This window comes from Rhinolophus sinicus, chromosome 5 (assembly GCF_057876585.1).
Source record: "Rhinolophus sinicus isolate RSI-liver-muscle chromosome 5, RSI-T2T, whole genome shotgun sequence".
In the NCBI taxonomy this organism is placed as follows: domain Eukaryota; kingdom Metazoa; phylum Chordata; class Mammalia; order Chiroptera; family Rhinolophidae; genus Rhinolophus; species Rhinolophus sinicus.
In genome coordinates this window covers 66,643,228-66,787,406 of record NC_142505.1, presented here as the reverse complement: position 1 = coordinate 66,787,406, position 144,179 = coordinate 66,643,228, and the positions used below count along the sequence as shown (strand labels likewise).

At 37.6% G+C, this 144,179-nt stretch overlaps 1 protein-coding gene and 1 pseudogene across 2 annotated transcripts; one reads left to right on the top strand and one right to left on the bottom strand.

Moving 5' to 3' along the window:
• The first annotated feature begins 3,420 nt into the window (after positions 1-3,420).
• On the top strand, positions 3,421-4,094 carry LOC109439380 (chromobox protein homolog 3 pseudogene; annotated as a pseudogene).
• A 79,027-nt stretch (positions 4,095-83,121) lies between these two features.
• PPP4R2 (protein phosphatase 4 regulatory subunit 2) lies at positions 83,122-140,775 on the bottom strand. 2 transcript variants are annotated; one of them, XM_019719690.3, is made up of 9 exons: positions 140,510-140,775; positions 139,437-139,518; positions 101,935-102,105; positions 89,643-89,736; positions 87,988-88,025; positions 87,085-87,159; positions 86,680-86,823; positions 85,693-85,982; positions 83,122-85,443 (listed from the first exon to the last, which is right to left on the bottom strand). In XM_019719690.3, the coding sequence occupies exons 1-9, from the start codon at positions 140,541-140,543 to the stop codon at positions 85,124-85,126; spliced, it is 1,248 nt and encodes a 415-aa protein (XP_019575249.2). In that variant the 5' UTR covers positions 140,544-140,775; the 3' UTR covers positions 83,122-85,123. The 2 variants fall into 2 exon arrangements, with proteins under 2 accessions (XP_019575249.2, XP_074169398.1); XM_074313297.2 differs by lacking the exons at positions 139,437-139,518; positions 140,510-140,775 and adding an exon at positions 129,106-129,185.
• Between the last annotated feature and the right edge of the window lie 3,404 nt (positions 140,776-144,179).

Here is a 144,179-nt window from a genome sequence, read left to right as displayed (position 1 = left end):
GCACCTCCCACCCAGTAGTATCCTCTCATGGGAAACAATCAGATCAACCTAGTCTGGTTCTCAGAAGGCCTGGATTCTTGTACACCTCTTCCTGACTATGGGATTTAACTCACAGAGACTAAGGTCTCAAAACCCATGTGGCACAACCCTGCTGCTGTTCTGTGGTCATCAGTGTTTGGTGGTAGCTTGTGTATGTGCCAAACCTTGGTTGAGTTCATTCAGCCGCTGCTTGTGCAGACTCACCACCAGCCACTTTGGGCCCACTGGCACCCAAGATGCTATTCTGGAAGCAAAATCTGACCCAGACCTAAGGCAGCCTCCTGCTGGGCCCCCCTGGGCTGCTGTGTTGGGTTCTCAGGAGTAGCAGTGAGACCCAACTTTGAGATGTCAGCATGTCTCAGAGTTGGCCTTACTTAGCACAAGTCATGTGTGGCTTTTGGAAATACTGGAATTTTGGAAATACTTCCCCTTACACTGTTAACATTCCTGGGCTGATCCACCTGCTTGTGAGCCCCTGGTTTCCCAGGTGCTTTGGTTACAGTAAAAGCAGCAGTCATTCTGGGCTTCAGGTCAGGCCTTTTCCTAATCCACCGAACCTTACTTCCACCATAAGCTGGATTTCTGAGTAAGAAACTTAGATAAATGTAATGAAACGAGGATGGTCTGTACAGTGAGAAGTATAAAATGTCGCCCTTATAACTCATAAGTTAGGTAGTAAGACAAACCAATAAAAAGAAAAAAACACGCAAAATATTTTACCACACGCTTCACTGAAAAGAATATATAGGACTGACTGTCCATGAAAGCCATGTAAAGAGGCTCAGCATTCATTAGTCACTAGGGAAATGCAAATGAAAACCCCAAGTAGATAGTACTTCATTCACAGCCAGTAGCACAACTAATATAAAAAATGTAATAATTGATGACTACGGGAGAAACCTCATCCACGGCTGATGGGATTATGAAATAGTGCAGCCTCTATGGAAAACAGTTTGGCATGTCTTTAAAAATGTTAAACCTACAGTTATCATATGATTCATCAAGTCCATTTCTTGAATTGAAAACCTATGTCCGTGTAAAGAACAGATGTCATGTATAATAACTCACAACATATGACTGGATAAACAATTGGGATATCGCCATACAATGGAATTCTACTCAGCAATAAAATGTAACAAACTAAGATTACTCGACTGCATGGTTAAATCTCAAAAGCATTCTAAGTCAAAGAAGTCAGACACACAAGAGTACACACTCTGTGACTCCCGGATATACCATTCTAAAACACGATGTATCATGACAGCAGATAAGTCCGTGGTTGTCTGAGGCTGGGGATGGGAGAGCAATGGACTGCAAACAGGACCACCATGGAACCACTGGGAGCGATCTGTCTGTTGATGGTGGTGGTTATGTGAATATTCATTTGCTAAACACTTTAAATGGACCCAGTTTGCTCTCTGTAAATTGTACCTCAGTAAAGCTGATTTTAAGAAATACTCAGAAAACCAGGGATTTTGGGGAAACAAATCTTCAGCTCCAAGTGAATGCTAACAAGTTATACTCATCATTGCTGGTTTTAAAAACTGCAGACAGTTGACTATGAGGTACCCCATCTGCTGAGTCCTTTACTGCATTAGGTTATTTCTATCTATAACCCTACGAGGAACACAGTATTCTCCCCCCTCTAGTTAAGGGAACTAGAGTTTGGAATTTTTAAGTAATTTGCCCAAATTCACATAGCTAGGAATGGTGGACCTTCAATTAAAAAATAACTAGCTAGTGTGTGTGGCTGGTCTCAATACTATAATGCCTGGCACATGGCATAGAGTCTTATAAAATCAGTTATTCTAATTGAAAAAGTAAATATGCCCTACCATCGTTATTCTTTCCAGAGACAAAAATCACTCAGAGCTACCTCGAATACTATCCTGTCTCCCTCTGTCATTGTGTTAATGATGTAATGACTTAAAATGCAATGGTTACTAAGATGAAATTAGAATTTGAAGGGAAGAAAGTAATTATGTTTAAAACGTCATGTGGCATGTGAGTTACACGCACCATCTCATTTAAATTTCATGGTAAATGTGTTCATATGTATTAACTTCCACTTCATGAGCTCAAAGTGACCTGTCCCAGGTTGCACAATAAGAAATAGAGGGGCCAGGGTTCAAACCCGATCACTTTGGCTCCATAATCCAGAGGCTGCACTATTTTCTGAAACTCCTTGCTGCCTCCACATCTGGCTAAGGATCTTGGCAGTTTACTAAGAGGAATGGAGCAGGCCTGAGGAATTGAAAAACCCCAGCATCACAGTGTCCAAAACTATAGGCACATGGGGGGGGGGGGGGTCAAAGTACCTTCTTAACATTCATTCCTTCATTAAGCACACGCTGATGAAACCCATGGCATTGGCTTTCCTGTTACACGGCAGGAAGTGAAAAAAATTGATTTAGTTAACTTTGTCCTTAGCTGAGTTCCAAACTAACTATGTTGCTAGTGTCTCAGCAGCTGTACAGGAATCAGATAAAAACAAAGTAATGATGTATAAAAACAGCTATTGGTTGCAGTTGGCACGTTACTCCAAGAATGAGATGAATTTAAGAGATGGATGGCAAGGGAATAGAGATTCCACAGATTCTGGGCTTCAAACAGTTTGAAAGACCAACTGCTTTTACGTCCACTAACAATTACATTTTAGATATTTTTTGGCAAATTTCCCCCATCACACAGCCCTATGGAAAAAGATTTGATTTAAGGTGTATCACCTTATAAATAAATGAATTCTACCCTGACTGCCTGTTATGCATTGAATTGTGTCCTCCCAAAACTCATGCTTTGAAGTTATATCCCCAGGACCAGAATGCAGCCTTTTTTGGAGAAAGGGTCTTTACAGAGGTAATCAAGTTAAAGTGAGGTCATTAGATCACCAGTCCAATACCTCTGTTGTCCTTATTTTTTTTAAAAGGAGAAATGTGGACACAGACACACATAGAGTAAAGATGATGTGAAGACACAGATAGAAGACAGGTGTACAAGTGAAGGAGACAGGCCTATAACACATCCTTCACTCACAGCCCTCAGAAGGAAGCAATGCTACTAACACCCTGATTATGGGCGTATAGCCTCCAGAACTGTGAGACAATACATTTGTTTTTTTAAGCCCACACTCCATGGTGGTTGTTACAGCAGGCCTAGGAAATTAAGGCATCGCTTTATTTAAAATTGCAGCTACACCACTGGCACTGCCAATCTCCTTTACTTGGTTATTTCTATTTTTTCCATACTACTTGTCACCTTTAAAAAAATCAATATCTATATCATTTATTATGTGTTCTCCTGCCTCAATGAATTTATCACAAGGAACATTAGTTACTGATGTATCTTCTGTGCCTAATAATCGTGGCAAGCTCATACTTGGCATTCAATAAATATTTCTTGGGATGTGGCTCGAGCTGAAGGTGTGCAGGGCCGGAGACGCTGCAGATGCGAGACCCAGAGCACCTCTGAGGCGGTGAATAGCTCTTCAAGTCTGCAATAAAAAATGGCCTCCAATAAAACTACACTGCAAAAAATGGGAAAGAAACAGAATGGGAAAAGTAAAAAAGTTGAAGAGGCAGAGCGTGAAGAATTTGTGGTGGAAAAAGTACTGGACCGACGCGTGGTGAATGGGAAGGTGGAGTATTTCCTGAAGTGGAAGGGATTCACAGATGCTGATAATACTTGGGAACCTGAAAAAAATTAGGTTGTCCAGAGTTAATTGAAGCATTTCTTAATTCTCAAAAAGCTGGTAAAGAAAAAGATGGTACAAAAAGAAAGTCTTTATCTGACAGTGAATCTGAAGACAGCAAATCAAAGAAGAAAAGAGATGCTGCTGATAAACCAAGAGGCTTTGCCAGAGGTCTTGATCCTGAACAAATAATTCGTGCCACAGATAGCAGTGGAGAATTAATGTTTCTCATGAAATGAAAAGATTCATATGAGGGAGATTTGGTGCTGGCAAAAGAGGCAAATATGAAGTGTCCTCAAATTGTAATTGCTTTTTATGAAGAGAGACTAACTTGGCATTCTTGTCCAGAAGACGAAGCCCAATAATTATTTGCATTGCTTTATATATATATTTATGTGTGTGTGTGTATGTGTGTGTGTGTATATATATATATATATATATATATATATACACACACACACATATATATATATAAAATCTCAGTCTTGGTTTTTTTTATTTATTAGCATGAAGAAATAACATTCTAATGAAAATCAAATTTGATATGTTTGTTTTGAAGTAGTATTGGGGAACTCATGGGGGGGTCATTTTGCATCTATAGCACTGATTACTTTGAACAGAAGCTTTCTGTAGTTGCTTCCTTTATCAGAAAAACACATTTGATGCCATGGTATATTTTTTCCTCTGCGTTAAATAACAGCTTTTCTAAATGTTGGGGGAAATCTCCACTGTCATTACTCAGTCAGAATTTGTGTTTAACTAATATATGCCTAAGGATCATTCTGGGTTTTTTTGTTTATTTAGGGGATTGGGGGTGTGTATACATAGAAATGGTTTTCTTTCTTTTTTTTAACATTTACTGCAATAAAAAGCATTTCACAACCATGGATGAGCCCATGTTTCTGGGACGCCATTATTTTCAGCAACCTTAGAAACACTTCAAGTGAAATTGAAATTTTTCCTGAAGCTTTAACCTTTGAAATTACATAGATAATTTGTAACTAATTGGGCAATTCAAATAAAATGTAAGCAGTTAAAATTAGACAATTTAAAAGCAGCCATATCAGACTTCATATCTACAGTCATATAAACGCAAGTTTATTTGCAAAACCCCTTAAAGGAAAATTTTGTAACTACCAACAACCATCCCACCCAAATGAGAAAACTAGGCAAATCCTGGTGTGTTTTAATTAGGCGAACAAGACTTACTCCTTTACAAGAAGTTGAAATCCTTCTGCTGTATTGACTAAAGGGTCAGTATTCATGGAATGTGTAAGACTTCGTTCATGGAATGAAGGTTAGAGAATTGGCAGTTTAGGACCTGCTGGAATAAATGGGTGAACAAACTTTTATGATCTAAACTCTTTTTGACCTGCATGTTTTTTCTTTATCGCAGCTCATTCCTTACTTGTAGGCGTAATCTAAGTATTTGGATTACTGGTGCAGCAGAAGCCAGGAAAAACAATAACTGTAGTAATCAGAATGGTATCCAGCTGTATATTGTTTACTTTATTGTAAATACTGGTAAACAGTGGTCAATAAATAGTTTTATATTAAAAAAAAAGAAATATTTCTCAAGTGTTGAATGAATCAATGAAGAAATCAACATTTATCCAGTGAATCACAAATGGGCAGGTGTCATAAATTTATCACCAACCAATAAGTAAAGACATAGTCATCTTTTAGCAAAGAGGAAGGGGAGAGGGTAGTTATTGGATAATGAAGACACCGTGCTTGCTTGGCACACGGAGATACCTCCTAACAGACAAACCACAATATACATAAAGGGTGGTATATGTGGAAGTGGGTAATCAGAGTCTAAAACGTGCATGCAAGACCAAAGGAATGAAAATAACCGAGACCACTTTGAAGAACAATAAAAAGTGTTTTGACCTACTACTTGTCAAGGTTCACCGTAATGCTGTAAGAACAAGACAGTGATGTATTGGCCTAGCGTAATTCACCAGGAGTTGGCAAACAATAGAGCATAGTCCACATCTGTCCTGCTGCCTACTATATCCCCCTCCAATAAGTTATTATGAAAAATTTCACCCATACAGAAAGGTTGAAAGAATTTTACAGTCATCACTGATAATCTGAAATTTAAGACATCTGCTGGATTTCACCTATTATTTGCATTATTGCACTAGATTTGCAAAAGCAATAGTAAAACTATTGCCGCTCGTTATGCATCAAGGAAATGGTACTAGAGTTGATTAATTAGTAGCTATGTTATTCTTCATTACCACTAATATGCAGGGATAATATATAGTGTGTGTACATTGGAGAAAGGCATGATTTATGTCCTGGATAGAAAAGTATGTAATGTCACAGGATGTCATCATGCTTCTCAGAACATTGTGCATTTTAAAACTTACAATTTATTTAATGGAATTTTCCATGCAATAATTTTGGACCAAAGTTGACCATGGAAAGTGAGAAAACATGGATAAAGGGGACTCCAGGATTCACACAGTTGTGCAAATACCACCACTGTGAAATTCCAGAACATTATCATCACTCCGAAATGAAACCCTGTTGCCATTCACAGTAACTCCATTCCTTCCCCTATCCCCTGGCTACCATTATTCTACTTTGTGTTTTTATAAATGTACCCCAGAGAAGACATAAGCCCTCATGGTTTTCTTCATAGTATTACTCCTCCCTCTCATGAAATTTTCCCTAGAATGACCCCTCATCTCCTCCAGATACTCTACCTCATTCATCATCTTTCACATACACCTGCCTCCCCATCAAATGGACAGGCACAGACAATCTCGTTTTTCCTTTCTCCAGATATTCAGATCACCCCCAAATAATCAATCTCTACCATACCACATACACTCTCAAACTCCAACAAAGGCCCGTCTCTCTTATTCCGCTCTTAGTGTCACTGAACATCTCTGTGGGGACAGCAACAGGAAGAGCAGGGCTAAGAGTCTCCTTACACTGCTTTCAAACCCTGTCACAGGACCTCGCTCAGGCTGAGGAACACAGAGACTGCCACAAGAACCAGTGGAGCTCCTAGTGTATAAGAAAATGAGGTCCATGCTCCCACCCTCTCAGGGCCTCTAATCATCATTTTGGGTCCTAGATTTGGTCCCCGCCTCCTCCGCCTTTTCTCCCAATTCCTCCAGAGACGACTCCAGGTGTTCACAAATGGAGCTGCCCATGAAATGCTTCACCTACAACATTACCATCCCATCCCATAATGCCCCCCACCTTGGGCCACCCCCGTTCTGCTTGAAGCAGCTAAGGAAGAGAGAAACGACAGCCCCTCTCATTTTTAATAACAAACAAGGCAGGAATGGTAGGTCTCCGAATGTTACAGACCTTGACTTCATGTTAGGTCTCTGAACCATGTTTGGTCTCAGAGACCTTGACTTAAAGACAGAGCCATGTCCACTGCCCTGCACTTGCAGACAGAGCCAAACTTGCAATATCACAAAATGCCACAAAACAGCTACTGGCTTGAAGTCAATCAATATTTTTGTCAAACTAGGCTACCCTGTCAGCACGGCCCCTATAAAACCCTCCTCTCTCCCTCCTCTGGGCCTGCATCTATCCTTTAGACATGCCGCCCGGGGGCAAGCCATCTTTTACTCATCCCGATAAACAATTGCTCTCTTGCAATGAAAATTTCTTAACTTGAGAGACCATGCCTGTTCCTTTACTGGCCGACCTATCATTTGGTGCCAAAACCCGGGGAGGGTTTAGGCCAGAGAATGCAAGATCACCCCTGCTCTTTGTCTTCTCCCTTCCCCCAGGCTTGATCCATTCTCCGGCTTCCCTCCGGACCTGCCGTAAGAACGCATTCAGGACTTTCTCCCTTCCCTTGCTGACCTCCCAGACAACAGCAGGCCAAATTCCTGCCTGCTGTTTTCTGGGATGTCAGCAAGGGTGAGTGAAACCTCCTATTTGTGTCTCGGACCTTCTGTCTCTCATTGTTCTAGGGTTCCACGAAGATCCTGGTGCTAGGCCAGAAGGTTCCTCTTGCCTCAGGTGCCCAGATGCTCCCAGTTTTGTGGACGCCCAAATGAGAGTGATGTCTCGTACTCGTGTTCATGGGGGTTGCACACCTGGATTTGGGACCCCTCAACCTCTTATTCTCCCCTTAACAGGAGGCTCCCTCCTCACCTTTCTTACTCCATCTATTGGGACCATGGGACCTCACATTCGGTCCATGTGAAATCTACATCCCTTGGTTGTCTCCTCCACAACTTACACGCCCTCAGGCTCAACTTACAGGAGATCCGAACCACGTGACTCATCTTTTACTACAACACTGCCTGACCCCTGTCTGACGTCTGTCACCACAAGGGAAAATGGCCACAAATTCCCTATGTCCAGGCCTTCTTTACTCTTTGAGCTCAACCCTCCCTGTTTGATTAAAAGTCTCCACAGCACTCCCCAGAAAAGAAAAAAACAAAACAAACACTATTGCTTCTGTTCCTGTGAGTCGATTTTAGACCTTAAGCTTCTTTTCGAATGGACAGACATGTCACTCTGCCAGGACTGATAACTGCTCATAACTAACCCCAGGCTCCTGCAGCTCCTCTTAATACATTTATCATAAGAGCTCCAGGTTTCCTCTTACTTACAACCACCTGAGATGCCCTTCTCACTCTTAGGGACCCTAGTTTAGTCCCTTCTCTCACCTTTACTCGTTCCGCTTCTCATTATCCTTGGTCTAATCCTATTTGGACCTTGCCCTTTTAACATTCTGGTCAAGTTTATCTCTTCCAAAATTGAGTCTATTGAAGCTACAGATGACTCTTGTGCAAGCCTTCCAGCCCATCCCTGTTATGGTGTCCATAACCATTTTCTCCCCCTGGGGTCAGAATTTAAGTTCCCGCTCAAGGCCACTAACTTAGTTCAGTCCATAGATGAGGCCACTCACATTTTTGGGACCCAGCGTTTCAGCATCCCCCATTCTTCGAGAGGATCTGACCTCATCCTACCTCCCTTGCCATCGTAGCTTTGACACAGAGGACAGACAGAGCCCAGGACCCCAATGCCATCATGCATCACAACGGTGGAGCCCAAGTTTACACCTCACATGGCGAGAGAGCCAATCTCTTTCTTAATATATATGCGCAGGCTACCTTCTGTTTACTCCGTGAATTTTCTGGGGCTACTCATTTCTCCCATATCTCCATTGATGTGATTGATGGCCTTATCTCACAATGTCTAACTATACCAGCCCTAAATGGCTCACTTCATAACTCGGCATTACCACTCATTTCCTGTATCCCCTAGTGTCCCACTCTCCGATTCAGAGTCTTCTTTCATTTTTGTCTGCCCAACCCAGGACCCATCCTTCTCCTTCACTCTCCTCCTCTGACACTCTGATAGAGTTCCTCTTACAGCCATACCTTGTTGATCCAGTTGTTTGGACCACCTCTACCCCTTCTATGGCTACACACTTCTGTCCTGTCGAGATCTAGTTCTGCAATCCATCCTCATTTCCAAACCAACACCTATATCCTTCTTTCTCATGTCCTCAGTCCCCACCCCCGAACCTGCTCACTTCACTGTCCTAGACCTCAAAGACAGCAGTCTTTCCCAAGGGAATAGGTACAGCCCTCGTTTTCATCCAGGACTTAGCGGCTGACCTAGCCTCTCTCCCAATTTTCCCCTACATGATGTACATAATCTCCATTTATGCAGTCTGTCTCACTTTCTCTCTCTGCTGTATCGCTACCCTTCTTGCGTCCCACAGTAACAATGGCTAACTGCTATCCCCACACAAGGCACAACTCTCTACCCCCTCAGTTGTCTACCATGGTGTCCATCTTACTTCCATCCATATGTCCATCTTGGCCATTGTTATCTTCAAAATTATCTCAATATCACACGTTGGGCCTCCACCTTCCTTAGTCCTTTCGAGCTCACGTATGTCAGACCCTTCCTTCCAGACCACCTCCCTCCGAATAGCTCACCAATGAGAGACTACCTCCTAGCCCTCAGCCTCATTCTACGGATCCATAGGGAGTATTCCCACTGCATTCTTCCCAGACCGCACCAGACTTCCTCAGTTTCTCTCACATTCCCTAAACCCCAGGAGACTGGGTCCATCTCAAATGCCTCCACCTCTCAGACTTAGAACAAATGTGGAAATGGCCCTGCAAGCACCTTCTTACCTCCCCCAATGCAGCCAACTGCTGGGTCACCCATCCTAGTTTCACTTGTCCTGGCTGTTAAAACAGCTGAACAATCTGTCCTGCCACTCCACATGACCACCCATGCTCCATGACATGGCACCTCAGTCCTGAGCCCCATCTTGCTTCGACTTACAAGATCCCCATGGAGAAAAAGCGAGACTCACGAATGGTGATCCCTCCCCCTGCCCCTGTCCTTGCTTCATGAAACAAACAACTCTAACCTCACTCCTGGCTCCTACACTCCCCCCAATTTATCTCAGTTATCTCTACATTTGCCCTTAACTTCCACAGGTTCATTTTAGAGCTTTTCTTGATTCCATCACCTGTATTCTCAACCCCAGAGAAGACATAAGCCCTTATGGTTTTCTTCATAGTATTCCTCTTCCCTCTTCTGAACTTTTCCCTAGAATTACCCCTCATCTCCTCCAGACACTTTACCTAATTCATCATCTTCCTCATACACCTGCCTGAACACCAAATGAACAGGCACATACACCCTTTTTTTACTTTCTCCAGATATTCAGATAACCCCCAATAATCTATCTCTCCTGCCACACATACACTCTCAAATGCAAACAAAGGCCCGTTTCCCTTTTTCAACTCAGTGTCACTGAACATCTCTGTGGGGACATCAACAAGAAGAGCAGGGCTATGAGTCTCCTGACACCACTTTCAAACCCTTTCACAGAACGTCGCCCAGGTCACCAAAAATATTAGAAACAAACAACAAATACAGTATAGTTGCCGGCTACAAAATGAAAGTACAATACTCCATTGCATTCCTATATACCAACAATGATCTCAGAAAAAGTAACAAACAAACGAAAAAAACAAAAAAACAATTCCTTTTGCAATTGAAACATAAAAAATAAAATACCTAGGAATATATGTAACCATGGATGTGAAAGACCTATGTCCCAAAAACTATAAGACATTTTTAAAAGAAATTGAACAAGATACAAAGAAATGGAAAGACATTCCATGCGCATGGATAGAAAGAATCAACATAGTTAAAATGGCCATATTACCCAATGCAATACACAGATTTAATGCAATCCCCATCAAAATCCCAAAGACATTTTAAAAAGAAATAGAACAAAAAATCATCAGATTTGTTTGGAACCAGAAAAGATCCCGAGCAGCCAAAGCAATCTTAAGAAAAAAGAATAATGCTGGAGGTATCACACTCCCTGACTTTAGCTTGTACTGCAGGGCAACAATAATCAAAACAGCATGGTATTGACAGAAAAACAGACACATAAACAAAGGAATAGACTTGAGATCCAAGAAATGAAACCACATAAATACAGACAGATAATTTTTGACAAAGATGCCAAAAACATACAATGGAGAAAAGAAAGCCTCTTCAATAAATGGTGCTGGCAGAATTAGAAACCCACTTGTAAAAGAATGAAACTGGATTGCTATCTGTCATAATGTACCAAAATTAATTCAAAATGCCTCAAAGACTTAAGCATAAGACCTGAAACAATAAACTGCATAGAAGAAAACATAGGTACTAATCTTATAGACCTTAGGTTGAAAGAGCATTTTATGAATTTGACTCCAAATGCAAAGGAAGTAAAGCTATAATAAATGAATGGGACTATATGAAACTTAAAAGCTTCTGCACAGCAAAAGAAACCATTGACAAAATAAAGAGGCACCAGCTAAATGGGAGAAGAGTTTTTGCAAACAGCACCTCTGATAAGGGGCTAATAACAAAATATACAAGGAACTCATGCAACTCAACAACAAAAAAACAAACAACCCAATTGAATAATGGGCAGAGGATCTGAAGAGACATTTCTCCAAGGAGGACATACAAATGACAAACAGGCATATGAAAAAATGCTCAACATCACTAATCATCAGAGAAATGCAAATCAAAACCACTGAGATATCACCTCACCCCAGTTAGAATGACTATCATCAACAAGACAAATGGTAACAAGTGTTGGAGAGGCTGTGGAGAAAAAGGAACCCTCATACACTCTTGGTGGGAATGCAGACTGGTGCAGCCGCTATGGAAGGCAGTGTGGAGGTTCCTCAAAAATTTTTGAATAGAATTACCATTTGACTAAGCAATCCCTCTCCTGGATATCTATCCCAAAAATCTGAAAACATTTCTCCATAAAGACAAGTGTGCTCCAATGTTCTTTGCAGCTTTACTTATGGTTGCCAAGACATGGAAACAACCAAAATGTCCTTCGATAGATGAATGGATAAAGAAGTCGTGGTATATATACACAATGGAATACTATTCAGCGGTAAGAAAAGATGAAATAGGAGCATTTGTGACAACATGGATGGATCTTGAGTTCATAATGCTAAGCAAAATAAGTCAGACCGAAAAAGTAGAGAACCATATGATTTCACTGACATGTGGTATATAAACCTAAAACAGCAAAAGAAGACAAACAAATGAGAAAAAAAACCACATAGACATACACAACAATTTAGTAGTTACCAAAGGGTGAGGGGGGCGGGGGGTGATAGATGAGGGTAAAGGGGATAAAATATATGGTGATGGAAGGAGAACTGTCTCAATGGTGAACACACAATGTGATTTATAGATGACGTAATAAAGAATTGTATACCTGAAATCTATGTAATTTTACTAACAACTGTCACCCCAATAAACTTTAAAAATAAATAAATAAATAAATAAATAAATAAATAAATAAATAAATAAAAGTAATTGAAGAAGACATGAAGAAATGGAAAGACTTTCTGTGCTCATGGATAGGAAGCACCAACCTAGTTAAAATGTCCATATTACCCAAAGCAGTATACAGATTTAATGCCATCCCCATCTAAATCTCAATAGCATTTTTTAAAGAAATAGAACCAAAAAGATCATCAGATTTGTATGGAGCCAGAAAAGACCCTGAATAGCCAAAGCAATGTTAAGAGAAAAGAACAATGCTGGAACCATGACACTCCCGGATTTTAGCTTGTACTAACAGGGCAACAATAATCAAAACAGCATGGAATTGGCGGAAAAACAAACATTGGTCAATGGAAAAGAATAGAGAACCCAGAAATAAACCCACATAAATATGGACAGATAATTTTGACAAAGAAGCAAAAAACATACAATGGAGAAAAGCCAGCCTCTTCAATAAATGATGCTGGCATAATTGGAAAGCCACGTACATGCAAAAGGATGAAACTGGGCTGCTATCTATCACTATGTACCAAACTTAATTCAAAGTAGATCAAAGACGTATACACAAGACATGAAAAAATAAACTGCATAGAAGAAAACATAGGTACTAAACTTACGGACCTTGGGTTCAAAGAGCATTTCATGAATTTGACGCCAAAGGCAAGGGAAATGCAAGCTAAAATAAATGAATGGGACTATATCAAACTTAAAAGCTTCTGCACAGCAAAAAAAAACCATCGACAAAATAGAGAGGCAACCAACAGAATGGAAAAGATTGTGTAAACAGTGCCTCCAAGAAGGGGCTAATATGCAAAATATATAAGGAACTCATACAACTCAACAACAAAAAAGCAAACAATCCACAAACAAACCAATTGAAAAATGGGCAGAGGACCTGAAGAGACATTTCTCTAAGGAGGACATACAAATGGCAAACATACATATGAAAAAATGCTCAACATCACCAATCATCAGAGAAATGCAAATCAAAACCACACTGAGATATCACCTCACCCCAGGTAGAACGGCTATCATCAACAAGACAAATAGTAACAAGTGTTGGAGAGGCTGTGGAGAAAAAGGAACCCTCATACACTGTTGGTGGGAATGCAGACTGGTGTAGCCATTATGGAAGGCAGTGTGGAGGTTCCTCAAAAAATTATGAATAGAATTACTATATGACCCAGCAATTCCTCTCCTGGGTATCTACCCAAAAAATCTGAAATCATTTATACATAAAGACATGTGTGCTCCAATGTTCATTGCAGCTTTATTTACGATGGCCAAGACATGGCAACAACCAAAATGTCCTTCGATAGATGAATGGATAAAGAAGTTGTGGTATATATACACAATGGAATACTATTCTGTAGTAAGAAAAGATGAAATGGTACCATTTGTGACAACATGGAAGGATGTTGAGATTATAACGTTAAGTGAAATAAGTCAGACAGAAAAAGTAGAGAACCATATGATTTCACTGATATGTGGTATATAAAATTGAAAACAGCAAAAGAACAAGACAAACAAAAAAACAAAACTCAAAGACATAGACAATAGTTCAGGGGTTACCAGAGAGTGAGCGGGCAGAGGGGCTCTAGGAGAGGGTAAACGGGGCCTAATATATGGTGATGGAAAGAGAACTTACTCTGGGTCGTGAACACACAATGTTAGATATATATAAAGTATTACAGAATTATACACCTGAAATCTATGTGACTTTACTCAAAATTGTGACCTGAATAAAATTTAATTTAAAAAGAAAGAAAAAAAGAAAGGAAGGAAGGAAGGGAAAATAGGAAGGAAGGGAAAATAGGAAGGAAGGGAAAATAGGAAGGAAGGGAAAATAGGAAGGAAGGGAAAATAGGAAGGAAGGGAAAATATAGGAAGGAAGGGAAAATATAGGAAGGAAGGGAAAATATAGGAAGGAAGGGAAAATATAGGAAGGAAGGGAAAATAGGAAGGAAGGGAAAATAGGAAGGAAGGAAGGAAGGAAGGAAGGAAGGAAGGAAGGAAGGAAGGAAGGAAGGAAGGAAGGAAACTGGGCTATTAAGGAGAGCAGAGGAAAGGGCCAGTAACTGGTGGGGGATGTGTTACCTGAGTCTTGTTGGTGCTGCTGAGAAGAGTGGAATACTGATGGACGATCAACAGAACACAGAGCTTCAGCCAACACATCTTTGAATATAAATTTGACAGGGAGAAGCTGAGGAAAGGGAATACTGAAAAAAAAAATGAATTGAAGTTCATGATGAGAAACGAGATTATAAGAGAGAATGCAGCATCTATAAATGACTTCAACTCCTCAGGGATACCATATTTTAGGGTGCCACAAGAATTTAAAATGAAATACCATATTGCTGACAACAATTCCTGAAAACAGTATAGATGCCCCAAAGGGGAATATGAGCAGGAATTATGTCTATTGTCCAAACAGAGGCAAAGATGGATTCTGTCCACCAGTGAGCTCAGCATCAACAATGTGCAAAATGCTCGACTCATTACTGGAGGCGGAGTGTGTAAATGTTCAGGAAAATAAACCAAGGTCACCAGGCCCCAGCTTGTGGTCACTTAGTACAAACTGTGTACATTTTGCTTTAGTTCCTTCTTTGAGAGAGCTCTAGATCAGCAAGTCAAAGAACTGGGATACAAGCAGAGAAGAGGTCACAAACTATGCCCCACAGGGCAAACCTAGCTGGATGTGTTTTTTTTAAATAAAGTATTATAGGAATAAAGTCATCCTCATTTATTTATCATTATTGAAGAGAATGCCATTCCTCTCTCTCTCCCCCTCATCTCTTGTGAAGGCCAGCTGTGCCACTGTTAGGAGTGGTCCATGTGGTAGAAACTAAGGAAATAAGGTCTTCTGTCAACATCCAGTTAGAAACTGAGGCCTCTAATGAAAAGATGTGTGCATAAGCCTTCTTCAAAATTGATTCTCCAACCCCTGTCAGGACTTACCATGACTGAAGCTCTGGCCAACATTTTTCCTGCAACTTCACAAAGACCCTGAGCCAGATCCCTCCAGCTAAGCCTCTCTCATATCCCTGACCTGCAGAAATTATGTGAGATATTAGATTTTTTTGTTTGTTTATTTTAAGCAACTATGTCAAAGATTTTATTTCTTATGAATCATGTTCAACATTCTTACAAATGAATAAAAGCTGACTCATTTCCATGCCATCTTTCCCCCAAATCACTGCATATTTCTCAAGTTGTTGAGAATACAAAGATTTAAGACATAGTCAAAATTCCATCAGACCCTTTTCCCCTTTACTTTATCTTCTGCACTATCAGAAATTATGTTTTTATAATATAAATTTTGCCCTATTCCACTTCTATTAAAAAATATTTTCATAGCTCTCTGTTGTCTGTAGATTAAAACTCAGCTTCCATGACAGGTCCATCTGTGGCCTAACCCCATCCCTTTCCCCATTCATCTTTCTCCCTAACCACAACATTCCTAGGTTACTTTTTTGCTTGATTGTAAACTCCCTGAGTAGAGGTACATAATGTTATTCATCACTACAGTTTTCAGGGCTCAATACAGTGCCTGATATATGCTTGGTGCTCAATAATTTGTCTGCTTGCCAAAAGATACTCCATCTTGATCCCTCAAAACTTTGTCCCCATCTGCCTTAAACAGATATTATCTGATCATCACCTTCCTCTCCCAGGTCACCTTGTTCCTGATCTAATCTTATTGTAACAGTATTAGGTGCTCCCTACATAATTTTTATAACACTTACAGCATGTTATAGTAATATATTTACCTTTATGTCTTTCCTACTGCATCAAGGATGGAGCTAGGATTCATTCTTCTTGACCTTAATAATTATTATATCAAACTGAAATCCTTAGACCCACACTTTAAGACTTTGGATCTTAAAACCAAACTCACATTGTGTCCCAAGTCTCCTTTTGCCAGTCCTTTCCAGCTCACTGAGGAGCAACGCTCCACTTTATCTATCTTCCCTCTTAGCTTCTGAGTTGAGCTAGGCTACATTTTCATGCTTCTTCCTATGGCATAGCTTCTTAGTTTTGACTGCTGACCTTCTGTGCACCCCAATAAGACCATATCCCTGCCCCAAACACAAAAATAGGTAGCAAGTCCACTTACATTTTCACTCATACCATCCCTTCTTCCAGGTTAGAGAACTCCATGGAGAATCAAAGTGACTACAACCCATGTCTCTATAGAGAATCAAAGTGGCCACAACCCATGTCTCTATAGAGAATCAAAGTGGCCTCAGCCCATGTCTGTGACTCCCAAGAACTGACCTCTTCTTGGATTTCATCTCACTCCCTGTGCTTCACCGACCTGGTTTAATGTTAGATGCCAGCTGTAGCTACATTAAAGCTGAGCTGGTTAGTCCCTTGGGCAATAGGCTGACTGATCTTTCTCCTTTCAGGAGTCAGCAACTATAGTTAGATTAGCTTATGTTTAGCCCTAGAAATGAGGAACAGAAGTGCTTCCTCATGTCCTTTATCCTCTTGATCCATCTGCTCTGAGCTGCGACAAAGAACATCATGCCTCACCATTAAGTTATTTCAAAATTTGACTAACAAGTCTTCAGCAAGGCATTTGGCAGAATCTTTTCTGATATCCTTTCTTCTCTCTCATGCTCTCTCTCTCTCTCTCTCTCTCTCTCTCTCTCTCTCTCTCTCTCTCTCTCTCTCACACACACACACACACACACACACACACACACGGCAAGAACATAAGTTGGATGAAGGTTCAATCAAGAGGACAAATATATAGTTAATTGTTCACACCCAAAGGGTACAGAATAATGTGTTCTGCATCTGTCTTGAGTTCTGTAGTCAATGCCACACGGCTCTGTCTTCAGCCTTTTCCCGTTCAGCATTTTAATCCCTAATGTGAAAAAAGGTACACATTTTATCACTTTTGCTCACACAGACAAGTCATTGTAAATGCATTGGATAATGGAATCGAAATTCCACAAAAATCTCAGAAGGTTAAAAGAGTATACTATGTACTTCAAGATTAAACTTAAGTAGAAAAATGCAAAGTCCTCCTTACATATAAATAATTAAAATATTTCAAGGTGGAGAGAATGGTTTAATGACAAATGTCATGCAAAAGAGTGAATATTTACATTAAATATACTTCTCTATGTATTTTTGTTTGGTAGATTCACTGTTTTATTTGCCTAGAAGAGATTCCAGTACATAGTAGACATTCAATGAATGCTGTTTGAATGATTGAGTCAGGTGTACGTTACAATTACTAGAAAAAGCCAATAAAAGCTTAGGTTATGTTAATAGAAATGGACAGACAATAGAACAAGAAAGAACACAGGCTTGTTTGTTCTTTCTGTAGCTCCAGCACAGCTGTAGTAGTACTATGTTCAGTTCTGAGCAACATACTTGAGAGAGTGTGTGTAAAGCGGAACTATTCAGAGGAAAGTTGCCAGAATGATAATACTCAAAAGCCAGCAGGAATCTCAGAAAATAAAGGTGAGTCATCAGGGTTACTGTCTTTAAACGTACAAAACACCGTTTGTGTGGGGGAGGGGTTGCCTTAATTCTGGACATTGTCCACGGGAGAACCAAAACAAGTGACAACAAGATTTTTGTCAATATAAAGGAAGACTTTCTATAAAGGAAGGAAGAAAGACCTATCCAAAGATACCAGAAATGTCTTAAGAACTGAGTTCCTGCATTTTGAGGGGTGCAAGATAAGGTGATGGAAGGAGAACTGACTGTGGGTGGTGAGTGCACAACGCAATATACGGATGATGTATTCCTGCTCTCATCATGGATATTCAATTTCTGATATTTTCAACTATAAGTAAAATACCTTTCACTGGTCACTATAAGTCATTTCCTGACCCAAATGAGGTATTGATGTAAGTAATGCCATGGGGTTCCTGCATATTACTTTTAGAAATATGTGGGGTATAAGTCAGTCAGTAGGATGTGGGAGACAAATATTAGTATCCACATTCACAGATAAGAAATGTAAAATTCAGAGACTGAATGACTCAGTGAAGGTCACACAGCCAATAAGGAACAGAAATGAGTCTAGAATTATCTGAATCTTGTGTGTTGCACCAGTCACTGCACCATCTACCTTTCTGTATGTTTTCTATGATGTTTATCTATAGCATAATTTATAACACATAAAATTATTCATACACTAACATAGAATTAGAGTAGGAAATAGTTTAAACATAGAACTCTATAGTTTGTTTTTACCCTCCTGTATACATATTTTAAGTGTCTGAACAAAAGGTCAAGAGCTTGTCCAGTTCTTCCAAGCAACGAAGTTTTTCTTACAATATTGAAAAAAGGAAACTACATTTAATTCAAACTAGCAGGTCATTTTTCTTTTGGGTATAGAATGATAAAAATAGCAGTTTATGCTAAGACTCTTGAGATTGTAAACAGAATAAGAATTATGTGCTTGAATCAAAAATTATGAACTTTGGATGCAAAATGTATTAGCATAGACCTAAAAGCCATTTAAAAGATTGAAAATGAAAAGTTTTCAGTAGCTGTTCAGTTCCTTTCCAGCAGGGAATTGATGAGTCCATTAGAGCCATAATTTATGTCTGCAGAGAGAGTTCAGGCATGATCCAGTCCAACAAAATGTGGCTGATGCCTGGGAAGCAAGAGGCAGGTCCTTGAACTAGAGAACCAGAAAAACTTGATACGTGTAATTTATATACCACCGAATGATCCTGGAAAATCAATTTTTTGTAAGCTCTGAGTCATCTGAGGTGCATTGTAAGTGCACCTACAATGACATATTTTTTTTAATTACCGTGGTATATTATGGGATGTCACAAAGTTAATATGACAGAGACCCACCATCCCCTCAAATTCACTGACATTTCTGTACCAGATTCTGGTGCAGCTTTCGGGAAAATGAAGTGAAAATTTCTCTTTTCTGCCTACTAATTATCTCTCAAATTTAGGGGCACTCTAGTCAGTAATGTCAGGGTGACCATCATAGTTTAGCCAAAGATGCTTATTTTGTAACACGCTCAGCTACAATAATGACTCAACCTCTCACCTTCCCAGGCAGAGAAACTCTCCATGTCATCTTCAGTTCTCGCATTTACTTTGCTATAATTTAACACATTCTCCTGCTTCCTGTTCTCAGGAGCTGCATTTTTCTCTCTTTTGCCTTGATTCATACTCCACAACCTGGAAACTTTTCTCCTATAAAATATTCATTAAGTTGTGGCAGAATATCGTCTCTTATGGTTTTATTATCTCAAAAACAACTGAGAGAATCTTCTTCACCTTGGAGGACTAAATCACCTTTCCTCTAGAGATACATAGCTTGGGAATTTCTGGTCAAAATGGCAGAGCAAGTAAACACTGTGCTCACCTTCTCTCAGAATCACATTGTCGTGCGGGAGACCTTGCTCGCTGCGCCATTTGTCGTGCGGGAGACCCTGCTCTCTGCGCCATTTGTCGTGTGGGGCGGCCTGCGGGGTCTCTGGTCCCGCTCCCCACATAAGAACGCAGGATACAGTGAGGCCAACAAGGAACACCCACGGAGCCATAGGTAGGGGAGTCATACCACTATGGTCTCACTGGAGGCTGGGCCCACCGGACGCCGACCTGCCGTCCGCTTTTCCGCCAACCCAAGGACCGACAACTCTTCTCCACTCTCTCCTCTGTTCCTCTCTCTCGGCTCTCCTCTTCCGCTCTCTTCGGCTCTGCTCGGCTCCTCAGCAATCCTCCGTAGTTGCAGCAGTTATACCAGCGGCCCATTAGCTAACCGGCCACAGCCGACGGCCAATCAGCCACAGCCGACGGCCATTCACCGCCCGAGCCAGTACCCCTTCATGTGAGGCCGAGAGCCTATAAACTACTCTCTGGGGCTCTGTCCCCACAACATCAATTACAACTAATCCAAGAACAATATTATTGAGAATCATCTGAAGTCTAGCTGTACCGAAGCCCTGCCACTACAAACATACACAAGAAGCCACCTTGAGACTTCTAGGAGGGGTAGAGACCAGAAACACAGAATGGGCTGTCCCCACACCTGCATATGACCATTAAAAATTGGGAGGTATATCTCAGCAGCAGAGGTTCCCTCCCCAGAGGAGTGAGGTGTCCCAACCTGTCCCCATCCCAGGGCTCCAGTGCTGGAGAGAAGTCCCCATAACTTCTGGCTGTGAAAATGAGGGGAGATGATTACTGAGTGTGACAGAGGGCAGCTGCAGTGCCAGGCGCTCCTTAAGGGGGAACACATACGGACTTACCCACCAATGGAATCTCTGGCTCTGAGCTCCAGCGCTGGGATAGCAGCTCAGAAGGTATAAGGCACATATGGGGAGGAACTGAGTTGTCTGACTACCGAATGAAGGCTGAAGGGGCTGCTTTCTCCTGGACCAAGGAGCAGGTGAAAGCCATTATTTGTTTGTTGTTCCCTCCCGCTCCCTGCATGCAGACACACACAGACATCCCATCTGAGTCTCATCAAACTGGCTAATGCCATTCATTTGCCTGGTGATTGTGAAACCCCGCCCTACCCAAATTTCAGGCACACCCAAGCCGCTTCCAATTGCTTTTCCATTTAAATGACCTACTTTGACTCATGCTATGGACATTCCTAAAATCTCTCAAAGGTTCACAAAACCCAAACAAGCAACATCTGGCGTCAGCATGACCCTTATCAGTGGCTGAGCGGCCCTAAGCCCGGCATTGGTGGCAGCTGGCCTCAGTTCGGAGCTTGGCCTCTCAAGGCAACTCCAAGTACAGTGCAGGTGGCAGCCATCTGCGGATTAATGGGAGGCTCATGCCCGGTGCCGTCAGGCAGGGCACAGACTGCAGCTGAACTTGGTCTGCAGTGAGGCCTTCCTCAGAAGGCCCTGGGGCTGGCAGGCCCAGTTACCAGCTTTAAAATGAGCCAGAGCTTTACGCAGCCACCTCCAAGGATGACGAATCTAAAGGGCTGATCTGACAGGCAGCTGAACCGCACTAAACTATACTGTGCTCTGTAGGGTCAGCCCCTATGCAACAGCTCCCCCACTGTAGTCACAGCCAGTCCTCACAGCCAGTCAGTCTCTCTCATTGACATGTAAGCAGTGATCAAGTCTCACCTACAAGAGGAGGGTACACACTGCACACAGGGGCACACCTGAAATACCCAGCTCTGGTGACAAGGGAGTCTGCACCACTGGGTCCCACATATATGTATACACACACATTACAAGTCTTATCTACCTTCTGCACATCATGGCACATATAGAGAATAATTGTATTCCTACAGCTCACTGGGGTAACTAGGAAAGGTTACAAATGATCCACTGACAGCTCAGTAGTATGCAATGAATCACCTGATGGATGGGAAGCTCTGATAAGGTCATTCTATTCAAAGTATTGGGAAACAAATTGTATTTTTTGTGTAGGCATTTTGAGGAGGTTTATTTAAAATTTTCAAAAAACTAGTAAAAGAAAATTCCTTCCTCCTCTAAATTCAGTGTTCTGTTATTTAATAGCATCATCTGAATATCTATTAATAACATACCATATATGAATGGCTTGATATCATTTTTTACCATTGTTTTCTCTTATAGCTTGCTGTATTCCATCACAGTCAGGAGCAAGAAAAGAGACCATTTGGGACAATATCAAACTGAAAAGTATTTTCACGGCAAAGTTAATCATCAATAAAACAAAAAGGCATTCTACTGAGTGGGAGAAGATATTTGCCAATGCTACATCTGATAAGGGGTTAACATCCAAAATTTATTTAAAAACTCAACTCAATGCCAAAAAAACAAAATATCCTATCAAAAATGGGCAGAGGACATGAATAAATATTTCTCTAAAGTGGACATGCATGTGGTGAACAGACAGATATAAGAAAACAAGCTCAATGTCACTAATCATTAGAGAAATGCAAATAAAAATCACAATGAGAAACCACCTCAAACCTATCAGAATGGCTATCATCAATAAATCAACAAACAACAAGTGTTGGCAAGGATGTGGAGTAAAGAGAACCCTGTGCATTGTTGATGGGATTGCAGATTGGTGCAGCCACTATGGAAAACAGTATGGAAGAACCTCAAAATTTGAAAATGGAACTCCTTTAGGACCCATCGATTACACTCGAGGGTATCTACACAAAGAAATCCAAAACACTATTTTGAAAAAAATATATGCACTCCTATGTTTCTTGCAGCACTGTTTACATTAGCCAAGATACGGAAACAACCGAATTACCCATCAATGGACAAATGGATAAAGAAACTGTTGTACATTTATGCAATGGAGTATTACTTGGCTATAAAATAGAATGAAATTATTACCATTTGCAATAACATGAATTGACCTTGAAAATATTATGCTAAGTTAAATAAATCAGACTGAGAAAGACAAATACCATATGATCTCAATTAAATGTGGAATCTAAAGAACAGAATAAATGAGCAAACAAAACAGAAATAGACCAAGAGATACAGGGGAAAAAATGTTGGTTGCTCGATGGAGGGGAGGAGGGAATGGGAAGGAGGTGGAGGGATTAGAAACAGCAAATTAGTAGACACAATATAGTCATGAGGATATGAAATACAGTATGAGGAATATAATCAATAATGTTGTAAAGATTATGTAAGGTGCCAGATGGGCACTGGACTTATCAGGGGGATCACTTCATAGACTGTGTATATGACTTACCAATATGCTATACACCTGAAGCTGAAGTAGAATAATATTAGGTGTCAACTATAATTAAATACACACACACAGATGTTGTCACAGAGGGGTAGAGTATAGCGTAAGGAAGATAGTGAATGGTATTGTAACAGCTATATAAGATATCAGAGTGGTACTCGCTTGGGGAAGGGAGGTTATCACTTTGTCAGGGGTGTAACAGTCTAATTGTTACATTGCTTTGTACACCTGAAACTAAAAAATAATAATTTTTGTAAAATAAAAAAGACCACAACATATAAGATCTTCATTTTTCTCCATATTTGATGGAGGATGAAGTAGCAAATCCTTTGCAGTATTAAAATCTTGCATAATAGTAACATACGCTGCAAATCAATCTTGCATCAAAGTTGTAAATCCTGACGATGTAGCCAAAATAAGGATGAACCCAAAACAGTTATAAAATGTTCATTCCAAGAACTTGTGGTAAAAGCTAAGGGAATTAATTTAGTCTGCTCTTATTGCAAGCAAAGTTCCTATCATCTTTACAATTGCTTTAGGAAGTTGGAGAAATTAACCTTCCTTCAAACAAGTTTTCATCCCCACAGAAGTCAATCAACTGACTAATGTACTTATTTCATCTAACACTGTTGACTGATACTTACTTTGTCTTCGTGGCCCCATTTTAAGGAGCTAGCCATTGAGAAAATGTAGAAGGAGGAACTCAGTTATATGAGAGATTGAATGTAAGAATAAAATGAAAATTAAACAGGAAATTCTTGATATTCTAAAATATTCATAACTATTTATATGTACCTATTCCTAAGAAAAATATATTCATAGCAATCTACTCATAAAGGTAAATTCTATTTCATTCTTCATTTCTTCTATTAAGTTCTTAATTTGCAGAAATTCTATTTGGTTCTTTTTTAAAATTTCAATCTCTTTGGTAAAATGTTCATGTTGTTCTTTGTGTTTCTGAGTTCATTAAACTGCCTTTCTGTGTGTTCTTGTATCTCATTGAAGTTTTTCAGAACTGCAATCTTGAATTCCCTGTCATTTAAGTCACATATTTCCATATCTTTAAGTTCCTTTTCTGGAGACTTTTCATTTTCTTTCTGACCTGTCTTGTTGCCTTGGTTGTTCATGGCAATTAATGATTTATTATTTCTCTTCCTAGACATCTACAGGAGTGGGTTCTGCAACAGGTTGATAAGGAGAGGTCTTTCTTTTGCTTACAAGTACGTGTTAGTAGAGTGTTTTATTTTGTCTCCGACTGCAGCCTTTTTTTCTCTCTCACACGGTAGTGCTATGTTTTCTCTGCACTAGTCCAGCTTCTCACACAATGGGGGGATTCCCTTAAAGGCAGGTTTCTCCTCTGTTAACAGTTCACCTGGGTCATAGGGTGCCACGTTCGTGTGGGGATACGGAGAGCTTTTGAAGTACCAAAGCTCTTCCTGCACCAGATTCAGAGCCCGTGTGTTTCAGCAGTTCTGTTTATTCCTGCAGGGATCCACCCAGATAGGTGGGGACAGGGGCGGGGTGAGTTGTGAGAGGTGGCCGAGGGCAATGGTGGCGACCGCTACCACAGCCGGGGCTGCTTCCACACTTCCCTCCCCTTTGCCAGAATTAGTTGAGCTGCGAATCTGTGTCTGCGGACCACAGTTCCCAGAACTGCAAATATTCTGTTCTTTTGATCTGACACTGCTACTGTTCCGCTTCCAGCACCGGACAGGTGGGGGCGGGCAAGCTCTGGGAGGGTGGGGAGGGGGCGGCTAGTCTCAGTGCCTAAGGCTTCCGTTCTCTGTGACAGTGAGGGCTTAAACCACTGTTTCAGCCTTCTTCCCTCAGTCTTTTCTCCGAGGTCTCAGCCGTGAGCTTTGGGTTCAGCTGTGCTATATGCTGTCCACTCAGCCCTGTGGGCCATAGGCAGAGCTCTAGCAGTCCGAGTTCTTCCCTCTCCCGCAGCTTCAGTAGTTCCAGGATGTAGTAAGCTCGGAGCACTGAGCTAGGTCTGTGTCCTGCGCCCGCTCGGCTCCATCTCTGCACTTCTCCCTTCCCTCCTCCCCTGCTCATGCAATTTGCCCACCTTTAGGTGAATTCAGTAGTGAGCCTCTTCATCTTGCCTGTCTGCTGTGCAGGGAGTCCTTTGTGGAGTTATAGTTTTTTGCTTAGTTATAAATTCCAGGGGAGATTTCCAAAGGTTCACCTCATGCTGCCATTCTGATCTATTTCAACTATCATCTACAGAGACAATTTGTGGCAAACAAAACATAAAAAGGGGGAGAGTAAAGGCCTGAACTGGAACATGGGAATAGAGAAAGTAAGCATGCTGAAGAAAATGGAATACTCTAAATATCAAACTTTCTTTTACATAAACTTAATGGTAAACGCTCAAAAGCAAAACAAAACAAAACAAAAAACCAGAACTGAAATATACAGTGTAATTAAAGAAGAAACAGAGGGAAAAATCATAGAATACCACCACACAGAAATAATAGACAGTAACAAAAAGGCAAAGAAACAATGGAGACACAGTCTTACAAGAAAACTAAAGACAGAATGACAGGAAATCCTCACACATCAATAATCACCCTAAATGTAAATGGACTGAACTCACCAATAAAAAGGCACAGAGTAGCAGATTGGATCAAAAACTAAATCCTACCATATGCTGTCTCCAAGAGACATATCTCAGCTACAAGGACAAGCATAGACTCAAAGTGAAAGGGTGGAAATTGACACTCCAAGCAAATGGTATCCAGAGAAAATCAGGTGTAGCCATAATGATATCAGATGAAACAGATTTCAGGGTGAAAAAGGTAACAAGAGACAAAGATGGACATTTCATAATGGTGAAGGGGACTGTACAACAAGAAGACATAACAGTCATCAATATTTATGCCCCCAATCAGGGAGCACCGAAATATACCAAGCAACTACTAACAGAACTAAAGGGAGAAATTGACCAAAACACAATTATAGTAGGGGACCTAAATACATCATTGACAGCTATGGATAGATCATCCAAACAGAAAATAAATAATGAAATAGCAGCCGTAAATGACACATTAGATGAAATGGGCATAATTGACATTTATAGAGCACTTCATCCTTAAACATCAGACTATACATTTTTCTTATCGTGTACATGGAACATTCTCAAGGATAGACCATATATTGGGACATAAAACTAGCCTGAGCAAATTCAAGAAGATTGAAATCATACCAAGCATATTCTCTGACCACAAGGCTTTGAAATTGGATATTACCTACAAAAAGAAAGCAGAAAAAAACACAAATAATTGGAGATTAAACAAGATACTCTTAAAGAACAACCGGGTCAAAGAAGAAATTAGAGGAGAGATCAAAAGATACATAGAAACAAATGACAATGAAAATACATCCTACCAAAATTTTTGGGATGCAGCTAAGGCAGTTTTAAGAAGGAAATTTATATCATTAGAAGCCTATCTCAAGAAACAAGAAAACTCCCAAATAAATAACCTCACGTTACACCTTAAAAAACTAGAAAAAAAAGAACAAATGAAACCCAAGGTCAGCAGAAGAAAGGAAATAATAAAAATCAGAGCAGAACTAAATGAAACAGAACAAAAAGACAATAGAAAAAATTAATGTGACAAAGATCTGGTTCTTTGGAAAGATTAACAAAATTGACAAACCCTTGGCTAGACTCACTAAGATAAAAAGAGAGAAGACACTAATTGACAAAATCAGAAATGAGAAAGGGGAAGTTATTTATCATGGACAGCACAGAAATACATAGGATCATCCAAGAATACTATGAAGGACTATATACCACCAAATTCAATAACCTAGAAGAAATGGACAAGTTCTTCGATATAGCCTTCCAAGGCTGAACCATGAAGAACTGGAAAATCTAAACAGACTGATCACCAGTAACGAAATTGTATCAGTCATCCAAAACCTTCCCAAAAGCAAAAGTCCAGGACCAGATGGCTTCACTAGTGAATTCTACCAAACCTTCAAAGAGGATCTAATACCAATCCTGCTCAAACTCTTCCAAAAAATTGAAGAAGAGACAGTACTCCCTAACTCATTTTATGAGGCCAACATCACCCTGATACCAAAACCTGGTAAGGACAACACAAAAAAAGAAAACTACATACCAATATCTGATGAATACAGATGCAAAAATCCTAAACAAAATTCTAGCAAATCGAATACAACAATGCATTAAAAAGATTATTCATCACGATTAAGTGGGGTTCATCCCCGGGGCACAAGGATGGTTCAACATCCGCAAATCCATCAATGTGATACATCACATAAACAAAATAAAGGACAAAAATCATATGATTATATCAATTGATGCAGAAAAAGCATTTGACAAGATACAACATCCATTTATGATTAAAACACTTAATAAAATAGGTATAGAAGGAAAATACCTTAACATAATAAAGGCCATATATGACAAACCCTCAGCTAATCTCATAATTAATGGTGAAAAACTGAAGCCCTTTACTCTACGTTCAGGAACATGACAGGGCTGTCCCCTATCACCTCTGCTTTTCAACATCGTGTTGGACGTCCTCGCCAGAGCAGTCAGGCAAGAGAAAGAAATAAAAGGCATCCAAATTGGGAATGAAGAAGTTAAATTGTCACTCTTAGCAGATAACATGATGCTATGTATCGAAAACCCTAAGGACTCCACCAGAAAGCTATTAAAAACAATCAAAAATTGCAGTAAAGTTGCCGGCTACAAAATCAACGTACAAAAGTCCATAGCATTCCTATATACTAACAATGAAATCTCAGAAAAAGAAATAAAAACCCAATTCCTTTTGCAATTGCAGCAAAAAGAATAAAATACCTAGCAAAAAACTTAAGCAAGGATATGAAAGACCTATATGATGAAAACTATACGACATTTTTAAAAGAAATTGAAGAAGACACAAAGAAATGGAAAGACATTCCACGCTCATGGATTGAAAGAGTCAACATAGTTAAAATGGCTATATTACCCAAAGCAATATACAGATTTAATACAATCCCCATCAAAATCCCAATAACATTTTTTAAAGAAATGGAACAAAAAATCATCAGATTTGTTTGGAAACACAAAAGACCCCGAATAGCCAAAGCAATCTTATGAAAAAAGAACAATAATGGAGGTATCACACTTCCTGACTTTGGCTTGTACTACAGGGCTACAGTAATCAAAACAGCATGGTATTGGCAGAAAAACACACACATAGACCAATGGGATAGAATTGAGAACCCAGATAAAACCACATAAATATGGACAGATAATTTTTGACAAAGAAGCTAAAAACATACAATGGAGGAAAGACAGCCTCTTCAATAAATGGTGCTGGGAGAATTAGATAGTCACATGCAAAAGAATGAAACTGGACTGCTATTTGTCACCATGTACCAAAGTTAATTCAAAATGGATCAAAGACTTAAGCATAAGACCTGACACAATAAACTGCATAGAAGTAGTAAACATAGGTACTAAACTTATGGACCTTGGGTTCAAAGAGCATTTTGTGAATTTGACTCCAAAGGCAATGGAAGTAAAAGCTAAAATAAACGAAAGGGACTATATGAAACTTAAAAGCTTCTGCACAGCAAAAGAAACCATCGACAAAATAAAGAGGCCACCAACTGAATGGGAGATTTTTGCAAATAGTGCCTCCGATAAGGGGCTAGTATCCAGAATATACAAGGAACTCATGCAACTCAACAACAACAAAACAAACAACCCAATTGAAAAATGGGCAGAGGACTTGAAGAGACATTTCTCCAAAGAGGACATACAAATGGCAAGTAGACATATGAAAAAATGCTCAACATCACTAATCATCAGAGAAATGCAAATCAAAACCACAATGAGATATCACCTCACCCCAGTCAGAATGGCTATCATCAACAAGACAAATAGTAACAAGTGTTTGAGAGGCTGTGGAGAAAAAGGAACCCTCATACACTGTTGGTGGGAATGCAGACTGGTGTAGCCATTATGGAAGGCAGTGTGGAGGTTCCTCAAAAAATTACAACTAGAATTGCCAAATGACCCAGCAATCCCTTTCCTGGGTATCTACCCAAAACATCTGAAAACATTTATAGATAAAGACACGTGTGCTCCAATGTTCATTGCAGCTTTGTTTACGGTGGCCAAGACATGAAACAACCAAAATGTCCTTCGATAGATGAATGGATAAAGAAGTTGTGGTATATATACACAATGGAATACTATTCGGCGGTAAGAAAAGATGATATAGGAACATTTGTGACAACATGGATGGATCTTGACAGTGTAATGCTGAGCAAAATAAGTCAGACAGGAAAAGCAGAGAACCATGTGATATCACTGATATGTGGTATATAAACCAAAAACAACAAAAGAACAAGACAAACAAATGAGAAACAGAAACTCATAGACACAGACAATAGTTTAGTGGTTACCAGAGGGCAAGGGGGGTGGGGGGTGGGAGATGAAGGTAAGGGGGATCAAATATATGGTGACGGAAGGAGAACTGACTCTGGGTGGTGAACACACAATGTGATTTATAGATGATATAATACAGAATTGTACATCTTAAATCTATGTAATTTTACTAACAATTGTCACCCCAATAAATTTAAAAAATAAATTTAAAAAAAAAGAAAAGAAATTGTGGTACATTTATACAATGGAGTATTACTCTGCCATAAAAAAAGAATGAAATGCTACCATTTGCAACCATATGGATGAACCTAGAGGACATTATGCTAAGTGAAATAAGTCAGACTGAGAAAAACAAATACCATGTGATCTCACTTATATGTGGAATATAAAGAACAGAATAAATGAGCAAACAAAACAGAAATAGATTTATAGATACAGAGAAAAAACTGATGGTTGCTAGATGGGAGGGGTTTTGTGGTGGGGGAGAAGGTGAAGGGATTAGGAAGTACAAATTTGTAGTCACAAAATGAGGATGTGAAATACTGCATGGGGAATATAATCAATAATGTTGTAAAGACCCTGTAGGGTATCAGATGGGTACTGGACTTATTGGGGAGGTCACTTCATAAATTATATAAATGCCTAACCACTGCACTGTACACCTGAAACTAATATATAGTGATATTGAATGTCAACTACAGCTATATAAATATACAGGGGGAGCCAAAAAAAAGTGTATACACATTTTAAGAAATGAAAAACTGTATTAAAATTGTAATACTCAATATATACCAATAACAAAAGATGAATACAAGTTATGTGTATACTTTTTATTTGCACCCCTGGTATTTAAAATGTGTATACATTTTTTTACTCTCTCTGTATATATTCTTGGGATATAAAGTACAGCATAGGGAATATAGTCAATGGTATTGTAATAGCTATGTACAATGTCAGAGGAGTAGTAGACTTGGGAGGTTATCACTTTGTGAGGGGTGTAAATGTCTAAATATTATGTTGTTTTGTACACCTGATACTAATAAAAAGAAAGAAAATGAAATACAACAAAAAATTATATGCCAACAAATTGGACAATCTGGAAAAAAATGGATAAATTCCTAAAACCATACAATCTTCCAAGACTGAATCAGTAAAAAACATAAAATCTAGTTGGACTGATTATTATTAATGAAATTGAATCAGTAATCAATAAACTCCTAATAAACAAAAGTCTTAGACTGGATGACTTCCGAGGTGAATTTTACCAAACATTCGAAGAAAAAATAACACCTATTCTTCTCAAAGTATTTCAAAAATTCAAAAGGAGGGAAATCACCCAAGTTCATTTTATGAGTCCAACATTACTCTGATTTTAAAAACTGACATAGATATAGCAGAAAAAGAAAATTATAGGCTGATAGCCCAGATGAACATGGATATTAAATTCTTAAACAAAATATTAGCAAACCTAATTCAGCAATACATTAACAAAATCATATGCCATAGTCAAGTGGGCTTTATTCCTGGGTAGCAAGTTTGGTTCAATATCTGCAAATCAATAAATGAGATACACCACATAAACAAAATGAAGGATAAAAATCATATGGTCGTATCAATAGATGCAGAAAAATCATTTGACAAAGTCAGCATCCATTTATGATTAAAAACTCTCAGTGAAGTGTGAATAGGAGAAACATACCTCAACATAATAAAAGCCACATATGAAAAACAGACAGCTAACGTCATACTCAATGGTGAAAAGCTAGAAGCATTTTCCTTAAGATCAGGTACAAGAAAAGTATGTCCACTTTCAGCACTTCCATTCAACATAGTATTGGAAGTTCTCACCACAGTAATCAGACAAGACAAATAAAAATAAAAAAAGCATCCAAATTAGAAAGAAAAAAGTAAAACTGTCATGATTTGCTGATGACATGTTGCTGTATAGACGGAACCCTAGAGTCCACCAAAAAGCTGTTAGAACTGATAAATGAATTTAGTGAAGTAGCATGATACAAAATTAATATTCAGAAATAGGTTGCATTTTATACACCAATAATGAACTACCAGAATAAGAAATTAAGTAAATAATTCCATTTACAATTGCATAAAAAAATAAAATACCCTGGAATAAATATAACTGGGTAGGAAGGAGGTATAAGAACTGTACTCAGAAAATTATAAGACAGTAAAGAAAGAAATTGAAGATACAATTAAATGGAAACATATACCTTATCATGGATAGGAAGAATTAACACAAAAATATGTCTATACTATCCAAAAACAATGTACAGATTCACTGAAATCTCTATCAAAATAGCAATGGCATTTTTCAAAGAACAAGAACAAAGAATCCTAAAATTCATATGGGCCCACAAAAGACTCTGAATAAGCAAAGTAATCTTGAGAAAGAAGAACACAAAGATATCACACTTCTTAATCTCAAACTATACTACAAGGCTATAGTAATAAAAATGGCAGGGTACTGGCATAAAAACAGACACATAGATCAATGGAACAGAATAGAGAGCCCAGAAATAAAGCCATGCCTATATGGTCAATTAATCTATGACAAATTAGGCAAGAATACACAATGGAGTAAAGAGTCTATTCAACAAATGGAAAACTAGACAAATACATGCAAAAAATGAAACTAGACATCTTCTTACACCATATACAATAAATTCAAAATGGATTCAAGACTTAAATATTAGACCCCAAATCATAAAACTCCTAGAAGAAAAGATAGGCAGTAAAGTCTCTGAGATTACTTTTAGTACTATTGCATTTTATTTATGTCCTTGGCTAGGGGAAGCAAAAAGAAAAAACAATAAATGGGACTACATGCAACAAAAATGTTTTTGCACCGCAAAGGAAACCATTAACAAAATTAAAAGGCAACCTACTGATTGGGAGAAGTAATTCACCAATGATGCATCTGATAAGAGGTTAAACCCAAAATTTATAAAATCAAGCTACCTAATTGAGAAAATGGGCAGAGGGCCTCAGTAGAAATTTCTCCCAAGAGGATATACAAATAGCCAACAGACATATGGAAACATGCTCAACATCACTAATCATTGGAGAAATGCAAATTAAAACCGCAAGGGATGAAATATTGGGGAGATGGATGAAAAACATGAAGGGATTAAGAAGTACAAACTGCCAATCATAAAAATAGTCTCAGGGATGTAAAGTACAGCATAGGAAAATAGCCCATAATATTTTAATAACTATGTATGGTGTCAGATGGGTACTAGACTTATCTTGGTGACCACTTTGTAAGTTATATTAATTAATGTCTAAAGACTATGCTGTAAACCTGAAACAAATACAATATTGTATATTGACTATAATTAAAAAAAACACAACACACTGCCCAGGGTTGGGGGCATAGTAAGACCACACTGAGTGGTACTTCTCCTCACCACCATCCCTATGCTATGGTTGATACTAGAACAATGAGGACCCAAATGGCTTTGTGCACATGAGGTTACTGCAAGTATCTGTTGGTTTCCTCAGTACCACAAGGGTTAGAGCTTTCTCATTCATTCAAAACAAAATTTGGTGAGGACCTACTATGTACCAGCAACGAGAAAAACACCTTTTTTGCTCTCTAGAATGATCCAGTCTAGTAAAAGTGAAATACAGTGCAATAAATGCTAAAGGACAATTTATATATTTACTTATTTATACCCATCTTGGTGAAAAGAAAGGATGTAAAAAAGAATATATTTCACTGATTTTCAACAAGGGGTAGGGGGTGAGGGAAAACAAAGATCAGAAACTAAAGTGAGCTACAGTGAGCCCTAGATACACACTGTGAATAGAAATGCCAGTAATGGCAGATGCCACTGTCACTCACAGCACTGTATTCTGAGGAGTCTGGACACAACCTCTCAGAATCCTTCTTAACACGTTTTCTAGTGTTCAGTCCCAGCTATTTACAACTCCTACTTAATTCAGTTACTGAATTTCACGGATATAAGTCTATTTTTCTAGCAGCCCACCTGTAAAAGGGGTGGTGGTAGCAGGCAGCCAGGAAAAAACTTGTGGACAACAGGGAGGAAGCGGGGGTACTGGACTGGGTCTTGAAAAGAGAGGAGAAGGTGGCCAAGTGGGGAGGATGTTCCAGGCAGCAAGTATATTAGCTAAGAGAATGTGATTTTACTTGGAAAGGGAAAATGATTGCACTGGGTCTTTGTTAGTAGAAATACCGAAATTCCTCAGAAGCTGAAAAAAAAGGATTTCTAAGAGACTCACTATATAATACAATGACAGGTGTGGCAGTAATCAACACACTCACTTATCTAACATCCATTAAAAAGACCACTCTAATATAGATTCAGGTGGCTCATTTGCCCACTGAATCATGGATTCAGATGGTCTTTAAATATCTAAAATGTAAGCCAATGGTATGGTTTCTTTCATCCTGTCTTGATGTTATAAAATATGAGACAAAAAAGTAATACATGCCACACTGATAATTCATCAAAGACATAATCAACAAATGAATTAATTGGAATATTTTCAGAAGGATAAACATAAATTTCCTTGACCAAAAAGTAAAATAGAAAAGGCAAAAATAAATTGTTTCAACCAAATTAAATATTTCCTGAATGCAGGAATTTTTATATAACTGTAAGACTGTGTCGTGCGGGAGACCCTGCTCGCTGCGCCATTTTTCAGGTGGGGCGGCCTGCGGGGTCTCTGCTCCCGCTCCCCACACAAGAACGCAGGATATGGTGAGGCCAAAAAGGAACACCCATGGAGCCATAGGTAGGGGAGTCATACCACTATGGTCTCACTGGAGGCTGGGCCCACCGGATGCGCGACCTGCCGTCCGCCTTTCCGCCAACCGACCGACGACTCTCCTCCACTCTCCTCGACTCTGTTCCTCTCCCCTCTTCTGCTCTCTTCGGCTCTGCTCTTCCGCTCTCCTCACCTCTGCTCTTCCACTCTCCTCGGCTCTCCTCGGCTCCTCGGCAATCCTCGGCAGTCCTCGGCTCTCCTCCGTAGCTGCAGCAGTTATACCAGCGGCCAATTGGGTAACCGGCCACAGCCGACGGCCAATCAGCCACAGCCGACAGCCATCCACTACCCGAACCAGCACCTTTCCACGTGAGGTCGAGAGCCTGTAAACTACTTTCTGGGGCTCTGTCCCCACACTCCACCCCTACAGGGTCTCGCCTCACAATCTACGCAACAAGCGTCTTCCGCGAGGGTCCCTGTGCCGTATTAGCCTACTGACACCTACGGACGAAAAGAAATGGTAGTCTTAGGAACCAATAATGGCAAATCCCTTCCATCTGGGAGGATGCATGCTAGCTTTTTGTCCTGGGAAAGGAGGGGCACTGCCACTGGCACCTTTCCCGGTTTGTGGTACCAGACCTTTATGGCAGTACTTGGGGTCCCTTGCATAGTTTCAACATGTAACAGAACAGGGGACCCCATAATAGGCCATAGTGAGAGCACATAGTTTCCTCGCAAAATCATCCTGGTATCGGGACCTCTGTACACCACAGTCACCCGCGGTGGCCACTCAGCCACCACCCCTGGTGTCACCTGCAAATCATGAGCCAAACCGGCCTCCCATGGGGCTATCAGACCCAACCACCGACAGTGGGGGCTTTTGACCTGCCAGGGCCAGGTCCACTACATAGTGATATGTCCCCAGGCGGACAGTCAGACGATCCATTAAATCATGAATTGAAGGCACTGCAGCGTGCAAGGGTGGCGTCACCTTATTTAACTCACTATAGTCCACAGTCATTCGCCAGGTCCCATCTGGCTTCTTGACAGGCCATACTGGGGAGTTAAAGGGACTGTGCGTTGGCCTCACAATATGTGCCTTCTCCAATTCCAATATTGTATGACCAATCTCCTCCTGCCCTACTGGCAGGCGGTACTGTCACACTGTAACCATGTGCCAGGGCTGTGGCAACACTTGAGGAGGGTGGTGAGCATGCCCGCGTGTCACCGCTTTCACCATCTGGATCCAGAGACGGAACTCCCCTACCGACGTCTGTAAGCTGAGGCCATGTAGCACGTCCACCCCTAGAATATACTCCGGAACTGGGGAGACATAGACCTTGTAGGTACGAGGAGGAAGCCTTCCTATACCCAGTGGTAAGGAAACGGCTTTCACAGTCACAGTTTTCCCCCCGTAGCCATCAATACAGATTGCTGGTCCAGGGAACAGTTCTGGGTTCCCATAAACGAGACTACAGTCGGCGCCAGTGTCAACTAGAGCCAAAACCCTCTGTACATTCGAAGGGGACCAATGTATGGACAGTTCCACGTGGGGCCTCCGGTCCCTGCTCGTCCCCTCTGACCGGGTACCTTGGCCCTACCCCTAATCAAGCTGAAAGGAGTCGGCCTCAAGCGGCTGCATGAAGTCTTGGAGGGACAAAGGTCGCGCTTTGCCAGACTCCTCCTTTATGCTTCTCCGGAATTGTTGCTCCGGACGCAACTGTTTCCAAAGTTCAAGCACAAGTACATTCGGTTGTGGGTCTATTTTCTTCTTATCGATCCCTGCTGCCACGAGATCACGCCACATCTGTGCGCGTGTTACTCTCTGAGGCCTGCGACCTTGTCCCTTTACCTTTGGTTTGGGCTTCCAGGTCTCAACTGCGCGGACCTCCTGTCTTAACTTCCTTCGTCTCCGGCTTTCAACATCCCCTAGGGTGGCCATGGCAGTTGTAACTTCATGGATCCGTCGCCCTACATATGGTGTAAGAATAGCAACCAAGGATCCAAAAGCACTCGCAGGTGCAGTGTCCAAAACCAGATCTCTCATGCTGGCAGTAAAAAGCTCGTCATCTGGGCCCTGCATGTTGAGGTTAAAAATAGCATGTCTCATACCCATTTCATGGATTATTTGCGTAAGTTCTGTATATGACTGCCATTGACTCACAGTGTCTGGCAGCTCGCCAGCCTGTCCCCATACTGTGCGTACCGCAGCCGTGAGCCACTGCATTAGAGAATGGTTGCCCTGGTTGTTGGCCAACCTATGGCAGTTTTGTAACCTTTGTCGCAGGGACGGATGCACTGACATGAAGGCTAGCTTTTCCATCTCGCCTGGGGAGCAGAGAATGCTGTCTGCTCCCTTATCCCATAAACGTAATAGCCAAGCCTAGACTGGTTCTCCAGGGTGCTGTCTGTACTGCCTCCCCAGCTCCTGCAACTCAGTGGGAGTGTATGGGGTATAGGTCGTGAACTCAGTCACAGCTGGGTTGCAGGCAGCAATGCCCCAGGGGCCCAAAGGTTGCTCACATTGGTCGGGCTTCAAGATTGGCCGGGCTTGGGGGTTGGGAGCTACATTGTCTCCACTTGCTTCCTCTGCCTCTGCCTCAGAGTCTCCACCTTGGGGCCGCTGTTCTAACAGGCGGACCAGGCCTTCCAGTGCTTCCAACCGGGACACCTCGTTCAGCACTCGGGCCATTTCATTAAGCCCATTTTCCGTGTTGAGACTCAAGGCCGTGAGGAATATCCAGCCCACGCAGCCATCCGTAGCCTTCTCCTCCTCCGGCAACCGCTCAGCCAGAGCCTGCAGGGCCCTCTCCACACTGGCCAGAGAGCCGTCCATGTCCTCCCACCCCTCCTTGGGGGCCCAACTCCTGAGAACAGTGGCCACCGGGCACCACACACTGTGTGGGGGCCACACGTCCTCCTGCCCAGAGTCAGACTCCATTCCTACCTGGTCGGAAAATTGCTCGCTGTGCCAGGTGTCTGAGTGAGTGGAGGCCTCCTTGTAAGATGTCCACCACTCTCGGAGCCTAAGGCCGCAGCAGATCACCAAAATGAAGGCAACGCCTTCCATGGCCAAGAGGGTGATGTGCCAGCTAGAGGCTTGAGTCTCCCAGGCAGACCGTGCCTCCTGTTCCCGGTGTCGCTCCTCATGGGCCTCCCGAAGCTAGGCTCTCACACGCACAAACCGCTCCACCATGCTTTGGTAGGTTTTGGTGGCACCGTACCCTGTTTACGAAACTGAGCTTTTATATGTATAAACTGCTCCAGTACATTCCGGAGAGTTTCGGCCAACACCACACCCTGCTCGCTGCGCCATTTGTCACACAGGGCGGCCTGTGGGCTCTCTGGTCCCGCTCCCCACATAAGAACACAGGATGTGGCTAGGCCAAAAAGGAACACCCACGGAGCCATAGGTAGGGGAGTCATACCACTATAGTCTCACTGGAGGCTGGATTCACATGACGTGCAACCTGCTGTCAGCTTTTCTGCCAACCGACCGACTCCCACTCCCCAGCGCAGCTATGGCAGTTATATCAGTGGCCAATTGGCTAACCGGCTACAGCTGACTGCCATCTACTACCTGAGACAGCACCCCTCCATGTGAGGCCGAGAGCCTGGAAACTGCTCTCTGGGGCTTTGTCCCCACACCCCACATGCCACCCCGCATGACACTCCTATATGCTATTTTTGTTTTATGATGAAATCTATGATGTGTCAAATTCACTCTGAGATAGTTCCCCCGAAATAACTTATTCATGTTTTACCTGTTTTCTAGAGAAAGAGTGGGTGAATAATACTCCTGATATAAACCTTTCAAAAAATAACTTTCAGAATCCGTCAGAGACTTCATGTTATAATGTGGCATCCTGGCCTTTCTTCTCCAAAAGCAGATGAAAGTCAGCCACAATTTCAATCATAATTTGACAATCTAAATCTTAAATATTCTCTATATTCCTTATGCCTCCTCTCACCAAATGCTCCAACACGGGATCTCAGCTCCTACTTCAGGAAGGAGGGAAAGAAGGTAAGAAGGAAGGGGGAAAGGAGGGAGAGACAGGAGAGAGGGAAAAGGGAGAGGGAGGGGAGGACAGAGAGGGTGAGAGGAGTAGGAAAAGAAAGAAATAATTTAGATTATTCAAAAGCAAATAGCACACACTCTTCGAACGAGGATTCCTACTTTTAGGAATTTATCTTACAGATATACTTGTCCACTTGTGAAATAATACTTATACAAGATTATTAATTGAAGGATTCTTTGTAATAACGAAAAAAAGCAAGCAAGAACCTAAAAATGCATTTTAATCAAAATAAATGAATTAAATATATTATGAATTAAATGTATTTATTATGGGTTGAACCCATATGTCGTGCGGGAGACCCTGCTCGCTGCGCCATTTTTCAGGCAGGGCGGCCTGCGGGGTCTCGGCTCCCGCTCCCCACAGAAGAACGCAGGATATGGTGAGGCCAAAAAGGAACCCCCACGGAGCCATAGGTAGGGGAGTCATACCACTATGGTCTCACTGGAGGCTGGGTTCACCGGACGCGCGACCTGCCGTCCGCCTTTCCGCCAACCGACCGACCAACGACTCTCCTCCACTCTCTCGACTCTGTTCCTCTCCCCTCTTCCGCTCTCCTCGGCTCTGTTCTTCCGCTCTCCTCGGCTCTGCTCGGCTCCTCAGCAGTCCTCGGCTCTCCTCCGTAGCTGCAGCAGTTATACCAGCGGCCAATTGGCTAACTGGCCACAGCCGACGGCCAATCAGCCACAGCCGAGCCAGCCACCTTTCCACATGAGGCCGAGAGCCTGTAAACTACTTTCTGGGGCTCTGTCCCCACACCATACAATACAATACTCTGAGATTGTAAAAAGAATAAAGAAGCTCTTTATAAACTGTTGTGGAATAATCTTCAAAATACACTATTAGGTATTAAACAGCAACAACAAAAAAATCACAGCCCAGAACAATTCTATCAGATGCTGGATGCTTCCATTTTTATAAACAAGAAGGAAATAAAAAGATAGGAGATACATCGTCATGCAGGGTGTCATGCGAGGTCTCAGCTCCCGCTCCCCACCTAAGAATGCAGGACATGGTGAGGCCAGAAAGGAACACCCACAGAGCCATAGATAGGGGAGTCATACCACTATATTCTTGCTGGAAGCTGGGTTGGAGACACAGGAAGCAGGAGCCACACTATCTGCAACCGGCTGTCCATTTCTCTGCCAACCAACCTCACTTGGTAACTTCAATCTGACTCTCTGCAATCCGCAATCCACACTCTGCCACTTGCTAACTCAGCTGCCATCTTCTTGCTAGCCCCCATTTGCTGCTAGCGTAGGCACAGCAGTTATATTAGTGGCCAATGGCTCACTGGTTACAGCTGATGGCCAATTAGCCACAGCTGATGGCCATGCAATCACAGTTGATGGCCATTTACTACCTGAGCCAGCACTTTCCCACATGAGGCCGAGAGCCTGGAAACTGCACTCCTGGCTTTGTCCCCACAGTCATATTTGGGTGTGTGACGTGTTCAGTGTCCCCCATTCCTGCCCCCACCACTTCAGGGTACCCGCTAGCCTTCACAGGCAGCACATGATTTTCTTTACTTGAGACTTTTTCCAGCTGCACCACCAACTCTGCTGCACAGGCAGGTCAGAAGCTCAGGGAGGTAATGTCTCTTTGAAGTAGTTTTTTACCCATGTTGGTGAATAAAAACCCCAGATGCTTTATAACTGTTATATGTGGTCTACACTGTCTCCCAGAGCTCTCAGGGCCACAACTATGGTGAAACAAAAGAGGCACTCCCTCTCAGGGCTCTGCAAAATTTTAAAGTTTAAGAATAACACAGGTTCACAATGAAGTGTTTAAAACTTAACTTTTTTCCCTTACATTTTGAATGGAAATCATACTCTGAGCCTGAGACCCCTATCACACCTGAGAGAAAACAACCTCATCACATTCTAATTTTCTCTATGTGTCATGCAGGGCGGCCTGCAGGGCCTCTGGTCCCGCTCCCCCCATAAGAACGCAGGACATGGTGAGGCCAAAAAGGAACCGCCATGGAGCCATAGGTAGGGGAGTCATACCACTATATTCTCACTGGCGGCCGGGCGAGACACACGCAGTAGTAGCCACACGATCCACAGTCCGCCATTCACTTCTCTGCAACCAACCAACCAATCAACGCAGCCCAGCAGTTATATCAGTAGTGAATTGGCTAACCGGTTACAGCTGATGGCCAACCAATCACAGTCGATGGTCATTCACCACCCGAGTCAGCACCTCCCCATGCGAGGCTGAGAGCCTGGAAACTGCTCTCTGGGACTCTGTCCCCACACCATGATTTCTGGGGTTTTCTCCATCTCTGTCGGTTTAAAATCCAGTCATTCAGATTGTTTCACTGGGGAGCCCTTCTTCCACCTGGGGACTTACCAGCTATCCACCAGAATGCCTCTGTTCAGGGCCCCTAACCCGGTTGGCAGGCCCACTTCCTTTCAATCTCTTCTCTTGAAACTCTAACCTTGTCTTGTGCTCACAGCTTTAAAATTGTACTTTTTGTTCTTCCTCTTTACGATGGCCCCCAACAAGGGGTGCACAATTGTAGCTAGTCAACAGATAAGCCAGAGTGGGGAAAGTACCTCAATTAATCACTATCTATTCTATTATTGCTCAACATCTCACCTAGTTGTCCAGTGGGCACTACGTACTTAACATCTTCAAGACCTAACTCTTAATCTCCTCATCTCAATATATGGCAATTGCTTGGGTCAAAAATCTTGGCATCACCTTGGTTCATTTTTCTCCAACAGTCTGTATCTAACTGGTCAACAAATCTTGTCAGGTTCAAAATATATTCAGAATTTCACCACTTCTTTCATTAAAACCTTTTCTCACCCTCTCTTCCATTTCTTTTCATTGCTCTCAGTTTCTATCTCCTCATCATGCTGTTTTATTGCCTCCACAGTAGTTTTCACTTTCTGAAATGATTTTGTTTCCTTGGTTGTTTGTTTTCTGTCTCTCCACTCTAACTGTAAACTCCATGAAGACAGAGACAGTCTTGTTCATGCCTGGATAGATGAATAAATGAAGGAACCACAGACCTTGTGTTCTTAAAAAACGGTGAGCAAAGTCAGCTTCCAGCACCAGAAAATTGAAAATTGAAGTTCTGATCTGCTTTTTCCTTAATGCTATGCCTCTATTTCTCAGGTGGTTTTTCTTTAGGTTCCTGTCCTAATGTTCATACACATACCCCACTTTTCTTTCAGATCTTATTGTTTGTCCTTAAAAATATTTTTGGCACATTTTACTGCAAAGCTCTGTTGACAAGGCTCCAAATGTGTCTACGTATCTTCTGTTGTGTTTGCTTTGAAGTTTGTTGAATTGTTTTGTTTTGACAGGACTGTCACATCTCAGAACTTGTTGCTGACTAAAACATATACAGGACTTATTTTTTCTTCTCTTTTTCATTTTTATTTTTAAAGAAAAACTCCACCACCATCTTGCAACTAACCACAAGATGGCACCAAGAGCCTATGCTTCTGTTCTGTGTAAAGTGGATGGGAAAACCTAGCGGAGGTGATGCAAAATGCTGGAACCCTTATTCTTTTTTTTCTTTTCTTTTTTTTTTTTAAATTTATTGGGGTGACAATTGTTAGTAAAATTACATAGATTTCAGGTGTACAATTCTGTATTACATCATCTATAAATCCCATTGTGTGTTCACCACCCAGAGTCAGTTCTCCTTCCTAACCCTTATTCTTAATGTCTTTCTTCATTCCAAGATCTGCCTCTCGTGGTGGTAAAACACCCTTTGGGAGCAGGCTTGAAAACTAAATACTATACAATATTAGGAACACTAAGGAGCTGCAGAACTTCTCTCAGTTCATAGGAACTTAACAAAAGTATCACATTTACACAAATAAGCTTCTTTCTAAGTTCTTTTATCATGGTTGAGTGAAAGTACATATGAACAGCAGTAGCATAAATCAAAGAAATCTGAAACTTCTATAAATTACAGCCTTCAGGAAAATTTCCTCTTAGTAGAATCTCTAGACAAGTCTTGATAGAGTAATTGAATGAGGTGAAGAGGATTTAGGTACTCTTATCATAAACCAGGCCATTCATATCCCATCAACATCTTGATGACAACCTCAACTGGAAATATGGGCCTTCAATAATATTATAAATGGGATGGTTTGATGGATTTGGAAGAATCAGGGAGACGGGGAAATAGGAAAAGGTTTTAAACATGCAGTAGTCATAAGTTGCTCTTACATAGTGGTTGAGGCAAAAAGAAAGACTGAGGCTTTGCTATCAGAGAACCTCTTTCAAGATTTAAACAGCTGTCTTTCATTAGAGATATGAATTTACTTCTTTAAGCCACCATTAAAAAAACAATCCCTGCAATAGAGATAATAACAATACCTACGTGTGAGGATTAAGAAAAGTAAATATAAATTACCTGATAAATAACAGATGCCAAAATTGCTACCCTAATGATCATTTGTTTCACATGCCCAGACTGGACGTGTGGCATGAATTGAGAAATGCCACTTCTGGGTGTCATTTTAAAAAGAAATATCACTATTGATTAATAATTGTGTCCTTTTTGAAATTCTTCAAGAAATGCCAGGAAATATTTCAATAGTTTTTAATTTAAATAAATTCATGACAATTATAACCCCTTGATAATTGCCATTTGCTTCAGACATTCCTGCCACAGTGGATCAAGGTGTATTTAAAGACCTACTTTTGGACTTTGTTAACATAAACATCAAGTCAATGGCTGAAAAAAAAGCATCTTCAAAATACTTTTGAAAGCATTTGAATGACACAAATTTCACATAACACACAAAGCTTGCTTAGTGCAATGTGTGGGATCATTATAGGGTAGAAGATGAGAGGACTCAAAAAGCCCACCCCCTGCTTTAGAGTAGTCTCTCTACATAAAAGTAGACAGGAGTTTAAACAACAATGACAACAAACAGATACCTCAAGAATTCACTGGAAGACCACATTAGCAAAATTTAATTTCAGATTTCTAGCAGCCATAAGAGTTTGTGGCCAAGGCTTGTAAGACATTACTGGGCAATTTCATCACTTGATACACCAACGTATGGTTCCCAAACTTTAGGATTTTTATTAACTAGAACATTTTTTATTTCTGCTTGGCCGAGCCCCATGTGTTGGTTTTCACCATCATGCTGGTCTCATCACAGGAGGAAGGTGGCTATTTCTTTTAAGACTTAGTTCTAAGTTACCCAAGAAAAATAATGTAGGAAGAGAAGATCAGGGGAGGAAAGAAAAAGGGTAAGGGCAAAATGTACAGAAGCAAATAACAGGGCACTTTTTTCCTAGGAAGGAAATGTTACCTGTGGACTTCTGCCTTATGTCTTTGGCCAGAGCTGTATGACATGGCTGCTGCTAGAAGACTGGGAGGCAGTGGCCACATTTCCAGCCTTCAAAGTAAAGACAAGCAAGGGGAACATGAATGATAATGGCTCTGGGGCATTAATCAATAATCTGCCAAGGGGCCCAACCAGAGTTTTCATTGTTTTATTTAACAACTAGACACAAAAATGCCACCAACTCTCACCTCCTATCGCCATCATTTCATAAAATGAAGGCGATCTTAACACTGCAAAAATAGGTAAAACAATCTCAGAAAAATGATATGTTCTACATGTTGCATCTATTTAGTTATATGAAAAGTTCTCCAAATTGTCCTTAGTTTCAGCAATTCTTCAAAATTCAGTGGAAACCTCAGCATAGGTCAGCACCAGTCCTGGGACTGGTGTGAGGAATGGCTGCCCTACACGTCTGCAGTGAGACATAGAAATCACTACACTATGGAGCCTATGGCTTTTGGAGATTCATCACAGAAAAATAATGTTTTTCAGATTTTTTTCATACACATGACCATGGAAACTAGGAAAAAAATCCTAGTCTGTTACAAACTTTTACATATTGTCATAAATGAAGATGTGCATTATTAAGCCAAACTAACACATCTATTTCTTCTCTAGATCATGATTAATATTCTTTTAATAGAAACCAGGTTGAGACCTGAGATTCCAACTCCTACATAGAAAGTAGGATCTGATATGGGAGGAGGTAGATGTCTTCAGGAAAGACACCGGAATATCTTGCTATCAATTAAGGCCTTCACAAAGAGAAGAGCAGATTGGGTGAGATTTTCACAGAAAGCAAAGACACAGAGTCAATCCTCCCAGTACGTGAACCCCTGACTGGAAGCATCAGGCTAATGCAAGGATGGATTCATCCACCTCCACTGGGCCAACAACTGACAATGGAAATTGTTGTGGATGGATGCTCCAAGGGGATGTGTTGTCATTTCTCTTTTGTGAGGAGGTCATGGGCTAGGTAGTTTGAATTTTACCCTCCTTTTCCCAAAGAAGATTCTGTAACTGTCACAAGAAATAATCCCATTTAAAGGAAGACAGCAATTTAAATTTTTTGTCAATGGTATTATAGGTTATTTGTGCACTGAATAAATTCTAGGTGTCTGTTACTGGTAGCAGCCCTTCAAAGCTTCTTTTTCTGCTAATTTCTCCTCAACCTTGGTTAGGTTTTGAATTGTCAAATGTAGGACCAGGCTAGTCATGAGTGGTTACAAACTTGTAGGTTGTAAGTATGCATTAGAAATAAAACCACTTAGAATAGAGGTTGACAGACTTTTTCTGTGAAGGGTCAAACAATAAAATAAATATTTTTGTCTTTGTGGACAATATGGTTTTTGTTAAAACTATTTAACTCTGTCCTGGTATCAAGACAGGAGTTATACATAGACACAGACAATACTTTAGTGGTTATCAGAGGGTAAAGGGGGAGGGGGTGGTAGATGAGGGTAAAGGGGATCAAATATATGGTGATGGAAAGAGAACTGACTCTGGGTGGTGAACACACAATGTCATGTAATACAGAATTATACACCTGAAATCTATGTAACTTTACTAACAATTGTCAGTAAATAAATTTACTAACAATTGTCACCCCAATAAACTTTAATTTAAAAAAAAGAAAGCAGCTATAGACAATACATAAAGGAATAGGCAGGCTGTGTTCCAATAAAACTTTATTACAGACACTGAAACTTTAATTTTAAATAATCTTGCATGTGTCGCAAAATATTACTTCTCTTTTGATTTTCTTAACCATTAAAAATGTAAAAGCTACCTTGCGAGCCATATAAAAACAGGCAGTGTACCTGTAGTTTGCCCAACTTTGACTTAGAAAAATAAATTATATAATGCACTAAGGAGCAAACTTAACAATAAAAGCATGCAAAACTACATGAGGAAATTTAAAATTATCTTGAAGTCACAAAATAATTTAGAACAGAGAAATATGCCATGTTTTAGTTATAAAGTTTCAACATCATAAAGATGCCAATTCTTACATAGTTATTTAAAAATGTATTATGATCAAATTAAAGATTAACAAATCACTTTTTCTGGACTCACACAAGCTGATCCTAAAGTTCATATGATATAGCTAATAATACTGTATTATATACTCGAAAGTTGCCAAGATACTAGATGTTTTCATCATAAAAAAGAAGTGGTAATTATGTGACTGGATAAATTGTTAGCTAATGCTATGGTGATAATCATTTTGCAATATATAAATGTATCAAATTAACACTACGTATACCTTAAATTAACACAATGTTATATCTTAATAAAGCTAAGAAAATAAAGTTCATATGAAAAACAAACAAGCAAGATTAGTTCTGAATATCCAGAAGAAGAAGAGCAATAAGGAGGAACTAGCTGCTTTAGAAAGTAAAATACACTGCTAACATGGGCAAGGAAGCCAATGTGCTATCAGCCCATGTATGAACAGACAGAACAACAGAACAAAGTAGAAAGTCAATAAATACACCCAAATGCACACAAGAATTTATTATGTGATAAATGTAGCAAATCAGTGTGGTAAGCTTTTAAATAAATGATGTTTGGCACACTTAAAGACACACTTAAATTCAAACCTCACACTACACCAACTGGATAAACTCTGGGTGGAATGAATATTCCATGTAAGAAAGGAACTCATGTAAGTTGACATGGGGAAAGCCTTTCTAAAAATAATTTAAATCCATAACAATCAAAAGAAAAAACTCATAAATTCAACTACATAAAAATCACTTTTGCTTATGATTTTCTTTTTCATGCAATGACAAAAGGAAAAAAACTAATTGGAAAAAATGAGTATAACTCATATCATAGAGTAAAGCTTAAATTCCATAAAATGCAAAAGATTCCTGGAAATTCTAAGGAAAACAAAGGACATGAATTGAGAGCTCACAGGAAAATACCAATGGCCCTTAATCACTGAGAGGCCCACAACATTAGCATGAGAAACAGGCACCCACCTACACATCTGGTGGGAGGGCAAAATGTCATCAACCCCACGAAAGTGAATTTGCTGGAACTACCCAAATTACTGACACAATGACAATTTGACTAAGCATTCTACTTTTGGGAATCTACACTACAGACCTGGCTGTGCATGAATCAGGTGACATATTTACAAGGATATTCATTGAAGCATTTAGTGTAGAAGCACAAGATTGAAAACAGCTGTATATCACCCTCTGAGATACAATAAAGAAAGATGGATAATCTATATGTTGGGTATGGGGTGAGCTCCAGGATCTATTAAGTGAAAAAAGCAAGGCACACAACAGTGTATTTAGTGTGTTACCTTTGGGTAGGATGGGAAGATAAGAATATATATATATATATATATATATATATATATATATATATATTAATTTGCTTGTATTTGCATCAGGAAACAATGGAAGAAAAAGCAGAAACTAATAAAAATGGTTACCTATGGAGAATTGGGGAAAATGGGGATGGGGACAAAGGTAGAAGTGAGAGTTTTATGTCATCTTGACATTTTAACTATTAAAAAAAATAATTAAAAAAATGATTTCACAGAGTTCTGGTCATGATGCAGAGTAGGTAACAACTGTGCTTGCCTCCTCCCATGATCACATCAAAATTACAACTAAATTAAAGAACAATCAATCTAGAGAACCATCTGAAGACTAGCTGAATAAAAGTCCTGTAACTAAGGATGTAAAGAAGAGACTGGTAAAAGAGCAGACACATGAAATGGGCTGGTTCCACACCCATGTGTGGCAGTTGAAAATCAGGAGGGATACATCAGCTGCAGAGGTCTCCCCTGAGGATTGAGGGATCCCAGCCCCACACTGGGATCCCTAGCCCAGAGGACCAGTGATGTAAAGGAGCCCCCACAATATCTGGCTGTGAAACTCAGTGGAGATTCAGTCTGCCTGGGTGAGAGAGAAGCCTGATGGAAATCTAGGTGTCCTCTTAAAGGTCCCATGCAAAGACTCTCTCACTCCCAGGCAGTCACCCTGCGCTCCAAGGGAGGGACGGCAAATCAGGAGGTGTCAGAGACATACAGGGAATGAATGTGACTTCAGGATGAGGGCTGTCTCCAGCCACCTTTGTCCCTGTGTTGAGCCCTTTCCCCAAGCAGCCAGCAGGCAGATGCTAGCTTTCCTGTGTTGAGCCCTCCCCTCACACGGCCAAATCTGAATCTGCATTGGCCTGGTGAAATTTTCTTGCTTCACTCTGGTGATGCTCTGAGACCCTGTCCCACCCAATTTGCATACTGCTAGAGGCTAGTTTGGGGATGGGAGGGCAGACACCACACCCTTTCTTAGACAAGGGTTGACCCACACTACCCCCTTTCTTAGACAACTCTCAGGGCTCTGCAGGCCCCAGTCTGGTGGTGGCTGGCCTCAGTGTTCTCTGTGCCTTTTGTAGAGTGGCCCCAGGTTCAGCACTGCTGCCAAATCTGAATCTGCATTAACCTGGTGAAAACCACTTGCCCCACCTGGGTGACTATCTGAACACTACCTCTCCCAGCTTGTGTACATCCCAAGACTCTTTCAGTGGCAGAGACTTATGGGCAGCCTGTAGATGGTGGCAAACCTAGGGGTGCCCTGAACATTTGCTGAGCTTTCCCAGACCAAGTACTTGTGGCAGCAGGCCTCAGTTTGCAGCGTGGCCTTTCCCATGAGTCTCTGGGTCCGGGAGAGACAGCAATCAATGGAGATTTACTTTGTAGCTCCTAATAGATAGCCCAGGCAGTGGCTGACCTTGACCAGCAGAGAAGCACCTCAAAAGAAACCCCAGAACCAACAGACCTGGTGACTGGCTTCAGATCACAACACAGCACCACCCAATTAGCCCCACAAGCAGCACACTGAAAGGGTGGTTGTGGCAGGCACCAGAGCCCACTGGGGTGAATGCTGCTTTGTGGGGTGAGACCCTGCACAGCAGATTATACACTGCGGTCATGGCCAATACAAACAGCCAGTCAACCTGAGAGACAATCCCACCCACCGACATGTCAACAGCAATCAAGGCCCAGGTATAATGGGAGGGTACATACAGCCCACATAAAAGAACACACCTGGAACACTTGGCTCAGGTGACCAGGGAGACTGTGCCACTGGTCCCCGAAGCGCACCTAGTACATAAGTTCACTCTACTAAAACTAGGAGACATACTAACATGACCTAATACATAAAAAAACAAACACAAGGAGGCAGCCAAAATGGGGAGATAAAGAAACACAAATAAATTTTTTTTTAAAAAAGAAAAAAGTCCCAGAAAAAGAACTAAAAAAAGTAGAAACAATCTACCAGATGCAGAGTTCAAATCACTTGTTATAAAGATACTCAGTGATCTCAGGGAGAACTTCAACAAAGAGAAAGAAAACATAAAAATGGAGGTAGAAAATGTAAAAAAAAACTGGTCAGAAATTAAGAATATAATAACTGATATAAAGAATACATTAAAGGTGTTACAATTCCATTGACTATTCCCTATGTTGTATTTCACATCCTGTGGTTATTTAGATGTATTAAATTATAGTTGACAGTCAGTATCATTCAGCTTCAGCTTCAGGTGTACACTGCAGTGGTCAGTCATCTACACCATCCATGAAGTGGTCTCCCTAATAAGACAAGTGCCCATCTGACACCCTACTCTTTGGAACATTATTGATTATATTCCCCAAACTGTCTTTCATATCCCTGTGACAATATTGTGGTTACAAATTTGTGCTTTCTAATCCCCTCACCTTCTCCCTCATCCCCACCCCCCTCCCATCTAGAAATCCTCAGTTTTTTCTCTATGTCTCTGAGACTGTTTCTGATTAGTTTTCTCATTTATTCTGTTCTTTAGGTTCCACATATAAGTGAGATTATATGGTATGTGTCGTTTTCCGTCTGACTTATTTCACTCAGCATAATATTCTCTAGGTCCATCCATATCATTGCAAACGGTAAGATTTCAATGAAATAAAACTCATTTGAAAAAATAATGACTGAAAACTTCCCTAACCAAGCAAAGTAAATAGACATACAAGCTTAGGGAGTGCAGAGAGTCCCAAATAAGATGAAACCAAAGAGGCCCACATCAAGACACATCATAATTAAAATGCAAAGGTTGAAGACAAAGAGAGACTCTTAAAAACAGCAAGAGAAGAATAGCTAGTAAGAGCTCCCATAAGACTATCAGCTGATTTCTCAACAGAAAGTTTACAGGACAGAAGAGATTGGCACAAAATACTCAAAGCAATGAAAAGCAGGGACTTACAACCAAGATCACTCTACTCAGCAAAGCTATCATTTAGAATTGAAGGAGAGATAAAGAGCTTCCCAGGCAATAAATCTAAAAAAGTTCATCACCAAACCAGTATTGCAAAACATGTTAAAGGGACTTCTTTCAGAAGAAGATGGGGGAAAAATAAGAACATAATCATAATAAAATGGCAATAACTACATACTTATAAATAATCATTTTAAATGTAAATGGATTAAAAGCGCCAATCAAAATACATAAGGTAGGGCCAACATGGTGGCTCAGGCGGTTAGCGCTCCATGCTCATAACTCTGAAGGGTGCCGGTTTGATTCCCACATGGGCCAGTGGGCTCTCAACCACAACGTTATCATTTCAATTCTTCAAGTCCCGCAAGGGATGGTGGGCAGCGCTCCCTGCAACTAAGATTGAACACGGCACCTTGAGCTGAGCTGCCTCCCAGATGGCTCAGTTGGTTGGAGTGCGGGCTCTCAACCACAGGTTGCCAGTTCAATTCCTCAAGTCCCGCAAGGGATGGTGGGCTGCGCCCCCTGCAACTAGCAATGGCAACTGGACCTGGAGCTGAGCTGCACCCCCCACAACTAAGACTGAAAGGACAGCAAGTTGACTTAGAAAAAGTCCTGGAAGTACACACTGTTCCCCAATAAAGTCGTGTTCCCCTTCCCCAATAAAATCTTAAAAAAAAAAAAAAAATACATAGGGTAACTGAATGGGGGAAAAAAGACCCATACAAAAGTTGTTTACAAGAGACCCACTACGGATCGAAAGACACACACAGACTGAAAGTAAATGGTCAGGAAAGATATTTTATGCAAATAAAATTGAACAAAAGCTGGGGTAGCGATAGTTAGATCAGACAAAATAGATTTTAAAACAAAGACTATAATAAGAGATGAAGGACATTTCATAACGATAAAAGGATCAATCCAACAAGAGGATGTAACCCTTGTAAATCTTTATGCACTCAACAGGAAAGCACCTACATATATAAAACAAACATAAACTGGCATAAAGGGAGAGATCAACAGTAATACAGTCATACAAAACCCCATTGACATCAATCGATAAATCTTCCAAAGAGAAAATCAACAAGGAAACTTCAGCCTTAAATGATACATTAGACCAGATAGATTTAATGGGTATTTTTAGAGAATTTCAGCCCAAAGGAATAGAATGTACATTCTTTTCAAGTGCACACGGAATATTTTTCAGTGTAGACTACATGTTAAGTCACAAAACAAGTCTCAATAAGTTTAAGAAGCTTAAAACCATACCAAGTGCTTTCTCTCAACACGGTGGTATGAAAAATGAAATCAATTACAAGAAGAAAAACTGGAAGACACACAAACACATGGAGGCTAAATAACATGCTACTAACAATAAATGGACTAACAATGAAGTCAAGGAAGAATACAAATGATACCTTGAGACAAGTAAAATAAAAACACAATGATTCAAAAGCTATCGGAAACAGTGAAATCAGTCCCAAGAAAGAAATTCATAGCAATAAAAGCCTACTTGAAAAAAGAAGAAAAATCTCAAATAAAGAATATAATATTACTCCTAAAGGTACTAGAAAAAAAGCAAAACAGCAAACAAAGCCCTAAGTGAGTAGAAGGAAGGAACGAATAAAGGTAAGAGTGGAATTTTTAAAAAGAATAGATTCTAGAAAAACAAAAACAAATGATCAATAAAACCAAGAACTAGTTCTTTGAAAATTAAGCAAATTGAGAAACCTTTAACCAGACTCATCAAGAAGAAAAGAGAGGAGACCCTAACAAATACATCAATTTCTCCTTCTGATTGTTTGTTATTGGTGTATACAAATACAACTCATTTCTGAATATTAATTTTGTATCCTGCTACTTTACTAAATTCATTTATGAGTTCTAATAGTTTTTTGGTAGGGTCTTTGGGATTTTCTATATATAGTATCACATCATCTGCATATAACGACTATTTTACTTCCTCCTTTCCAATTTGGATGCCTTTTATTTCTTTTTCTTGTGGGATTGCTGTGGCTAGAACTCCCAGAACTATGTTGAATAAAAGTGGTGAAAGTGGGCAACCTTGCCTTGTTCCTGATCTTTTTTTAAAGGGAGTGGCTTTTAGCTTTTCCCAATTGAGTATAATATTAGCTGTGGGTTTATCATGTATGACCTTTATTATGTTGAGATATGATCCCTCTATACCCACTTTACACAGAGTTTTTATAATAAATGGATGCTGGATTTTGTTAAATGCTTTTTCTGCATCTACTGATATGACCATATGATTTTTATTTTTCATTGTGTTAATGTGGTGTATCATGTTCATTGATTTGCGGATAGTGAATCAACCTTTCATACCAGGAATGAATTCTACTTGGTCGGTGGTGTATTATCTTTTTAATGTATTGCTGAATTTGGTTTGCTAAAATTTTGTGGAGGATTTTTGTGTCTATGTTCATTAAGGATATTGGCCTAAAATAAAAGAGAAGACGTGACAACTGACATAAAAAAATTAGCAAACCAAATTCAGCAATATATTAAAAAGATCACACATCATGATCAAGTGGGATTTATTCCAAGGATGCAAGATTTGTTCAATACCCACAAATCAATTAACATGATACACACATAAACAAAATGAAGGATAAATATCATATGGTCATACTTATAGATGCAGAAAAATCATTTGACAAGTTAGCATCCATTTATGATAAAAACTCTTAGTGAAGTGGGAATGGAGGGAACATACCTCAAAATAAAAAAGGCCTTATATGAAAAACCCATGGTTAACATCATACTCATAGGTAAAAAGTGAAAAACATTTTCCTTAAGGTCAAGAAGAAGACAAGGTTGTCCACTTTCACCACTTTTATTCAACATAGTATTGGAAGTCTAACCACAGCAATCAGACAAAAAAATTAAACGCATAAAAATTAGAAAGAAAGACATAAAATTGTCATAATTTGCACATGACATGATACCATATACGGAACCCTAAAGAATACATAAAAAAACCCTATTAGAACTGATAAACGAATTTAGTAAAGTAGCACAATGAAAAATCAATATTCAGAAATAGGTTGCATTTTTATATACCAATAAAAAACTATCAGAATGAGAAATTAAGAAAACAATCTTATTTATAATTGCATCAAAAAAAAAAAAAAAAAAAAAAAAACAACACCTAGGAATAAATTTAACCAAGGAGGTAAAAGACACGTACTCAGAAAATTATAAGACATTAAAAAAAGAAATTGAATAAGAAACAAATAAATGGAAGCATATACCATGCTCATGGATAGGAAGATTTAACACCATTAAAATGGCCATACTACCCCAAACAATCTGTAAATTATTGCAGTCTTTATCAAAATATCAGTGGCGGTTTTCAAAGAATGAGAACATGTAATCCTAAAATTTATATGGAACCAAAAAATACTCAGAATAGGCAAAGTAATCTTGAGAAAGAAGAACAAAATTGGAGATATCACACTCCCTAATCTCAAACTGTATTGCAATTCTATAGTAATCAAAACGACATGTAACTGACATAAAAACAGAGACATAGATCAATGGTACAGAACAGAGAGTCCAGTAACAAACCCACACCTATATTCAGTTAATCTATGACAAAGGAGGCAAGAATATGCAGTTGGGTAAAGAAAGATAGGCTATTCAGTAAATGCTGTTGGGAAAACTGGACAGATCCACAAAAAAAAAAAAAAAAAAAGAAACAAAAAGAAAGAAAAGAAAAGAAACTAGAATACCTTCCTACACCACAAAAATAATAAACTCCAAATGGATTAAAGACTTAAATGTAATGCCCAAAACTATGTAACTCCTAGAAGCAAACATAGGAGGTAAACTCTCTGACATTAGTCTTAGTAATATTCTTTTTCTAATATATCTCTTTGGGCAAAAGAAATAAAAGAAATAAATGGGACTACATCACACTGAAAAGTTTTGCACAGCAAAGGAAACCATCAGTAAAACAAACAAAAACCCACAGAATGGGAGAAGATATTTGCCAATTATACATTCGATGTTTGCCAATGATATATCCAAAATTTATAAAGAACTCATACAGCTCAACACGAGAAAACCCCAAACAATCCAATTAACAAATGGGCAGCGGACCTGAATAGACATTTCTCCAGAGGACATACATACAGCCAATAGACATATGAAACGATGCTCAATGCCACAAATCATCAGAGAAATGCAAATTAAAACCAAAATGAGATAACACCTCACACCTCATCAATAAATCAATAAACAAGTGTTGGAGAAGATGTGGAAAAAAGGTAATTCTCCTGCACTGCTGGGGGGATTGTGAATTCGTGTAGCCATTATGGAAAACAGTATGGAGGTTCCTCAAAAAATTAGAAATAGAAAAACCTATGACCCAGCAATTCAACTTCTGGGTATTTATCCAAAGATATCCAAAACATTAATTCGAAAGGATATATGCACCCCTATGTTCACTGCAGTGTTATTTACAATAGCCAGATATAGAAGCAACCTATATACCCAACAATAGACGACTGGATAAAGAAGAGGTGATACATACACACAATGGAATATTACATTAATCGATAAGTATGGGACATCGTTCAATAAAGATCTTTTTTTAAATGACCAAATGAAATCATTTTTCTTGCATTCAATATTACTTTATATTAGTTTCAGGTGTACAGCATAATGGTTATACATTTATATAATTTATGCATTGATCCATTCAGTTAGTCTAGTACACACCTGACACTATACATGTTGCTACAACATTCTTCACTATATTCTCTGCTGTACTTTACATCCCCATGACTATTTTGTAACTATTAATTTGTATTTCTAAATCCCTTCACCTTTTTCACCCAGTTCCCCAAACCTCCTCACCTCTGGCAACCATCAGTTTGTTACTTCTTATCTACAAGTCTGTTTCTGTTTTGTTTGTTCATTTATTCTGTTCTTTACATTCTACATATAAGTGAGATCATATCATATTTGTCTTTCTCAGTCTGACTTGTTTCACTTAGCATAATATACTCTAGTTTCACCCATGTTGTTGCAAATGGTCATTCTTTTTAATGGCCGATTAATATTCCATTATATGTATGTACCACAATTTCTTTATTCAATCATCTATTGATGGGCACTTGTGTTCTTGTGTTGTTTCTATATCTTGGCCATTACACAAAAGGAGCTGCAGCGAACATAGGGGTGCATATATCTTCTCAAATTAGCATTTCGAATTTCTTTGGATAAATACCCAACAGTGGAATTCCTGGGTTGCAAGGTAGTGCTAATTTTAATTTTGGAGGGACCACAGAACCATATTCTATGATGACTGCATCAGTTTGCAATCCCACCAGCAGTGCGTGAGAGTTCCCTTTTCTCCACATCCTCACCAGCACATGTTGGTTGATTTATGGATAAGAGCCATTCTGACAGAAATGAGATGGTATATCATTGTGGTTTTTATTTGCATTTCTGATGATTAGTAACGTTGAGCATGTTTTCATATGTCTATTGGCCATCTGTATGTACTCTTTGGAGAAATGTCTATTCATGTTCTCTGCCTATTTTATAACTAGATTGTCTTTCAGTGTTGAGTTGTATGAATTTTTAACCAAATTTTGGATGTTAACTCCCTAGCAAATATTTCTCCCATTCAGTAGTATGTCATTTTTTTTGTTGATGGTGAAAAAACTTTTTAGTTTGATGTAGTCCAATTTGTTTATGTTTTCTTTTGTTTCTCTTGTTCAAAGAGATATATCAGTAAAAATACTACTTCCTATATGTTCTTCAAGGAGTTTAATGGTTTCTGGTTTTACACTTAAGTCTTTAATCTATTTTGAGTTTATTCTTGTTTGTGGCATAAGAAGGTGTTCAAGTTTCCTTTTTTTTTTTTTTTTGTATGTATCTGTCCAGTTTTCCCATCACAATTTCTAAAACTTACCCCAGTGTAAATTCTTGCTTCCTTTCTTATAGATTAAATGACCATATAGGCATGGATTTATTTCTGGGATGTCTATTTGGTTCCATTGATCTATGTTTCTGTTTTTATGTCAATACTATGCTGTTTTGATTACTATAGCCTTGTAGTATAATTTGATATCAGGTAGCTTGACACCTCCAGCATTGTTCTTATTTCAAAACATTGCTGTGGCTATGCGGAGTTTTTTATGGTTCCATATACAATTTAGGATTATTTGTTCTGGTTCTGTGAAAACTTACATTCATATTTTCATAGAGATTGCATTGAACATATAGATTGATTTCTGTAGTACGGACATTTAAACTATATTAATTCTTTATACCCATGTGCATGGTATATGTTTCCATTTATCTTTTAAATTTTTTCTCTTAAATGTCTTATACTTTTCTGAAACAGGTCTTTTACTTCCTTGGTTAAATTTATTCCAGATTATGTCATAGAAATAGCGGTGTGAGGTGAGCCTCTTGAAAGCTCCCCTGGAATTTACAACAAATTGAACAGCTATAATTCCACAAAGGACTCCTTGAGCAGCAGATAGGCAAGAATAAGAGACATGCTATTGAAATCATTTAAAGGTGGACAAATTGGGCAAGAGAGGGAGGAGGGAATGGAGAAGTGTGGAAACGGGGGCCATGCAAGCCACAGGAAGCAGCCTGGAGCTCTGAACTCCCTGCATTCCAGAACTACATTAGTCATGGGAGAGGAAAGATTTCGGACTATTAGCGCTCCCCTTATGGCCCACAGTCCTACCTGAGGGATCAGCATAAAATATGACTGAACCCAACGCTCAAGCAGAGACCTTGGAGCAAACAATGAGGGAAGAATAGTGGAAACAATGGTTTAAGCCCTCACTGCCAAGCAGAGGATGGAAGCTCCCCTCCCTACCCTTCCAGAGCTCACCTCAGTCTAGTGCTAGAAGCAGAACAGTAGCAGTGTCAGATTAAAAAAAAAAAAAACCAGAATATTTGCGGTTCTGAGAACTGTGGCCCACAGCCATGGACTCATGGCCCAACTAGTTCCAGCAAAGGGAAAGGAGCCTTGGGTGCAAGACTTGTTGTGCTGGGGATCATAGCCATTGATCAGAGCCACCTCTCACAACACACTCTACCTCCACCTCTACCTATTTGGGCAGGTCCCTGTAGGGGTAAACTGGGCTGGAACACACAGGCCCTGAAACTGGTGCATGAAGAGCTTGGGAACTTCAGAAGCTCTCCAATCCCTACACGGAGGCAGTGCCCTGACCCAGGTGACCTGCTCACAGAGAAGAAGGCCAACTTCCAGGGAACACCCGACCCCATTGTGTGAGAAGCTGGAACAGTGCAGAGAAAATATAACACTATAGTATGAGAAAGAATAAGAGTCTGCAACAGGAGAGAAAATAAAACATTCGACAAACACCTACTGGAAGGCAAAAGAAAGACATCTTCCATTCCACCTATTGCAGAACCCACTCCTATAGATGCCTAGAGAGACAAATAATAATTCATTAATTGCCATGAATAACCAAGGTAACAAGACAGCTCAGAAAAAAAATTGAAAAGTCTCCAGAAAATGAAATTAAAGACATGGAAATATCTTTGGGACATAATGTCAGAGAATTCAAGATTACAGTTCTGAAAAAATTTAATGAGATGCAAGAAAACAAAGGCAGGCAGATTAATGAACTTGGAAACACAATCAAAGAACAAAATGAACATTTTACCAAAAAGATTGAAATTTAAAAAACGAACCAAATAGAATTTCTGGAGATTAAGAACTCAATAAAAGAAATGAAGAATGAAAATAGCTAGCTGAGGCAATAAAGCTGACCAAATTGTCCATGAGGACTTCCCAAACTTGTGGAAAGAACTGGATCCTAGAATCCAAGAAGTAAATAGAACACATAATTACCTCAATCACAACAGGCCTTCTCCAATTGTATTGAAGCTGTCAAAAATTAATGACAAAGAAAGAATTCTCAAGGCAACCAGGGAAAAGAAGACGGTAACCTACAAAGGAAAGCCCATTAGATTATTATCAGATTCTTCAGCAAAAACTCTACAAGCCAGGAGGGAGTGGAATGAAATATTCAAACTGTTGAAACAGACAAAGTAAGAGCCAAGAATCATATATTCAGCAAAGATATTCTTTACAGGAAAAAAGACTTTTGCAGACATACAGAAGCTGAAGAAATTTTCTAACCTGCACTGCAAGAAATACTGAAGGAGGCTATCAGACATGAAACAAAAAAGCAAAAGAATATAAACAATGAGTAGTATTATGAGCAGACAGACTGAGCAGAAAATGGCAACACTTACACCAAATAGAGCACTATTCACTTAAACATAACATACAGGGTAAAAAGAAAAAAATGAGAGAGAGGAAAAAGACAACTTGCTACTGCAGCACAGAAATCAACTCACAGCATAAAAAGGGATAATTTGTGACAACAAAAACATAAGAGAGAGAGTAAAGGTCTGAACTGGCAAAGGGGAATGGAGAAAAGAAGCATTCTGAAGAAAATGGAATACTCTAAATATGAAACTTTATTTTACATATACTTAATGATAACTACTTTGAAAATATCCAGAACTGAAACATATAACATAAAAAAGAAGAAATAGAAGGAAAAATCCACACAATTCCATCATACTGAAGTAATAGACAGCAACAAAAAGGCAAAAAACAATGAAAACACAGTCCTACCAGAAAAAAAGAGATAGAATGATAGGAAATTCTCATATATTAGGATATTAATAATCACCCTAAATATAAATGGACTGAACTCACCAATAAACAGGCACAGAATAGCAGACTGGATCAAAAAACTAATCCTTACCATATGCTGCCTCCAAGACACACATCTCAGCTACAAGGACAAATAAAGACTCAAAGTGAATGGGTAGAAATTGACACTCAAAGAAAATGGTATTCAGAGAAAAGCAGGTGTAGCTATGTTAATATCAGATGAACAGACTTCTGGATAAAAGAGGTAGCAAGAGACAAAGATAGATATTTCATAATGGTAAAGGGGACTATACCACAAGAAGACATAACAGTCATCAATATTTATGCCCCCGATAAAGAAGCACCGAAATATACCAAGCAGCTACTTACAGAACTAAAGGGAGACATTGACCAAAACACAATTATACTAGAGGACCTAAATACATCATTGACAGCTATGGATAGATCATCCAAACAGAAAATAAATAAAGAAATGACAACCCTAAATGACACATTAGATGAAATGGACATAATTGACATTTATAGCACACTTCATCCTAAAATATCAGACTATACATTTTTTTCTAGTGTACATGGAACATTCTCAAGGATAGACCATATATTGGGACATAAAACTAGCCTCAGCAAATTTAAGAAGGTTGAAATCATACCAAGCATATTCTCTGATGACAGGGCTTTGAAATTGGATATCAACTGCAAAAGGAAAGCAGGAAAAAACCCACAAATATGTGGAGATTAAACAACATACTTTTAAAGAATGACCGAGTCAAAGAAGAAATTAGAGGAGAAATCAAAAGATACATACAAACAAATGAGAATGCAAATACATCCTACCAAAATTTTTGGGATACGGCGAAAGCAGTTTTAAGAGGAAAATTTATATTTTTACAGGCCTAACTTAAGAAACAAGAAAAATCCCAAATAAATAACTTCACATTACACCTTAAAGAACTAGAAAAAGAAGAACAAATGAAACCCAAGGTCAGCAGAAGAAAGGAAATAATAAAAATCAGAGCGGAACTAAATGAAATAGAGAACAAAAAGACAATAGAAAAAATTAATGTGACAAAGAGCTGGTTCTTTGAAAAGATTAACAAAATTGACAAACCCTTGGCTAGACTCACTAAGATACAAAGAGAGAAGACACTAATAGACAAAATCAAAAATGAAAAAGGGGAAGTTATCACGATGCCACCGAAATACAAAACATCATCCAAGAATACTATGAAGGACTATATGACACCAAATTCAATAACCAAAAAAAATAAATGGACAAGTTCTCAGAAACATATAGACTTCCTAGGTTGAACCATGAAGAATTGGAAAATCTAAATAGACCGATCACCAGTAACGAAATTGAATCAGTTATCCAACACTGAATAGCCTTTCTACGCTGAATCACAAAGAACTGAAAAATCTAACTAGATCAATCCAAAGTAAAAAAATGGAATCATTCATCCGAAACCTTCCCAAAAGCAAAAGTCCAGAACCAGATGGCTTCACTACTGAATTCCACCAAACAAAGAGGATCTAATACCTGTCCTACTCAAACTCTTCCAAAAAATTGAAGAGGTGACAATACTCCTTAACTCATCTTATGAGGCTAATGTTACTCTGATACCAAAACCTAATAAGGATAACACAAAAAAAGAAAACTACAGACCAATATCTCTAATGAATACAGATGCAAAAATCCTAAACAAAATTCTAGCAAATCAAATGCAACAATGCATTTAAAAGAGTATTTCATCCCAGGGGCACAAGAATGGTTCAGCATATACAAATCCATCAATGTGATACACCACATAAACAAAATAAAGGACAAAAATCATATGATTGAATGAATAAATGCAAAAAAGGCATTTGACAAGATACAACATCCATTTATGATTAAAACAATTAATAAAATGGGTATAAAAAAGTACCCTGATACAAATTTGGTATAAAATCCAATTATGACAAACCCTCAACTAATATCATAATTAATGGTGAAAAACTGAAGCCCTTTGCTCTATGTTCAGGAACATGACACATTATCTCCTATCACCTCTGCTTTTCAACATAGTACTGGAAGTCCTCACCAGAGCCATCAGGCAAGAGAAAGAAATAAAAGGCATCCAAATTGGGAATGAAGAAGTTAAATTGTCACTAATTGCAGATGACATGATGCTATATATAGAAAACCCTAAAGACTCCACCAAAAAGCTATTAGAAACAATCAACAAATACAGTAAAGTTGCCAGCTGCAAAATCAACGTACAAAAGTCCATTGCATTCCTATATACTAACAATGAAATCTCAGAAAGAGAAATAAAAAATCCAATTCCTTTTGCAATTGCAACAAAAGAAATTAAGTACCTAGGAATAAACTTAACCAAGGATGTGAATGACCTATACACTGAAAACTATAAGACATTTTAAAAGAAATTGAAGAAGACACAAAGAAATAGAAAGACATCCCATGTTCATGGATTGGAAGAATCAAGATAGTTAAAACATATTACCCAAAGCAATATACAGATTTAATACAATCATCATCAAAATCCCCATGGCATTTTTAAAGAAATGGAGTTTTAAAATAACCAGATTTGTATGGAACCACAAAAGACCCCGAATAGCCAAAACAATCCTAAGAAAAAAGAACAATGCTGGAGGTATCACCCTCCGTGAGTTCAGCTTGTACTATAGAGCAACAATAATCAAAACAGGGTGGTATTGGCAGAAAAAAAGACCCACCGACCAATGGAATAGAATTGAAAACCCAGAAATAAACCCACATGAATATGAACAGATATTTTGGACAAAGGAGCTAACAACATATGATGTAGAAAAGACAGCCTCCTCAATAAATGGTGCTGGGAGAATTGGAAAGCCACGTGCAAAAGAATGAAACTAGACTGCTATCTGTTACCGGGTACCAAAATTAACTCAAAATGGATCAAAGATCTAAACATAAGACCAGAAACAATAAACTGCATAGAAGAAAACATAGGTACTAAACTTATGGATGTTGTGTTCAAAGAGGATTTCATAAATTTGACTTCAAAAGCAGAGGAAAGGGACTATATAAAAATCTTCTGCACAGCAAAAGAAATCATCAACAAAATAAAGAGGCAACCAACAAAATGGGAAAAGACTTTTGCAAACAATGCTTCCCATAAGGGGCTAATATCCAAAATATATAAGGAACTCATACAACTCAACAACAAAAAAACAAATAATCCAATTAAAAATGGTCAGAGGACCTGAATAGACATTTCTCCAAATAAGACATACAAAAGGCCAACAGACATATGAAAAAATATTCAACATCACTAATCATCAGAGAAATGCAAATAAAACACACAATGAGATATCACCTCACACCAGTTGGAATAGCAATCATCAACAAGACAAATAACAAGTGTTGGAGAGGCTGTGGAGAAAAAGGAACCCTCATACACTGTTGATGGGAATGCAGACTGGTGCAGCTGTTATGGAAGGCCATTGTTCAGAAAATTACACATAGACCATATGTGTACCATATGACCCAGCAATCCCTCTCCTGGGTATCTACCCAAAAAAATCTGAAAACATTTATCTGTAAAGATATATGTGCTCCAATGTTCATTACAGCTTTATTTACGGTGGCCAAGACATGGAAACAACCAAAGTGTCCTTCTATAGATGATTGGATAAAGAAGATGTGGTATATATACACAATGGAATACTATTATGCCATAAAGAAAAGATGAAATAGTACCATTTGCAACAACATGGACGGATCTTGACATTATTATGCTAAGCGAAATAAGTCAGACAGAAAAAGTAGAGAACCATATGATTTCACTGATATGTCGTATAAAACTGAAAACAACAAAAGAACAAGACAAAAAATAAAGAAAGAACATTTCATAGACACAGAGAATAGTTTAGTGTTTACCAAAGGGTAAGGGGAAAGGGGGCTATAGATGAGGGTAAAGAGAATCAAATATGTGGTGATGGAAGGAGAACTGACTCTGGGTTGTGAAAACACAGTGCGATATATAGATGATGTATTACACCTGATATCTATGCAACTTTACTAACAATTGTCACCCCAATAAAGTTTAATTTAAAAAAATTATTCCTAAGTATTTTACTTTGTTGATGCAACTGCAAATGGGATTGTTTTCTTAATTTGTTATTCTGATTCTTTGTTACTGGTTTATAAAAATACAACCAATCTCTGTATATAAATTTTGTATCCTGCTACTTTACTAAATTCATTTATCAGCTCTAAAAGTTTTTGGGTGGAATCTTTGAGGTCCTCTATATACACTATCAAGTTACCTGCAAATAATGACAATTTTACTTCTCCCTTTCCCTTTTGGATAAATTTTATTTCTTTTCTTGTCTGATTTCTGGTGCTAGAACTTCCAGTACTATGTTGAATAAAAGTGTTGCAAGTAGGCATCCTTGTTTTGTTCCTGATCTTAAGGAAAACAATTTGCTTTTTTCTGTTGAGTATGATGTTAGCTGTGGGTTTGTCATATATGGCCTTTATTATGTTGAGATATGTTCCCTCTATTCCCATGTTGCTGATGTTTTTATCATAAAACAGTGCCGGATTTTGTCAAATGCTTTTTCTACATCCATTGATATGACCACATAATTTTAATTTTTATTTTTTTTATGTGGTGCACCATATTTATTGATTTGCAGATATTGACTTGTATACCAGGAATGATTCCCCCTTGATTGTGGTGTATGATATTCTTAATGTATTGTTGACTTCAATTTGCTAATTTTTTGTTGACGATTTTTGCATCTATGTTCATTAAGGATATCAGCCTATAGTTTTCTTTTTTTCTTTTTTTGTAACGTGTTTTTCAGGTTTTGGAATTCAGGTGATGGTGGCCTTGCAAAATGAGCTTGTGAACCTTTCCTCCTCTTGGATTTTTTGGAATAGTTTGAGGAAAATGGGTGTGAAATTTTTTGAATGTATGGTCAAATTCACTTGGTCCAGGACTTTTGTTTGTTGAGAGTTTGTTGATTACTGATTCGATTTCATTGGTAATAATTCGTTGTTCAGATTTTCTGTTTCTTCTTGATTCAGCCTTGGAAGATTGTATGCTTCTAGGAATTTATACGTTTCTTCCTGATTTTCCAATTTGTTCATGTATAGTGCTCATAGTATTTTCTTAAATTTTTTTTTTTTTTTTGTATTTTTGTGGTGTCAGTTTTCACTTCTCCTCTTTCATTTCTGATTTTATTTATTTGGGTCCCCTCTCTTTTTTTCATAATGAGCTTGATTACAGGTTTGTCAATTTTGTTTCTCTTTTCAAAGAACCAGCTTTTGGTTTCATTCATCTTTTGTAATTTTTTTCTCTTCATTTATTTCTGCTCTGATCTTTACCGTTTCCTTTCTTTTACTCATTTTGGGCTATATTTCTAGTTCCATTAGTGTAAAGACAGACTGTTGATTTGAGATTGTTCTTGTTTCTTGAGGTTGGTCTGCATTGCTATAAATTTCCCTCTTAGGACTGCATTTGCTGTGTCACATAGATTTATTTTACATACTCATGACTATTTTTTAACTACCAACTTGTACTCTTAATCCCTTCCCCCTTTTCAGCTCCCCACTCCCTTTCTATCTGGCAATCATCCAAATGTTTTGTTGTGTTTATGAGTATGTTTCTGTTTTGTGTATTTCTTTATCTTGTTCTTTAGATTCCACATATAAGCAAAATCACATTGCATCTGTCTTTCTCTGTCTGACATACTCCACTCAGCGGAATACTCCCCAGGTCCATCCATGCCACCACATATGGCAAGAACCCATTCCCTTCCATGGTCAAGTTATCTTTCATTGTATATATGTACCACCTACTCTTTATCCATTCACACATCGAAGGACACCTATGCTGCCTCCATATCTTGACCATTGTAAACAATGCTGCATGAATATATGGATGCACATGGCCCCTCAATGTAGCATTTTGGGCATATTTGGATAAATACCCAGAAGTGGGTCCTTCTTTGTCTCCTGTTATAGCCTTTGTTTTAAAGTTCATTTTTTTTCTGGTGTAAGTATTGTGACTGCAGCATTTTTGTCTGTTTTTATAAACTATCTTTTCCCCATCCTTTTATGTTCAGTCTGTCAGTGTTTGATCTGTCTCTTGTACACAGCATTTATAAGGGTCTTGTTTTCTTTCTTTTTTATTTTTAATTAAAATTTATTGGGGTGACAATGGATAGTAAAATTACACAAGTTTCAAGTGTACAGTTCTGTAATACATCATCTATATAGCACATTGTGTGTTCACCACCCAGAGTCAGTTCTCCTTCCATCACCATATTTTTGATCCCATATATTCTTATCTATGACCTCCTCCCCCTTTACCCTCTGGTAACCACTAAACTGTTGCCTGTGTCTATGAGGTTTTGTTTCTTTATTTGTTTGTCTTGTTTCTTTGTTGCTTTCAGTTTTATATCTCACATATCAGTGAAATCATATGGTTCTTGACTTTTTGTGTGTGACTTATTTGTTTAGTATAATAATCCCATGATCCATCCATGTTGTCATAAATGGCACTTTTCCATCTTTTCTCATGGCACAGTCGTATTCCATTGTGTATATATACCACATCTTTATCCAATCATCTATCAAAGATAGACACCCAGAAGATGGACTGCTGGGTCATATGGTAATTATATTCTTAATTTTTTGAGGAACCTCCACACTGCCTTCCATAGTGGCTGCACCAGTCTGTATTCCCAGCAACAGTGAATGAGAGTTCCTTTTTCTCCACACCCTCTCCAACACTTGTTATTATTTGTCTTATTGATGACCGCCATTCTAACAGGTGTGAGGTGATATGTCATTGTAGTTTTTATTTGCATTTCTCTGATGATTAGTGATGTAGAGCATCTTTTCATATGTCTGCTTGCCATTTGTATGTCCTCTTTGGAGAAATGTCTATTCAGGTTCTCTGCCCATTTTTTAATTGGATTGTTTGTTTTTTTGTTCTTTACTTGTATGAACTCCTTACATATTTTGGATATTAGTTCCTTATCGAAGGTGTTGTTTACAAATATCTTCTCCATTCTTTATGTGGCCTCTTTATTTTGTTGATGGTTTCTTTTGCTGGACAGAAGCTTTTTAATTTGATATAGTCCCTTTCATTTATTTTAGCTTTTCCTTCCCTTGACTTTGAGATCAAATAACATGGAGTCAGAAAGTTCTCGTAAAGTTCTTTCATTTCTTTTAACTCTCAAGTCCCTCTCTTCTTCCATCTGTGTCATTTCCAGATTTTTATCTTCATCTGGCCAGCTCTATTACTTAAGCTGGCTATTTCATTCTTCATTTCTTTTATTGAATTCTTAATCTGCAGAAATTGTATTTGGTTCATTTTAAAAATTTTGATCTTTTTGGTTAAATGTTCATTTTGTTCTTTGATTGTGTTTCTGAATTCATTGAACTTCGTCTCTGTGTTTTGTTGTATCTCATTGAATTGTTTAAGAACTGCAATCTTGAATTCTCTGTCATTTAAGTCACATATTTCCATGTCTTTAAGTTCATTTTCTGGAGACTTTCATTTTCTTTCTGAGCTGCCTTGTTACATTGGTTATTCATGGCAATTAATGAATTACTATTTCCTTCCTAGGCATCCACTGGAGTGGGTTCTGCAACAAGTGGATAGGAACACATCTTTCTTTTGACTTCCAGTAGGTTTTGGTGGAATGTTTTATTTTCTCTCCTGCTGCAGCTTTTTATTCTCTCTCACACTCTAGCATTTTATTTTTTCTTGCACTGTTCTAGCTTCTCACTTGATACAGGGGTTCCCTGGAAGGTGGGAGTCTCCTCTGTGAGCAAGTAGCCTGGGTCTCAAGGCACTGCCTCAGTGGTGAAATGTGGAGAGCTTCTGAAGTCCTAAAGTTCTTCCTGCCACCCAATTCAGAGCCTGTGTGTCTCAGTGGCTCTGGTTACCCCTAAAGGGATTACCCAGATAGGTGGTGGTTGGGGTGGGGTGAGTTGTTAGAGATGGCTCTGAGCAATGACGAATACCAGCTCACAGTAGTCTTGCCCCTACACTTCCTTCCCTGTTGCTGGAATTAGTTGCACTGTGAGTGTGTTGCTGTGGGGTTGCAGTTCTCAGAGTTGTAAATATTCTGTTCTTTTGATCTGACACTGCTACCATTTCTTCTGGAGTCCACTTCTAGAACTGGGAGGGTGGAGGTGGGACAAGCTTGGAAGAGTAGGGAGAGGTCGGCCAGGTTCCATGTCTATGTCTTCCATCCTCTCCTTTGTAGGGAGGGCTTAAACTACCATTCTCACCCTTCTTCCCCTCAGTCTTTACTCTGAGGTCTCTGCTGTGACCGTTTGTTTCAGCCTTGTTATATCCTCAGGCAGGACCGTGGACCATAGGGGGTGCACTTCCTTCTTCCATGAATGTGGTAGCTGCAGATTACAGGGAGCTTGCATCCTGTGGCCCTAGTTTGCATCCTGTGGCCCACGGCCTGCATCTCTGCACTTCCTCCATCCTTCCTTCCCCACTCGCCCAATTTGCCCATCTTTAGATGATTCCATTTGCGGGTCTCTCAGGCATGCTTGTGTGTTGTACAGAGAGTCCTTTGTTGAATTATAGCTGTTCAATTTGGTGTTCAACTCCAGGGGAGATTTCAAGAAGCAGTCATCACACTGCCATTTCTGTGACATAATCCTTAGGGGTCTTGTTTTCTTATCCATTCAACCACCGTATCTTTTGATTGGAACGTTTAATCCATTTGCATTTAAAGTAAATGTTGATAGATACTATGTAGTTATTGCCATTTTATAAGTCATATTGGTGTTTGTGTGTGTGTGTGTGTGTGTGAGTGTGTGTGCATGTGTGTGTCTTAAAGAAGTCCCTCTATGATTCCCTGTAATTCTGGTTTGGTGGGGATGAACACCTTTAGCTTTCGCTTGTCTGGGAAGCTCTTTGTCCTTTGATTCTAAATGATAGCTTTGCTGGGTAGAGTAGTCTTGGTCATATTTCCTTGCTTTACATCACTTTGAATATTTCCTGCCAATTCCCTTTGGCCTGTAAATTTTCTGTTGAGAAATCAGCTGACAGTATTATGGCAGTTCCCTTTTAGATAACTAAGTGCTTTCTCTTCTGCTTTTATAATCCTTTCTTTGTTTTTAACCTTTAGCAGTTTAATTATAATGTATCTTGGCGTGAGCAACTTTGCTTTTCTTTTGTTTGGGGCTCTGTGCTTTCTTTTCTTTTATTTTCTTTGCCAGGTTAGGGAAATTTGCAGTCATTATCTCTTCAAATAGGTTTTCAATAACTTTCTCCCTCTCTTCTCCTTCTGTTACCCCTGGGAAGCAAGTGTTGGTATGCTTGATGTTGTCCCCCCTTAAACTATCCTAATGTTTTTTAATTCTTTTTTTCTTTTTGCTGTTCCATTTGGGGATTTTGTTCTACCTTATCTTCTAAATCACTTATTCGATCATCTGCTTCATCTAGTTGACTGATTCTTTATATTTGACTTGTTCTTTTTTATGTTTTCTATCTTCATTTTAATGTTTCCTATCTCTTTGTTGAAGTTCTCCATGAGATCACTGAGCTTCCTTGTAGCCCTTGAACTCTGTATCTAGTAGATTTTTTTTGTCTCCATTTTTTCTTAGTTTTTTTTTTTTTTTCCTGGAGGCGTGTTCTCTTTTTTTATTTGGGACATGTTTCTTTGTCTCCCCATTTTGGCTGCCTCCCTGTGTTTATTTGTATATATTAGGTAGAGTTTCTATGTCTCCTGGTCTTAGTAGAGTGGCCTTATGTAGTAGGTGTGCTGTGGGGCACAGTGGTGCAGTCTTCCTGATCAATTGAGGTGGGTATTCCAGGTGTGTCCCTTGTGTGGGTTGTGTGTGCCCTCCTGTCATAGTTGAGCCTTGATTGCTGGTGTCACATCAATGGCAGGGTTTACCCTCAGGCTGTTTGTGTGAGGACTGGCTGTGACTACAGTTGAGAGGCTGTTGTGCAGGGGCTGACCCTACAAAGCATGATTTACTTTAGCAGGGCTCTGGTGCCTACCCAGTTTGCCCTTTTGGTGTGGTCCCCAGATGCGGCTAAGTGAATGCTCCACTTGCATCTGAATCTGGCCTCCAGGCATACCAGTCCTGGGGCATCCTGGGAGGGGTCCCACCACAGACCAAGTTCAGCTGCAACTTGTGCCCTTTCCAGGGCCACTTGTCATGAGCCACAAAGAAATCCATAGATGGCACTGCCCACATTGGGCTTGGAGGTGCCTTGAGCAGCCAAGCTATGAACCTAGGCCAGCTCTCACTATTGCCAGGCTCAGGGATGCTCAGCAAGATGTACTGGACATACCAAAGCCAGATGCTCTTTGTTTGGTTTTGTAAACCTTTGAGAGATTTTAGGAAAGTTGACAGCATGAGCCAAGACGAATCATTTATACAGAAAAGCCACTGGAATTGGCTTGGTTGGCCCTGAGAGTTGAGTGGGGCGGCATCTCAGGGAATCACAAGGACAATCAAATGGTGTTAGACAGGTTGATGGAGACTCAGACATGGCTGCTGCCTGTGTCTGCTCACTGGGAAGGGGGAGGGCTCAACAAAGAAACAATGGCTTCTGCCAGCTCCTCTACCTGGGAGAAAGCTGCCCCTCTAGCCTTTGCTCTGAAGCCAGACAACTCAGTTCCTCCCCATATGTCCCCGTCACCTTTCGAGCTGCTGCCCTAGAACTAGAGTTCAGAATGAGTGAATCCATCAGCGAGTAACTCCATGCACTGGCCCCTTAAGAAAAGCGCCTGGGACTCCAGCTGCCCTTGTTTCACCCAGCCACAATCTCAGCTGTTTCTCGCAGCCAGAAGTTATCATGACTTCTCTTATAGGCACTGGAACTCTGGGCTGGGGAGCCTTGTGTGGGGCTGGGAGTCCTTGCTCCTCCGGGGGTGAACCTCCACAGCTGAATTTTCCCTCCTGATTTTTAATGGTAACATGCAGGCATGGGACCAGCCCCTTCTGCATCTCTGCCTCTCCTGCTAGTCTTGAGGTGGCTCCTTCTGCATGTCCTTAGTTGTAGGGCTTTGGTTCAACTAGACTTTAGGTGATTCTCAATGATAGTTGTTCTGTAGTTCAGTTGTAATTCTGATATGGTCCTGAGAGGAGATCTTGACATGAAGTCCTCCAAAAACTTTTTAGTTTGATGTATTCCCATTTATTTATTTTTCTTTGTTTCCCTTGCCTGAAGACATAGATCAGAAAAAAAAAAAAAATGTAACTAAGAGCATTGTCAGAAAGTTTACTGTTTATGTTTTCTTCTATGAATTTTATGGTTTCAGGTTTTACATTTAAGGTTTTAGTCCATCAAGTTTATTCTTGTATATGGTTTACGAAGGTGATCTAGTTTCATTTTATTGCATGTGTCTCTCCATTTTTTTCAACACCATTTATTGACTAGACTGTCTTTACCCGTGTATATTCTCACTTCTTTTGTAATAAATTAAATGACCACATAGGTGTGGATTTATTTCTGTGCTGTCTATTCTGTTCCATTGACCTATGTGTCTGTTTTTATGCCAGTACCATGCTGTTTTGATTACTATTGTCTTCTAGAATAGTTTGATATCAGGTAGCTTGATACCTCCAATTTTGTTCTTCTTTCCCAAGATTTCTGTGGCTATTTAGGGTGTTTTGTGATTCCATATAAATTTTAACGTTATTTATTCTAGTTCTGTGAAATATGCCCTTGGTATTTTGATAGAGATTGCCTTGAATCCATTGATTGCTTTGGGTGGTATGGATATTTTAATGATGTTAAGTCTTCCTATCCATGAGCACAGTATATGCTTCCATTTATTTGTATCTTTTCCAGTCTCTTTCTTCAGTGTCTTATAGTTTTCTGAGTACATGTCTTTTACCTCCTTGGTTAAATGTATTCCTCATTATTTCAGTTATTTTTAGTTATTTAAATGGGGTTATTTTCTGAATTTCTCTTTCTGACAGTTCATTATTGGTGTATAAAAATGCAAACAAATTCTGAATATTCAATTTTTATCCTGCTAGTTCACTGAATTCAATAATCAGTTCTAATAGTTTCTTGGTGGAATTTCTTGGTTTTCTATATATAGTATCATGTCATCTGCGCATAATGACATTTTTACATTTTCCTTTCCAATTTGGATACATAAAAAAATTTTTTTTTTCTGATCTTTGTGGCTAGGACTTCCAATACTATGTTGAATAAAAGTAGTGAAAGTGGGTATCTTTGTCTTGTTCCTGATCTTAAGGAAAATGCTTTTTTCTTTTCCCCACTGAGTATGATGTTAGCTGTGAGTTTGTTGTATATGGTCTTTATTATGTTGAGGTATGTTTCCTCTAGTCCCACTTTGCTTAGAGTTTTTATCCATAAATGGATGCTGGATTTTGTCAAACGCTTTTTCTGGATGTATTGATGTGATCATATGATTTTTATCTTTCATTTTTTAATGCAGTGTAACACTCTAATTGATTTGCACATAGTGAACCAATCTCGCATCTCAGGAATAAATCCCACTTGATCATGGTGTATGATATTTTTAACGTATTGTTGAATTCAGTTTGCTAATATTGTTTTTAAATGATTTTTGCATCTCTGTTCATCAGGGATATCAGCTTATAGTTGTTGTTTTTTTGTAACAACTTTGGTATGAGGGTAATGCTGGGTTTGTAAAATGAGCTTCGGTGCCTTCCCTCCTGTTGAATTTTTTGAAACAGTTTGAGAGGGATATGTATTAATTCTGCTTTGAAAGTTTGGTAAATTTCACCTGTGAAGCCATCTGGTCCTGGACTTTTGTTTGTTGGGAGTTTTTTGATTACTGATGTGATTTTATTCATAGTAATCCATCAGTTCAGATTTTGTTTCTTTTTTATTCAGTCTTGGAAGATTTTATACTTCTGTGTTTATCCATTTCTTTCAGATAGTCCAATTCATTGGCATATAATTGTTCATAGTATTTTTTTTTATATAACCCTTTTTATTTCAGTGGTGTCGGCTGTAACTTCTTCTCTTTCATTTCTGATTTATGTTCTCTCTTTTTTTCCCTTGAGTCTGGTTAAAGGTTTTTAAATTTTATTTTTTTTAAAGAAGCAGCTCTTGGTTTCATTGACCCTTTGTATTTTTTTTGCAGAATCTAGTTTGTTTATTTCTGCTCTGATCTTTGTTTTTTTTTTTTTTTGGCAGTTACATCTGATTTCATTTCTTTCTCTTCTTTCTTTCTTTCTTTCTTTCTTTCTTTCTTTCTTTCTTTCTTTCTTTCTTTCTTTCTTTCAGCCATTTTTTAAAAAAGTTTATTGGGGGTGACAATTGTTAGTAAAGGTACATAAATTTCAGGTGTACAATTCTGTATTACATCATCTATAAATCACATTGTGTGTTCACCACCGAGAGTCAGTTCTCCTTCCATCACCATATACTTGATCCCCTTTACCCTCATCGACCACCCCCCCCCCACTTTACCCTCTGGTAACCACTATTGTCTATGTCTCATTTGTTTGTCTTTTTGTTGTTTTGGGTTTATATAGCACATGTCAGTGAAATCATATGGTTCTCTGCTTTTTTTGTCTGACTTATTTTACTTAGCATATACTCTCAAGATCCATCCATGTTTTCACAAATGGTCCTATTTGGTCTTTTCTTACCACCGAATAATATTCCATTGTGTATATATACCACAACTTCTTTATCCATTCATCTATTGAAGGGCATTTTGGTTGTTTCCATGTCTTGGCCACTGTAAATTAAGCTGCAATGAACATTGGAGCGCACTTGTGTTTATGTATAAATGTTTTCAGATTTTTGGGGTAGATATCCAGGAGATGGTACCCAGGAGAGGGATTGCTGGTTGATATGGTAATTCTATTCATAATTTTTTGAGGAACCTCCACACTGCCTTCCATAGCGGCTGCACCAGTCTGCATTCCCACCAACAGTGTATGAAGGTTCCTTTTTCTCCACAGCCTCTCCAACACTTGTTACTATTTGTCTTGTTGATGATAGCCATTCTGACTGGGGTGAGGTGATATCTCATTGTGGTTTTTATTTGCATTTTTCTGATGATTAGTGATGTTGACATTTTTTTCATATGTCTATTTGCCATTTGTATGTCCTCTTTGAAGAAATGTCTCTTCAAGTTCTCTGCCCATTTTTCAATTGGGTTGTTTGTTTTTTTGTTGTTGAGTTGCATGAGTTCCTTGTATATTTTGGATATCAGACCCTTATCGGAGGCACTCTTTGCAAAAATCTTCTTCCATCCAGTTTGTTGCCTCTTTATTTTGTCGATGGTTTCTTTTGCTGTGCAGAAGCTTTTAAGTTTCATATAGTCCCATTCATTTATTTTAGCTTTTACTTCCCTTGTCTTTGGAGTCAAATTCATAAAATGCTCTTTGAACCCAAGGTCTGTAAGTTTAGTACCTATGTTTTCTTCTATGCAGTTTGCTGTTTCAGGTCTCATGCTTAAGTCTTTGATCATTTTGAATTAATTTTGGTACATGGTGACAGATAGCAGTCTAGTTTCATTCTTTTGCACATGGCTTTCCAATTCTCCCAGCACCATTTATTGAAGAGGCTGTCTTTTCTCCATTATATGTTTTTGCTTCTTTGTCAAAAATTATCTGTCCATATTTATATGGTTTCATTTCTGGGTTCTCAATTCTATTCCATTGGTCTATGTGTCTGTTTTTCTGCCAATACCATGCTGTTTTGATTATTGTTGGCCTGTAGTACAAGCTAAAGTTAGGGAGTGTGATACCTCCAGCATTTTTCTTTTTTCTTAAGATTGCTTTGGCTATTTGGCGTCTTTTGTGGTTCCAAACAAATCTGATGATTTTTGGTTCTATTTCTTTAAAAAATGCCACTGGGATTTTGATGGGGATAGCATTAAATCTGTATATTGCTTTCGGTAATATGGCCATTTTAACTATGCTGATTCTTCCAATGCATGAGCACAGAATATCTTTCCATTTCTTTGTGTCTTCTTCAATTTCTTTTAAAAATGTCTTATAGTTTTCAGCATATAGGTCTTTCCCATCCTTGGTTAAGTTTATTCCTAGGTATTTTATTCTTTTTGCTGCAATTGCAAAAGGAATTGGATTATTCTTTTAAATTTCTTTTTCTGAGATTTCATTGTTAGTATGTAGGAATGCAATGGACTTTTATACGTTGATTTTGTAGCTGGCAACTTTATTCTATTCGTTGATTGTTTCTAATAGCTTTTTGGTGGAGTCTTTAGGGTTCTCTATATATATGGCATCATGTCATCTGCAAAGAGTGACAATTTAACTTCTTCATTCCCAATTTGGATGCCTTTTATTTCTTTCTCTTGCCTGATTTCTCTGGCGAGGACCTCCAACACTATGTTGAAAAGCAGAGGTGATAGGGTACAGCCCTGTCTTGTTCCTGATTGTAGAGCAAAGGGCTTCAGTTTGTCACCATTAATTATGAGATTAGCTGAGGGTTTGTCAGCTTTATTTATGGTCTTTATTATGTTAAGGTATTTTCCTTCTATACCTATCTTATTGTTTTAAACATAAATGGATGTTGTATCTTGTCAAATACCTTTTCTGCATCAATTGATATAATCATATGATTTTTGTCCTTTATTTTATGTGATGTATCACATTGATGGATTTGTGTATGTTGAACCATCCTTGTGCTCTGGGATGAACCCCACTTGGTCGTGATGAATAATCTTTTTAATGCATTGTTGCATTCAATTTGCTAGAATTTTGTTTAGGATTTTTGCATCTGTATCCATCAGAGATATTGGTCTGTAGCTTTCTTTTTTTGTGTTGTCCTTACCAGGTTTTGGTATCAGGGTAATGCTGGTCTCATAAAATGAGTTAGGGAGTACTGTCTCTTCTTCAGTTTTTTTGGAAGAGTTTGAGCAGGATTGGTATTAGATCCTCTTTGAAGGTTTGGTAGAATTCACCAGTGAAATGGCCATCTAAGATTCTTTGTCTTTAACCTTTGACATTTTAATTATGATGCGTCTTGATGTGGGTCTCTTTGGGTTCATCTTTTTTGGTACTCTGTTCTTCCTGGATTGTATGCCTATTTTCTCTGCCAGGTTAAGTAAGTTTTCAGTCATTATTTCTTCAAATATAGTCTGAATTTTTTGCTTTCTCACTTCTATTTCTGTTACCCCTATGATGCAAAGATTGTTACACTTGATGTTCTCCCAGAGGTCTCTTAAACTATCCTCATTTTTTAAATTCTTCTTTCCTTTGTTGTTTCCATTAGGTGTTTTTTGCTACATTCTCTTCCAAATCGCTGATGTGATATCTGCTTAACGTAGCCTGTTGGTGATTTCTTCTAGTGCATTCTTCATCTTAATTATTGTCTTCATTTCTGAGTGGTTCTTTTTTATGTTTTCTATCTCTTTGCTGAAGTTCTCACTGAGTTCATCTATTCTTCCCTTAACTTCACTGAGCATTCTTATAACTACTGTTTCGAACTCTGCATCTGGTAGGTTGCTTGCCTCCACTTATTTTTTTTTCCCAGGGTTTTCTCCTGTTCTTTCATTGGGATGTAATTCCTTGTTTCCTCATTTTGGCTGCCTCTCTGTTGTTGTTTCTATGTATTAGGTAGATGTGCTACATCTCCTAGTCATGGCTGGGTGGACTTATCTAGTAGGTGCCCTCTGGGGCCCAGTGGCACAATCTCCCTGATCACCTTCAATAGGTGCTCCAGGATTGTCCCATATGTGGGCTGTGTGTGCCTTCCTGTTATAGTTGAGCCTTGATTGCTATTGGTATGTCAGTGGTTAGGATTTACCCTCACATTGACTGGCTGTGGGGTTTGGCCACGTCCACAGTTGAAGGGCTTTTGTGGGGGGAGCTTACCCCTCGGAGCAGAATTTGCCCTGGCAGACTCTGGTGCCTGTTGAGATTGCTCTTTAGGTGTGCCTCTAGAGGGGCTAATTGGGTGGTGCTCTGCTGTGATTTGAGGCTGATTTCCAAGTATTTTGGTTTGGGACCTCTTGGGAGTGACTCTGGTGCAGGCCCAGGTCACTCCCCTGCCTGTAACTAGCTGGGGACTATCTGGTAAGAGCTACAAAGTGATACGCACCTGGTCAGGGTCTGTGCTAATCCAGGTGTGTGGAAGAGGCCATGCTGTGAACCGAGGATGACTACCACCAGTACCAAGCCTGAAATAGCTCCACAAAATGCTCTGGACACCCTGAGGTTGCTGCTGCCCACCAGATCCCATTCAGCTCAGCCACTGATAAAGCCATGTGCTTACATGAGTTGGTGAGGTGGGGGTCTCAGGGAGTGACCAGGGTGGGACGAGAGGTTTCACCAGGTTAACATAGATTCTGGTTTGGTGCCAGTCCTGAGGCTGAAGCTACTTATCAAAAGTCTTAGATCACACCAAGGCCAGCCACCAGCTGCCTGGAGCCATCAGACCCTGGATAGCTGTCCCATGAAAAGTGCTATGTGAGTGGGACTGTCTGCTCACTGAGAAATTGCCTCTGGCATTGTGCAAGTTGGGTGAGGTGGGGTCACTGAGAGTCACCAGGATGGAGCCAGCGGAGCTCACTAGGCCAATTCAGATTCTGATTTGGCCATGTGGGGGAGGGTTCAACACAGAAATTATGGTGCCTACTTCCTAGCTGCATGGGAGGATTCTACACAAGAAAAAATGGTGACTGTCTCTCCAGTTCTTGCCCTGCAGCCACAAAACTCTCTCCCCATGTCTCTTACACTTCCTGAATCACTGTCCCTCTGTTGTAGTCCAGGCTGAGTGCCTGTGAACAAACGAGTCTATTTGCAGGTCCATTAAGAGGGCATCAGTGTTTCTTGTAGCCTTCTATCCCACCCAGACTGTTGGAATCCCCAGTTTTTCACAGCCAGCTGTTGTGGGAGCTCTTCTCCCCAGCACCAGTACTCCAAGCTGGGGACCCTCTTTCTCTGGGGGTGGTACCTCCACGGCAAAGATAATCCTCCCAATTCTCAAACACCACATGGATGTGTGGGGCCAGCCTGTCCCTCATTTCCACCCCCTCCTATCAGTCTTGACATGGCCACCTCTTTATATTCCCAGTTATAAAACTTCTGTTCAGCTAGACCTCAGATGGTTCTCCAGGTTGTTCTATAATTTGGTTGTAATTTTAATGTGGTCACTGGAGGGGGCAAACACAGCATTTACTCCTCCATCTTGGATCTTGCTGTTAAATTTTTTTTTTTTTAAGAATATTTTCAACCCAAGGTTGTCTGAATCCATGCATGCAGACCTGCAGATACAGAAGGCTGACAGTACCCATCAAGAGGTGGAACTGTTTTATTAGGTTGGTGCAAAAGTAATTGCAGTTTTTGCAATTTTTAACCTTTTAAACTTCAATTACTTTTGCACCAACATAATTGCAGAATCACAAGCCAAAGTTCAGACAGTGGAGAATTTGCAAAATTAGAAGAGATAAAAAATGTGAAGCCAGATTTTTGTGACTGGCCCTGTCACAGGAATATGACTAAGCTTCTGTCATATTTCAATAGGTCACTTATTTCTTTACTTTGCATACAATAATGGTATATCTTACAATTTTAGATGGCTTGAAATACAGTATGGGGTTTACCTGGTAGATAATTCCACATCCTCCCCTGGGGAAAGGGTGTCTATTTCATACATTACTTAATTCTATAAGGAATAAAGTTCAATGGCTTGTTTAGTTGTTTTTTTTTTCCCCCAGTGGGGAGGCTCATTTTAAGTGTCAGTGTCAAACTGCTGGAACTAGGCAAACAATAGCCACAAGTCAAAATATCACCTGTCTACTTAAAGGGAGCCGGTTAAATAAATTATGGTTCACCTATACACTGAAATACTATGCAGCTGTTAAAAAGACTAGGGCAGCTTTCTAGGTACTGATGCAGAAATACCACAAAAACATAATAGTGAAGGATAAAAAGGCAAGGTGGATTTCAATGCGTGTAATGTGGTTTCACTATCGAAAGGGAAGTCAAAGGACAGGGAGTGACGTGAAGAACACTTTGTGCTTGCAACGGAATAAGGCTATCTGGAGAGATACAGTAAATTTTTTAAAATGCAAATTTTTAACTCATATGCATGTAGTGCTTGCTATATGCCAGCACTTTTCTAATGGTTAATTTTTAAACCATTTTTCTAATGGTTAATTCTACTAACAGCTCTATGAAGTAAATATCTTAGACACAGAAATCATGCAGCCAACAAAGGGCAAAGCTGGGATTTAAATCCAGAAGTTTGGCCTCGGAATCCTTGCTCTCAAACACTATGCCCGCTGGTAAGAGTACTTGCCTGGTGGTTGAGGGAAAAGATGTTAACTGAGGGATCTGAAAGCAAGGGTAGTAGGACAGAAACAGTCTGGTATATACTATTTTGCTCTTCGATTTTTGGTCAAGTGTAGAATATCTACTTTTTAAAATAAATTTAAAAAGTAGGTAATGTACACAAACGTTTAGCTGGGAAAACATGGTTGATACAAAAAATAAGGTGTAGCTAGATGGTGAAGTACATGGAGAATGAAACCGAGAGCTTAGGTTTCTGATTGACGAAACTTTCTGATGTACCTGAATGAGTGCAAGTCTAAATGCTTGGAGAACGTTCAGATTCCTGGAATAGCTTCCTTTCTGCTGCCCTTGCCCTAATTCTACGTCATCCAAGACTAGACAGTACCTAAGCATAATGGATAAAAACCACTGGGCTTTTGATTCTCATTCTGAACTTCCACTTTCAGAGTGCCAAGGCGAGTTGTCTTTCTTCACCTCAAATATCTCATCTATAATCACATATTATAGATATTAATCACATAGGGTTGATGGGAAGGTTAAATGAGGTAATGCATGACAAGTGCTAAGAAAAATGTGGAGCATAAAGTAGGTACTCAATTAGTGCTTGCTATTACCATGCTGGTAATTGACTAGGATTGAAACAACTTCGACTTTGATTCCAGTAAAACTACTGCCTTCCCCAGGAACAATACACATTTTCCCCTGTTTTGTTAAAAGAAATGTCAGGTCCTGGACTAGAACTAGCTTTGTACCCATAACTATTTTGAATGCTCTCAACAATCCTACCAGGTAGATACTATTGTTTTCCCCATTTATAAATGAGGAAAACAAAGCTGAGATACTGTAACTTACCCAAGGTGTGTCAGCTGAGGATAGTGAAGCTATGACTCAACCCCTATTGTTGCAACTCCCATGTGTCTCTGCCCATTAAATCATGCTACCTCCCCGTCATGCTCATCTCTCAAGACCAAGCAGAATCCCACATCTGAGAAGCCTTTCCAGACTGTCAGAAGTGCACTGTTTCTCTTGTGCATCTCTTCAAGTCACAGGCCACCATTAAAAACCTGCATTGCATATTGTTCCCTAAGAGTGACTGAATTCTTCAAAGGTCATAAATCTACTCTTTTAGTAGATTTATGTCAGACCATAAATAAAGCCGACAAACCCTCAGCTAATCTCATAATTAACGGTGACAAACTGAAGCCCTTTGCTCTACAATCAGGAACAAGACAGGGCTGTACCCTATCACCTCTGCTGTACCCAATACATAGCTACTCAATACAAGTTACCACCTAATAAGAAACAAATATTTTTTTTTCATCTGTTGTGTTATGAGTACCTCTCCCTTCTCCATTTGTTGCAATAAGTGAAATTTGATAACCATAAATGCATTACATAGAATCCAAACTGAACCCTCAAACATCTGGAATTTTCTGTGCTCTATTCATTTTTAGAGGGAACTACAGAATTTTCTGTGCTCTATTCACTTTTAGAAGGAACTACAGAATATATTGGGAACTTATCTCCACCTCCTAAATACTTCTAATATTCAATACAAAAACATCATTAATGACAAGGCACTGAGAATTCTATTGCATTCTGAATCACCAAATATTAAGATATATTTAGTAGTTTGTGCTACATCAATAACCTGAGTCTAAAATAACTGACATATTTGGCAAGCTGCTAAATCCTTCCTGACACACCTCAGTCTATGGAGTTCTCACTTGCATGACCACACTGTGGAAGAGGCATTTTGACAAACCCACATTAGGAACTGCTCCACATTTTCCAATAGAAACATTATAAATGCTTAACTACTAAATCACTCATTAGGACAAAATAGGTTCGTGTATAATGGCCTGAAAGTTAGCTGCATTTCTAATAATTTATACAAGAAACTGTATACTGAATCCCAACCAACAAACTTAATTTTAGGTACAAAGTCAGGATGAAAGTGGGAGATTGCATGCATTTCTAAATGCACATAGGAATTGTTAGTCACCATCATCATTCTGTAACATTACAATCAATGAAAACAATCACCTGATATGAAGACAGCCTAATACCACATATTTATCCTTCAAATTCTCAGCAACTATAAACTGCATTAAAAGACTTGGAGGCCTACTCAACCACAAAGGTTTCTTGATGCAAACATTATTGACCAAATTATCAAGTAAGCAGATCTTGGCAACTTTCAAGACACAACTTCCCACCTATAGAAACATCTGTTCCCTATTAGGTGAGGGGGTGTTGTCCCTTTCTACTTTCTATAGGTCAGGGGTAACTGTTCTTATAGTCAGTTTTGTTATTGGGATGCACATTTTCTGGCGATTCTGCCTAACTGCACATGGAACTCCTGTCAAGGACATTCAATAGGGTGTGTACTGCTCCCAACTCCATAAACCTAGCAACAAAGAAAGGCTACAGGGATGAATTCAGCACCCTTGAAGTGGGCAGAAAGTAGCTGCACGATCGGTAAAACTAGGAATCCAAAGTGGACTGTATGGACAGTATCCACAAAGACCACTTGATTTCGACTGTTAACACTTGCCAAGCACAGGACTACTCGTGAGGCTATAAAAATGAATAAACCAGTGGTTTGCAGACTAGGACACCGGGAATTGCTGACGTGTGTTTGTACTTATTTTTAAGAAATTGCCTTTGGGAAGAAAAACCTTGAAAGTTTACAAATAAATCCAAAGACCAGAAACTCTAATGCTTAATTTTAAACTAGAAAGTCTGTTTTAAAACTGTCAGAACATAAGGGAACCATATACTCTTCATTCTACACAGGCAAGTAGCCAGACTGCACACCTCACGCCTAGTCTGTGAAAGAATCAATCTTCCTATCATTAACCCAAACCTCTGTACTAGCTATACTATTTAGTAAACTGGGGATGTTAGAGATTAAATATGATACATTGAAATTCAAAAATATTTTAATTCACAAACATGATTAGTACTATCTTCTGATTTAAGAGCCAAAGACGTTACACTATCTACTATCACCCACTCTCCAATTATGTATAAAGAAACGAGAATCCAGAATTGAAAACAGAATCCATCCTGTCAACTTTGGGCAATTCTACACTTCATAGCATGTAGTTGTCTGTAGATCTGTGCCAACAGACTAGTGCCAAATTACGCCAAGAGAAATTTTTACATGGTATGCATTTTGTCAGATATTAGGTCTGAGTTGCACAGCAAAGAACAATCATCCATTCAACTCAGATGTACCCTCTCTGCAAAAATACTGCTATCACTTAAGAAACAGAGCTGTAATAAAATAATGCATTAACCTTTCCTCCCTATAGATCAGAAAATGCTTGCAGATCCTGAACTACCTGAAGTGAGTGGGGTGGGTGGTGAAGTGGTGTGTGCGAACTATTATAGCAAATAAAATAATTCCACACATAAAGATATTCTTCTAATTTTTATTTTATTGCATTATGAAAATAATACATTTATTTTGCAAAGCAATCTAGGCTTCAAGTTGAAATAAAAGAATACTCTGAAAGAAGTGTACTGATTTTTTAATGTGAAATATTAGATGTATTCTAACCAATACATCCTAGTATTCTTATTAGGCTAATAATCCAGTAGCCCTAATTATAATAATGGCAAAAGAAATTACAAAGTGTTTTTTTGCATTCATTCATTTTATGATTAGCACAAATCTCAAAAGAGAACTGGGCTTCATTTAATCAAAACCAATGCATTTAAGAAACTCCTGTTCAGAAGACAATTTGAAACACTCCTCCAATTTTTTTCCTTTGGTTCTACAAGTTGCATTTTCATCCTTACCACGTTACATTTCTCATAATCAAACACTGTAGCAGCTTTAGATTCTGCTCAAGTATCTTTGTAAGTAAACTAGTATGTTACATTTACATTACTTGAAAAATTCCTGATTTTACAAATGTAAAAATACATAAATACATGCCTGTCTACACTGGCAAAACAAAATACTCAAACCTCCATGTTTTAACAGGTCACACCTTCTGGCCCAGGATTTCAGGAATGCCTTTCCAAGTCAAAGAGTTATAGCACTCTGACAGGAAATTCCACTGCTCTGTCCATATTTTAGACAGGTGTAGTTAGAATAAACCCTGACCGGATTAAATTTATCTAATAGCCAACATTTAAGACATGATATTTCCCAATACTTTCTGTTCTGCTACATTTCCAGAACTGAAAACACACAATGTGATATATAGGTGATGTATTACAGAACTGTACACCTGAAACCTATGTAACTTTACTAACAACTGTCACCCCAAAAATTTTAATTAAAAAGAAATTAAAAAACGTTATAGGATAATGGTTTTACTTTTTAAAAGGGAAAGTGCTAAAAAATGTATTACATATATATTGCCACCTTCCTGACCAGCATTTCAAACTCTTTTTTCGTGTGTTGGGTTCAGAGTCTAGAATCTAACAGGTAATCAATCTGCTCAAGGCCAAAAAAGAAAATATTTTTAATCGTTGAGAAAGTTTTACTATGACTTTCCTGATGTGTTTAGAAACTGTGCCTAAAATTAGCCTTTTAAAAATTCACATCTGAATCAATTACTATTAGAACTGACATTTTCATGAAGCAAAGTTGGTGTAATACGTGAGTATGCACTTGCGGAAATTTACTTCCAAATGGGCATCAGTATCTTAAACCAGCCGAACAAGGTTCCCGTTTAACTACAGAAGTATTCCACCTATCTTAAGATATTCCATGAGCTTTCTACAATTATCTGTATAAACAGCAACAAGTTTGATCTATAATTGACATATGAATATCTAATAAATATTATAACTATTAAACTATTGATTAAAATGCAGATCTCTCATAGAGTTAAGTGATAGCATTTTGGTACATTCACCATTATTGTACTTTATTTAATAAAGATATACATTTGCCCTTGCAAAAATAACAATTGCAAGTTTACAAATAAAACCACAGACCTCAAAGTCATGATGCTTTAAAACTTCAACTTATGAGCAACAAAAGTAAATCTACTTCTCTACAAAATGGTCCATGGCACAATTAAAATAAAAATATCAAAAGGTCAGAGGATCTTAAAAGAACAGGTTTATTGACAATAACTTCATAAATATTCTAAAGAAAATTTCAAGATTTCTTAACTTAAAATGTTTACAATCTGTTCTCACTGGCAAAATATCCCTCAACAAAATAAAGTAACAGGTCACTAAAAATGAATGTCACATTTAAAATTTGCTTCATTTTAACAATTTTGCAAAAATTTAAAAAAATTTTACAACGTGTGATTTTTCTCTCCTCTTGGGTAGAGTAAATCAATGTTTTTATTTCAACTAGTAGACATATTCATAAATATATCATCTAGCTGCTGTGGACCTGACGGTCAAGTCAGTCAGTAGTATATTACCCTGCAAACAAACAGAGCCAAATCATTTTGGTATTTTTAGCCATAGCAATTTAAGTAGTCAAAATGCAAAACTTGTGGTTGCCACCCAAATCACCCAAAAGCATATGATACAGTGTCAGAAACTGTTTGCATCAGTTTTATAAGTTCATCTGTGTACTTCAGGTATCTGAAACTAAAAAAGGGATTCTTTAATATTTTGATAAAAATGTACTCAAATATTTCATAACATTAGTATTTATTGCTTTATATGAATACTGTATTGAAAGCCCAAGCATTCAGTTTACACACAGAAATTACACAGTTATATATCGCGTCACAAAGGCAGTGAACACATTACATTCTACAAAATCTACTTTACAGAAATTTAAAAATTCTAAATATCAAAAGGTACAGCCGAAGAAACAGGTATAAATTTGGCAGCCAGTAATTATGACAGGGAAGTTGCAGCTTGCATGACTTTATATATGTGAATTTGAAAATATTGAATTTAGAGTAATCATTGTGCTTTGTGTTGATCTGAAAAATATAACACTGGCTGTCGAAGAAGCATGTTCAAAAATATTTAATTCACTTCAAAATGTCATACAAATTATGGTGGTTTCTATGCACCCCTAAAGTTTCAGTCATTTAGCTCCAGTACATTACTAAAGTAATATATTAATTCTTCCAGTACAGTGGTGTTTCATATCATTGACATTTGCATACTCTAGAATAATTTAGAAAGAAATGTGTAATATTCACAATGTTCAAAAAGCAAGCAAAAGGTTAAGGAACCTACCGGGTTCTTCTGAGATGGTCTCATGTCAGCTTTATAAGCATTCATTCTACAAAACAGCAAGCTAATGTTTGAACACAATTTCCAAGAAAAAGCACATTTGCTCATAAATAATGAAGTCTTTTTCTCAGGCACCTCAGGAGTATACAAAAGAATTTTAGTTGAAACAGATCTCTCGGAATGTATTTAACCTGGTATTTTAACAGACAAGATTTTCAGGGTTTCACAAGGGCCAGATTTTATTTGAATTACTCAAAAGAGAAAGAAACTGTTTGCTGAAAGAGGTGAACTTAATGAGGTGAACTTAATCATGACCAATAGAAAAAGTATCCACTGTATTCATCTCTTATAGAAACAGAAAAATATAACATTTCCCCTTAGAATAATGTGTGTGTGTGTGTGTGTGTGTGTGTATGACTTAAAGTTCCATTGTACATAGTCAAATAATAAAATCTGGAAATCAGCATGAAACCCTAAAATGCATGTTAAAATGTTGAAACTATGACCAAAATGTGAAAACTGCTAGAGCTGTCAGAAAGAGACAAGACAAAATGCTTTCTTGCATATACATAAACTAAATAATCTCCAAAAGGTTTTCAAAATTATAATTATTACTTTCCAGTTTAAAAACTTTAATTCTAAATTAAAAAAAAGAAAATCTATACACAAACCACTGATTTGACCAAACCAAAAAAAGTCAGCGGTAAGCAGGACCCAGTGGAGCTGATACTCGCAGTTCTAACATGTATAACTCTTTCAGGATTTATCCCACTAAGTACTTTATTTTACAACCTGCTTCTCTTGTAAAACTAAAGGTCCACTTTATTACATATAAGTTTTATACAGTGTAAAACCAGAACTGTATGTAAAATACCCATCTAAATGTTTCTAAATAGTTAGTCTTGTTCCATTGGTTCATCTGTGACTTCTGGGGCTTTGTGGTCATTTTCCATGGGGGATTCTGAGAGAATCTCTCCAGTTTTACTGGAATTGGATCCTACTATTTCTTCTGTCTCACGGCAATCAGAACCACTACTTACAGGGCCTAGATTTTCACTATCTTCAGAATGTAAATCTTTTTCTGCTTGAGTCAGATCAGATTCCTCCATTTGACTATTTTCCTCAGAAGTCTCTTCATTCACAGTCAAGGCATCATTAGATTCTTTTTCTTGATTTTTTCTTTCTGGGATAATTTCTCTTGATGTCACAAAAGACTCTAAAAATAAGAAATGTTGTTGTAGTTAAATTTTATTTTCAAAATACCTTCACAGTTAAAGTTTCATGAATTGTGATATTCTACAGTTCAAATTATCTCCCCTGAAACTCAGCAGCAATTACACAAACGTGGGAGAAAAGCCCAACATCAGTATTATAAGGAGCTCCATTACGTTAAATTCTTTCATGCAAAAATGAAAGAAAATTTGAGCATCTCCTCACTCCACCCTGTTAGATGGTCTCTAAATACCTTCTTCCTCCTCTTCCTCCTCTTCTTCCTCCTCTTCTGAACAGTGCTGCCTGGTACAACTACTTTCTTTGTCTTTATCCCGAGATGAAGACGATGCTTCTGTTTCTTCTACCATAACTGAAGAAATTTCACTGGAAGATGTCTGACTGGCTGTCTCCCTGACTTCACTTTCTTTGTCAAACCGAAGTCTTTTTACCTCACGCCCTTCAGTTTCCACAGCATCTTCACCTGGATGTTTATTTTTTATAGGGCTCACTGAGGAACCTTCCGATTCAGGTGTTGGGGAGTCACTGTAAATGTTTTTTTAAAGTGTCATTAATAAGATTGTTTTCTTCATCTTCTACATTCTCATTTTTAAGATCTAATAATTTTTTAATTGTATTTCAGTGTCAAAGTTAAATTATAACATTTGGGCAAAGAAAACACAACAGAAAAATTTCAAAGGAACCTAAACTGTTTAATGACTATTTCCCACTAAGAATTAGTCAACAAGTTATATGACCTTTGTATTCAATTCTCCAGTAAGTTAAATGTCCTCCTGGAATAAAACTACCAGTCTACCTTACACATGGACATAACTTTAAATCCTTTCACTCCTTTGGTCTTCTTTCCCTTAATGTGATGCAGAACATTTAAGATGGAATACAAATTTTTTTTTATGATCTACAGTAAGAAATTATTCACAAAATTTCAACTCATTTACAAATATCTTTTCTAGTAACTCTGAAAAACGAAATAAAATGCATCATGACCACTTTGCTTTCTTAAGACTCTAAAAGACGACCTCCCCAAATTAGCAGTTTTAAGCCTTTTCTGTAACCATACTCAACATGTGCTAATGCTGCAAACAGAAGCATAACCACATTAAACCTGTTCTATCCCTCAAAATAATAGTAAATTGTAAATAGTAAACGCTGAGTGCTGAAAACCATCAATGACTATTGTTTCATAAAATTTTTTATTTTTAAATATAAATCACATACAAACCTGTGATTTTTGTCCTCACTTTGCTGTGAGTTTGACTCTTTGCCATCTGTACTCTCAGGCAAGCCATTTGTTGTCATGGGGACTGACAAAGAAACCTTTGGTCGATTAAGTGGCCTAGGTGTTCCGGGCCCATTTATATTAGACCTATGGTAAGATACATGAGCATCACTTTCCCATTTTAAAAAAAGTTATCCCTCCCAAGGTTTGTGTAAAGGAACATATCACAGAAAAATCTGCTGTAATTTTGACTTTCAGATCCAAAGGTTACCAAATTAACTAATTCTGTTTAGTATACCCTTTTAGCCTCCATAAATAAAATGCCCAATTTTTAAAAAAGTGTACTGAACCTGCTACCTAAATTAGGAAAATGTAAACTCTTTGAATATTAAAAATCAAGAATCTTACCTCTCAGTATAATTTGGTGAACTTCCAGGAAACATAACACCATTCATTCGATTTAAACTATTAGAATTGTTTTTTCTATGAGGAAAAAAAAAAAAAAAAACAACAGGGAGGGCTCAGTTCTTTAATTTTGACAAGAATCATAGGTCTGTAAGATCTTTTGTAAGATCTTACTGTCAAATGAAAAGACTTCTGTGAGAAATAACAACTATGGGATAATCTTACTGTCTTAATTAACAAACAATATAGGTATATTCTTGAAAAAATTCTTTTAAAACATTCAGTTTTTGTCTCTGAAATCCTAAATATTTTAACCTTAAACCAATGTTTCTCTAATGGGGGCAACATTCTCCTTACAACCCCCCACCCTACCCCCATAACCCTGTATTCCAGGACACATCTGGCAATATCTGAAGACATTTTGGGGGGAAAAGGGGACACCATGGAAGCTAGTGGGTAGAAGACATGGTCCCAAGGACTGTGCCCTTAACTGACATCTTAATTTGCTATATAAATCTTGACAACTGGAGATAGTTTTCCATCATGAAGAGGAATGTCATCAAGTAGCTATTCCAAACCTAGGAGTTATGCCCTAGAGATGCCCTGGAAAGATATCTAGGATGGCATCTCAGGACCCTGAATGCCATGACAGTACATAAACACGACAATGTTAAAATTATAGTAAATCACGAATTCCTTTAATCCGAAATCCCTTTACTGGAAAAACATACAAGTAATGTTACTGGTTATGTTCTATTTTGGAAACTGGGTGGTAGATTCCCAAGTATTTATAAATGTTATCATGCATAATTACACATAAAACAAATGCAACCTATTTTAAGACTAATATATTAGAAATATAATAATTAGAATATACTGGAAACAGAAAAATATCTCTATACTCACTCTGAAGAAGGATAAACACAGCTAACAACCATCACATTCTGCAATAACAAAAATTGGTATTTGAGAAAAGTACTACAATGTAAAATTTAATGTTTTTAATTTCTCAAATTCATCCTGATAGGTTAAATTTCCATTTATTCTGATTTTACTAATCAAAGAAATGTTTAAAAATACTTATGATCAAACAACAAAAATTAAAACAGTAACAAAAGACCAAAATCTAATATCCTAATGCATTTATTTTTTGCCAGTCTTATTTTTTTTTACTCTATTTTAGTTAGTTTGGGGCCCTAACATTATATATTGTATGTAATAGAATAGAACCGCGCTCTCCTTATTCTAGGTAGAATCACCCCAAGATTTTAGACAGAATCACTCCAAGGTATGTAGATATTGAAGCATTCAGCCTAAGTATAAGGAACTTCCTTATAAAGCAATGCCAATCCAAAGCCTGATGTGCAGTATCATATACCCTAAGGAAAGAAACTTGTATTTTTATCTAAATCTTCTTGGTAATAATTTTATTAATATTAATAGTCAATATTCATTGAAAATTTACTATGTACCAGAGTAAGTACTTTACAGTTAATCCTCCTCACTGCCTTAATATTATACACATTTTACAGACGAGGAAACTGAGACTTACAGTAAGTAACCAGTCCAGGGTTACAAAACTTACTGTAAGCCCTGATTTTAAGGCAGGGCAACCCCTGCCTGGTATGACTACTGTAACGTTGTCTCTTCTCCAAAGGTTGCCAAGATGTAATTATTAAAAGTCCCTGAGCTGAAAAGTAATATTGATGAACGATCTCAATTTCCTCCCCTTCAGGAATTTTATTAAACTGAGGGCATGCAAACTCAACACAACGTATTAATTCAGTAAGGACCTATGATCTATTGTAAGTCACAAAGTAATGATTTTGGCTCCCTGCTCCAAGGGCAAAATAAATTGAATTATAACCTTAAAATAAACACTGGACTATATTTTAGCATAAATCACCAAGTGAGGAAATTAGCATCCCACTGGTCCAATCTTGGTTCCCACAGGGCTCCTTCATTCGTTCTTCACAGTAGACATGCCAATTTTTTACTTTGCCTTCCCTCAAACACCTTGATGTCTTTGTTCATCATATTGTTTCCTTTGTCCAAAATGCCTTTCCCTTATTACTAACAGCCCCTCACTCACAGAAACCAAATTTCATTCTTAAATCTGTCCTTTATCAGTATCTAATTTAAATGCTTTGTATCAGTGTTTTCCCAAAGTTGTGCACCTCAGAATTTCAGAACTGAAATAAATGAATTCCATGGGTTAACAAGTTTGCAAAACACTCTATTAAAGTTAAAATATCAATTATAGAACTTCGCAGAACATTTAATATGTTGGTGTATATACTATGAATATCCAAGAGATAATAGTAAACTGCTTTCCCCAAACTTAGTCAATCACACAAGCCCTTCCCCTGCCCCCTCTATTAAATCTCTCCCTGAAACTTTGACCAGAATTCAGAAAACAATTCTGGAAAATTGTTCTGGGAAAAACTTCAGGTAGGCTGAGAAACTTATTTCAAGAAAAGGTGCCGAAAACAGATCTTACTCAGTATCTTCTCTGAAATCTACAATGCTAATTAATATAAGTCCAATAATAAAATAAATACCTTCTCTACTCCTCTAAGAAATTTGTCTGTTCCTGTATAGTTTCTCCTTGGATCTGTTAGCAATTCACATAGTCGCTGAATAGTAAAAGGGATACTGCAAAAGAATATAATTTCATAGTTTGAAGTCATTAATTATCAAGAGAATTAAGAGAATTAGGAACATTATTACTCTAAACATTTAAAGATTTACCTAGTCACCCATGTGTTAAGCTACAAAAAAAAAATAAATGCTGTAATAGGGGAATGAATGGATGAGTCTCTTAAAAACAGGCAAGACAATAGACACACCTGTCTTTTTATTTAACAAGAAAACAATTTTCCCTTTCTTGCAGTAAAAAAGAACATCCAAAATGAACAGAAAGCTTCAAAACTGGGAAAAATTTTAACATTATGAATTCTGATAATTCAATTTAAGTTTACAAGAGAAGTGACGCAAATAATAATCAAGTTAGTTTATTTTAATACAGAAACTTTTCCTCAAGCATTCTTTTGCACAAAAATTTCTTTGAAGTGTTCAAATAAAACTACAAATACTGTTATCAGGTAGAATAAGACAAATGATTCAAATGAAAAACTACTATAGATATGGTTCTGCTCCATAATTACAATTTCACATCATACAATGTACATGTTTCATCAAACTTAAAGGAGATACAAACATACTCAATATTTTGGTAAATGCCTTACTGTTAACTTCACCAAACACCTCAACCATAAGTAAATTTTTACTTGATCAAAACAAATTACAAAACTGACATAAGCTGGAACTATAATTGTTTGATAAAGTTTTGATCTGACATACTATTAATATTCCTCAGACTTACAATCTGAACAGCAAATATGAGCATTAGATATGACAAATGCAGCTAAGAAATACAAAAGACTTCATTATCTGCCATACAAATCTATTTATTCTTCTTATAAAGAAAATTACAAAGCCTCAAATTAACATTCCAACAGTTCTTTATTTTTAATAAGCAGTTTGACACAATACTCTCTCCCCACTGCCCCAAGGTAAAGCAGTTAGTGAGTAATAGTGCCAGGATTCAGACCCAGTTTCTGTAACTTTAAATCCCATGCCCTACTTCCCACTATATCACACATACAGTACTTAAAATTGTAAGTTTATTTTCTGATTAGACAAAATACATTTAGTTCTCAGATTGTTAGCATCAATATTACTATTCTTACATTCTTGTAAAGTCAGTATAAGATTTACAACAAATTTTGAAAATGTATGTTATTCATATGAAAAGAAACATTTTAGCTATTTGAAGGGGCAAGAATCAATCTTTTCTCAAGTAGCATCAAACCTAGAGTCAGAAAACTACCATTCTGCCAAAAAACTGGGCACTAATTAACTAAAAAATGAAATGTTCCTGGTATAACAAATATTCAGAAGCAGCCAGAAATACAAACCTTCTTTGGTATTCATCACAACTGCTATAGGCAATTCCTTAGGGTTCCTGAAAAAGAAGACTCTTTTCCTTGCTTTTGAAACTCTATTCAGCATGAAATACACTGTTAAAACTAAGACTCTTTAAAATGGAAAAAAAGCACAAAGCATACCAACATTACGATTAATCAAACAGTAAGTTATACATCTGTTCTGTTCATTCTTATAAAGACAACACATAATCGAAAACCTATAGTTAATACACAAAACTGTAACTCCATTAAAAAATTTTTTAAGCATTTCCCGAAGCTATATATATATATATATATATAAAACAAACAGTATCGTGCTCCCTTCGGCAGCACATACAATACACAAACAGTATCAGTTTCCAAATGGCCTTTTCTCATAATCGAAAGCTTCTAAAGGGCAGGATTTCTTCACATAAGTTATGCTCAATACATAATTTATTCATATACATATGTATCTTAAGTGCATGATTTCAGAATGGTATACCTGAACCGTAGCCCCTCTTTTAGTTCACTATTCTGCAAACCTTAAACACACACACACACACACAGAGTTATTTCCTCATTGATTATCTCATAGTGATACTGTCACTAAGTTTATATATTCAAAACAAAATAGCACCAGTGTTAAAAAGATTCAAAAAGTACTTAACTGACAAATACTTAAACAGATGTCTAGTTATATCTTTTCCTCCAACTAAATTTCTTTCACACACCAAAAGCCAGTATTTTCTTCTAAATTAAAATAAGCTTTAAAATATCAGTATCTTTAAACTTCCTGTTTAACAATGCTTACATTAATACTTGGCTAATTTTCTTTAGGAAGGTAAGAAAAACTGTAGTCAAATATTAACAATTTATGGTTTGGTGAATATCAATACCGCTTTTAGAGGGAAAATGCATTATGTTTCTATAGCAATGTTAGCAATAACAGCTTATGATAAAATGAGTTTACATTCTAAGACACTTTAAGAAGCTTTAGAAGTCATTTTACCAAGTGTCCAACAGATGGCATTTAAATGTCCTAACACTTACCTTCCTCACTTGAACAGGCTAAACTATTTACTTGTAAATAACAGTATGCACTGGAAATTTCAATATTATCATTTTGAAAATTGCACTGAAAGGTCTCTTTACATACAGTTAATACTTTCAAATAAATATGAAGGCTTACTGTAGACTAGAAAAACCCAATAGTCAAGTAGATAGACATATAAATAATTACAATAAATGGTACTAAAATTATGTTCACAGTGTTATGAGGATAGAATTAAATGTATGCTAGGGAAACAAGCATGAACCTGGGAACACTTAGTTTGAGGTAGGTCTTTAAAAGGAGGCATAAGAATCAACTAGATAAATCCAAAATGAATGTGTCACAACTATATGAAAGGTTTGCTTTGTGTTCCTCTTCCATTAGACATAGTGCACAAACTGTTTATTCTATCTCCTGAAAATATTAAGGCTCTTCCCAATAAAAATCACTAGTTAAACCAAGACACATTTAATTTAAGAAGAAAAAAGTGCTAAGAAGAAAAAAAGTAAAAAAGGAGACTACTCAATGAAAAATACAAACCAGAATCCCTAAATTTTGGGTAATGGGGGAAGGATGTTCATCAGCAAAGGTATATTGTAAAATAAATAACTCAGTAGAAAAATATTTTGGGTTAAATAAAATGCATTCAGTTTGATCTGCAGTATGTAACCTTTTCTTGCCCATATTGTAAGATAAAAAACTAAGATTACTTAAGGAACAGAAAAAAATATTTTTAAAAGGACATTGACTAACTTTTTAAATTAAAAAAAATATATACCTACAAAATCCAATAAAACTTATTCCCCCACCCCAACACAGTAAAGGATCCAAAAGTAACAGGTCCTTTCCACAAGTATTACACAGGAAACTGTTGACCAGTCCTCTTTTAATGTACAAATTATAAGGTAGTGTGGGTCTAAGAAAAACATACTGACTGGCTAGTCCACTGAAAGACCTTGAATTCACTGGTCTTAAATCTTCATGTCCTTATTATCTGGAAAACAGATTCTGAAAATGCACTTCTCACATGATTATCATGAGGACAAAACATGACATAGTATACATAAATCACTTAACAGGCCTGAAGTATTTTTATTAAGTAGTCAATATCATCATCCTGATCCCATCTACCATTTAATGCAGCTTGTAAGGCACAAAGTTCCAAAAACCAACTACAGAGGAACAAAACCAAAACTACATCTGTTTTTTAAAAATATCCTTTTAATTCCAAGGAAAGCAATTAATCCTGATTAAATAGGATCACACACATTTTGTATTAGCTACAGCATATCTTAATTTGACTGCAATCGTCTCTATGTACTAGCTAAAAAAAAATAAAAAAAAAATATAAAAAAAAATCAAGTTTTGTATACCTAAAAGCTATGGTAATTCAAATAAGAAAAGCTACTGAACATCGGAGGAAGACATCTAAGCATAAATTAGCAATTCGATGCTATTTTTTAAAAGTAAAAATTGTAAACTATAAGGCCAAGCTCTAAAGAAATAATTTCCAATCTTATATTTTAACCTGAGATTACAGTTTGATTAAAATTTTTCTTAATCTGTTTAAATGCTTGATCATTAACATGTATAAATATTCTGAATATATACCAAGGCAGATGGAAAGAAGACATTCAATGGAAAAAAATGCATACTTCATTCAGATCTAAGATAAAAAAATCAGATAATTGACTACCTTACCTTTATATTATATAAACAACTTTCCTCATGAAAAAGATAAAATATAACAGAGGCTATTAGAGTAAAAAGCTAGACAGATAATCATAAAATCAGACACCCTAAGAAAAACGCTAAAATAGCCAATTAACTTTTGTGCTATGCATTAAGGTGTGGTTTTTACTATGTCTTTATTTTCTGACTATTAATGGCCACATTTATACAGTGCTTTAGTTAACAGAATTACTTATGAGTATGTCAGACCTATTTAGGTAGAAACTAACTCGTAAATACCTCTCAGCTATCAAAGGCTGAATGAATGAGTTCACTTTTGTTTCCTCTTAAGTCCTACAAAAGTCAGAAATACCACTAGAATACTGTGATATTATTACCTTTATGTAAAACAATATGCTCTTTCTATATTCAGGCTTTAACATGTGGGTAAATATACACATACATAAATATTCACATGCATATATTTTATACTTCAATTCAAATACCAGAAATTCTGAGATGTACTGAAAATGTCATCATGAAATGACAAATAATAAAAAATTAAGAAAATGAAGAATATGCCTTTTCAATAATGGTAAATAACTTTAAAGTAATATCTGCACCATTCCCTACTGCAAATAAATCTATAGCAACTGTCAATAATTTTAATCAAGTTAGTCATCTTTTATAGAGCCTGCAGTAGTCTGAATTGTTATTTTACTTGCATCAAATAAAAATGTGAAGAAAAAATTCATTAGATTTTTGCTAGCTCCTAGCTTTCAATTTAAAATATATTCCTATGCTCAACAATGACACAAATAATTAACAAAAACTCTATTTTTCCCAACCAACCTAGGAGGAGAAAATTGAGCAAGCACTAAATAGGGCAAGGAAGAGAACAAAGTAACAAAAAAGCTTAGAACCCATTCTTTCATTCCGGAATAATCTTGAACTGTAAAGCAAACCACACAAAATCAAAAAAGGAGTATGTGTTTTATATCTACCATCCAGATTTAGGAGTATAAAAATCTCATATACGACCTTTAAAAGAATAGGAAAAGGCACACTTTCAGGTGCAGAAACTCTACAGAAATATCTGTGTTTGTGCACACACACAAATCAAACAATCATGTGAAAATTTTCAGGACTAGGCAAAATCTGGTTAATCATGTATTGAAAGAACTTGAGAGAAGAAATTCAACAGTCAGAAAGACTGTCATGCCAAAAGATGATAAGCACTCCTCAGTGTTGACAATTACTGCCTTAGAAATGATGTAACAACGGTTTTTAGGTATCACGTGGTTGTATACTTTTTCCAGAGCTCTCAAATACAGAGCCACGCTATTTTAGTCAACTACCCAAAAGAAGTGAAACTTCCTGCTTATTTCAGAGAAGTTTCAGGTCTATCACCATTGTCAAAGGGGGGACAAGACTTAAGTAATTAACTTATTTGTATATTCATTAATTCTTTTATTCGCAATAATTTAGAGAATATAAAATACTCTTTTTAAAACTTCTAGGAATGTTAAGCAACATTTTCATTACTTCCCAAAATCCCTCTTTGTGTACCATTATAAGAATGTACTACTAACTACTAGCATTTTCTAAATTATATTCGTGGTGTCTATGACAGGCGAGGATTTTAAAAAATGGCCCTGGTTTGAGTAATGAACAATGTGCCCTTGTTCATTATAATCCCAAACAGAGGACATAAAATAGCAATAAATATATTTTAATTGACCTTTCCATGCAAGTTTCTTAAATTTTTAAATTTTAGTTTGTGGTATTTCCTCACCAAAGAAAATGTAACTTCAGTTCTGGAGAATAGCTATAATCTATCTTCTCTTATAAAAATTTTAAAGTTCAAAAGTAACTTTAAAAGGACAAGAAAATATGGTAAATTAAAAAAAAAAAAGGACTTGAGCTCATCAATGTAATTCTACGTACTATGTATGGCACATTAAACCAAATATAGATACAGAATTGTTCATTCATTCAATACTTGTTTGAGAACCTACTGTGTTTCCCCGAAAATAAGACCTAATCTGAAAATAAGCCCTAGCATGATTTTTCAGGATGACATCCCCTGAACATGTAAGCCCTAATGTGTTTTTTGAAGCAAAAAATTAATATAAGACCTGGTCTTATTTTCTGGGAAACACGGTACTATGTTTAGGCATTCATGTTCCAGGTCTTTACAAAAGACGTTACCCCTACTCTCCAGAATCTTAACAGTTCAGGAAATCAAGCAAACAAGTGAACTGACAATTTCCACTTCAAAGAGGGAAAATTTGTATGACAGTATACTAAAATAATTTTTAGAAAAGAGATAATCTTTTTCATGTCAAAACACTATATAGTACTTAATATAGTTTTTACTAATTAAAAACAGAAACAAAACTTAACCAAAATGAAGATACTGACTAGAAAATCACCAAAAGAAAAGAAAAAACAAAAAAGAATATGAAACTATAATTCATAAAAGAATTGCTAAGGACATAAAATGTTGTTCAATTTCACCTGCAATCAGAGAAACAAATACATACAAAACTAATGAAGAATTAATTACACTATCTGTACTTACACACGCACAGAAACACAAATGAACACATGTTCTAAGGTCAACTTGGCAGTATCAATAAAAATGTTAAGTATGTGTGTATACTCTGACCTAGCAATTCCAATTCAACAAATTAAAAGGAAAGCAACAATAAATCTATACATATAATCAATACATGACATTCATCAACACAAGAAGGTATGTACAGGATGCTCACTGAAAGCACTACTTGTAACAGACGAAAAACAAACATCCACCAATGGGAACAGGGCAAATGAACTAAAACCTGTTCACATAACAAAAAATACAGCCATTTCAAAGAAATAGGCAAAAAAAAAAGACAGCTGTAAATGTTATTGATATGAGAAGATTTCAAAGTTCTTCTAAAAGGAAAATACAACTAGCATATAACAGTTATGAGCCCACTTTGATTCTCTTCTTTGTGTACTCCTATGATATTTGGGGATCTTTTAAAAATTATGAACATATACCACTTTTGTAACTTAAAATACAATCTATTACAAACAGCAGTAGTAGTATACTAAAAAGGACAAACTCCCAAACTGGTTGAAAAAGAACAAATGCTGCCTCTACCCACCATTCTTAGCAAACTTTTTTTTTTTAAAGAACAAAGTTATGTTCAAAACAGAAAACTAAAATAGAAAAGGATTATAGACGTGTTTCAATGTACCAATATATGTTACAATATACATAAAAAAGAGTAAATTAAAAAATAAAAAACATTAATACATCACTGATAAAGACTGGATTATACTTGATTAGGAAAAATGCTTAATAAACCGCCATTAAATTTAAAAAATGTAAGTTCAAAATACTTATGGTTCAAAGATGAAAAATGTTTTTAAAGCAATTACGTTTAAGTATGCTTAGTAGGCAGTTAACGACTATTCAAGTCGTTTTAAAAAATAGGTCAATTACCTGTTTTATAGGTTAAAAAATTACAAATATTTAGATTTATTTAATAAACTACATTATCTGTGTCTAGTTCAACTTAATTTGAAAGAATTGAAAGTGGTATTACTAATTCAGAATCACAAATCAGCTTAACATTCACAAAACTGTTACGATCTGACCCTGTTTCATCTTACTCTGTTTAAATGGTAGCCATAATTTACTTGAACATTCAGTTCGACAGTAAATCTTATGCAACATACTTAAAAAACACAGCATGTGGCTTCTTCTGGGTATGTGCATAACAAAATTAACTAGTTATCATAAAGGAAAATACGCATATGATTAAATAACTTTCAACAGTACAACAGAGTACACAGTGAAATTAAGTCCCCTTCCCATCCCAAATCTCTAGCGGCAAAAACTATAAATGACAGACTTCAAAGATAAAGCTGTAATCCCTCCCCCACAACAAAACATTTAAGTAACAGACCTGCAATCAAAGCATAAGGATTTGGTATTTTAAGCAAAACTCCTAAACTTAAAAACAAGGGGAATGTGACATATAACAAAGGGTTAACTAAATTGCACTCTTGTTGGAAATCCCATGTGATTAAATACCTGAAGAAAAGAATGAGACTATGATACTTCAATACTCACAAGTGAAACCCCTTCAAATAAAATCTGTTCCTAAATATGAATACATGGTTAACATATCAATAATTCATTAAGTTTGGTATTGTCGTCCCACACTCCAAATTGTCAATTGTATATAGAACAATTCAACTTCACAAACACTACTCTCCTTCAATAAAGGAAACCCTATAATACAAAGTCCTAAAAAAAAAAAAAGGGTATTTAAAATGACACAGACTATGAGACACAGAAGCATTTTTTAAAAGATCAGTTTTATTATAGTGCGAAATATCTTTTCAAGTGCAATGTTTCACAAAGGGCTAAAAATGGGTACTTGTTGCGGAGAGGAGGAGAAATACAAAAAGAAATTTAAACTAAAAAGCAGAATTCTTACATAAATTGTTATAGTTAATTTTCATTTTAAATGAAATGTGACTTTTCTCAATGATATATAGGTTCTATACAAATATAAAGATTTATGACACCAAATATAAAATGGAAAGAAAATAACATTAACATATTTCCTGATAAATGAATGTTTCCAATGTCATACCCATTTAACGTGTGAATGCCACTGAAACCTGTAAAAGCAATTCAAGTCTTCTTAAAAGAAGCTGTGAGACCATTTGAGATCTTGCTCCCCGGCATATGCTGTCAATTTGGCTCAAATGACATTTCTTACGTCAATATTTACTTGGCATAATATGGCAGGATTCTGAAGAAGCCCACCCAGGACCACCCTGCAGACCTGGACCCAGTGCTAGGTACCAGCAGGGGCCCACTGTGCCCCACTGGCTCCCTGTTTCACATCGGGTGAACTTGGGTGTCTTCTCTTGGAATTCTGAGTCTCCTTGCTTTAAGAAGCAGACCATGACTTTATTTGAGCTGTTCTTAGAAAATCCTCACAGTGGATAAGGGCTGAGATAACTGAGGGAAAGGGGGAACAAAATGGGTTGCTGCTTTTAATTTTTCATTTTAACTGAATTGCTTACTGAGAGTCTGAAAAATATCTTTGCTGAACTCTCTTTTAGCTCTGAAAGAGAAAGGACACTTGCTTCCTCAACTTGAATAGATAATGGGATGACAACAGTACAGATCCCCAAAACAAGAGTGGCAGAGATGGGCACGAGGAGACATCCAGTGAGGTAGTGCAGCTGTTTTCACAGAAGCTGGCGGCAACCCTGGGGAGAAGGGGAGGGAGCCCTAGAATGAGTTCACCCTGAGAGAGGCCCGAGAGAGGGGCCTATGCCTTGGAAAGCATTGCGATTCTGGCGGCATCCAGTCAACTCTTGCTTGCCCTTGCTGGGATATTCCTAGGTGACAAAGAATCTTTGTGGGGCTGTCTGAGGAATAATCTCTTCTAGGGCATAAAGCGGTCCTATAAGGATATCCACCACATCTGGTTCATGGAGACGCGTGTAAGGGCTAGTTTTCCCTAGAAGTTTGTTCAGACTCTACAGATCTCAAAATTAACACAGAAATCATGCCTTCCAGGCCAACAAGGACTGGGACAGTCAGCCCCCCATTAATACTACGATGGCCAGATGAGGATACTTTGATACTTCTAAAATAATTTTTGTGTGCACAATTAGAAAAAGCCAGCTACAAAATTAGGCAGAAAGAATGGAAAGCATATTTAACTGGTCTCTAGAAGCTTCAAAAAGAGGATTCAGATAAATAGACCAACCTATGATGTTGTTTAGGTGTCAACTCAATTCTCAGAGGTATTAAAAATGGCTGTCCTTATTTTAAAGGTGGAAGGTCATTTGGAACTTGACTTGTCAAGGACAGATATAAACTCTAAATTCCTCCAAAACAAAATTTGGATCCAACTGTTTGCTGTTTGTGACTGTGTATGTCTACGTAGGTATGTTGTAAATGAGATAATTTTCTACATCCAGATAGTATTATTAAAATTAATTTAAAGGCAAGCACTTGTAAGGATTGAGTATTCTAAAATTCCAGAAATATAGAAACTCAAATGCTTTTCAAGTTCATGTGATCTGAAATTAATCCTTAGTAAATAGTAAATAAAAGCTAGCTTAAATTTGTTGGTTTAAGTAAAACAGACATGTCTTTATTTTACCTGGATTTTTACAAAAAAGTCCATGCCAGTAATTGACTCTGATGTCTATGAAATGTTTCTAGAGGTTATAAAATATATTCATAAATCTGCCAAACTAAAGAATATTAATTGCTTACATCTTAATTTTCATTAGAAATTGAGGTATTAAGGGTCAAATCTCAATATATGCAGGAATAACTTTGTGGTGTTCCAGAAGGGCTCCCGGAACACCTCAAAGAATTTGTCATTTATTTTAGATTACATGGGAAAATAAGTGATTAAAAAAACCAAACATCTGGGGCTATGGGAAACCCAAGACGGCTACTTGGCTCCTCCCTGGCTCCCCGTTTTTCAGTTTTTCATTCCTTTATACACCACAGTTCATTTAAGCTGGACCTACATGAAGGCACTCATGACTTCACATTACTAAAAAGAGACATCTTACACTATTGCCAATGTTTGGTAGAGTCACTTCAGGAAAACGCGAAGTTGGTAACCACTTCCTTTCAGAGTGAGCTCCCAGAAGACAGACTTTAGATAATGTTTTTTTGGAAAGGACATCAAATAAAAGATACTCTCCAACCTCAATGGAAGGGAACCTTATCAGGCGCCTAATCCTGAATAGACATTTACCCGTCAACGAAACTTGCCTCTACTTACAATAGACATTAAAGACTCCTTGAGGACGAGAAGCTGCCGACACCAGAGGTAGACAGCTATCCCAAGGACTGTGTAACTACGGATTGATACTGAACCCAGAATCTATTCTGTCTGATTGCGTTTACTGATATCAGTCTTAAAATAGTTATACTTGTTCTTTGGGGTTTTTTTGTATAGTCCAACTATCTGTAATTACTAAACATGTGTAACTGTTAATATTTTTTTCATGGCTTACATAAATGTTACACTAGATGCCAGATACAGAAAAATGAGACAGTGGGAAAAACTCAGATCATGATAGTCAGAGAACGATGATCCAGAGTGTTTTGTTCTGTTTTGTTTTTCTTTTCACAATGAAGGCCATAAGACTTGACTGCCTTCCATTTATTTACTTGCCCTTTCCTTTTGGGGAAAATTCGGCCTCAACTCAGATCCCAGGGTTACGGTGTTGCCCCATCCCCCATAGTCAACGAGACAATTTCAATACTGAGACTTCCCAGGAACAAGCCTTCCTAGTGCTGTGAGACTACACCCTCCAATCAAAAGGTTGGTCATCAATGCCTCCTTCAGATTAATGTATGAAGAAAGGAGTTCTATGGAAAGTAACCTTCCAGGGTGATCTGATCATAAATTCTTAACTGGCCAGGTCATGGTAGGTAGCCACACTCCAGGCTTACACTTCTTTACTAAAAAGCATATCTTTGCCTTAAGCAAGCTCTTTCCATAGTTTCTTTGCATGTAGGTCAAGACACCTTTGAAATGCCTCTTTTCAGACCCCTCCTACCGTAACCCCACTCAAGAGAGAAAATAATCTTAGCTATCCTGTAATTCAATCCCCACCTTGCTTTCGCCCTCCCACCTTCATGTAATTTTCCTCACCTCCCCTCCTTAATTTCAAATGCATGAAAGAAACTACAAAACTGTAATTCTGCGGAGCATTTGAGATCTTGCTCCCAGGCATATGTAAGTCATCAGTTAGGCTCAAATAAATTGTTATAAAAATTAAAAGAAAAAAAAAAAGCTGTAAATATTTTAAATACTTTTAAGCTGAAAATCAGTAACTACTATATACAGAGGGTGACAAAAAATGTATAAACATTTTAAGAAAGGAAGAACTATTAAAACTGTAATAATACATACCGATAACAAAAGATGAATACAAGTCATGTGCATATATTTTTTTTTGGGCACCCCTGATATGTCACTAGAAACACAGAACTTATTCTAATGGATAACCAGTTATCAAACAACCAAACACATCAAAACTTCAAGAAAAATCTATACTTCTGATAAAAAGAAAATCTTTAAAATAGTATTAAGTGCATACCCATTAAATCCAGTGACAATTTTCAGTATTCTTTCCTTCATTTCATCAAAGGGAATATATTCGACATTAGGGTTGGGTGGACCTCTTGGTTCAGGAGCTGACGTTCTGAAATCATCCATCACTTTCTCCAGTTTGAAAATAAAATAGCCTTTAAATTGGGACCACTGAATCCTATAAGCAAAAAATTTAAAAAATATATAATACCATGTAGCTTTACAATTCTTGAACACAAAGCACAAATACAGAATTTACCATCAGTGATGCTAACAAAATTAAGATCTGAGTAAGTAGTAGAAAGAATGTCTTTGTTCAGTAGAATGCATCATGCGTGATCAATCTGACAGGTTTCATCCAACCTGATTTAATCCGTTTCTCCCAACTCCTTCCTGACCCAAACAAAATCCAAATCTCTGATAAAAACCTAAAAATGAACTACCTCTGGCTGAAAGTCTATTTTATGCTAAGTCCTACTCTTAGCATTTTTAAAGCTAAAACATTTTGTTTTGATTCTATGCCCCATAACAAAACTAACCAGGGAAGTGTTACTTCCCCTTTTTAAATAGGTTATTGGAAATTGGCCCAAGTTCACGTTTATAGTTTTAAGTGTGCAAGTCAGAATGACATCATACTCTAAGCATTTAACATCCAAGCTATAAGGCTTATATAGACTAGTAAAGTCTTATACTTGTAAAAAAGCAAAATAAACTTCAATTTCTCCTTTTTTTTTTGCTTTCACCTATTATTGTCACTATCTTTTGTCAATAGAAAGGTATATCATAGGTTCTATCCAACATGTATCTGCAAATAAAAATACATAATTTCCTTATATACGTTTCACATCTACTCATTTATGAAATTAATATAAACATCGTTTCATTTTACCACTAACATAAGGAAATTTTATGTTACCTGTCTAAAGAGCCAAGACACAAGAGTTAGGAAAGCCAACCATTTCCCCACACACAGTACAACCATTAGTGGCAGCAGACAGACTTCTTACACAGGTGACTAGTTAAACAAAATAAGCAGAGTGCTAATCTGCAATCACTCTTTCATCCCACCCAGTAACCCTATAAACTAGGGCAGCAGTTCTCTCAGTGTGGTCCAAGAAGTAAAAGCTGTTTTCATAAGAATTGACTTTTTCTGTGTTGACATTTGCACTGTTGGTGCAAAAGCAGCAGTAGGTAAAACTGATGACACTAGCACAAATCAAGGCAGCAGTATCAAACTGAACTAGCAGTAGTCATTACTTTCTTGACCACCACAAATTCACAGTAAAAACAAAAAGAAAACTGTTTCATTTAAAGTTGAATAAAACAAGTTACTAACTTTATTAACTTTCAACCTTTGAATCTATATCTTTCTAATTCTGTGTAACAAAATGAGAAGTATACATAAATGACTTCTGGTATGTATTAAAATACTAGGGACATCTCAAGGAAAAACAGTTGAATACTGTTGCCAGCTGAACCAGCTATTTTTCACAGAAAGCCATTTTTACTTGACAGGACTGTCAAACAAATAATACTTATTCAGATCAGGAGACATTTGGTAGACAGTTTCTCAAAAATGAATCAAGTAAGTCTATCACTTCAAGATAAACAAATGAAATATTTGTGGCCAATGATAAAATTGAAGCAAAGGTCTCGAAAATGTTTATTCATCACTGTGAGCTTGGAAGATTCCTGATACATTCCCAAGACATTTCAAAAATCAATCAGTGTTGATATAAAAGATATTGTGTGACACGAAAAAAAGGAAAAAAAAAACAGAAAGAAAAGCACATGCCACAAAAGAAATAAACTGAACCTACATCAAAATAAAAAACTTTTGTATATCAAAGGACACTATCAACAAGAGTGAAAATGCAACCCACAGAATTGGGAGAAAATACTTGCAAATCATGTATTTGATAAAGTGTTAATATCCAGGGTATATAAACAACTACTATTCAACAACAAAAACAAACAACCGGATAAAAAAATGATCAAAATACTTGAATAAACATTTCTCCAAGACATACGAATAGCCAATAATCACATGGAAAGATGCTCAACATCACTAACCATTAGGGAAATGTATCAAAACCACAACTAGATAGAACCTACATCCACTAGGTTGGCTGTTACCCAAAAACAGAAAATAAGTATTGGCTGGCAAGGATGTAAAGAAATTGGAACCCTTGTACATTGCTGGTGGGAATGTAAAATGGTATGGCCTCGGGGCCGGCCCAGTGGCTAAGGCAGTTGGAGCTCTATGCTCCTAACTCCGAAGGTTGCCGGTTCGAATCCCACATCGGCCAGTGGGCTCTCAACCACAAGGTTGCCAGTTCAACTACTCGAGTCCCACAAGGGATAGTGGGCTCCATCCCCTGCAACTAAGATTGAACACGGCACCTTGAGCTGAGCTGCCTCCCGGATGGCTCAGTTGGTTGGAGCACGTTCTCTCAACCACAAGGTTGCCAGTACGACTCCCGCAAAAGATGGCAGGCTGCACCCCCTGCAACTAGAAACAGCAACTGGATCTGGAGCTGAGCTGCGCCCTTCACAACTAAGAAGGAAAGGACAACAACTTGATCCTGAACGGCACCCTCCACAACTGGGATTGAGGGGACAACTTGACTTGGAAAAAAGGCCTGGAAGTACACACTGTTCCCCAATAAAGTCCTGTCCCCCTTCCCCAATTAAAAAAAAAAAAATAAGTTAGACAACCTGAACTTTAAAAAAAAAAAAAAAAAAAAATGGTATGGCCTCTGGGGAAAACAGTATAGTGGTTCCTCCAAAAAAAAAAAAAAAAAAGAAAGAAAGAAATCAAAGAAAGTATTACCATATGATCTAGTGATCTAGCAATTCGATCACATACATGTATGCCAATGTACACAGCAGTATGATTCACAACAGCCGAAAGGTGAAAACTACCCAAATGTTCATCAACAGATAAATGGATAAACCAAATGTGGTATATACACATACAATGGGATAGTATTCATCCTTGTAATGGAAGGAAATTATGACACGTGATGCAATATGGATTAATCTTGAAGACATACGCTAAGTGAAATAGCCAGACACAAAATAACAAATATTTCATGATTTCACTTATATGAGGTAGCAAGAATAGTCAAATTCAAAGAGACAGCGAGCAGAAAGGTGTTTGCCAGGGGCTGGGAGAAGAGAAGGGTGAAGCGTTACTATTTAATTGGTACAGAGTTTCAGTTTGGGAAGATGAAAAAGGTATGGAGGTGAATGGTAGTGGTGGCTGCGGCATAGGACTGTGAATGTACTTAATGCCACTGAATTGCACATTTAAAATGGTAAAGTTTACGTTATATTTTACCCCAATGAAAAGTTTTGAAAAATGAGCAAAACATTTAAATAGGCATTTCTCTAAAGACAGAGAAATGGCTAATAAGCACATGAAAAGATGCTTAACATTATTATCCATTAAGGGAATACAAATCAAAACCACAATGAGCTACCATTTCATACCCACTAGCATGGCTATAACCAAAAAGATGGACAGTAACAAGTGTTGAGGAGGATGTAGGGAAACTGGAAAGCAATACATTGCTGGGGGAATGCAAAATGGTGTGGCCATTTTGGGAAATAGTTTGGCAGTTCCTCAACAAGTGAAGCACAAAGTTGACATATGACCTGACAATTCCAGTCTCTTAAATGAGTAAATTTTATTACTATTATAAAAAGATTTGGTGAGGGTAACTATTAAAAGCTATTTGCATGATTACTTTTTCCCTCTTTTCCTTGTCTATTTTGGGAGGGGAAATTTGAAGTTTAACGAGCAGAGACAGCACATTATAACTTCTGACATGCCTAACATTGATTTCTGATTAATATAAAACTGGCAGGAGTTACTAAAACTTATGTTTAAATTTCACTCGACTCCCCACAGGCATTTAACTAATACTTAAACACACCAGGGAAAGTTACTTAAACAGGAGTCATGTGTTTTTCATTTCTTAAGAATTCTTCGTGCAGTTTTAATAATCACCCACTAAGTTATAATCTGTTTTATGAATTAGGATTTCCATACACACAGGGTTTTTAAATTACCCCATCTTTCCATTAACCACTTGCCAACCCACCAATGACATCTTCTCCCAAAAAAGACACACACCCCTACTCCACCCTCTCCCCCCTCCCCCATCTAATGGAAATAGCCAGACAAGAAGTAATGAAGCCCAGGTAAAGCAAACTATGGGGAGCTTCAAAAAACTCTGCAACATTAACTTATCAGACAGGAATTAAGTCACATAAACTAAAACGAACTATGAACACACTGTATTTTGTTTCAAATATATCTAGCAGTTATTCTAAATTAAATCCAAGAGATGCAATTCAAGAGTTACTATGTTATGTACAGATGAAAACACTCTTATAAAATGTGAAAGATACAGCTTTTTGTTGCAACACAATTTGATTAAAAACAAAAACAAAAAAACACTTCCCTGAAAATTATTTACACACAAGAACAGGTCATAAACAAATGAAGTAAAAATTTGACAACAAAAATAATTTTCTTATGCATGTACTTATTGGATGAGTGGAAACTAGAAAACAACCAAAAAAAAAACCTTATTTTTTCAACATGAAAATAAAATTATTGTAAACAGAGAGAATGCTCATGAAACATTTTCAATTTCAGAATTCCTCCCCATAAAAATTTTCCAAAAAACACCCAGAAGTTAAATCCACATTGCTAAAATGAACTCAAGAATTTACTGAAATTCACTACCCATTAATTTTTTTTTTTTTTAAGTAACCTCACCTCCCTTCACTTCCTTTTCTTCTCTTTCCCTTCCATTTTGCCCTTTATGAAGTTTCTCCTCTAGGAAGGCAAAAGAACTCATATCACTAATGAATATATCCTATTACCAAACACCACACACTGGTCTTTTTTTCTCAATAGGAACTCACAAGTCTATATTAAAACAAACATGTTTCCCTCACAATTCTCAGAGGCTTAGGGCAGAAAATCCATCTCTAACGTTCCCAGATAGTTCTAGAATACTTTAGTGGCCAGTAGCACCATCTTAACTTGCTGCCTCCTACAGTTCCAAATACTAGTAAGATCACTCTCTACTTAGCTTCACTGCTTTCCACACAAAATCTGTGTGGAAACTTAATTTGTAAGTGGGCATTTTCCCGCCAAATTGCGTCGTAACGCGGGGCTTTTTTGACATTTTCTCGCCAAAATTAGACTTTCCGTAAAATATTCGTATCTTTCAATCTATTTGATATTTTTCTATGAAACTTTCAGTGTTTTAGTTTAAAAAGAGGTCTCTATTTATTTACTTTGCAAAATTTTTGCTAGTTCCAACTAGAGGCGATATGACGAGTTTACTCGTTTCCCACAAACAATGTGTTAATACAAGAAAGTATAACATAGGACAGTCCTACCACCTCCAAGGAATAGCAAATACTGCACATTTGTAAACATCAAAGGGAAAATGGGAAGAATAAAAACAAAAATGAATTTAATGGGGCTGCTCATTTATGCAAGGTAACAGGCTTATAAAAACACCAACCCTTTAAAAGGCAGTTAAGTGAATCAAGATACTTAAAGTGTCACAGAATTCAGTCTTATGTGATAGGAATAAACAAAAACAAGTAAATTTAATATGAATACTGAATTAAGTGAGTGAAAGACTGGTGAAAATAGAGTTCACTGTGAACTGCTTACACAAAATCATGACGTTAAGAACTAATTTTAAAATACAAATTACTAGTCTAGAAAACATCTGTAAGTGGGGTCCAAACAAGAGAACATTCTTTTTGCATTATTATATCATATCATGTTATATTTTATCAATTGAGCAAATATTAAAATATATCAGCGGAACAGAGGGCCCAGAAACAAACCCATATATAAATGGAAACTTGTATATGGGAAAGCACAGGCCTATTCAGTTGGAATACCACAAAATTATATTAGTTTAAAAATAAAAAGAGATGTCTGTTTTTCCTTTTCTGATATATCACAATAGTCATTATAAAAATTAGGAAATACAGATAGAAACAATATTGTTCATAATCTGCCCAGTGATCATCACTAATGTACATTTAGTGTATTTTTCACTAATTTTCATTCTTATTCTTTTTAGCTATTTAAATTTTGTGTCCCGGTTTAGTATCTCTTTGTTTCTTCACCTTATACATGGAACAAATCATCTTTGAAAGAAGAACTTTTAATTTGTATCATATGTGGCCACCATTAAAAAAAACTTACGTTTACTTCCAGCTCATTACAATAAAAAATATTCAGTGGTTAATATCCTAATAAATTTTGTAGGTATTTTTTATTACCTTAGGATAGATTCCTTTAAGTGGAATTATTGAGTCACAAGATTGAAGTATAAATATCAAAACTTTTGATACATACTTTCAAAAGCTCCTTAGAAATGCTGTACCACTTTTATAGAAATAAGTGTTTCATTCGAGTATCACAGTCTTTCAAAATTACTGTCAATTTGATAGTAGAAAAACCCTGCATTTCATTCACTGCTAGTGAAACTGGAATTTTTAACCTATGTTTATTGTCCGCAAGACATATCTTCTGTGTGTGAATAGATCTTTTGCAATCCGTCATCTGAGGTTCCTCAACTTTGACACCAATGACATTGGGAGCTGAATAATTCTTTGTCAAAGGGGGTTAGACCTGTGTATTGTAGGATATTAAGCAGCATCCTGGCCTCTACCCAGCAGAAGTAACACATCCAACCCCCACTCCCCCCTCCTCAAAGTTGTGAAAACCATAAATAAATGTCTCCAATAATTGCCAAAGTTCCCTGGGAGACAAAAATTGTCCCCAGTTAAGGATTACTGTCCCACTCCCACCCATTTACAATTGTCTTTCTTACTCTCATGGTAGTATGGAAAAAATAAATTATCACGTGACACAAGTATGAACATAACTTTTGGATTCTCAGTTTGTACTGACTGCTTCAAAAATAATAAAAGTTTTTATGTAAATGTTGAAATGATGCTAAAATAGTTGTCTAAGTTTTCCTATTATGAAATTACCTTTGAAATGTTACGTATCTTCCTGCTCAGAAGCTCCTATCTGAAAATGGCATGGTACCTACTCCAAAGGAACAAACTTCTGACACAAAAGAGAACGTATTTGCCATTTAAAGTGAAGTTTTGAAATTAGAGTGCTAAATATTTAATGATGGTTGTACACAGAAAAGATCAGATCAGATGGAAAAGGAAGCCTCAACAGGTAAAACAAACGTTCAGGTACTCAGTGTCAACTTGGGTTTCTTTTTTGGCAACCTGAATATTCATGATAAGGATTCTCTCAATTTAAAGATTCAAATTACTTTCCTCTACTCATCCACCTCTCTCTTCCAATTAAAACAAGAAGTTCTGCAAATGGTGTGTTCTGGTTAAGTTGATTTATGCTTTTAACTACTGACTAACCTTTGACCCCTTATTGAAAAATTTTCTAAAATTTATTATTCATTGGTACTTAGAAGTTTGTCCCAAAGTTACATGCTACTTTAAAATTGCTAATTAAAGACATAATTATTTCAAAAGCATTTTTCTATAGCCACATACTCCTGAGACGAAAAAAAATACCATTAAAAAAGCACAGCATCTACTGAAATAATCATTTATTTGTAGTCTGGTCCAAGAATTGTCTGAACAAGTGGAAAATGAACACATCAATACTGCAATGGGTAACCCTTCCTGGGAATCTCCATCTACATATAAAAATAAGAAAATACACTGAAAAATAACTGGAAACATTTTTAGAACAATGAAACTGACAAGCTCACAGTTAACATCATACTCAGTGAAAGGCTGAAAGGCTTAAGTTCTTTTCTCTAAAATCAAGAACAAGACAAGAATGAACACTTTCGCCACTTTTATTAAACATAGTACTGGTAGTCCTAGCCAGAGTTAGGCAAGAGAAAGAAACAACCAAGAGGCAACCAAGTCAGAAAGGAAGAGTAAAACTATCTCTATTTACAGATAACATTATTACATATAGGAAACCCGAGAATCCACCAAAAAACTTTTAGAATATATGAATTAAGTTGCAAGATACAAAATCAAGGTACAAAACTCAATTGTGTTTTTATACACTAATTACAAACTATCAGAAAGAGAAATTAATAAAACACCCTATTTACAAAAGCGTCAACAAGAATAATATACTTAAGAATCAATTTAACCAAGGAGGTGAAAGATTTAGGTACACTAAAAACTATAAAACGATGAAAGAAATTAAAGATACAAATAAATGTACAGATATTCATGCTCATGGACTGGGAGAATAAGTATTTTCAAAATGGCCATACTACCCAAAGAAAAAGATTCAAAGCAACCCATATCAAAATTCCAATGGCGTTTTCCACAAAATAGAAGAAACAATCCTAAATTTGTATAGAACCACAAAAGACACCGAATAGCCAAAGCAATTGTGAGAAAGAACAACAAAGCTGGAGGTATCATGCTCCTGGATTTCAAAGTATCTAACAAGGCTATAATAATCAAAACAGCACGGCACTGACATAAAAACAGATACGTAGATCCATGGAACAGAACAGAGCACCCGGAAATAAACCCATGCATAAACAGTCAATTAACTTTTGACAAAAGAGCCCACAGTATACAAAGGAGAAAAGCACAGTCTGTTCAATAAATTGTGCTGGGAAAACTGGACAGCCACATGCTAAATAATGAAACGACCACTACCTTATACCATATACAAAATCAACTTAAAATGAATAAAACATTTGAACGTAAGACCTAAAACTAAAACTTCTAGAAGAAAACATAGGAAGCTCCTTACGTCTTGGCAATGAATTTTTGGATTTGACACCAAAAGCAAAAATAAACAAGTGGGACCACATAAAACTAAAAAGCTTCTGTTCAGCAAAAGAAATCAACAAAATGAAAAGGCAGCCTACGGAGTGGGAGAAAATATTTGCAAACCACATATATATTGACACTATGTTCAAATCAGGAGAGCTCACAAGGGTTGTTCAAAGTGGCCACATCAGAGTAAAACTACATAATTCTGGAATCAAGGAGAATATCCTACAAAATTCCAGCGATATAAAAACAGGTCACATACAAAGAGGGCTTCGGATTTATTAACAGTAACACTGTAGTAAGAACCAATGGAAAAATACCTTCAAAATTCAAAGAGACAATACTTTCAACCTAGAATTTTATATCTAACTATCCATTTAAGTGAGAATAAACACATTACGGATGCTCAAAGTACCAAAAAAACAACACCAACAGTATTTGCAACCGTGTTTCCCCGAAAATAAGACCAGGTTTTATATTAAGGTTTGCTCCAAAAGATGCATTAGGGCTTATGTTCAGGGGATGTCCTCCTGAAAAATCATGCTAGGGCTTATTTTCCGGTTAGGTCTTATTTTGGGGGAAACACGGTATTATGCTTTCTCTCACTCCATCAAAACAATGAAGTAAACCAATAAAAAAACACGACATGGTATCTAGGAAACTGAAGACCCAAGACAAGAAAGCGAATTTCAGGCAGATCCCAAGAAGGTAGGATGATTAAGGCACGTCTAAAGAGCAACCCGTCCAGAATAGAGCAGTTAAGAAGGTTCCATAAGAGTGTTTTTAAAACATGAAATTGGTAGACGACCTAATACAGCTAAACATCGTAATGAGATATAAACAACTAATGCTTGGGGCTGCATTAGGCATATAAGTACGTAAAAAATTAAATGAAAAAATAGCACTCACAAAGACAATGTATATAACGAATGTTGAACTTACCAAAATATCAATATAATTATACTGAAGAAATTGGGCAATGGAAGTGGGAGTAAGGAGGAGAAGATAAAAGAAACTAAGTCTTCACTGTCATTAGTAAGAAATCAATAAATTATAAAATTTTAAAGAAAATAGTAACATTATAAGACTAACATAGATATAGGTAATAATTATTTTAAAGTGGTTGTCTCTGGGGAGTAGGAAATAGAGGAAACCACACAGAACACTTTTTTTGTCACCTGTGTTGTATTACTAAACTCACTAAATCGTGTGGATGTAAAACTTTGATGAAAGTAAAAACAAAAAGTTGAAAAAGAAAACCTATTTTTAAAGTATTGGGTGGTGGCAAAGTGTGGAAGCCTGATTGAGTTCAAATTTCAGATTAAGTCGCTTTTTCATTTGTATGACCCAGAACAGGTAACTCTAGCCTCCCTTTGTTTCCGCACCTGTAAAATGGGGATAACAGTATCTACTTCACAGAACTAATGTAAGGATTAACATTAGTGTAAACAGAGTGCTTTAGCAAAGTGGCTGACACCTAATAAGTACTCAGTGATTGTTTTTCCTCAAGAAAAGTCAGGGTGAGAAGAAACACTTGAGTAATGTAGTAGCTACGCACAGAACTTTCCAAATGAGAGCACCTTGAGATGGCATTAGTAAGAAAGAATTGGAACAGTGAGAAAGACCTGTTAGACCATTATAAAATGGTTGGGCATATCTACTGTCACTTAAAGGACATATAACAACTTGAGACAATCTCTCTGGACTAAGAAGAATACTTCTAGACTCTTTACTCCCTTCTATTACAGAGAAAATTCTTTACCCAATATTCCTTCTCCACCCATGCACAAAACTATTCCTTTTTTAAAAAATGAACTATTTCAGCTACCAGACAAGAGCAGAGAATGGGAGGGGCGCTGTACATCATTTAGCTTGTCAAAGCCTACCAGTTATATTTTTTTATGGTTCTTGACAAGCTGGAATACATTTACATATACTGCAGTTACTTCAAATATTCTTGGATTCTACCAGGATTTTCAGTCCATTGATCCTATCACCTTTTTACTGTCCCTCACCTCCTTTCACATCCTCTCCCTTCAGTATCCAGCTTAAATTATAATTAATAATTATAATCACCCCTTGCATACAATTGATTCTCTAGTCCTTCTCACAGTACTCAAAAAAATCAACTTCACTGGTTAAATGCTGTATCTCTCCACCAATCTGCCTACACAGCAGTGCACATGCGGACAAATGCAAGGTTATTATGCCTGTGGTCTCAAGTACACTATTAATGCTGTCAGATAATACTGTATTTCCCTAGTTTACTCACTCTCATATACTTCTAGCTAACTATTTCCTATCTCCTCTCCTCAAACGCTCAATGAATTCTTCCTCACTCACTAAATGATCTTGCTTCCTGTTTCACTTATAAAACAAGCAAGAGGGAATTTCCAGTCTCCCACTTCCCCATCTACAAGCATGCTTATGCACACATTCTGAATCCCCACCTATTACCAAAGATGAACTATCTATGCTTTAATTTATATACCCAATTCTCCATTTGTGTACCTACTCAAGAGCATAGCATCACTCGTGTAATTCTTTCCTTTCTATCAACTACATCTATAGCAACCTTTTTTTTAATCTCTAATGGATCAGTTTCACAGCAATATAAATAAGCTGATTATTGCTCCCATCTCAAAAAGGTTTTTCTTTCTTCCACTTACCCTCCCAGCTCCCACATCATTTATTTGCTCTCCTTTGCAGAAAAATTCCTTGAAAGAGTTGTCTTCTTCCCACTCTCTCTCAAACTTACTCCAATCAAGCTTTCAGCCCCATCACTAAAACTAGTCTGCTCTTCTCAAGGTCATCAATGACCTCCATATTGCTAAATCCGACAGTTAATTCTCATATCTCATTTCAATTGGCTTATAAAGAGCATTTCACACAGCTGATAATTCTTCATTAATTATTTTCTTGGGTTTTATTTTACCTCACTGGTTTTTCCTGATCATTTTCCTTTTCTTGTTTTCCAAAAAGCTTCAAGTCAGAGCTATCCGAGGCTCATCCTCTTTTCTCTTACTTGGTGATCTTATCCAGTCTGGAGATTTTAAATACAATCTATATGCCAATTATAGCTCTTGATCCCCACATTCATTCATCCAAACCACCTGCTCCACATTAATATAACATTTAGCATGTCCATAACTGAACTCTTGATCTTTCCCACAAATTGCTCCTCCAACAGCTTTTCCCATTTTAGGTGTAATAAAATCCCACAGGGTTTGCTTAGGCAAACCCGAGTCAATTCTTGCCAATGGTAGTTTAATAGGGATTGCAACGAATCTGTATATTGCTTACGGTAGTAAGGACATTTTAATAACATTAATTCTTCCAATCCACAAGCAAGATATAGTTGCCCATTTATTTGTGTCTTCAATTTCTTTCTTCAATGTCTTATAGTTTCCAGAATATAGGCCTCACCAATTTGGTTAAATTAATTCCTAGTTATTTTATACTTTTTGATGCGCTTGCAAGTAAGATTATTTTCTTTCTCTGTCTGATCCTTTGCAATTGGTGTGTAGAAATGCAACAGATTTCTGTATATTGATTTTGTATCCTGAAACTTTACTGATTTATTAGTTCTAACAGATTTCGGTGGAGTATATTTAGGGTTTTTTTCTATATATAGAATCATGTCATCTGCAAATACTGACAGTTTTACTTCTTCCTTACCAATTTGGATGTCTTTTATTCCTCTTTCTCATCTGATTGCTGTGGCTAGAACTTCCAATACTCTGTTGAATAGAATAGTAGTGGGCATCCTTGTCTTGTTCCTGATCTTAGAGAAAAAGCTTTCAGTTTTCACCACTGAGTACATTAGCTGTGGTTTTAAACCCGAGTCATTCTTGACTCCATTCTTTCTCACATACCACACCCTGTCAGGAAATCCTGTCAGACATGCATTCAAAATACATAGATAAAGAATGTACCTTATTCTTACCACCTCCTGCTACCACTAATGTGAGCCACCACCATCTCTTTAATAATCTCTGCTTCTAGCTTACTTTATCTAAAGATATTTTCAGCACAGCCATTCATGAACAATCCTCCTTTAAGTCTGATGTCACTTCTCTGCTCAGAATGGCTCCCAATTTCATTTAAAAGTGAAGGCTAAAGTCCTTACAATGGTCCACATTGCTTTGCATGATCCGACCCCAATTCCTTTTACATCTCTGACCTGGTCAACCTGTCAGTCTACTCTACTCCTTGCAATCTGTGACCTCCTTATTGGTCTGTGAAAAAGTGGGCCACACTCCTACTAAGAGCCTTTGCAGTGGAAGATCCCTCTGCCTGGATTACTCTTCTATATGTTGCATAGCTAATTTCCTGTCTTGCTCAAATGCCTCCTTCTAAAAGAGGCTTACTCTGACCACCTTATTTAAAATTACAACTACCTCTCTACCCTTAACTCTCATTTTCCTTACCCTTTTTATTATTTTTCCATTGCCCTCATGATCTAGTAACATAATATGTAACTTATTATATTTATTATCTCGTTGCCCACACATTTATTCACCAATATACATCATATATCACAAGTACTAAGAATATGTATAGCAAATAATAAGTGCTCAATAATTATTTGGGAATAATATTCACAACCTACCTACTGTGGAAAAAAGAAATCAGGAAGAAAAACGTCACTTTTCAATCAGATTTGGGAAGTATTATATGTGCAACTGTTTTAGCAGTAGGGGTATAAATGCAAACAATGTGTAATAGTAATAGCAACAAAAACTTTGAACAGATTAACACAATCCTCATAACAACCCTATGAGTTAGGTAGTAGTATTTCACCCACCTTATTATCAATAAGGCAAGTAAGAAACAAACAGATTAATCTGCCCACAATTATATAGCTAGTACACGGCAAAGCCAGGATTTCAATCCAAGCGTTTTAGCTTCAGAATCCATATTTTTAGTAAGTCATAACATCTAGTTCTAGGAAAAGTATATGCAAAGAAAAAAAAGTCAATGCAAATATGCATCTCTAAGTTCTTCTGTAGTAGAAAAAGATACTGAAAAAAAAAAAAAAAAAAAGCCTAGTTGCCTTCAGGGAATTCACAATCTAAACAGAAAACAACAGCATAGCAAAATATACATATGATAATGGAAGTAATCATAAAGTCCTATAAATAAGCTAAGATACACCTAACCCAGGGTCAAGGAATATTTTCCAGATCCTTAGTATATGTCTTAAAAAATAAGCACAAAGGAAAAAAAAAGGTCTGTTCCCAGGGAGAGGGAACATTATGTGAAAAGGCACTGAGATGAGGAAGCATGATCTACTAGAGAACTGAATAGTTTAGGACAGCAGAAAAACAAAGGGAGCAAACTGGGGGATAGCTAGGTAGAGATTCAATCATATACATCTTCAAATGTCACGATAAGGACCTTAAATTTTAACTTGAGCAAGGAGAAGGGTGCTTAAGATTTTTATCATGGAAATAACATAATATTTAACACTGTTGCACTGCCACTACTATGATCATAGATTAGAGACTGTAAAGGGCAAGCAAAACTGCAATTAGAAAACCATTTAGAAAGCCTGTACAGAACCTCGGGCAAGACGAGAATGATGGATAGATAAATGTCTACAGAACCAGAACCTGATGTTGTCTGTGAGTCTTCATGTACATCCCCAGTAACACTGCTATACTTCAAATTCTTGTTTCCTCTAGCTTAAACTCCCGTAATAGCCTCTTGAATGATTTCTCTGCCTTGCCTGAATTAGACACAAGTTCCCCAGGGCAAAGCTCTAATTTATCTCTCTCCTGCTCAACAACCTTCAAAACTTGTACGGTCTTTCTAAATTCAAAATTCTATGTATTAACCAAACACTCTCTGATCTACCCCAAATCTACCTTCATAGTCCTTCATTTTTTCCTGACTATTCTTTGCTCACTATTCCCTTTTCCTAGACTGAGTAACAATGCTTCTTGTACCATGAAACTTTTCCTAACTCTCCTTGCCTGAAATCATGTTACTCTACTGCTCCCAATGTACTTTGAACTCCCTTAAAGCAAGTATTATAATCTGTCCCCACTGTTCCCCTGCCCACCCCACCAGCTCCCTTACAAAAAGTGGATTAATCCTCAAGTAGTCCAATTGGATTTTTCTCCCCAGAAATGTGATATGTGGAGAGACCAGAGACTGGAAGTCGCTGGAGCTAAATCACCCGTTAGCAGCAACCAAAAGAAAAGGTCTAGCAACTTCTGCTGAGGTACCTGAGGTGCCCCACCCTCAGTAACTAGGCTTGGTGGTGGTATACCTCAGCCTTTGCTTCTGAGTGCTACCTCAATATCTTTCCAATAAATTTTTCATTCCCTTCTTTTCTTGTTTTCTTTTGGGCTTACGTGAACCAAAATCAGTTTGTGCTGCTTGCAAGCAAAAAAGTTTTAAATTAATTTGCTGCTTTCAAAAAGCCAAATATTCTTTTGAGATTAAATCTCTAATGCTCTAGCTTTAAGCAGAAATCTGAGCTGTGAAAAAAAACCTCTTCTGAATTTTCAAATTAGAATTTCAAGCTTATGTTTTACATTTTAATGCTTAAAATTCTGTGACACTAGTAAATTAATTTCAAGTCTGAGTAGACAGTCCCCAAAATGAGCCATTTGAACATTCAGTCTAGCAGACTACTAACCACAGTATTCAGAGAATTTGGGTTTTAGTTTAGTTCTTTGCCTGTCACTCTCCAGAATGTTATACACACTGACAATCTCTTTATGACACATCACTGCCAATAAAGCAACTTTACTGCTATTTTCTTATTAGAACTTTATCCCTTGATTATAGTTTGGTGAATTTTATATTTTTCCAATATAAACATCCTTGGTCTTCAAAATATATGAATCATCCTGCATCAACCCTAAAGTTTGATTTTCCGTCATTAGAAATTAGATCTAAATTTATAAATGTATTCATTTATGAATTCAAAAGTCTCAAGCAGGTTGTATTTCAGCCAATCATATCTATAGTTTTTAATGAGAGCTTGTTACCTTTTAAAAGTATTAAAAGATAACTGCTTCATGTCATTATAGAGAAAAATTAAGCTATTAATGGTAAATTTTGTAATTAAAAAATAAAAACATTCAAACTGAATACTAAAAAACGAAGTTTATTGAAATATATCTTTAAAGGGCTACTGGCATTTCTTTTTCAAGTATATCTGAAAAACTTGAATTTAAGTCCTTAGAACACAAACTAAAGTGTCCAAAGACACTTTAGTTTTCCCAGAGGACTTTTTTTCCTAAAGCTACTAACTAAATTCTCATTTCCATTTGTATTTTACTGAGTACATATAAATATTAAGTATATTTTGGGGCACAGAAATGGAGGGGCTGTTATTTCTTCCTTTATGAAATACTGAATATTCAAATTGTTTTTAATAAGGTATCCTTTTATAATAAATTTTAAATGCCCCTTATTAATACCAAATTCACTAATTAAAAAAATAGCACATTTAGAAAACATCATTCTGTTAACGTAATTCTATAAAGATTTTGTACTGTTCAAGTACCTATTCTTAAAAAACCAAAATTTCAGTCACAAATAAGGATACAATTTTATCCACAAATCCTCATACCAACCTGACTTTTGAAGACTATCGACTAAATATAAATGTACTAAAAAAAATTTCTTAAAACCTATCCTTACTTGAAACATGCTAATACTTAAATCAACCTACTCATACTGAATACTCAGAAACCTTTCTTAAAAGAGTGAGTCTTCCAAACTACCATGTTTCCCTGAAAGTAAGCCCTAGCCGGACAATCAGCTCTAATGCGTCTTTTGGAGCAAACATTAATATAAGACCCGGTCTTATTTTACTATCAAACTGGGTCTTATGTAATATAATCTAAGACCGGGTCTTATATTAATTTTTGCTCCAAAAGACGCATTAGAGCTGATTGTCCGGCTAGGGCTTATTTTTGGGGAAACACGGTATCAGTGCTAGCTATTCAATACATTTAAATACGTGCTTTTCCTAAACCTTCACAGAGCTAATCATATTGTACTAATCAAATCTAAGTCAGGATCACCTGTAACACTCCGCATTAAGAATTCTAGGACACTATGATGCTTCAAAAACATTTAATTTCAGACACTAAAATGTGGGGAAAAAACACTGAGGAGGAATATTTACTGACCTTTTAATTTTAAATGTCTTTTTCAGGTAGCAAAGAGATTCTAATGTTAAACCTTTAATAAAATTTCTAATTCTATGAAATTTTTCAGGAATACTATAATTTATATGTATGTATAGCAGAACAAATTCAAAAAGCAAAAATTTAAAGCAATTTAATTTTATTCCCATCTTAAGTTCTCTTTATTGGCCTCATATATTATGAGGCTAGTATCACTTGACACTAAAGCTTTTACCTCCCCAAAGTTTTAAAATAGAAATGTATAACAAACACAATTACTAGTATTGGTTGACCCCTTTCTATACCTGATTATTCTTATACTCATAGCATATGAAATTTGACAATTAAGTCCGCGACCTTGCCACCGTGTGCTTACATTGGCAGCACAGTACAAACAGCTCAGTAAGGTTTCGTAACCTTGATCTATCAGTGTCTCACAGCTGTGTTCGTGTCGATGTGTGGCGGTGTCTTGCTGAGTGGCATTCACTACTGTTGTTGCGTGTTTTTGTGTGCTGTCACGAGAATGTCTTGAGCTTGAATTAGAGAAATGAACAAACATTAAGTTTCCTGTTAAACTTGGAAAGACTGGAAGTGAAATCAGGGACGTTAGTCCAAGTTTATGGGGATAATGCCATGAAGAAAAGAGCAGCGTACAAGTGGATTAAACGTTTTTCTGAAGGGAGAGAACATGTCACTGATGAAGAGAGGTCAGGGCAGCCAGTAACAAGCAGAACTGATGAAAACATTGCAAAAATTCTGTGAACTGTGTGTCAAAATTGTCGGCTGACTGTGAGAAGCATAGCTAAGTAAACATCGATAGAGAAACAATTAAAATCTTAACTGAAAACCTTGGCATGAGAAAGGTGTGTACACAAATGGTCCCGAAGGAGCTCACCGATGAACAAAAGCAAAGGTGAGTCGAAGTTTGCCAAGACCTTTTGGAGAGGCAAGATGATGTTTTGGGCCGTGTTATCACTGGTGATGAAACAAGGCTGTGCCAATACCACCCTGAAACAAAGTGTCAAAGTACACATTGGAAGTCAGCCAATTCTCCATGACCAAAAAATTCTGTCAGTCCAAATCAAGTGTCAAAATGATGTTGCTAACCTTTTTTGATATCAGAGGAATTATTCATTATGAATTTGTACCAACTGGGCAAACAGTTAACCAAGTTTACTATTTGGAAGTGCTGGAAAGGCTGCATAAAAAAGTTAGACGAAAATGACCTAAACTTTTCGCCAACAATTCATGTCTCTTGCATCATGACAACGAACACACCAGCTCACACGGCACTGTCTGTGAGGGAGTTTTTAGCTAGTAAACAGATAACTGTATTGGAACACCCTCCCTACTCATCTGATCTGGTCCCCAATGACTTTTCTTCACCCGAAGATAAAGGAAATACTAAAGGAAGACATTTTGATGACATTCAGGACATCAAGGGTACATACGACGATAGCTCTGATGGCCATTCCAGAAAAAGAGTTTCAAAATTACTTTGAAGGGTGGACTAGGTGCTGGCGTCGGTGCATAACTTACCGAGGGGAGTACTTAGAAGGTGACCATAGTGATATTCGGCAATGAGGTATGTAGCTAGGATGAGTTTGCAAACTTAATTGTCAGATTTCATATGCTGATTTAAAAGTCAACTGAAAAAAATTACTCTCAAGGAACTACATTTACAAAAGTTTCCCCCAGTTTTAATTTTTAAAATAAAGCAAACATATGTGTTACAGACGAATGCTGATAAAAACAGTGAGGAAAATATTAAATGAAATAAAATACTGTTAATACTATAAGGGACTGTGGGTTATTTGCTCACCACTGCATCCCCTGCACCCAATACAATACTAAATGAAATATTTTATTGGCAAAATAATAAGTACTGTAACAGACTGGTTTGTTTGCTCACCACTGCATACCTAGCTCCTAGCAAGGCCCTGGCACAGAACATATGCGTAATAAGTAAATACTTGTTGACTTAATTGACATCTCAATAAAGGTTTGAAGGAACTTTAGGAAACAATGCACAATCAGAAATTACACAAAAACTAAGTGGTGAATAGTATATAACAAAAGGAATTCCCATATTCAGAAAACCTCATACCAGCATTTTGTGTGTGTACACACGTGCCCGCGTGTGTACACACACACATACATACATATATATTCACCATCACACCATATACCGTTCAATAAATCCCAGCCCCTTCCCCTTCCTACGTTCTTTAAACAGGAAAATAGGATTTACATTAAAATACTCAAAACATGGAGTAGAAAGGAGTAAAATGAAAAATTTAAAAAGGTCATTACTATCTTGTTTGAAAATCTGGGAAAGCTTAGGCACAAGAAATGCTGACGAAGGATAAATAGTATCTGGATATAGGAAAATTGTAAGGGAAGAGAGAAGGCAAGTTTATTTCAGAATATTCACACACACACACACACACACACACACACACACACACACACAGCTCAAGGTTGATACCAATAAGGTTTTCCATTATTTTCTAAAGTTAGAAATAATTTCTTTAACAGATAAAGACAAGATTTTAGTTTTTCTTCCATTTATATATTTAACTCAGCTCCTACTTTGTGACATGTTTTGAGCAAGGCAACTTCAGCCCCCTCAAAGCTTACAGAACAAGTAGAAATAGTCTAATAAGCAAACAGCTACAACAGAAAATGTGATTGATGCATGTCAGAAATATGAGTTTCTACTGAGAAAACAGGATCCAAGAAAGCTTTTCAGTAGACAAGATTAAGATATCTCTTGAGGAACAACATCAGAAGAAATGTACAGAAAGATATTATTAGAATTTAACACTAGCAAAATAAAGAACTGCATATCTAGCGAACTGCAAGTAATGTGGGAAAGGTACAAATGGTGGCAAGAGATAAAACTGGAAAGGTAAACAACTGAGATCAAAAAAGAACTTTAGAAGAGTAAGGCAGGAGCTCGAAAATGGCAGAGGTCTAAAATGGTGGGGCACAGGAGGTCACTGAACTCGCCTCCTCCCATGAGCACACTGAAATGTTCACCTATACATACAGGAATTTCTCTTGAGAAACAACTGAGGGTTGAATGAACAGCTTCTGCACAACAAGAGAGTGTATAGAGGAGATGGTGGGGGAATCGTGGAAGCTCTCTGGGATCTAAGACAATATTCCACAATTGGAGGTGTCTGTAAGCGTCCGCCTCACCTAAGAGAGCTGGCAGAAGCTCTACCCAGGTGCTCTGGCCTACCTGCAAGGTCACTGCAGAGCATGCCTGGCCATACCACCTGGAGCCTGGCTCCAGCTCCAAATAAAGTTAGCAAGTGGAATCAACAAGGCGTAACCACAAGTGCCTGGCCTCCCTGCCTGGAGTCACTGTAGCTCAGCAAGTCATCACCTCAAGCCATGACAAACATCCACTAGGCTCCAACCTGCCTATCAAATCCACCCAGCACACAGAGGTCACTTCTATACGAAGGTTGGGAAAGAGAGAGCTATTTTGTCTAACTCATATAAATACACATAGAAAGTCAAATAAAATGAGGACACATAGGACTATGTTTCATATGAAGCAAGAAAAATTTCCAGAAAAAAACACTGTAATGAAATAGAAGTAAATAATTTACTTTATAAAATTCCAAGAAACAGTCACACGGATCCTCACCAAACCTGACAGCAGAATAGAGGAACTCAGGGAGAACTTCAACACCGACTTAGAAAGTATAATAACCAGAGCTGAAATTCACAATTGAAATGAAAAAAATACAGAAGGAGTAAATGACAAATTAACTAACACAGAAGAACGGATCAGCGACCCAAAGTCAGATTAGTGGAAATCAACCAATCAGAACAACAAAGAAAAACTAATTTTAAATAATGAAGATAGCTTAAGGATCCTCTAGGACAACATCAAGCGCACATTCACATTCACCGGGATCCCAGGAGGACAAAGAGAGAAAGGAACAGAAACTTTATTTGGAGAAATAATGCCTGAAAACTTTCCAAACCTGGGAAATGAAAAACAGAGGTCTAGGAAACACAGAGGGCTAAACAAGATGAATCTAAAGAGACACACTCCATGACATACTGTAATTGAAATGGCAAAAAGTTAACACGTTGCGTACTGCGGGGTTTAAATCCCTCGTGAAGATTCTCGTGATCCGTAAGCAACATGTTAAAGAGAGAATCTTGAAGGCAGCAAGAGGAAAACAACTAGTCACATACAAGGGCAACTACACAAGGCTATCAGCTGATTTTTCAGCAGTAACTTTGCAGGCCAGAGGGAGTGGAAGGGCATAAAGTGCTGAAAGGAACCTACAACCTAGAATACTCTACCTGACAAGGTTGTTCAGATTGAAAGACATAAAACGTTTCCCAAACAAACAAACACTGAAGGAGTCCATCACCACTAAACCAGCTTCATAAGAAATATTAAAATGCCTTACTTAAGCAGTAAAGGCCATAACCACCGATAATATGTGAAAGGAAACAATATCACAGGTAAAAGCAAATATTTAATAAACACAGAAAATCGCACATTTAAGACAGAAGTTGCAAACTGAACTATAACCACAATAAGTAGTTAAGAGATACACGAAACAACAAAAAAATCTTAAATATGAAGTCAAAAACATAAAGCACGAAGAGGGGAATAAAAATGTAGTTCTTTTAGAATACATTCAGACTTAAATACCTATCAGCTTAAAATGGACTGTTCTAGATATAGAATGATACACACAAACCTGATGGTAACCACAAACCAAAAATCTGCAAAAGACACACTACACACACACACACACACACACACACACAAAACAACAAACTAGCAAACCACAGCAAAGATATCAAAAGAAAGGAACAGATAAGAACTACAAAAACAACTAAAATACAATTAACAAAATGGAAATAAGTACATACTTATCAATGATTACTTTAAATGTAAATAGACTAAATGCTACAATTAGGAGATACACAATGACTGAATGGATTAGGAAACATCCATATGCTGCATACAAAAAACTCTCTTCATATCAAAACATATACAGACTGAAAGTGAAGGGATGGAAAAAGATATTCCATACAAACAGAAATGAATAGAAAGCAGGGTAGCAATACTCATATCAGACACAATAGACTTTAGAACAAAGAATGTAAAAAAATGACAAAGACATTACAAAATGATAACGGGATCAATCTAAAAAGAGGATATAACAATAGTAAATATCTATGCACCAAAATATATAAAGCAAACATTAGCAGACATAAAGCAAGAAATTTACAGTAATAGCAGGGGAAGTTAATAGCCTACTTTTATCAGTGGACAGATCATCCAGACAGAAAATCAATAAGGAAATAATGGCCTTAAATGTCACATTACAGCAATTCAATTTAATAGACATTTATAGAACATTTCATCCTCAAACTGCAAAATACACATTTTTTTCCAAGTGCATATGGAACAGTCTCCACAAGAGATCAAATATTAAGCTACAAAACAAGTCTCAATAAATTCAAGAAGGCTGAAATCATATAAAGCATTTTTTCCAATCACAACAGTATGAAGCCAGAAATTGACTATAGGGAGAAAATTGGAAAAAACAAACACGTGGAGACTAAGCAACATGCCAATAAACAACTAATGGATCGAAGAAATCCAACAGGAAATCAAAACCTTCATTGAGATAAATGAAAACATAACTTTCCAAAGTTTATGGGATGCAGCAAAAGCAGTTCTAAAAGGGAAGTTTATAGCAAAGCTGTCTTACCTCAAGAATCAAGAAAATTTCCAAACAATCTAACTTTACACCTGGAAGAACTAGAAAGAAAACAAAACTCAAAGTAAACAGAAGAAAGGAAATAATAAAGAACAGAAGTAAGCAAAATAGAGACTATAAAAAATAGAAAAGATCAGTGAAACTAAGCTGGTTCTTTGAAAAGATAAAATTGACAAACCTTTAGCCAGACTCACAGAAAAATAAAAAAGTGTAAATGAAAGAGAAATTACAACCTACACCACAGAAATACTACAAAAATTATATACTAACAAATTGGACAACCTAGAAGAAATAAACTTCTACCAACATACAACCTTCCAAGACTAAGCCAGGGAGGAATAGAATTTCTAAACAGATCGATCACTAACACTGAAATAGAAGCAGTAATCAAACAACTGCCAAGAAACAAAACTCCAGAAACAGATGGCTTCACAGGTGAGAAAAAGATTAGTTATTTACGCCATCTTGCATATTTAACAGCACGCTGAAGTGAAGACTCTGGACCCTATTCATTATATATACATCGCACAATCTGAAAAGATCATAGCAGAAGTTGGAAGTAAAAAGTGGAGAGGTCTACGAAACGAGCACATTTTAAAGCAGCTATTAATAACACTTCATTAAATATGGAAATGGTAACTGGGTAAAACACCAGGTGTATACATGTAGGTCCCTTCAGGACCTCGCCCTATGTATCTCTTCATTTGGCTGTTGATTGGTATCTTTAATATTCTGTTTGACAAACTGGTAATCTAGCAAGTAAACTGTTTTCCTGAGTTCTGTGAGCCATTCTAACAAATTAATGGAACCCAAAAGAGGGGTACCAGCAATCTCCCATTTTCAGTGTGCTGTCAGAAGCACAGGTAACAACTTGGACTTGTGACTGGAGGCTGAAGGGGGGGGGGGGGGGAGTCTTGTGGGACTAAGCACTTAAACTCTGAGATCTGATGCTAACTCCAGGTACATAGTATCAGAATTGAAATGAATTGTAGGACTCTCAGCTGGAGTCACAGAATTGCTTGGTATGGGGGGAAAAAACCCACCTCTAGTGTCAGCTTATTGTGTGAGAGTAATTAAAAGAGAAAAAGTTTCCTAGATGATATATGATTAGATGAAGGGCAAAATATCTGGCACTTTCATCATTCCTGAAAATCAGGAAAGAGAATACTTACAATTAAACAATGAATCTTTGACAAGCAGTATTTATTTCCCAAAAATTATTCTTTTCTAAAGAAAGTTTTTCACAGAGTTCTGAGAGGTGAAAATCAAAGCCATGGTTAAAGACCTTCATGGTCTTATCCTACTCATTGTTTTTATTTCACAGGTCACAGAACAGAACTGTAAGACTTTTTAAAGTTGAATGTATGCTTTCCCATATGGAGCAGAATCTTTCAACCTCTGCACACTATTGACATTTTGGGCTTGATAATCCTTCACTGTTGGGGGTTGTCCTGTGTTACGTATGTAGGATATTTAGCAGCATCCCCAACCACTACCCTTAGATGCCACTTGTAACAACCAAAAGTGTCTCCAAACATTGTCACCCCTGATTGAGAACCATTGCTATGAAATATTGAAAAGGAAAGTGAACACAAGTATTGCAAAATAAATTATAAAAATGCAAATTTGAAGAAAAACCTTAATCTCAAAAACTCACACATCTTCAATTATTTTTAATTCCACTTTATTGCCAACGCTTATTAGCTTAAGTAGACACCATCGATCAAATTAAATAATTTACCTACATTTAAATAAAAGATGTGTTTATTCAAAACTAATTTTAAGATAGAAGACCACAATCTTAAAATAATGTTCGTTTTCATGGGTATTTTCATTCCTGTTGCTGTAGTACTTTATGACATTTGAGGCTTCAGAGTGCTCTCAGTACTCAGTTAACCTAAGAACAGTGTTTTTTTGTTGTTGTTTTGGCCTATTTACAAATAAATAGGCCAAAACCACATTGCAGGGGGTGGAGGGATTACAAGGACAAATTTTCAAATAATAAAAATTAAAGGCATTGCTCATACTTTGTATTTCAAGTCTTTTTTAACTGATCAATACAACTACTTGTCTTTGAAATGTGATTAACGAGAGAGACATATGCCAGAAAAACAGCTCAATCCACCGATCATTACAAAAACTATCCTTTGCTACACAGTTGTTGACCTTTTTAAACAACATGCTGCTTGGGACTGTTTTAAACTCAAATTATTCCTAATACAATAAAAGTATAATTTATTTAGAACTCGATCAGGCTACTTTGTTGTTGTTTTTTTTAATCAATAAAACTATAGCAAAAAACTGAAAAAAGAACAAACTACAGTTTACTAAATGAGGAAGACAGAAATCTACAAATAGCAGTAAACTCATGGAAAGATGCTGGCACAAAATAAAAATAAAGCAAATTAAAATGAGATACCATCTATCAGATTTTCACATTTAAAAGCCTAGAATGCTCGGTGCTGACATCAGGACAGAGATAACTTTCATACACTGCTGGTATAAGCATAAGCTAAAAAAAAATTTTTGAAAGGTCAATGGCAGTATCTGTCAAGATAATAATATACATAAACTTCAACCCATAAATCCCATTCCTGAATCTGTGCCAATGTAAATATGCTCCCTTAAATGTTGCTTGAATTGTCTGCAACTGTACATAACCTAAAGGACCCCAAAGAGGACAGATCCAGTAAATCAGGGTGTACCCAAAACAAAGGAATACCATGCAACCCATAAAAACGATGTAAACTTTTGTGTTTTGATCAAGATACCCAAATACAGCGAGTAACAAAAGGCAAACTGCAGAAGTCTGATACTATGCGTATTTTTCAAAAAGTATTAACATACATACTTATATATGCACAGAAAAATTCTGTTAAGAATATACAATAGGTTAACAGTATAGTTAGATTTTTCTTTTTCCTTGTGAGCTTTATAATACTGTTTTAAATGAGACAGGCTTATCTAAAGTAGTACTAATTCCATAATTTTTGTATATGAGTCTTTTCACATTATGTACACAGCAATATTTATTTAATTCATGTGATCCATTAAACTCAAAATGCAAAGAGTGGGAAAAGGGGGTATTGGAGAAAGGCTGTCAAAAGGTACAAACTTGCAATTGTTAAGATAAAGGTACTAAGGACGTAATGTACAACATGATGATTATACTTAGCAGTGTTGCTGTACGATATATAGGAAAATTAAGAGTGGATCCCAAGAGTTCTCATCACAAGACATTTCTTTTTTTATTGTATCTATATGAGATGAAAGATGTTAACTAAACCTGCTGTGGCTGTCATGTCACAATATATGTAAATCAAACCACCATGCTGTATACATCAATAATTGAGGTACATCAATTATTTCTGAATAAAACTGGGAAAAAATACTTTTGAGAGACAAGGATCCAAAAATACTCAAAGTTTTCTCACCAAACTTCTCCTTAACCAAAACTGAGATGTAAACAGAAAAGGCATGTATGTGATATTCTCCATATTTAAGATACTTAAAACTATAAAGACCGAAAGTTTTAAAACAAATTTTTAAAATTTACCATTTGTCCATCTACTCCCCTAACAATTTATCATATACATTTTTTTCATATTCATTTTTTTCATATACATTTTTTAAAGTGGCCATATCGTGGCTGTGGCATTGATTTCTGTCATACCCTAGAACAACTAAGATAGCAAAATCAAATGCCAAGGACAATATTTACAAGAACACTGGGTGACAAGGTATCAGCCTTACAAACTCTAATATGAACATGTTAGGACAAGTATAGATGGGTATCAATATCTACACAGGGGGGAAAGGAAGACAACTTATCTCACAATAGCTTATAAAACATGAAAACCCTGAATTCACCAAGAATACTCATTGGGAGAAAAAAAAGTAGGTCACTTTCTACCCACATTTAAGATTACTCCTTGCAGAAAAACTCTAGTGTGCAAAGGTCCCAGAAAAGGTAGACCAGTCTCTAGTAAAAAGAACTACTTTGAGATAAAAACAGCTCCAATCTCAAGTTACCCCAAAGACATCATGGGTAATATCCCTAAAATAAGACTTGATTAAAACAATCTCCAAAAATACCAAATTTACTTTAGAACATACAATTTTGAATACAAATATTTTGTTAACAAAAAAACTACCTCAACCTCCCTCCCAGAGATACACACTACTAGTGCAAAAATTACAAATGCCATTTGTAAGACCTCTCAACACTCAAATTTCAAATCTTTTTATAGCATGTATTTTCTCCCATTTCATCACCTATAAATGGGAATATTACCACCAACCTCTCAATATTGTGAGGATTAAGATTTTTGGTTGACTGAGAACAAATCCAAAACGCATATATTAAAGAGAAACTTAGGTTCACATACTTCCAGCTAAAATACATACGTCAGTTTCATCAACTGTATGCTTCAAATTTATGCCTCTGCAAAATTTCAATTACTAAAAGTTTTCAGCCTTTGAGGTCACTGGAAAATAAGAGAAAATTATAAACATTAAAGGTACACCAAATCACCTACCTATTGACTCTTTCAGTAAATACCTCCTAACATAGTTTTTCTTAAATCACAAACCACCACACCCAATTTACTTATACTTGCCCTTCCCCCAGGAAACTATGGTATCAGTGCTCAGAAGATTATATTATGATGTCCCACAAAGGAGGGCTAAACAGGTACATAAGATAGGTCTTAGGTAAGCAGCATGAAAGTCTCAGAAATTACAGAAAAAAACAGTGATAATAGATTCCTACCAAACGCACAGCTTTAAATTCTAATAGTTTTGAAAGGATTCTGGGCTGCTACAGTAAAGAGGAAAGATGTGAGAAGACAACAGAACAAGGCACAAGCAGTATAATGTACAGATTATGAGAGGATCTGAAATCAGAATACCTGAGTTTAAATCCGTTTTGTCACTAGCTGCACTATCTTGAGCAAATTACAAGTTCTGTAAGCCTCAGTAGCCTGACTTTTAAAAATAAGAGATCCCTACTTCAGAGAGTAAACAAAAAAACTACCTCAACCTCCCTCCCAGAGATACATACTACTAGTGCAAAAATTACAAATGCCATTTGTAAGACCTAATTAGGATAGGCGAAGGAATAGAGTCTAGCACAAAGAAAAAGGTCATTAAGTGTCCGCCTTTTAGAAAAAAAGGAATGTTTAATCCCAAACAGAAGTGCCTGTGTGAAAAGAAAACACTAGTCCCTTAAAGATCAGTCACAATTTCAGGTTCACCATTTTAAAACTAACCAAAGATTCTAGCTAGGTAGGGGTACTACATACAAAAAATAACATTAGAAGAAGAAAATTTCAAAAGGGTCAAAATACTCAAGAGGCCCAAGCCCCTGTACGGGGCCTAGACAAATTGTAAGGAGATGGAAGAGAAAATACAATCTAGTGCATGTCTGAGAGAGTCTAAGATCTGGTTACAGGAAAAGAAAAAGAATAAGGTGAAGCAAGTTTTGGCAAGAAAAATGAATTGCTAGCTCAGTCTTAAGTATTATAAGGCTTGATGAGACTTAGGGAAGTACTGGGCCTAGACAGAGATCACTGTAACTAAGCAATGTTTTCATTCTTGGAATTTCATTTTGGTAAGCTGTAAAACTTTTAAGTATCAAAATTAGCATTAAATGTGACTTTTACTACTACTACTACTTCTTATTTTTCATATCCCAGTACATAAACAAAATAAAGAATCTAAAATTTGTTGAATGCCTGCTGTTTCACAAAAACTCTGTGAAATAAGTGTTATTCACATTTTCAGCCAAGGAACTAAAAAAAGAGAAGGCTTAGGTAGCTAATAATCAGAAGACTGATTATTTCTTTACTGTCTCCAAACCATTCACGGATGCAATACATTCCCAACAGTTAACACCTTTCATTTGAATTAACATCAACCATTATCACCAACTCCCATTATCCACCCTTAACCATTATTGCTGCAAATTCCACCTCCAGGCTAACTATGGCTGCAACACAGAGACTCCTATAAGCTTTCAAACTAAAAGGAACCTTGGAGAACATCTATTACAAGCCCCTCATTCAGTATTTGAGGAAACTGTGGCCCATAGTAACTTAAGTGATTTAAACAACGGAGACAAAAATAATTAGATACACACAGTAGCTTCCATGGGGGATGGGGTTGGGAGTGCACTCACATGTGTCAGTCACTGTGTTAAGCACTTAGTAAGTGTAAACTCATCAAATCCCCACATCTCTTGAGATATTCTTTATTTTCCGTTGTTTTCACAGATGAGGAAAATTAAGGCACAGAAAAGTCAACCACAGTTACATGGTAACAGAGTGGTACAGCTGGGAATTCAAACAGGTCTGCCTGGTGCTCTCCTGACTCTCAACTCAGAGCTCTTTCCATAAGATTAAGTGCCTCAGACTTGTTTCTTGAGCCAAATTCATTCTATTTATGCCCAATTCTAATTTTTACTCCCTCCCAAATTTTACTATCTGTAGCTATATACTTTCATTTATTAAAGTCCTCACAATAGCTGAGGCACCTATATGGTATAAACCCCATTTTTCAAGTGAGGGAACAAACACAAATAATTTGCCCAAATTCACACATAGAAGTTGTAATGCTAAATTCAGAACTCAAGCCAAGGTCCTTCCAAGAATGACATTACCACATGCTAACTCCATGAAATTAGGGGACTACTCAACTACTAGTACTGAACGTGGAAAATGTAAGCTCATTCGGGCACACCAAAGTGATTGAAGATTTGAAATTAACTCCAGTCAGTAAACAAAGTTGGCATGTCTAGTTTTCAGTGCATCATTCAATAGATTCTGTGCAGTGTACATAACACGTCAGGTTTACAGCATTATGTGATGTAAAGAATGAAAATAACTATAGTTTTCTTCAGGTTCATATCTTAATCAGTACAGTTACTAGAATATTTAGACCCCAAAGGACATCCATTTTACTCATATTTACGGAGAGTCTGTGCTTTCTCTGTGTACCATTTTGATGATGGTACATGAGAGGACTTTCGGTGGCCCATGGGTAATTTATATTACATATTTTAGTATTTATAGATTTTAAAGTTACTTAGGAAGATACAACTAATGGAACAAACTAAGACCTATTTTCAGGTCTTATTTCTCACAAGAGTAAGGGGAAATACTTAAAAGTGATTATACCTCTGTGGAAGAGTAAAATTAGGGCTTGACCTCGATTTATAATATTTTCCCCAATTTTAAATAATTTGAAGAAAAAAGGCCAATGTAAAGAAAATTAAATAATTACACAATTATACAGATGTTACAAGGATGTGTCAAAAATCATGAATATATGAGACTAACATTTTAAAAACAATGTTCAATAAATACTATGTTAGACAAAATTCCCTTCCTTTCGAAAACCATACAAAAAGAATCTAACAAACTTATGGGCTTAAGAAGATTTTATTTATAATAATGTAGATGTCACCTGTTGATTACTTTTAAGTAAGCTAACTTTTACTTTCTTATGAATATGTCAAAATTGGTGAACATGAAGAACTTTAAACTGCAAGGAGAAAAAAAAGGAGACCCAATATAATCATTACCAACACAATAACAACTACTATCTACTAAGCATTTACTCTGCTTAGGGAGCATTTGCTAAGTTTTCCATTAGGTACTTTTTGTAGATGAGGAAACTAACAACAGAGACTGACTGACTTAAGGAGTTTTCCTAAAAAGTGTAATTCTTAAAAGATGGCAGTGGTGCTATACTTTTGTCTCTCTCCATAACCCCGTATGTCAGAGATAACTACACAGCAAAGCCAAAAACCGATGAACAAAAAAATTTACAACAAAACTAGCTGATAAGGTGGTCTCACAAACCCCAAAAAATAAATGGGTGAGGAAAAACTGATAGACACTTCACAACAACGAGAACTCTATGAATTTAGAAAAGATTCTCTGAACCACGCGTCTTCCTCAAAGTTCAGGGAAACTAATTTTATGTAAAAACACAAAACAAAACAAAAATACCAAGGTCAAATCCAATATGAAATCATAAGAAAAAAAGAGAATAAGGAGCAGAACAAATATCCCTACAAAAGGAAGCTAGAAAGACTTGTTCAAAATCAGATCACAACTGTATACTATTTCAAAATGAGCTAGACACCAAGAAAAAAGATACAAGTCAGAATTAGAGAAACTCAGAAAATGAAGCAATAATACTCAGCAAGGAATTAGAAATAAAAAATATTAGGAAATAAAAACTAAACTAGAAACACAACAGATAATGCAGTAAGATTCCTTCAAAGAAGAAATTTTAAAAAATCAAAATGGAAATTAAAATTTTCACTTTGAAAAACAGTGTTGAGAATGAAAAGCAAGCCACGGCATCATGTATTTGCAAATCACATGTAAGATAAACGACTGGTATCTGTAACATAAAGAACTCTAAAACCCAGTAAGAAAACAACCCAGTTTTAAAATGGGCTAAGGCTTGAACAATTTACCAACGAAGATATACAAATAAGAAATAAAGCACAGGAAAAGATGTGTACCATCATTAGTCGATAGGGAAATACAAAATAAAACTACTATGCAATATGCCCCTATTTGAACGGCTAAAGTGAAAACAATTAACCATACTAAGTGTTGGAAAGAATGTGGAGAAACTGAGAAACTGAACTCAACTCCCATAATGCTGGTGGGAGTACAAACTGGTACAATCACTCTGGAAGAGCTTGGCAGTTTAACAAAACATACGAGGTCAGACAATTAAGTTCACGAACTCATCCTACAAAAACGTGCTACAGGAGGTGGCAGGATGGCTCAGTTGGTTAGAATACAAGCTCTGAAGAGCAGGGTTGCCGGTTTGATTCCCACATGGGCCAGCGAGCTGCGCCCTTCACAACTAGACTGAAGGACAACGACTTGGAGCCAATGGGCCCTGAAAAAACACTGTTCCCCTATATTCCCCAATAAAAAAAAAAGGAAAAAAAAGGGAAGTCAGAGAGCCGGGTTAAATAGTAAAAAAAAAAAAAAGAATTTATGAAAAAAAAGTGCTACATACCTCATTGCTGAATATCACTACGGTCACCTTCAAAGTACTCCTCTTGGGAAGCTATGCACTGATGCCAGTGCTTAGTCCACCCTTCAAAGCAAGTCTGGAACTCTTTTTCTGGAATGGCCATCAGAGCTATAGTCGTATTACTCTTGATGTCCTGAATGTCATCAAAATGTCCTTTCAATATTCCCTTTATCTTTGGGTAAAGAAAGACGTCATTGGGGACTAGATCAGGTGAGTAGGGAGGGTGTTCCAATACAGTTATTTGTTTACTGGCTAAAAACTCCCTCACAGACAGTGCTGTGTGAGCTGGTGCATTGTCGTGATGTAAGAGCCATGAATTGTTGGCAGAAAGTTCAGGTCATTTTCATCTAACTTTTTCACGCGGCCTTTCCAGCACTTCCAGATAGCAAACAAGGTTAACTGTTTGTCCAGTTGGTACATATTCATAATGAATAATCCCTCTGATATCAAAAAAGGTTAGCAACATCGTTGCAACAAGTTCCACCTACCATATAATCCAACCATTCCACTCCTAGACTTTTTATTACAAAAGAATGTGTATGTTTATACAAAGATTTGCACACAAATGTTCATGGCAGTTTTTTTATAATATAAAAAACTGGAAATAACCCATTTGTCCATCAACAGGTGAATATATTTAAAAAAACAAACTAGGATTTTCACATAACATATACAAAAATAAAATACGAATGAACTATTGACATCTGCAACAACATGGATCAATCTCAAAATAATTATGTTGAGTAAAAGAAGCTAAAGAACACATATTGTATAATTTCATTTATATAAAATTCTAGATGATGTAATCTACAGTGATAAAAAGCAAACCGTCAGTTGCTTCTGGAGGGGAGTACACAAGGGAGGGAGGATTACAAAGGGGCCATGAGGAAACTTTTGAAAATAGGTATGTTCACAATCTTGAGTGTGGTGACAATTCTGTGAATGCAGATAGATATTAGAACTTAACAAATTATACATAGTCAATAAATGAAGTTTACTGTATTGTATGTAAATCATACTTCAATAAAACTGTGTTTTTAAAAATAGGAAGGAAGAGGGCCAGCCCGGTGGCTCAGGCAGTTGGAGCTCCGTGCTCCTAACTCCGAAGGCTGCCGGTTCGATTCCCACATGGGCCAGTGGGCTCTCAACTGGCCCATGTGGGAAGGTTGCCGGTTTAACTCCTCGAGTCCCACAAGGCATGGTGGGCTCCACCCCCTGCAACTAGGTTAGAACAGGGCACCTTGAGCTGAGCTGCCTCCCGGATGGCTCAGTTGGTTGGAGGGTGGGCTCTCAACCAAAACGTTGCCAGTTCAATTCCTTGAGTCCCGCAAGGGATGGTGGGCAGTGCCCCCTGTAACTAAAGATCGAACATGGCACCTTGAACTGAGCTGCCACTGAGCTCCCGGATGGCTCAGTTGGTTTTAGCGTGTCCTCTCAACCACAAGGTTGCAGGTTCGACTCCCACAAGGGATGGTGGGCTGCACCCCCTGCAACTAGCAACGGCAACTGGACCTGGAGCTGAGCTGCGCCCTCCACAACTAAGATTGAAAGGACAACAACTTGACTTGGGAAAAAAAGAAAAAATCTTGGAAGTACACACTATTCCCCAATAAAGTCCTGTTTCCCTCCCCCCCCAAAATAATTATAAAGAAAGTGATTTAAAAAAAAAAAAAAGACATGAATTCCTTTATTTAAAAAAAAAATGGGAAGGAAGAAAAAGAATTCAGGACAAATTACAAATACTGAAGATATGCAAAGATGATTCAATATAGGAAAACAAGAGTCCCTCGAAAGGAAAAACCAAAGGAAATAATTCAAGAATCACTTTCCTGAAATTAAAAATACCTGAAAAACTTGAAAATATATATTGAAAGAGCTCATCACATACATCAATATACTAACCCAAAATCCCAAACACTAAGACCTGGTTTACAAAAGTTACTATAGTTTAAAGAAAAAGAAAAAAATCCTTTGGGAATCTGGGTAACAAGAGTAGGTGATTTAGAAAATAAAGAAAATCAGATGATCATCAGATTTTGACAATAACTCTTTAAGTTGGGGGAAACAATGGAACTAACATAATCTACTCAAGGACGAAAAATGTGAAACAAAGATTTTATTTTCAGACAAACTGACCTTCAAGTATACAGGACACAATATGTTAACAACATACGAGAACTCAGGAAATATTGTTCTCATTACCCCTGCCTAAAGACATGAGCCTCACACAACCAAATTGACTAGAGACCTTGACATAGGATCAGTGGTGAACATTAGATATACTCATATAGCTACTGTAAAATTAAAAGTAAATGATGGTTAAAAGGGAGAGCTATGTAACAGCTACATGCTCAGATAAAAACATACAACTATGTTTTTAAAAATGGAGACTAGAAATTGAGAGAGTACATGCAAAAAAATATTTAACATCCTAACTCATTATGAGATATCCTAACTCTTCTATGCCCTTAAAAACCAGGATTTTTGGTGTGGAAGTAGAAAACTCTGTAGTCCTGATTTTGAATTGAAGTATCAGTATGAATCATGAAGTATTTTATTTAGTTCTGTTCACTGAAGAGGCTAAACACATGACCAACTCAGTAACAATCACCTCTAGCACCCAGATTGTAGTCTTTAAGCTCCACTTCCCACCAAAATATTGAAAAATAGCAGATTCCAGGTCTGGGGCAGGAAATCAACTTAGAATATATTCTCATACCACAGGGTAAGGACGCTATCAAAGACTCTTAGGGTCAAGTCAAAAGAACTCTGGAATCAACATGAAGAGGTTCCCACTGGCCAAAGACAACACAATTTGACCATCAAAAAGAATAATTGCAACTAAAAACCCTCAAATTATTTAAATCCATGACTGAAACCTACCACGTTTGCTTATTCAGCATATAATATATACTTGGCATTAAATTAGAAAACTGTTACCTTTGGAAAAGCGTTCTCAAGAAATGTCCCATTTTCAGGAAAAAGTAACCTTTTCAACATAATTTTTTTGAAGTGGCCAAAAAACAATTAATTTGGGGGTTGTTATATCGTGTTTCTCCGAAAATAAGACCGGATCTTATATTAAGGTTTACTCCAAAAGATGCATTAGAGCATGCTCAGGGGATGTCACCCTGAAAAATCATGCTAGGGCTTATTTTCCGGTGAGGTCTTATTTTCGGGGAAACATGGTAGATACCGACAAGACAGATGGATAAAAAGGTGTGTCCCTCTTCGTAACAGTTCAGTACCCACATCTTCCCCAACTCCCTACAATAGATGTTTACAGATAGTTTTTAATAGACTAGGAAGAAAAATGTTCCAATGCTCTTCAATTTTCCTACACCTTCCTCCTCAGTAAGAACCTATGCCTATAGTTCTAACATCTCTCTAAAGATGATAACACAAGCGTCAAATCAATTGGTTTTAAATGAAGAATAACCAAGGCTTGTCACTGATTTTCATCCATAAACAAAGTTTCATACGTTTCTTTTGTTGATTTCTTGCTATAACGTACCTATGAAAATAAAAACAGAACTACGGACTTCTTAAACTCATCCATCCTAAAACAAAGAGATCTGACTTGCTGTTCTTCAGGTTTTCATTCTCGTTATAATCTTAAATGTTAAATAAAGTTCAGTTTAGCCATAAATGGATGAGAGAAACTCTGCAAATTTCAGTATCAAATGTTAAGGCCTGCATATGTTAATTAAAAAACAACAACAACAAAGGCTAAATAAAGCTAAAAGTAGCAACATCAACTGCTTGAATAAATTTTAAAATATTTTCCAAACTCAATAGACAGTCTAACACTACCAATCATTTTAATACAAAATTCTCTTAGTGGAAGTACAAACATCTGATGGGGGTGGCGAAGACACCTTGTTGAAGTCCTCTATAAGCACAAAATAATTGCCCAGAAACATCAGGTTAAATTTCCCCAACCACTCAGTGATCCACTCAGACAGGATACTAAAAAGCTTTCTCTTAGAACCTTCAACTATTTATGCCTTTACAGTCATTGTACTTTATCAAAAAGGGAAGAAAATTTGTACAGATTTGGTAAGCTGAATAAGAGGTTTTAAGTATTTATTTCCAAATAGTTTGATATAATTTTGTGTATCAAAACTCTGAAAGTAAATGCTTTTTCTCCTTATAATGTAGAGAGTGATAAGTTTAGACCAACCAGCAATTTGAAAGAAACAGTGGCAATCTAATTTAGGGATTAATTTACTTTTGAAAATCGACGTCTAGTCATTCTTAAGCTTATCTATATAAATACCAGTTAGTTATTTTGCATCAATTTTTTGAAATCAAGTGTTCTAAGAGACAAAAAATGAGTTTTTCCCCTAAAGGGTTCCATTTTTTAAATGCAATAAATAGAAATAAGACTGAATACAGTCATATTCCTCAGTTGACTGGTAATTTTAATAAAGGACTAAGGAGATTCAGTTTGTCTATATGACCATTAAAGCAAAGAGGGTTTTTTTCTTTCTAAAATTAGGCTAGTTATTAGAAGGCCTCATTACAACCACAAGCAAACACACATTTGCTAATAAAGCCAAAGAAAGTATACATCATTTGTTAAAGCTTACATTCTTACATTAGGCCTCAAAAAGAAATTTTAAAATACTCAAGAAGTAGGGGAGCCCAGAGAAAGCCTACTTATTAACACTACACCCAAAGAAACCTTTCCCCTTCCTGTTCCCCCCACTCCCTACCTAAAGACAAGACTACAGAAAGTCACCAAATCTGCATTGTTCTCTACAAATTAACTTAGCCAGAGTGTGCAAACAACTCCTGCTACTCAAACTAACCACAAAACAATGCAATGAAATGTTTCTTTGAAACAGTCCTAACTTTATAATTTAAGTTTCAGATTCATGACATTTAGAAATAAACCTAATAAAATGCTGAGCATACGTAACAAGTTAGCTATCCTAGAAAGTGTACAGGATAGTCAAAACTATAGCAACCTGGAATTTGTCACATAATCTCTGAGTTCTTAAGAGAATAAACAGAAGTGACACCTATATACATAAATATGACAACAAAAGGTTGGATATAGGACAATATGAGAAAATATTACCAACAAAAGAATCTGAAACAGAATCAAAGCCACAAATCCCTGGAAATAAGCCTGTTATGGCCAAAAAGGGGTCATAATGGAATAGTCATTCCTCCTTTTTTTGGTTCTTTCAGACGAGTAAATTCTAATCGTACCCAAGCATAGATATAAAAAAAGTTTAAAAAATTTTTTAAAATTAATCACAGAGTATGCATATAGAGGGTGTCAAAAACAATGTATACACATTTTAAGAAAGAAAAAAACTGTATTTGTAATAATATATACCAACAACAAAAGATGAATACAAGTCACATTTGACTTCAGCAATTATAAGAGGTGCGCAAAGTGGTTACCATCAGCATCCAGACACTTCTGATTACAGCAAACTACTGCTTGAGGAACGTTGACCAGTGTCCACTCATACACATTTTTTTGGCACCGGGGTACATGCACTTAATAAGTGCTTTAAATGCCTGGCACTTCACTTGCTTGTATGTTTTACACAGATGAATTATTCAAATCTTCTGAAATACACTTTTTTTCCCTTTTTCAAGCAATTATGAATGATACATAAGTCTACAACAACAAATACATGTTTTCAACTCACATTGTTTCTCCAGTCTTGGCTACATGACAAAGAAACTGATCCAGGATCGGACAAACTTCCTTTTTCCCCCTCTTTTCAAAATCTGGAAACAGGAAGAAAAAAAGTTATCAATATCACTCATAAGTCCATCAACTATTTCCAGTCTCCTCTAAAAGGCAAACTTTCCTCCCAGTCCTTCCTCATATAGTAAGAAGAAAAAAAAATTAGCCTCTCAATCAATTATCCACCTCAACTCGCCTAGATTTACTTTCACATGTCACCCTCTGCACAGGGAACAAATATCTCCCTAAAGAGGGCACTCAGCTTCACCAACTATCCTAACGCAGTATATAGTGTAGCCGAGAGGAACACCCGATCAGCTTCATCTGAAAACCCAGTTAAAATTAATATCCCAGGCCTCATTCCCCACAAATTGTTTAACTATGTTAAGTTCACAAATCTGTTTTAAGAAACACTAGTAATCTCATGTAACCATGTCCAAGATTCTGAATTTCAAAGCACAATTCTCAAAAGGCTAAATAAATCACACCATTCTAAGTTTGAAAACCACTGCTCTCAAGCCTGTTGCTTGGAAGACGAACATTAAGAACAGTGAAATCGACCACCTTAGAATAGGGCGCGTGGAATGATGACTCCAGAAGCCGTGAAAAAGGCTTCCTGAGACACAAATTTAAAGTTGCTTCGCCACCCTTCCCCCTACCCAAACCTTACTTTTTACTCTAACCCGACGCCAGTCGTGCGGGGGCCTGACGGGAGAAGAGAGCCTGCCTAGGAGGCGGCTGCGGGCCCACGACCAGCCCCCGGAGGGTGTGACGGGCTGGGGCCCATGTGAGAGATTCCACGGCTCCCCTCCCCCAGCCTAGACGCCGGCGGCGGACACAAAGCCCAGAGCCGGCGGGAGGGACCTGCCCACAGGGCTCCCGCCCCTAGGGAGGCGGGAGGGGGATGGGAACCGGGTGAGCGCACCTTCCCACCTACGCCCGGCCCCGACCCTCGGAGCCACCCGACCTGAAGGGAGAGGAGAGAGAGTCGGGAAGGGTGAGGAGGAAGGGAGAGGGTGCAGCTACCCCCACCTTTCAGCGCCTCCTGCAGCCTCTCGATGTCCATGGCTTCCCGGCGTCCCTCGCAGCCTCCGCCTCCCTCCGCGGGTCTCTGGAGACCCGAACGCCTCCCCCCCACCCCCCGACGCCCACCCCCTCCCTCGCACACACTCCCGCACGCAGGCGACGGGAGGGGGGCACCGAAGGGAGCCGGGGGAAGCGAGTGAGAGAGCGAGACCGAGAGAATGAACGCCTCCCCGAGCCGCTACCACCAGCCCTCCAACATGGCGCCCGGCACGTCACCGCGCGCACGCAGCTCGCCGCCGTCCTCGTGCCCGCCGCGCGCTCCTAGCCAGAGCCCGAGAACGCGTGCGCGACGGAAGCGTGCCGCCTGGGCGGTCCGGAGCCGGAACAGGCGGCAGCCGGCCAGCCGCTGGGTATGTCTGGTGGTGGCCCTGATGTCCCTGCACCGTTCTGAAGGAAGAATGGTCAAAGCAGGGGTTGGAGACAGACCCCTTGGCTTTGAGCCCCTGCCTCTTGCTAGACGTTTGACTTTCATTAGTTTACTGAACCTCACTTTCCCTTATGTGTAATGAGGGCTCTAGTATCGACCACTCTATATACTGATACTGTGAGAATTTAGCAAGAGTGTGTCAGAATAGCAGGTAAACTAACACTCGGAATTACTAATAATTGCAACAAGAATCCCTCCTGGCCTGAACCTAACACCGACCCACCCTTGAAGAGAAGCAATGTATACAGCAAAGTAATTAATTAAAAGCTTAGGGGTTGTAACCAGCTGGTTTCAAAGCCCAACTAAACTATTTATTCCTGGTGTGACCTCGGACTAGTTACTTAAACTCACAGAGCGGACCCGCGGTTTCCTCATCTGAAAATGGTGATTTGTAAAACAGCGTGAGGCTGTAGCAAAATGGTGAATATGAAGCGTTTAGCACAGGGCCTGAACTTGTCTGCTGTTTCTATCATTGTGATTTTGATTATATAAGTGCCCAGGAAGTTAATGGAGGGGACCTCAGAAGTCCAATCCAGCCCTGACATTTTACAAACAGGGTAACTGAGGTATAGAGAACTAGTCTGCCAAAACAGCACCAAAACCCAGAACATCTTGCTCCCAGTATGTGGATATTTTTATGATACTGAATTATTACACCTTTTCACCTGTCAACTAACAATTGTTGGCACCAATTCAATGCCAATAGAAATCTCCAATTCCAGGGTGCAGTGAAGAAGGAAACTACTCAGTGCAACCAGCTCAATTGTAATACAGCAAGGCTGTGAGAAAAGCAGGGCTGCAAGGTGACCCTTGGGCAATGCCCTTCCCAGGCTAGACAGCTCTGATTTGCTCTGGTCAGCTCTGCTGTGGTTCATGTAGAACTAAAGCCTCACCTTTGGAAGGAAAGAGAAACTGTGTTCCCTGAGACAAGGGGGAGAACTGGCTTATACAAAGAGAAGTCCCCGCCCCTGGTCCCTGATTGGTCCATCCTTATGCAAATAAGGACTCCAAATTGTCATGGTTTGATTGGCCCCAAAAGCACTGTCCTGATTGATCAGAATGTAGTTGCTCTGATTGGTCAGTGAAGATGCTAATGAGGATATAGCTGCCAGTTCCTATTGGACAGGGAAAGTCTTAGTCCTATTGGTTGAAATACAATTCCAAGACCTCTTTTTTATAAGGTTTGGCTCAGACAGCAGAAACTCAGTACAGGCAGGCAGTTCAATGCAAGCTTCTCCCAAGCATGGTTTGCAGTGGTTTATGTGAGAGGTCCCTGTTTAGAAATGGTTGCTAGGCTCTGCTTTTAAATTTGAGTCCAGTTTGCCACAGGAGCCTTTCTTGGTAGACATCTTAAGTCTCAGAACCAACACTTCTCAAAGCCTGCCACAAAGCAATGAAAGGAAAGTGGGGCGGAGAGGAGGGAGAAAAGGCTATTTCTTGACTTATGTTAAAAGGTGCAAATTTGGAAACAGCCATTACAACTATTGACTCTCCTAAAATATAGTGGTTCTGACCCTGACTCTATATGGCAGATGTGGCAAAAGCTGCCCCCCTCCACTCCAAAAAAACAATCTCTTAATATTGCCATCAGAGAACCAGTCACTGTGTCTGTAGACCCTTTCATTGTCCAGACATCTAGTTCAATTACAAATAACCTTGCGAAGGGGAGGAGGGCAGATTTTAATCATACTTGACCAGCACTTACCATGCATTGGGTTTAGTTTATCATGGTCTTTTGAGTATGAAGGGGCCTGCCTACTCTCCATGTAGCAAAGCTTAGCCTCTATGTCTCTCCATTACCTTGTACTCTATTCGGGCAGGTCTCTTCCTATAAGATCTGTGTTGGACAACAGCCACTAGCAGGTTTTCCCAAAAATAAGACCTAGCCAGACAATCAGCTCTAATGCATCTTTTGGAGCAAAAATTAATATAAGACCCGATATTATATTATATTATATTATACTATACCCGGTGTTATAGTAAAATAAGACAGGTCTTATATTAATTTTTGCTCCAAAGGACGCATTAGAGCTGATTGTCTGGCTAAGTCTTAAATTCAGTCTGATGTAAGCTGAGAGTGCATAGGGAGAAGAGGTAAGAAATGAAACTGCAGAATTATTTCCTTTGGTTAATTTCTTCCTTCTTCCTTGGAATTTTTCTCTAGCCAATGTGAATCCTAGTGTCAGCAATTGCTAAAGCATCCTACTGGTACTAATTCTCTTGGCGGAAAAGAGAATACAAATATGACAGCCAGCCTCCAGGATTGCCCCCAATGATCTCCACCTCATTCATGCACTAGTGTAGTCTCCTACCCTCAGTCAGAGTTCATCTGTATGACCAGTAAGAGTATAGCAGAAAGGATGGTGTTTGACTTTTGAGGTAGGTCATAAAAGGCACTGTAACTTCTGTCTTAGGCTCTTGGATTACTCACACTAGAGGAAGCCAGGTGCCATGTCATGAGAACATTAGAGCAGCCCTCTGGAAAGGCGCAAATGGAGAAGGACTGAGGCCTTTGATGTAGGTCCTTCAGCCCCAGGAAGTCCTTCAGATGACTGCAGCTGGCATCTGGACCACAATCTTACGAGGGATCCCAAACCAGAACCACCCATGTAAGACTCTCCTCAGTTTTTGATCCACAGGAACTATGAAAGATGACAAATGTTTGTAACTGTTCTAAGCTTCTAAATTCTAAGATAATTACACAGCAATGGATAACTAAATTCTGAATTCTAAGATAGTTACACAGCAATGGGTAACTAATGCAACAAATGAGAAAATAGTAATAGCTAACATTTATTAAGTATTTTCTATATGTCTAGCATTCTTCTAAGCAGTTTACAAAAATGTATTTAATCCTTGCAAAAATCCTGTGAGAGAGGTGATATTATTATCTTTACTTAACAGAAAAGAAAACTGAGGTATAAATAGGTGACCTAACTTACCCAAGGTCACACACAACTACACAGGCAAGTGACTTACCCATGATTCAAACCGAGACTGACTTCAAAGCTCCCAAACAGTTTCTTGTCTTCAAGAAGGTTGCAAACTATCAGAAAAGGTAAGATGTGAACATAGACTCCAATGTAAAGTAGAAGGCAAGTACCTGAATCCCGTGGTCAGAGGCCTGTGATCTCTTCCAGGCAGGGAGGACAGTTGCTCTTTAGAAGGGCCTCACTTAATGACTAGGAA

Coding starts and splice junctions, on each gene's coding strand:
- PPP4R2 (XM_019719690.3), bottom strand. CDS start 140,543: ATGGACATCGAGAGGCTGCAGGAGGCGCTGAAAG. Junction 139,519..140,509: donor GCTGCAGGAGGCGCTGAAAG/GTGGGGGTAGCT, acceptor TCCTGTTTCCAG/ATTTTGAAAAGAGGGGGAAA. Junction 85,444..85,692: donor GGAGGAAGAGGAGGAAGAAG/GTATTTAGAGAC, acceptor TCTTATTTTTAG/AGTCTTTTGTGACATCAAGA.